Consider the following 142,980-nt stretch of genomic DNA (forward strand, 5'->3'; position numbering starts at 1 on the left):
TGGACCTCTATGACTTGTATCTGTGGTGAACAGTGATAATATTATTAATTTAACGCCATACTTTCTCTCCTCTTCCTCCAGCTCTTCGTTGCACCACTGTGATGCTTTAGTGAAATTTCATTACAGATTTTCATCATGACATTAAAGGGAAATGTTGTGCACTGTAACTGGATCTAGGATTTTTGGAAACTCTGGGTTATCTGCACATTAATGTAAAGTATGTTTAAACAAAGCTTGGTGTTGTTAAAGATGTAAAGCTCTGCTAACGGATGTACTTCCTCTGGACAACTCCCTTTTGAGGAAATTAATTTATCCACCCACAAAAAAAATCGCATGAATGATGTCATGTTGCATCTGTTCACCCATCCCAGACATTAATGGGTAGAAGAGAACAGACTCCTTCGACTTATTCATTTTTGTTTTAGGGTTTTATATTTCAGCAGAGATCAGAGTCAGGGCAGCATAGGTTGCCTCTCCTTCCAGGGCGCAGGGCTGCGTTTCGTTGACGTTACTCTGGCGCCATCCTCCGTCAGAAACAAAGAGCAGCCGCTCTCCAACTGATGGGGTGGGCTCGCTGAGGTTAAATATTTAATTGGTAAACTTTGAATATTTCATGCGGGTGATGTAAGCCACAGTGGCCACATGCGCTTCTCTCCTCGACATCTGAGACGGTTTCTGTTTTTGCTGCACTTAAAGGTCGTGTTTAGGAAAACCCCCGTAGTCTTTAGTGCTACAGTCGTCCAAGTCACACCAATTTACAGACGATATGATTGGTTTCACTGAAAAGGTGGTCAAACTGGTGCAAAATATATTTTCGATTGTTGGCTGTAGGTGGGTTACATCGAGACACTGAACGGTTTAAGCTATAATTAAGAAATATAGAATTCAATTCACAATTATATTTCATATAGACTATATTCAGATGAACATTTCCACAACAGTTCATTTAAATCTGCTCTTGATTACTAATGTGATTGTCCCGTTTCTGTTAAGCCTCATTTTAGCCATTAACTCTAACAGTATTTTTAACAAAATCCAAGTTAAGACACTTTTATTTGCTGCTAAATGTTGAATAAAGTGAAGTTTGAAATTAAGATCAGGATTAGAGGACGTGCTGCTCAAGGTCCAGAATAAAGGACAGGAGCCGTCAAACGCGCATCATCTGTCTGACTCGTCACTGTTTCTCACTTATTTCAGATGCAGCGCCAGCACTCGAGCATGATATCATCCTTTTTGGAGATAACACGTGTTTCAACAATGCCCTTTAGGGCACTCTTACCTTTGTTTTTCTCTTCAGCAGGTGACTTGTAAACCCAAATATGATGTCTGAGTCAACGAAGATTGTCCCCAGCTCTATAAGGCTGGGGTTGGGCTCCCCGGCTCCGGGAGACCCGGGTGAGTTTGGCAAAGCCATGCGGGCTGCAAGTGTAGCCTAGAAAATATTCCGCCCTCCGGAAAACCTATTTGTTTCGTATATCCATCTAATTCACGTGTCTCGTACCCCCTAAAAAGATCCACAGGGCTTGTTAATCCGGACATTCAGTGATTCACGGTGAGCGCTCGCACGTGTGCGTAAAATACCCTCTCAGATTCCCAGTAGTCCGAGAAGAAAGCAGTACAATCCATCCGCTCTGAAAAGAAGGATTTATATCCACTGAAATACTTTTTTTAAGCCATCCTGAGGCTGCTCATGCCTGATAGTTGAATGCTGCCTCAGGTCTGAGAGCGAAGGAGCACCTTGTGCATCTGCTGCGCTCTGATCCTCAGCATCTCTCTCCTTCTCCCCCCTCTCACCCTCTCTCTCTCTCTCTCTGTCTCTCTCTCTCTCTCTGTCAGACGATGATGACCTGCTCTCCCACCCGATTTGCTGGTGCGTCGTTGTCATCCCCCGCACAGGGGTGTAAAACACAATGACAATTCTGGCCATAACCCTTAACGACATGATCCCTGTAATATTCCTATTATTCATGTTGGGACTTACAGTGCGTCTGTGGCACACAGTAATGACCTCATCATAGCTTATATGTTATTTCTTTGCCTTATATAATGTTCCTATAATGTTCCTCCGGGATGCACTGTAGATGTGGTTATAGCGCAGTTGCAGAATATCAAATATGAGACCCTTGATCTCTTATTTCCTTCAACGATGATGGCGATCATTTGAGGGTATGGACGATTTCTTTTTATAACTGAAACTGATCAGATTTTGATTGATTTTAATATACTTCACTGCGGTCTGTATCAGATTTAAACCAGTCAAATCTGGGTTTGAAATGACCAACAGTGAAACAATCTCTGTATGACCTCTGTATGGGTAACTTGGTGATTTAAGCTGTTTGCAGCTTTTGCAGCTAAATAATGCATCTGATGTCGAAAATTCAGCAAGACCCAGTGATTGCCAATCGATATTCAATGAATAGTCTTCACCTCTTCCAGCAGGCTGAGGCTTGTTATCCCACAGATTAAGAATGAGGCCAGTGGGAGGTTTCCATGGGATTCGGATGGGCACATCATAGGCTGAGCGAGCAGAATTTAAGAAAACCTTTTGTCAGCTCAGTTTTAATTCATGAATTTGAACCAGTTTCCACTGAAGCAAAATAGGACAGGAACAAATAGTAGAGATGATGCTATCCACTTGGGGCCGCTCCAAAAACAAAAGAAAAAGAGAAAATAAAAGCAAAATTAAAACTGTAGGCAAAATCCAGAAACAGAACGCTAGATCATACATTTCCCATAATGCACCAGGGCAGTATGTTTTGTTAAGCACACACACCTGTCCCTACTTGCAAGGTAAGCTATCGCATATTTGAAACTTCACGGTACACAGCCTTTCTTGACACCAGCCCGAGCAAAGACAATCCTCTTATAGTTCCAATGCTTTTAATTTCTTCAGACTATTGAACTAAATGCATTCGAACCTGGAGGAAACTTTGAACAGTTGTTTTGGACTGATGAAGGCTGAGCTGCTCTCCGTGTAGTAGTAGTGTATTTACAAGCAACAAACTGTCGAAAATCTGCGGGAAATTGTATTTTAGCTTGGACTATTTCCTCTAATCGTTTCCTGTTCCTCGTCAGAAGAGGTTTTCTAATCTTAAATTCGCGGTAGAGAGTGTGTGCTTGATGTGACTAAAGTCGCAAGGTCACTGGGACAGGAAAACTTTTACAACTGTTTATTTTTCACCAGGACAAATGTGGGTAAGATTTTTTTTTTCTAACGATGCCCTGACGGCTAAGCAGAGGGGGGTAAACAATAAATATTCTAGGGATGAATAAATTATTTTTTGATCCACGCGCAACTAATCACTCCCGCTCGTGCACACGCCCTAAACGCACACGTGCAACACGCTTTTTGTGACAAGAGGGAGGCGGGCGTTTTCAGTGGAGCGATAATTGCAATCCATAATAAAGATGATTTACCACGTCCGTCACCGGGCCAGCTCTTCCCGGTGGAGGAGGTCTGGTTTGGGTCTCTCTGGTCCGCTGATGAAATTCCAAGGACGGGGATCCCCTGGGACTGCGTGCGCTGCTACATCTGCTGCCCTTGCGCACGTACAGGGAAATCGCTCTGGGCATCTCATTAAAGCCTCTCCTATGTCTTATCCCCTGCCCGTGAGACCTCTGCAGCTTCTGCCTGTGCACGGACAGGCTTTGTGAGAAACGTTTAGCAAATATTGATAGTTCTTGGCTCATGGTGGGGATCAAAGGAAGAAGGGGGCTGTCTAAAAAAAAAAAAAAAGGAGAGGGGGGGATAAGTGGTGCGCAGTGCGTTCATGAATCATTTATGCAATATAAAGTAGCCTGTTCCTTGGGAAAAAAAGCTTTTGGGTTGTCAGGTTGTGAGTCCTTGGTTCAAACTTGTCAAGAAAGTAAAAGATCTGAGTGCAAACCTATAAGTTTAGGATTTCATCAGGGCATTTGCTGACTGTAAATTAAGTTTAACGGAGTTTAGATTTGGGCTAATGAGTGTTTAAATCAATGTTGCAGGGAATAATATTTGTCTTAAACAGAGGTAAAAGCAGAAACAGATCACCCGTGTTTGAGTATTTATCTACATTTAAATAAATCTTACCTTCCCAGTAATATATTTTTGCTTGTTTGGTGGATTAGAGAGAAAATGGCAGATGTGAGTGAGTTTTCCACATTTACCACAGCAGCAGTTTTCAGTACTTTGGACAGCTACCATCCGTGCAGACTCTTAAGGTCCGTCCGTCGTCCCACACAGACTCATCAGAGACAAATGGTTCTTTATTGACTTGTTTTAATCAGTACCTCTGAATACTAGCAACAGTAAAGCCGTTAAAAAAAAAAAAAAAAAAAAGCAGTGTTACCGCAGCAGCAGAGCTGTTAAAAAATTTGTATGTGTGCCAGCAGAATGAAATTACTGAACGCTGATGATTTTTACAGCTCCCCCCACAGCTCCTGGACTGCAGTTATGATTGTAACACAAGGGGGCACAATTAGAAAAGGAGACACAGAGAGGCATTAAGGAAGCAGGGAAGCAGAGAAAATCACGGTTGTTCCAAAGGAGCCAAAAGTTAGGTCTTCTCAGACGTTTCTTCTTGTTAAAGAGCCGGCAGATACAGGATTTTCCAAAGGTAGCAGCATTGGTCTGACTGGTCAAGTGGTCCTAAACATTTCACAATTTTGTTAAAGAACTGTTGAACTGTTGAGAACCACTTAATCAGAGAGACTAGGCGCTTCTTTGGAGCGAGGCCCGTGCTCGAAACGGTTTATTCCGCTAGTGGAAGAGAAACAATGGCTAGAATTAGAATCTGAGACAATCTGTCAGGTTAGGCACAAGATAACCAATCACTGCAGCGAGTTTTCAGACCTGGAGCTTGATCCACAAAAACAAAACGGCCAGAGTCCTCTGTGTCCGAGGGCTTACCTGGGGAAGGTGGCTTGCCTCCTTGCTGTGGTGTTTCTTGGTGTCATCCTGGCTCAGACTGAGTGACTGCAGAGTCTGGAGCTCTTTATATAGTTCTGGGGCTTGGTTGATACAAGCCTCTCATTCAGACAGGAATGAGGCCCATGCTGGTCTAACCGGATGAGCTGGGTTCCACTGGCAACCTGGATCACGACAGGGCAGCCACCCTCAAGACAAAGATAGCAAATACCAGAAACTGCAGGCTGAGAAGTCACATGAACACAAGGAATTTTTCTGTCACCTTTCGTCTCAATTTCTGATTAAACTCTGATTTATCTCAGACAGTAAGAGCTCACCCAGAATGCGGTTACGGAAGATTAATGTTTGGGTTTCATGTAGTATTTCTCCTAAAGGCCTACTGCAGTCGCCATGAATCCAATTATTATTCAGAGCACATTTGAGCAGAGAATACAAAGGAACACTGCACGCTAATAGAAATGACCTCAGACAATTGGGTAGATGTGCACTAATTCACACAGCAAAGCGGGTAAAATTGGAAATTGTTTGAGAATCTTTGGCCAGGAGCAGTGGATGAGCAGTTTCACGTGGGTTTCAGGGGTTCATGCAACATCATAGCAATCACAGGAGACATTTCTTTGTGACAAAAGATTTATTTCTGCTGCTATTTTTAACAATAGAAACACACCTTCGTACATTTTCTTTTGTTTTTTTTGTTTTTATAATACATCAAGGCAGCAACAGAGTGAAATTGCAAGAAAAATCATTAAAATGTAATCATAAACAAATTCTTCCTTAAAGATTTCAACATATTATGACTGATTGATTAAAGAAATATACACCAAACAAGAGTAACATTATTTACTCGTTGCCCGACAATAAAATTCATTTTTATTATTGTGACAGATATAAGGAGACATTCAAAATGCTCGAAAGGACACAGTTGGCAGTTTGAGGTCTTTATCGGGCTCACACAATAGCCCGGACTTCCCCTTTCCATTTCAAAGTGAGAGATATGCGACGCTTCCAGCTCGACCGCCGGCACAGGGGAACAGGCTGGATGGGTCTCGGAGGTAACTACAGGTTTTTGTTAGACCTGTTGGAGCAGAGGGGAACAAAAACCCGTGCTTCGGGGCGGAAGACGCAAATTCTGACTAAAGTGGACATCCCTGATTATAAAAACACAACCCAATTTCCCTTTTCTTTTTAAGTTTACATCCATACTTTCCAACTCTCGCAATAAAAATATGCATAAAAGTAACATTTGTGATTGTACGCTATACTTCCAAACATCATGAATATATTGCTAAAGAAAGAAGAAGAAAATACTACTTTATAAAGTAGTGACATAAAAAAAACAAAGTTTATCATTAATTCCCTTATTAGACATCAGCATGTTAACACACAGCAATAAAGGCATCTGATTAAAACATTCAGCACAGTCTCCTGCATAGACTGGTGTATAATAATCAAACATATACATACGTCTAGTGGTGCCTTTTTTTGAGCAACATACAATCAAAGCAGTGTTTATAGAATTTGTTATGCTATTAATAGGCTTGGATGGATTAAACTGAATATGTGCGGACACTTAAAAAGAGAGCACAGTGCTTCGGAGGGTGGCTCGGCAGGAAACAAGAGGACGGATCCCGTCGGTCGAGCTCTCACGGCCAGGGTTCAGGAGAACTCGATCACCCCCTCGTTCTGCCACGGCGACAAACAAGAGACAGGGTTAATGCGGCTGTGCTGGATCACCGTTCACACACGAGCACTGTCACAAACACGCAGGGCCGGCCTAGTGGAGCTCAGGCACTCGCGGGCAGAAGGTGACCAGATTTTATCGATGCAGGTTTTGCAGAAAAACGGGTCCTGAGATGCAACTGTCACCGCTCAAAGCAAGCAGGTTCCACTATCAATCTGTTGTTCTGCTGATGGAATGATTATTCTTTGGTGCCTTTTATTCTTTAAAACCTGCCTGTAAGAATTTCCCAAAGTTAAAATAAGCTTCAATCTAATGGAACAATACAAAAGAAAGATGTCAGAAGCTGCCCGAGTAATTATATAAGAGATTCACCTTTTAGTTGTTTTTTTTTACCATCATGTTTTCTGTTTTAACCTCACTCTATGTCAATTCTTAAAAACCACTTATTCTCTTTTCTTCTTTCAGAAACTCTTTTAATAAATTCTAATGCATGCCATGTTAAACTTTCCTCATTATCTGTGAGTTTCCTCTCAGTGCTGGGCAAATTGGTTCAGCGTGAGTGTGTTTGTTTGCCTGCATGTTTAAGACCTGGTGACCAGCACGAATGTAACCGTGCCTCTTCCACGGTTCATGCCGGGACACACGGGCCACGAGCCTGAGCAGGGTACGCTTGTGACGTGGATGGAGGGATGGATGTGAAGCTAATTGAAATGTACATGAGGAGATGAGGGGTTAAAGCAGCCATGCTAAAGGGGATCTCGCCCTGAGTCTGGGAAACACAACGTGCACCACATCGGATTTACCTCATCATCATCATCATCGTCACAATCAAAAACTCGCAGAAACTGAACAAGACAAACAGTTGAGAGGGACACTTTTAGACAGAGAGTTTGCATGTGAACTTAAAGCTTCTGGTGGAAACAAAAACTGTATTTACCCTGGGTTCGTTCATGAGCTGAACTAAACGTTCCTTCACGTCCAGTCTGCCGGCAGCCTGGGCCTGTGACAGGTGAAGAATGAGTTTATTTTGAGAACTGAGCAGCGTTGTTAAAGCCTGGCACATCTCTTGAGGACCTACCACTTGAATTGCTGTCTGTCCATCGTAGCCTGGTTTATTCAGATCCGCTCCGCCGAGGATCCAGACCTCCAGGCCCTCCCGGTCACCGACGGCTGCCAGGCTGAGGCACACAAAATAACATTGTTACTGTATGACAGCAAAACACTTCCAGAAGAAAATGGTATTGATCAAACAGACACTAGGTGAAGTACATCTACAGTTTGATATGCAAAGAGATTTAGCAGAGATTGGGACAGCACATAAATGGAACAAATCAATAATACTGGGCCTCACGATCCACAACTGTTTGTGTTTTATCTCAGCACAAGCCATGTTCATCGTAGCTTACACAGGGTGTGTTCTTGAAACTGTAAATTGGAACTGTCTTGTCAAAACCTGTGTCTCAGGTAGGTGAATGACGGGGGCCATCCAGTGCGCCGTACACTTTCCGACACTAGAGAATGGATCCAGAGCTATGCTGCCTGGGAGCATTCCTGCAGTTTGTGTAACAGCGGGACGACTGGTTGTACCTGTGTCAGCTATGTAGGATGGGTCACTGTGCACGGCTGAGCGACCGAGAAACTTGTGACATTATGCGTTTGAACACTTTTATCTCTCTTTTTTTTTTTTTTTTGTCTCACCCGCACAGTTCGGTTCCTGCTTCCTCCAGCTCGTCTCTGGAAAAGTGGGCTCCGGTCTTTCTCAGCAGCTTCACGACTTCCTTCTTTCTAAGATGCCATGCAAAGAAAGTGTTTAATTTTTTTATTTATTTATTTATTTTAAATTGTTTAATAGATAAATATTATTAGTGTATCAGTTAAAGTCAAACTGAAATCATCACCTTAAAATAAAAAATGAATAATAATTAAATGTACAGGCTGATAAATAACAGATTAATGGTTCATTTATTTAAACATTTTCATTCAAATATGTATATATATGTATGTATGTATGTATATATACATATATATATACATATATATATCTCAATGATTTTCAACTTCTAAATTTTGCCGATCGCTGAGTGAGTCACTCCGGCTGTAGCTGCCATTTGGCAAGTAAGAACACGTTCCTTATCCCCCGCAATAAACCGCCCATGCAGGAGTCACCTGTTGTGACGGTCACAGGATATAACAGTGAATCAAAAAGACAGAAATTGCTCCTACAAAGTAAAACTGTGTAACTATGTAATAGGGTAAACGTGTCGCTATGGATTAAATTTGAGGCTTAAATGTTTCCAGGCATGTGTAGCTACACCTAAAGAAACTATTAAAAGGACACGACAGACTTCCTTTAGAGTTTTTAGAAGCCAGTATCTCTCTGGGTGAAACTGGGAGTAAGCTGGTAGGACTGGTTCAGAGGACACTCCCCACATTTGTTCTATAACCTCTCTTCCTCTACGCTCTCTGCCTCTCCTTATATGGCCATCAGGCCGTGGCGCAGTGTGAAATGTCAGTGACGGGGTGCATCAGACATCCCGACAGCAACTCAAACCTCCACTTCAATATGTTGGTGTCATTTCCTTGACTATATTTAAAGAGAAGCCCGGCTAGCCGGACCGCATAGCGCCGCTATAGGAAGTGAAACGACGACAGGTGTTTGCGCTCCGGTGCATCCCTCCCGCTGCCACAAATGAAACAAGTCCACACTTGCACTGCCAACCGTTGAAATAGGACAACAGTCACTCGGCTCTGGCACGCGCTCAATGTTTTTCACCCTGAGGCTCAACCATCAGAAATATTAAGCACGGCCATCATTCCCCCCCGAAAGGCGTTCAGAGCTGTGTCAATAAATTATAAGAAATTAAAAAACAGCGGTGGTAAAAATAAACATTTTCTAAATTGTCAGATGACAATTAGCCTAATTAGTTTATAATTATTACCCCGGCCTCTAAACTCCATTATGAGTCTCTCCCCTGGTTTCCAATCCCCCCGTCTCTCTCTGACAGCCGCCGCTCCTTTCTTGTCATTTAACCAGATTCTCTACCTTGCAGCAGCTCATTTGATGAAGTTCCCTCTACAGCAGCTATTAAGAACATATTTTCCGGAAACAAGTCAGACGCCTGAGGGGAACAACAAAGGTTTCTGATTGCGCAAAGAGGGATTTTAAATGCGACTTCATGAAGGACAATATAACTCCCATAGCCAGATAAAAACAAACATGCCGGCACTTAGCTTTGAAGGCAACCTTACCTGAAGCGTACAGCATTGCTTAGCGGAGTGTCGCCGTAACGATCTTTGGCGTAGACTGAAGCTCCATCACTCAGAAGGTACTCCACCACTGCGAGGTGGCCCTCACTGGCAGCAATGTGTAGCGGTGTACGGCCATCGTAGTCACCCAGACACAAGTTACTGCCCTGTGAAAAGGGAAAAACATCACTGTATGTGCTGGGGGTAAAAGGCGCAAGTCTTGTGATGTGCTATTTTTTCTTAGTGCGGAATCTCATTATAGAGCAAAACCAACAATGCCTCAATCTTAAGTATGATCTGTGCAGCCAAAGCATTAAAAGCCGGCGCCACAGATCCATTAAACATCCAGTATGTTGTCCTGCTGCTATAAATGTGCACAGACGCTCATTTTTTAGTGTGGTTCTTTATTCCCCTGTTCATGACAGGGAACTGAACTGTTCTGAACTTTACAATTTTGCCTTTTGGGCACAAAATCAAACTTTTTAGGTTGCTCAAGCATTGCTTTACTGGTCTAGCTGAAGCACGCGCCGTGTTGAGTTTGGAAGATTGATGCAGGCTAATAAACCTTAATAATCTCAGTGTACATTTAAAATAAAGACTGCACCTTGACAAACAATCAAAAACGGGTAATTATTATCAGTTACTACAACTATTATTAGTTCACGTGAGTGGTAGAGGACTGTTTACCATTTCTTTGAGGGCCTTTAAGGCCTCCATGTCTCCGGTCCTGGCAGCAGCACACGCCAGTGGGGGAGTCAGGGCGTCACGAATGGCTTCCAGGTCCTTTAGATGCCGCAGATTTAAAAAGAAAATCAGAAAAATGCAATTCCTCCAAGTATGATTGATCGAATGTGAAATCAAATTGTTTTGTTAGTAAGCCAATGTTGTGATTGTTAGTAAGGACGGTGCAATCAGTAAAGGCACTGTCGCCCTCACCTCCTTACAGCCGATGCTCAAAGACTTGGCAATGACCTGAATGAAACGGCTGTCGCTTAGACACGGTTTGGGTCCTTCGCTCATTTCACCTCGGAGGTTCTGAGCCATCATCTGGACATTGTCACAAAACAGGTTAACACGTGTATGTTTTCGTTTACATTGTGGCTGTTATCTTCCTTGGAAACTTCAGTTCTGCAGAAACGTGAATAAAGACACAAACCTTTTTCTTAGCACCAAGACTGAGCTCTCTCTTGGACAATACGTAGGACAGTTTTGACAGAGATGCCTCTGGAGTCATGTCACCTCCAGCTATCAGGCCTGCCTCCATCAACGCCTGAAAAATCATAGGAAGTTATTTCATTGGTTCTCTTAACAAAATTAAACATATATTGGGCGAGGTCATGATTGACATGAACTACCGTCCCGGTGGCGTAGGAGGCAGACACTGTTCCCCTCAGACACTGGGTGCAGTTGATGATGATGACGCCACGCTGAGTGGCCTTCTTCAGCTCAGCCAGCAGGTCGGGACGGTTATTGGGGGCGTTGCCACTGCCGTAGGTCTCCAGCACCACCCCCTCCATTGGCGGCTGCAGGAAAGCCTTCACCTGGACACAGATGTGAACGCAGTTTCAGATCATAAATATCGCAAATTTGTGGCCATCTGAACTGGCTGCTCAACGGTGTAGAATCAAATTGAGAAATTAGTATTCCATGTTATTTTTCCTGCAGCCCCTTTCACTGCAATGCATGAGACCATCCACTCTCCTAAAAGCCCATCTGGTGCTGTCTCTGCAACCAGTATCTCAGTCACTGGTTGGCTGCCTGGCACCGGGAGGCCCTATACCACATCATTAGCCAAGGAATATGACTAGAACGGCAGATGACTGAAATGGCAGGAAGGAGAGCAATTAATCTGAAGGTGTTAGCAAGCATAAAGTCACTTGGCAACTCCACGGCAGTTACCATAAAATGTGAGAAGAAGGTGGCATTAAAAGTGCCAGGTTCAGTCAGTATTTTTTGATGTGATAAGCAGTTTGACAAGAAAGGTCTGACGCAGATTACCAATGAGGCTCTGATACAGCAGAGACCGCAGACGCACGAGAGCCTGGTGCCTAATCAAAGCGGCGCCTCATAAAGGCAGTTAAAGGCCGTAAGAAAGCCTTGATAGCAGAGTTGGGCAGTGGGAGCAGATTGAGACAGTAAAGTCACTCTCCCAGCAGCCTCTGAAGGGGGAGGTGCAGCTGAATGTTACAGTATCTGCCGCCACTCCTCCCTCTTTACAGGGTGATTGGACATGCCCCATAACTCCGTCTCATCTTTCTCCGGCCTGAGCTTTGATGGTAGTTTACATGAGTGGGGAAGTAACAGAAGATGGGTAATAGCGCAATTAAATTAAAGTTAACTATAGTTTATTGCAGTTCGACAAAACAACAGTCCGTTACCTTTGAAGAACATAAAGCTTTAAGTACATTTTAATGCGACCACAGGACTAGAAAGATTTGGACAATGCTGGCTGTATTTAACTTACTTCTTTCAGCATTTCCCTAATTGTAATTAAGTATTTCTAAGGATCTAAGAATGATGCAAGTACACTGCCTGGCCAAAAAAAAAGTCACCACCTGGATTTAACTAAGCAAATATGTACAAGCGTCCGATTGGATAATTACTGCATGGATGATTATCTTTCAGCTGGCAACAAGTTATTTAACCCCAACTGATGCAATGAGTAGCTTCTCATTCCTTAAACAACCATGTCGAAAGACAAATCCTGTGGCCATGGATAAGATGTTAGTCTGTTTGAGAAGGGTCAAATCATTGGCATCAAGCAGAGAAAACATCTAAGGAGATTGCAGAAACTACTAAAATTGGGTTAAGAACTCTCCAACGCATTATTAAAAACTGGAAGGATAGTGGGGAACCATTATCTTCCAAGAAGAAATGTGGTCGGAAAAAAATCCTGATTGATCGTGATCAATCAACAGTAGAACTCAGGGCTATGTTTAATAGTGAAAGTAAGAGCATTTCCACACCTACAATGTGAAGGGAACTCAAGGGATTGGGACTGAACAGCTTTGTAGCCTTAAGAAAACCACTAATCAGTGAGAGAAAAAAAAAGGCTTCAGTTTGCTAGGGAGCATAAAGATTGGACTCTGGAGCAATGGAAGAAGGTCATGTGGTCTGATGAGTCCAGATTTACCCTGTTCCAGAGTGATGGGGGCATCAGGGTAAGAAGAGAGGCAGATGAAGTGATGAACCCATCATGCCTAGTGTCTACTGTACAAGCCTGTGGGGGCAGTGCTATGATCTGGGGTTGCTGCAGTTGCTCAGGTCTAGGTTCAGCAACATTATGTGCCCAAAGAATGAGGTCAGCTGACTACCTGAATATACTGAATGACCAGGTTATTCCATCAATGGATTTTTTTCTTCCCTGATGGCACGGGCATATTCCAAGATGACAACGCCAGGATTCATGGGGAAAGAGTGGTTCGGGGAGCGGGGAGATTCCCTGCTTTACCAGTGAGATGTGTTTTTCATAGGCCTTGCTAGTCTATTGCCCAAGTCAAAAAACAGCACTTCAAAATGAGTGACCAAATTTGATTTGCAGGTATTGGGTGGGTTCCCGAAACTGAGCCATTTGGGATTTAGAAGTGTCTGCAAAACTGTATGTATTGCTATACTAATTATTCTGTTGTGTCAAAAACACCAAGGATAACAAGTAGCCTCTGAACATTCGGTGAATCTGACAGACAAACTTACAGTAGAAGCAGTGATTCCTGGGAACAGTCTGAGCAGGCCTACGTTGCTGTTCACCTTAGTGGTGACCTGAAACTTTGCTATGGTTTTCGCCCTCCACACTGTGTCCCAGTTGACTAGAGGAAAGACGGAAAAGAGAGATTGGAAAAAAAACCAAAAAAAAACACCTCACTTGAACACCAAAAGTGATTTATATTCAGTATACAAAGAGCAGCGTTTTATGTCTGACTTACCTGTAATATCAATTTCAGTGGTGGCCAGAGGAGGCAAGTTAGGAGAGGAGAATGCACTGTAACTCCCAGCATCGACCTTGGTGGTGCGATTCCCTCTGTAGAGTTTGTTGTAGAAATACAAGCAAACCTGAACAGAGAGAAAAACACACAAGGGCAAATTACAAAACGCCTGTCATCGAACACACATGAGTTTGTTCCTAGTTCCTTGCCTTCAGTGGAGCAAAATCAGATAAATACAACCTTTTTTTTTCATATTCCAGTTAATTGTTGCTCAGTATTGTGAAACACAGCTCAGAGTCATGAAAGTATATTCTCATCAGACAAGTCCCTTAAGTGAGCGTTTGTCACCTTTTGCATGCCGACAGTAGACACACTTCTCTTTGTAGAGCACAGCAATTAATTTAGAGGTCATTCACTAACATAGGGGATAACACATTTTAGTAGCGATACAGCCACTCTTGGTGCTCCCTACTTGAAGCAAATAAATGAAGCATAATTATCTAATAAGGCAATATCATATACGTAGGTAACATGTAGACAAGTAGAACTTAGGCCTTGTCCCCTTTTCCTCACCTCAGGGATGACATACTGGCCAGAAATTAGCAGCGCCCCCAGCAGGTTGTCTCTGCCGTCATTCCTGAGCTCATAGATGGGCACCTGAAGACAGAGCGTGCATCATCGTAAGACGACAGACAGATGAGCAGACGTGCAGACACTATTCTTGTACTTGTTGGTTGGTGTTCTGAGGACAGCAGCTCTTACCTGGGAGCCGGTGAGAATGACTGGCTTGCCCAAATGATCACACATGAAGGACAAGGCAGAGGCCGTGTAGGCCATAGTGTCTGTGCCATGAAGGACCACAAAGCCATCGTAGGTTTCATAGTGTTCCTAGTGTCAGACAAGAAGACAAAGAACAAACAGTGGAGTTCTTCATTTTAACGTCCATACAGAATCATTCTTCTAAAATATGATGTGCAGTACTTATTGAGGACTGTGAAGATTAACTGATGTTTACCTTTTAAAGGCAGAAATAATTTGGTGTTCATATGGATACTACAATCCAACAGTGAAGCAATACAGCAGCAATTACCTTAATGTCCTTCCCAATTTTGTCCCAGTCATCTGGGGTCATATTAGAGGAGTCCAGCAAAGGATTATACTCCAAGACAGTGTACACTATGTGTATTTTGTCTTTATTAGGCCTGGGAGGTAAGAAAAAAAGTGTATCTATGAGTTCAAGTCACATATTCAATCATATTTACCACAAAATATCAGTGCTTTCAGCCACGGCAAGTGCAGATGATCACTACAAAACACAGAGAATACACGCAGTCTGGCAAATGCTTCTAATCTTCACTGTGAAAAATGATTATTTGTGTTCATTGTGTTCATCTAAAAAAGTCGGATCCGGTTCTGATTCGAGCGGGGAGCTGAATCTATGGAAGAGGAGGGGAAAGCTAAAAGCGCTGACTTCATGAAGTGAGACACAGTCTATTTAGCTTGGCCTTCTGTCTCAGCAGCAGGGTGCCAAAACCTGTTTCATACACACAAAGAATTTTGTAAGTGTAAAAGGGAGGGGTGCAGTCATACGGTTAGAGGGACGCACGTTGAAAATGAGGCATTTTTGTTTAACAAAATAAAGCTCCTCTGTTCTGTGGAGCTACACTACAGTATTCAGTTAAGCCAAGCAATTCTGAACGACATAATGTGGGGATGTATGTCTTGAGGCTTGTTTAGTGACTCATTCTAGGTTAGGCCAAAAGCCGGTGTTGTTTTTTTTGATACCAAATAATAGGGAGGGAGTCTTCCGTGTATGCATATTTATGTCGCCTCTAAGTGGAGTTTAACTCGGGCGACCCACGGCCCCACCTCCGACACCCAGCGTAAGGCGGCGTGACTGACTCAACAGCCGTGGAAAGATTTTCTTTTTAATCTCCCCTTTAAAGAAACAGAGAGGGACTACCCCCCTACCTCCCCTCCAACATTACCATAGGGCAGCCTTATGACACAGAGATAGGAGCTGAATGGAACAGCGGGTGGAAGAGGAGGCGAGCCCCGGTCCATCCAACCAGGGGTCCTGTAGACACTCTTCTAATTAGCCTTAAGTCCACACACGACCCCGGAACATATGTTGTTGATAATCTTGAAGGCAGAGTGCCACAAGAAAACAATATTCAAATCACCAATTACTCATCTATCTGGCAGTGTACCCTAAGGTGTAGCAAAGCTCCACATTAGCATACCCGTGCTAAGATGCCTCATAGCTTAAGAATAATCAGTGCATGAATGCGGGTGTGAGAGAGAAGTAGATTGGAGGTGGGGAGCAACCAGCCTTGTGGCGTTGCCGCTCAACATCACGTGAATAAAGCTTTTCAATAAATCAATAAACTAATTCCCTCCACAGAAGTAAGTATTTGACATACACTAGGTAACTGCACAAGATCAACAGTATAGCTGTTAAATTTGCATATGGGCTAAAATCAAATATTGAGACTAAAAAACAGACACAGATAATAGTACATCAGGAAGCTCTCGTGCCTCGGAAAGAGATCAAGAAACACTCTCAACTTGAGCTTTTCGCAAAACGCTTAACACCGTGAGGCGCGTGACTGCCTTATCTTCACTATACGAGCCACTCAAGCCCAATTTCACAGCAGCAGTCAACATGAAAAGAGTGAGGAGAATTAGTGAGCACGGACAAAGAGACTGTTAATGAGCCCGGTCCATTCTCATTACTCCACAACGCATGCGCCAGACAAAGAGAAAACTTCGAATCAAACACACACACACACACAATAGTATCTAAAATCCAAAACTCAAAGAAATGTTACGTTAGTCGGTTAGTTATTTAATCAGATGGCTTGTTGTTCACATTAAACAAGTGGAGAGAGAGGGAGGTACAAGAATATTTCCTCCAACTGGCCCGAAGGACACGTCGGCATGCATTTCTTGTCAGGCAAGCACACCCTAACATCAGGTCTTAAGGACGGCAGTGACATCAAACCACTCACAAGCACAGCAAAGGTGCACACGATGCTACCAGTGCTACAGCACCCGTGATCTAGCAGGTCAGAATGGGAAGCTGGCTTCCTGTTAGTACAACAAAAGGAGGAAAGTGATTTGTTTTCATTCGGCGTTTGCTTTTTCTGATATTATACCGTATCTTGCTCTGGATGAAGATTTATGATTTGAAGTGGTCTGCACACACTGTAGACAGCATTTGATTTTTTTCACTACTGCATTGTAAATATAATACATCAAGTGTAAAGGAAATGAAAAATCTAATGGCTAAATGACAGCCCTTAAATAAATAACAAAAGATATTACACATATGGTCAAAACACAAATACTTTATTCTATAAGGCGGGGTAGGTGAAGTGCAGAAATATGTAAAATAAAGTCATATATATGAGCAGACCGAGTCCAGAAGACTTCTTGGTGCACTTACGGCAGGACCAGGGTGTTAGGCGGATAGCGCTCGGCGATGCGAGCCTTCTTGGCATACTCCTCATCGTGGAACATGGGCAGTTTACGCAGGTTCTTCACAAAGGCATGGGGCTCTGGGGTAAGACCTGTGAGTCACGAAAAAAACAGACACAGACGAGGTTTGTCATATTTCACAGCTTGCTCGTGCAGAATTACTGTCATTGAGCAGCAGAGCCTATGTGGTTCACCATCCTCACAATATCAGGCTCATGCTGAACTCTAGTGGCAAATGTAAGAAACTACATCATTACAGTTGCTGAAAATGCATTTAGGTATATTCATATATACACTGAGTTAATCATTGCAGGCCATTTCTAAAATCTGTGATCATCACAAGCATAAAATGTGTAGACGCACTTGGAAAACGATTATTGCCACACAGTTAAGTCCAGTAATGCTACGTAAACACATATGAGCCCAAAGTATATCAAGTGTCAGTACGCGATTTCCAATTTAATAATAAGCTGGTGCCAAAATAGTTCAGTTTACGACCTCAGTCATATATAGAAGCATATGTACATGTACAGGATAGTAACCCTTTCTATTCACATTAAGGCATTGTCAGCTTCAACCATTTTATCACATTTAGACAGGGCTACTACAACAATAAAACGTGTTACTGTGCTGGCAATGTAAAGCTCTTCCTATAAAACAATAAAAAAAAATGCAGACAGAGACCGGCGGCCTTAGAGAAGTTTTGATTTCAGTCATGTCTGAACCTGGCAGGACCTTTGCATGTTATTCAGCATGGCTATAGACGCTCCAGATATTGCCCAACACCTAATGTCAACATCTGGTTATTCATTGAGAGAATCAGTGATGGTGATCCAGCTGTATCAAGGAGGGGGGTGCTTGTACAGTACACTAGCACATTTAGCATTTATTTTATTAAAGATTTACAAGCTTCATTTTAGTTTACCAGGCTGGCTCTTGTGCAGGTGGAGGAAATTACTTCTGATCACACTGACCCAACTTATTATTATTATTATTAAGGTCCTGGATTTGTCCATCGCTGAAACATTGGTTCATTTTACATTTGGATTCAGAAAGTTGGATCATGTTTACACCGGGGTAGCTTCATATTGCTTAACTCTCCACATCCCACAGCCTCAGCTGAGTGGGTAAGCTGTTTGCAGGACTATTTTAGGATACACGTGCCGATTGTTGTCACGCAGCATTTGCTCCATGCCTCATGCGCACACGGGCATGAGGCAAACAACCTGCTAACGGAAAAGCAAAACCCAGTCCTGGCTAAACACCACACTAGACAGAAACATCCATGACAGTGATTTCCGTTAGCCATAGCTACCCTCAGGCGATTCTGTCATCCCGATGGTTCCTCCGGTGTTGATGACCAGGACTCGAGTCTCTGCGGCGCAGCTCCCCAGCTGTCCCCTTCGGGACATATGCGTCCGGGCACCCCGGTAAGTGCAAGCGTCGGCCCCGTCCATCTTCGGCTGTGACAAAGCCCGGGTGAGGGATGTTGAATCCGCCATGATGACTTGACTTGAATTGAATTGAAAGTAGCGCTGCTGCTGCCCCTTTAAAAACACGCGCCTGTTGAAAGCGATCACAACACACTGGTCTACAAGTGCAGTCACCACCCCTGACTTTAAGGCAGATTTTGCAGCCTTATATACGCAAAAGCAGCTTCCATCATAACCATGTGATGCACAAGACGAGGGCGGAACCGGTTTTTTTTTTTTTTTTTTTTAAATTGCACATTTAGTCCCCTACTAACTCCTCATCCACATCTCGGACCCCTCTTTCGTTCTGTCCTTGAAACGCTGATGGACGGTATCCACTCTGACGTCAGTGCAGTGGGCGTGGTCTTGAGTGAAGTACACATGATCACAGTTTACTCTGCAAACTAACTCAGTGCAGAGTGGATAACTACACATTTAAATCACATTAACTTTAATAACAGCAAGAACAAATAAATAAATATTCTGACATTTTGTATGCAACAGCTTCTGGGATGAGTCCTTCATACATAGTTATCTTACTACTGATTATGTGTATTTTACTCAATTATATTGTGCAATAAGCTGTACCATACATTGTGAAATTTATATTTATTATATATTATTATATGTATATGTATGCGCTTTATGAGTAATAACTTCAAGTGGTACGATTTCATATTTTTTTTCATTTATTTGTCGATTTGTTTGTTTATTTAAAAGGGACGAATAAAGAAAGACAGTTTTTTCCAAGCAATGTCCGATGTGCAGTATGTGGTGTCATAGCCAAAGTTTATTCCTAACACCGCTCTGCCAAACAGTCATCAATACACAGATCGCTATTTATAATCATGTAAGCGTAAGTGGATTCATAACGGGGCCTGGTGCCTGCGAGGAGATCACTGATTCGCCGGGAATGTTTGAAGCCTGACACCTTCACTAGTTCATTTTCTATTCATGCACAGGTTATTATTGAACTGTAGCTACGGAAGCGTATTGCTGTCACACTGTAGAAAAAAAAAGGCTCAATATTATGTATTTTACATGAAAGTTTCTTGTTATAACATGATATTTTTCACGTTTTAACAAGATAAGTATCACGTTATCACATGAAATTATCATGTTATTTCATGAAATTATCACGTTATTTCATGATAATGATATTTCAAAATAAAATATTTTCACGTTTTTACATGAAATTATCATTATCATGAAATAACGTGATAATTTCATAAATAACATGATAATTTCATGTAATAACGTGATACTTATCTTGTTAAAACGTGAAAAATATCATGTTATAACAAGAAACTTTCATGTAATTACGTAATATTGAGCCTTTTTTTTTCTACAGTGTGGCAGCAATATGCTTCCGTAGTACGGTAATTCACAACATTGCATTTATTATTGTAAATGCATTTCAAATATTCTCATATACCTGTGAGTAATTGTCACTACTTGCTGTTGATTTACTGGAAAAGCTGGAATGGAGTCAGCCTCAGAGAAGTCAGTTTGAAGATTATTCCAAAATGAACTGTGGCCTGCTTATTGCACATATCGTAAAGTGACGCATCATGACTCCAGGCTGCATGGATACCATAATATAAAATACTCAAGTAAAGATGACATACATCCATCCAGAAAATTGTAACGGATCTAATAAACCATGCAATCAAAATTAAAAGTACATTCATAACAATGTATCTTATTGTTAACAAGGGAACATATGTAATTTCTATGTAAAAGCTATAATAACTATGAAAAAAATGGTTTCAGACAATATAGTTTTACAATATAGTAAAACTGTCTTTTGCAGTACTATAAAGCATAAAGCAGCCCATTAAATTGTACTTAGGTATCCTACAGTACTTTATAAGGATCATAGGCGTATATAAATGTAGATAGATAGATAGATAGATAGATAGATACTTTATTAATCCCAAGGGAAATTCAAGCATCCAGTAGCAGTTACAAACATTGAACATAAAATAGCAGTTACAAACATTGAACATAAAATACAAAAGCTATATAAAAAATAGAAAGTGACTAGAAATAAAATGTTTATACAACTATAAACTATGTTAAAAATATAAAGTGACCTGTTAGAAATATAAATATAAAGTGACCTGTTAGAAATATAAATATAAAGTGACCAGTAGAAGTAGAAGGGTTTTTTTTTTTTTTTTTTTATAAATATGAGAGCTACAAATGGGAGAAAATGAATGAAAATCACAGTCACCAGATGTAGCAGGGGTAGACAGACATGGTAAATGAGAGTGTCCGGTAAGTAGGTGCAAAAGGTTTGTCCATTGTCTATTGTGTCTCCTGCCATCACTGAGAGCTGTTGTACAGCCTGATGGCCAGGGGGACGAAAGAGTTTTTCAGTCTGTTGGTGGAGCAGGACTGAGACAGCAGCCTGCCACTGAACACACTCCTCTGCCTGATGAAGGTGTTGTGCAGAGGGTGGTGGGCGTTGTCCAGTATGGACAGCAGTTTGTCCAGGGTCCTTCTCTCTGCCACTGTCACCAGAGAGTCCAGCTCTGTGCCCACCACTGAGCCAGCCCTCCTCACCAGTCTGTCCAGTCGAGCAGCGTCCCTCTTCTTGCTGCTTCCTCCCCAGCAAACCACAGCATAGAAGAGGACGCTGGCCACCACAGACTGGTAAAACATCTGCAGCAGTTTTTTGCAGTATATAAACGTGGTGCAGATGGTCATTATAGTTGCAGCTATTTCATATTGTGCATCTCTACATGAGTATGCAGCTCAAAAGCCTTTATGTGGGATAGAAGCTTTAAGTTTGTATCATTTTATAAAGTGCCTCCAAGTGAATAGCTGGTTTGGGATAATAAAATGCTACAGCTGCATATTAAAAATGTACAGCTATCTTGATTTAAAAACAAAAATCTGGCTTAAAGGTGCAATGCCGAGGAGTAATTACAGAAGCACTGTTGATGCGTGTTATATGTATGCCTGTGATATGTAGGCCGATATTTGTGGATGCACTACACCTTTTATTTCATTTTCCATTTTCCAATGAGGAAAAGCACCACCAATAGTCATCTGTGTTTGTCCTTGCGGTCAGTCTTTTCTTATTTAGGGTGCAAACACACCAAACCGTCATCAAAGAACAGCCAGCAACAACGTTTGTCTGCGACGTTATCTTGTGTTGCCTGTGTCTGGGCCAGCGTTCTGCACCAGCATGAGAGGATATAACTCATCTGGGACCAGAAAAACTAGCTGGGAGGCTAGGAAGCTAGGAAGAGGTACACACATTTACACAGAGCTGGCCTCTCCTGAACTGATCAGTTTGCCCACATTTTATTGATTCCAAATTATCTCTGTGAAGGTTCTTGGTTATCCAGGTCATGGTATATCCAATGACTTTGTCTTTGTTTTTGGATTCTAGATCATCACGTTGTTGGAAGAAATAAACTGCAGTGTATTTGATTGTTCAGATGAGATGAAGCTTTTATGTGTGCCCTTTGAACTTTATCCTTTTCTTTACTTCTGTCACTTCCATTTTTCCTCTTGTGCACTGTTATTCTCTGTTATTCTCCAACTCATTCTATCCCATTCATTCTATATGTCCAACGGTGTAGGACACTCCAGAAAAACAAGGGCTAGCGCCAGACGCTTCGTGGACACGTTCTTGTCTTTTCCACCAAACGTGTAGTTGCTTTAGGCTCCTCCATCATCCACAGACACTTTACTGCAACACAGAAAAACTCTTTAGGCCTGCACACTATGATCTCCTCTTGCAGTGTCATATTTTGTCATTAATATTACATTACTTTCCGTAGAAATCAATTAGAACACATTTTCTGTTTCACATTTAAATTGCAGTATGTTGTTTGTTGAGGTTCAAGTAATAACCACACATTTCAAATCACCTTCGAGGTCAATAAGGTTGTGGACAGTAAATGGGCATGAGAATGAAAGGGGAAGGGAAAGACTCTTATTTTGGGGTGGGAATGGCAAATGGCATGATACTGAAAGAAGAAGTGAAAGTTCAATCCAGATTCTGGAGAGGAAAGGGGAAGAAGCTATCATTTGGCAAGGATGAGTAAGAAGTAATGTACAAAAAAAAAAAAAGAATCTGCAACCTGGCAAAATTCGCTTTCTACTGAAATGAATCATTAAGCAATAGCTGAGAGACAGTCAGATTTACCAGCAAGATACAAGGAAACAAGATGGTACAAAATGGGCAATTCCGGTCAGGGTTCAGTCATGGGCCGGACATTGTCTTCAACTTCCCAAAAGATGTGGGCATAAGCAGCAATTAAAAAAAGAAATAAAAGAAAAAGTGGAAGTCTGCGGTAAGATAAGACAAAGTGCAGAAAACAATTCAGGAGATAAATGAAGTGTAAACACTAAGAAAGCTGAGAACACTTAAAATTTCAACTCGACAAATTACAATAAAACGTGTTGAAGGTGTTAGCTTGATTACATAACCCTCTCTAACTGATTTCTCTGTGATTATTTGGGACAGATAAGACTTACAAAAAAAAAGGCCTTTTTACGTCAGTCTGGCAAACGTGCTATCAAATAGTTGCTTCCATTTACAGTCCTTTTTCTCGCCAATTCGCAAATCTAAGTCAGAGTTTATAGCCAAAATATGATCAGTGTTGCCAGATATACGATAGTTATCATATTCATACGATAGTTTCAGGGCCTATGCGATATAAAAGGGCAAATATACAACAGTTTGACATTACACACCCAGCTGGACTCTTAAATCATCATCATCCATCAGCCTCACCATCCCACCATGGGCTCCAGAGCCTTCAGCCGTTCCGGCCCCCGCCTCTGGAATTCCCTTCTTCCCAACATCAGCAACATTTATAGCGGAGATCTGAGCAACCAGTCCCTTTCCCCCTAAACAGGAAGTGAAGTGAGAAGGAAGGAGATAAATGGGACACACCCGAGAAAACAATTTCCAGGAGTCTTTCGTATAACAATGGAGGAGGATCTCATGGCCTGACTTGTTTTCCCACGGTGGACGTTACCCTCCCTTCAGCTAAGTTTTTTTTCCAACTCTCCTGGCTTCTTATACCCCTGCCTCCTTGCACACCACTTCAAATCATCTACATATCTCCATTTTCACCCACAAACACCGAACTGAACTGAACTGGACTGTCTCAATTTCAAAAGAACATTCAAACATCTGAGTCACACATTCATACATGGACATTTTGGATTTTCTTTTGAAAGTTGAGGAGTGAACGTTTGGTTTGACATATTTTCTTTTTATTATAATTGGTAATTTGGAATTGGAAATTTCTGTTTGACTTTTTACCTTTTTAGGGAAATGTGTTTGGGTTTAATGACCTAGTATATTGATAAGGTCTTTATGTATGTGAGTTGTATAATTTAAATACATCAGTAATTTAATTTATTGAACTACAAGGAAACTGGTTGTGTTTATTTTTATCCCTTTTGGGTTTTGAGTTAACCAGGCTTTATTAATTAAGAAAAATTTGGCAGGTTGAAAAATATTAATTTACTCTCCTGCCTATGCTACACATTGACACATTGGCTATTATAAAAATCCCATCGCAAAACCCACCTTTTTCTGCAAGCATACCCTCCCTGACTGTCACTCTCACCAGATTTTTTAATTTTTTCAACCAAATCTTTTATCTTTTTATCGTATCTTTTAGTGTCTTATTCTTGTAGTTTGTTAATTGCTTTTGATGTCTGTTATGTATTTTAAACCCTGTTTTACTTGTACGGTGACCTTGGGTGCTTTGAAAGGCGCCTATAAACAAAATGTATTAATATTATTATTATTTGACTGACAATGAATAAAGCAGTTGTTTCATTCAAATGGCCAAGCCTCCATGTTTATCCCTTAGGTTATTGCAGTTCAATGCACATAGAATAGCTTAGATTTTAAATGCACTGTCCTAGTGTCTGATTTTTTTCAAGGTTTAGTACGTACGATAGTTTGGGTCACACTACGATAATTTTAAAACAACAGTACGATATTTCTACTGTTCCCATCTGGCAACACTGGATGTAATGGACACTATAGGCTGTGTAATTATTAGACAGTAGAGAATCATGGGCAAGTGAATGTGGACGTAAAAATAATATTAGATGTTTACAATTAAGAATAAGAATAAGAAAAACCTTTATTTGTCCCGCAATGGGGACATTATTCCACTATTTGCTTTAAATGTCTTGATATCATGAAAACTGTCCTCATCAACATGGTCTAAGTGTGCACTTTATATTAAATACTCACCTGGTATAGCATAAAGAGCCTCAAGAAAAAAGTTTTTAATCACATTTCCACATGGAGAATTTTAATTTCAAATGTGGTAGCAATTTCTCTTTACAACTCTTGATTAGGCGTGGTTAGCAACAGTGAAATATCCATTGCAGAATTTCACAGTAGTGGTGTGGTAAAATCCAAATCAAGATATTGCTAAATAAACCGTACCCCAGAAGTCCTCATTAACAAACATGTCACTGGTCCATTGCCTTGAAATGAATCCAAAGCGCTGCCAGATTCACCTTGGTCAATCGTGAGCTGATTACGGAATAACCGCTATTAAGTAATGTAAGGGGAAGTGATGAGTGTGTAGAATTTCACATCAAAAAATTGTTGTCTGTGTAATGATTCTTGATTCAGACCTCCTGCAAACTTTGTCAGTCAACCTTCACTGCTGAGGCCTTATTTAAACCTTTGCCCTGTGTATGATATTTAGTTTCACTAGTTTTTATGCAGTTGTGGATGTTCTCAAGATGAATACATACTGCATGCCAGACAGAAGCTTTTTGTTGCTATAACTCCCTGATCTTCATACAGTTTAATCTATGTGGTGTAAGTAATTTATGTGAAAGTTGCAATCTTTGGGTAAAATATCTGTTCAATGATGCATCTGTGTCTTTTCTGGAGGATCCTGTTACATGCCCGTGCCACATATTTGGCCTTGTTCTCAGATTTGAAGCACCCAGATTCAAATAGTGGTTATGTGAGTACTGACATTACGATTCACCGACGAGGCATAACATTATGACCAGCTGCCTAATATTGCCTAGGTCTCCCTTGTGTCTCCACAACAGTTGTGACTCATCAATGAATGGGTCTTCTGAGGGTGTCCTGTGTTATCTGGCAAGAGAATTCCAACTCTGTGGATCATCGCACAGATACTTGATCAGTTTGGGATCTAGGGAATGTGGAGATAGTTTTGGTGGTCAGTGGTCCTAAACCGCTTTTGTGGTAAGCCTCCAGAAAGAGACTTATTGTTGATGTTGCCGTCACTTTGATGTTTTTCTCTTGGGTGTTGATGAGTTGCACATGTGGGTGACACCGAGTCAGCAACGTGAGTTCATGTGCTGGAGATGCTCCACCCTGCGAGGAACCTATGAAGTCTCGGATGAGGCTTCAGCTCCTTTTTTAGTAACATAAAGAACCACTTGTGGTTTGGTTCCAGTTATCTACTTCCACTTAATGTCGCAGTCAGCATTATTTCCAGAAACCTTGTTAAAAAAAAACTAACACCACAGGGACAAGTACTCACTGTCTGCTATCACTCATACTTACATGCATACATTTTATTGTGCTTACTCTTTCTGAGTGTTTATTTTGATAAAGTGCAATTTAGAGCAGGAGATAGTCTTATGAAACTCTCTTTGGTGCTCTCTTTGCACAACACATCCCCTGCCCTTAACATAACATATACTGTACCTGTACAGTATAACTGCTATTGTTTTATGATCACTGGCAATTATACCTCCTCTCCTTCGTTTTTCCCTCTTTAGAAAGATGGTGACATCAGTGAGATCAACATTACCCATGAGGTCAAAGAGCTCTCAGAGAAGGCTGATGCCTCTCAATTTGAACTGTTCAAAGTCTTGGGGCAGGGATCTTTTGGCAAGGTAACACACAGATAAATTAGTGCGCTTTGTGTCTCTTCTTTGTCTGATGTTGTGTATCTCTTGTTTAAAAGAGTTTCCCTGCAGCAGATCTAACACAGATAAAATGACGACTCTTCCCTCGTACATGCATTATACACTGATCAGGCATAAAACTATGACCACCTGCAAACGGTTCTTTGGGGCACATTGGGGCCTCTGTGGATCAGGCTTGTTCCAGTGCATCCCACAGATACTTGATCAGTTTGGGATCTAGTGAATTTGGAGGTCAGGTCAACACCTTGTGCTGTTCTTCATGTTTTTTGAGTTGTTTTTGCTTTGCTGCCATCAAGGAGTGTCTGGTATCTGGTCTGGTCTAGGTGGGTGCTACAAGTCTAAGTAACATCCACACCAATGGCAGGTCCAAACATTTCCCAGCAGAACATTGCATTGTCACAATGTTATTTACTTCACCTGTCAGTGGTCCTAATGTTGTGGCTGATCACTGTACATCCCTCCTGTCATTACTTTCTGAAAACATTGTTTGTCCAAAGAGCTGCCAGATGTCCAACTTGGTCGATCATGAAGTGATTACGGAATAAGTGCTGTTAAGTAATGTAACAAAAATATATTGGGGAAGTGATGAGTATGATGTAATATTTCATAATAAAACATTTTTGTCTCTCAGCTGTTCTCAAGATGAATACATACTGCATGCAAGACAGAAGCTTTTTGTTGCTATAACTCCCTGATGTACGTAATTTATGTGAAAGTTGCAATCTTTGGGTAAATCCAAAAAAGATTTAAAAAAGGCAACTGGACTTCTTCAGTTCTAGGGGACTGGTGGGAAGTTTGAGGTGCAGGAGGTTTCAGGAGGATCCTGTCAGTAAATGTCTGTGCCACATATTTGGCCTTGTTCTCAGATTTAAAGGACCCAGATTCCAAAATTGGTTTTGTAAGTACTCACATTACGATTCACTAATGAGGCATAACATTATGACCACCTACCTAATATTGTGTAGGTCTCCCTTGTGCCTCCACAACAGTTGTGACTCATCAATGAATGGACATGGACCTTCTGAGGGTGTCCTGTGGTGTCTGGCAACAGAATGTTGTTAGTAGGGGTATTTGAGTCCTATGGGTTTATGGGAGGGGGCTCAGTGGATCAGGCTTGTTCAAACTGGGGACCATTGCAGGTCTTATACTGGTAAGAGTAAATTGGAAACAGCAGATTTCAGATAAAGGCATTCACTAGCTTGGAAGACAGTCCAAACTTCCTGCAGAATTTGTGTCAGGAAAGGTTGGTCTATGGTTGGTCAAAATTGTGACCTTCTAAAGATCTGCCGGGACAAACAAATCTACTGGGCAGGCTTTATGTGGTAATGGATAGAAGAGTAACAGCCGTTTAAGTGAAATATGAGTTTAATTGAGTTTAATATTTGTTTACAACAAAACGTCTCCGTTCTATCCAATTACATGCACATGAATCCAAAAGGTGTGTTACCGCATTCATATTCTGATAAAAACTGAGTCTGGCTACACCAGGCTAGGCATTCACAGTGTATTGTACGGTGTATCACTGGTACAGTACCAGTATTGTTTTCATAGTTTAGCCTCTTTAACACAAAACACATATTTAACTTGTTGAATATTAGCACTGACCATTCTCCAAATCACACTGGGTTTTTAGATTGGTTGATCGATGGTAGATTGATCATGTTCCCTGCACGACAGGCAGCTTTTTGTCACTAATCTCACTATGTTATAAAAATCAGCTTACTTTAACTAATTCAATTGCTGTGCTGTAAAGTTTCTATTCTCTAGTATGGGACTGTAAGGTAGCTACCATTCATTTGCTTCTGCAAGGGCATAAAGATACACCACACAAGTCGTTTACTGTTTAGACATTTAAGTTTCATCATGGTTTGTGTTCAAAAGGTCTTGCCTGGATGTTGATTTGCACTACTCTGGTTATAAGCGGTTCTTATCTTGAGCAACTGGACACTGTGTTCATTCAGATGTCGCCAGCGATTTCAAGTCAGAGCCTGTAGCTCATGTTGGAGACAGAAAATGATGAACCTTCTGGGGCTGTTGCCACACACATTCCAGTGAGGGGGGAAAATGTAAATACTGAACATGTTCAGCTCTGTTTTTGCTCAGGTGCAAGCCTCTGAAGTTTCTCCAAGTACAGTGTAATGTTTAGTTGGTTCAGTGGAGGAGCCATGCACGTGAAAAACAGGCAGTTGTGGAATGTTTATCTGATGAATCTAGAAGAAATCTTGAGGAAAAAGTTGAGGACTGCTTTGATCAGCTTGAAAATTGATTATCACGTCTTAGCAAAGAATCTAAAAGGATGAGGCTTTCTGGGGAACAGTGGAAAATTGTTGAACCTGCTTAACGGGTTTCATTTGAACTGAGATAAAATGACAGGCAAATACAGGCGAGTTTCTGTCAGTTATCATGCACAGTATGTTCTATTTCTTCCACTGAGAAAAAACGAACACCAGGAGGGTTTTTACAGAGAGCTAAATGATGCCTCCTATCTCGGGAATCACAGTTTATTCTCACAACAAGAACGTGGTGTCTAGATACGACTAAGACAGCTTTGAAACTGCTAAACCTAAAAATGAGTTTTAGGAAATTTGCAACGAAAGCTCAGTTCAGTGTCGACGAACATTTACCTTGTGGCCCTGCTTCATTCTGAGGACTTAGAGAAATGTGGGTTTGGTCATTTTCTAAATCCACTCCTGGATGATCTAAAGACTTAAGAGACTGAAAGAATGCTACACCTGAAAGTTTCAGTCTTTCAGGTTAGCGGTGACAACTTAGAATTAACTCAGTCGGACAATGCAACAATAAGTTGAAGATGAACTGAGTCCCTTGATCAGTTGTTTCTGAGAACTGTCAGATGTTTCATTTTTGCCCTATGGAATTGTGGGATGGGATTATCGCTTCTCCTTTCCTCAAACATGGTCATCCTGTGCCAAAGGAGATAAGAACGGAAGCTCTGGAGCAGTGTTAGCATTTAGATAATTTGACCAGTTTATCCCAAGTATGTAAAAACATATTTTTTTAATGGCATCCTGGAGCAAAATTGATAAAGTGTGTATAAAGTGTGTCCACGGAGGGGAAGTCAGAGCCGATGATCCTCTCTGCAGTCTTGATGAGTCATTGGAGAGCTTTTCTCTCGGCCTTGGTGGTGTTTCCACACTGTGATGCCGCTGGTGAGAATGGTCTCCATGAGTCCTATGTAGGCCTGGGTGAGTAATAATAATGAATAATGGCTTGTCTCATCTTATTGTTGCCCTTATGGCAAGAGTTTCGTAATCTGAAAGTAATCTAAAATAATGTGATGCAGGCTGGCTGTACATATGTAGACTGAGAATAGGTAAAGCCACAACTTCCCTTTGAGTCAGCTGAATGAAGTAATCTTTATTTTTTAAAGAATTTTTCATAACCCACGTTACTTAAAGGACAATTCCGGCGCAAAATGAACCCGAGGTTAATAACACATGTGTACCAAGTTCGACCGTTCTCTGGTATTTGTTTTCATGCTAGTCAAATGTGACCAGTTTTCTTGCAAACCGCCAATTAGCGTATAACGCTAGCCTTCGGGGCACACTTACACATAAAAAGAAATCGCTATTTCTATACCACTAACAAGGCTCACAATATCACCACACTTACACGGTAGCATAACTAGGGTCTCTACATGTAAACCGAAGCATTGAGAACTTTGCAAGTATACAGGCAGTTTATTAAAAAAGGAACACAGTACCATTCATGTCTGGCTCACATATCCAGGTGGGCGCCATCTTGGGGAAACTGAACTCTCTGGGACGTGAACCTGAATCTCGCGTGAAACTTTGTTGCCGGAAGAGGCGTTGTACACGTGAAATTCATGCTCATAGACCTGAAGTTGAAGTTCATTTTAACCAATCATATTCGAGGTCTATGAGCTTGAACAACCCAGCATGCATCACGTCAAGTCAGATCTGCACAGATCTGCATGAAGTCGAACACGCCTAATCACATTTCACGTGTACAACGCCTCTTCCGGCAATCTCAAGTTGCTCAAGATAAGGCACCAGTGTTAAAACAATGATTACATTTTATTAATCATTTAACAGTGAAAGTAGCTAACCACTTGTGTATGTGTGTTTGTATATTTGTTAATTATCTTCATGAGTAAGCACTTTGAGTTTTAGTGCAACAGAAGGAAGACATTTTGTCCAATCCTCACTTTCTCTGACCCCACCTGAGGGCTGTTTGAAGGTATGGGAAAGAAATTTTTTACACTTCTATAATATTTTAAATCAGCAAATAACGTGTACTCACATGTCGTCTAAGGAAGTGTTTGGACCTCTTCATTTTTTGCACACATTTTTGTGTTGTAGATTTCAGTTTGAGTAGATACATTTGCCAATCTTGTCCATCAGTTCACTCAGTAATCCACAATGACCCATAATGATAAGTGGGAACATATTTACAGAGATAACTGCAAAAATTAATTAATAGAAAATTGGAAAACTGAAACCTTCCATTTGCATGAGTATTTAAAATCAATTCAGTACACTGTAGAAGCCCCTTAGGCAGCTTTGGGGGATTCATCACATAATAGATCTTGTCAGGCAACATAAAACTCAATAGGTGACATCCATTTGCTTCCCGAGAAGCACCCTGAAAACATGATGCTGCCATCACCATGTTTCACCATGTGCCAGGTCATGCAGAGTTCCCGCTGTTTGCCTGACATAGCACTTTAATTTCTCTCCAGACAGTAAAATAAAAGAGTGTCTCATCCACGAAACTTTTTCTTAGTTGTCAGCAGATGATTTCTTCAGAAATAGGAGCCACCTTTAGGTTCTTGGTCAACCCCCTGATTTCGTCTATTTCTACAGAGGACTTCTGCAAAAATGTTCAGGTCAGCTCCTTGATTTACAGTCTCTGTTTCCACAGGGTAACACAGAACTTTGTACAGATCAGCTGACTTTTCCGGACTCCAGTTCTGGACACACCTCGAGGACACTCAAAGCAAGATAAGAATATTTTTGTAAAGCAAAAAATAAAAGTTGAACAGTGCATGAGTGTCTTACTCATGCACTGAAAATACAAGCCTACAGAAATGTTTCACACTGCAGAATTTGAGAAAGCATTTTTCGTTTTTCAATTTGCACTTCTGAATTTGCGCCAGACAGCTGCATTGTCAACCAAGAAAGAACAAAACCAAATGCCATATGAAAACATTTTGCTTTTGGGAACAGTCAGACATTTCAAGGAATTGTGTGATGGGATTATCTCATCTCCTTTCCAAAAACATGATCAAGTGCATTCTGTGCCAAAGGAAATAAGAAAGGAAGCTCTGGAGCAGTGTTAGCATTTAGATAATTTGACTTATAACGGCTTCCACTCTTCTGGGAAGCCTTTCCACAAGGTTTAGGAGTGTGTTTATGGGAAGTTTCTTCCAGAAGCGCATTTGTGAGGTCAGACACTGATGTTGGACGAGAAGGCCTGGCTCACAGTCTTCACTCTAATTCATCCTAAAGGTGATCTATTGGGTTGAGGTCAGGACTCTGTGCAGGCCAGTCAAGTCCACACCAAACCATTCATGTCTTCATGGACCTTGCTTTGTGCACTGGTGCTCAGTCATGTTGGAACAGGAAGAGGCCATCCCCAAACTGTTTCAACAAAGTTGAGAGTATGTCCAACATCTCTTGGTATGCTGAAGCATTCAGAGTTCCTTTCACTGGAACTAAGGGGCCAAGCCCAGCTCCTGAAAAACAACCCCACACCATAATCACCCCTCCACCAAACTTCACACTTGGCACAGTGCAGTCAGATAAGTACCGTTCTCCTGGCAACCGCCAATTCCAGATTCGTCCATCAGATTGCCAGACGAAGAAGCGTGATTTGTCACTCCAGAGAACACGTCTCCACTGCTAGAGTCCAGTGGCACTGTGCCTTACACCACTGCATCTGACGCTTTGCATTGCACTGATGTATGGCTTGGATGCAGCTGTTGGCCATGGAAACCCATTCCATGAAGCTCTCTATGCGCTGTTCTTGAGCTAATCTGAAGGCCACTTGAAGTCTATAGCGATTGACTCTGCAGAAAATTGGCGACCTCTGCACACCATGGCTGCGTTCAGACTGCAGACGGATCTGATTCAAATCTGATTCCTTCTCATATCCGATTTTTAGGGCTGACTGTTCACACTGCCTTTAGCAAGTGTCCAAATCGGATATGGTTCTGTTCAGACTGGGCCACATTCTTCACCGGTCTGATAGGTTGCTGTAGCAACGAGCGGAAGCGTCATTCAGCACGTGTATTTGTCAGACGTCATATAATTGCGACAGCGACAAGCAAAACAACAACAAACAACACGATGGATGTACGTCACGTCAGTGTAAAGATTTATAAGGCATGCAGTTTCTTCCTCTGTCCAAGGCGAATTGTTTTCAAAGTCCTTCTCCATTGTGATAGCTGTAATATCACTGTCCGTGGCCGTAACGTGGCTCCTCCACAACGGAAATAGGCACGCGGTCTGGCGCATTGGTTCTGGCCTGGCGTCGCGTAAGTGACGTCACGGACAGTCAAAACCCATCTGAGTGTTGGGAGCTGTTCAGACTGAGACGCATCTGTCCATATCCGATACAAATGCGATATGAAACTACCTCTGGATGTGGTTTGCAACCGTTTGGCAAAAATCGGATTTCATGTGATCTGTCACTGTTCAGACTTCAAAATCGAGATCCGATTCAAATCTGAATGGGCTAAAAATCGGATTTTGGCTGGCAGTCTGAACTAAGTGCCTCAGCATCCGCTCACCCCACTCTCTATCTTTACGTGGCCTGACACTTTGTGGCTGAGTTGCTGTCATTTCCAGTCGCTTCCACTTTGTTATAATACCACTGACAGTTGACTATGGAATATTTAGTAGTGAGGAAATTTCGTGACTGGACCTGTTGCACAGGTGGCACCCTATCACAGTACCACGCTGGAAGTCACTGAGCTCCTGAAACCGACCCATTCTTTCACAAATGTTTGTAGAAGCAGTCTGCATGATTAGGTGCTTGACTTTATACACCTGTGGTCATGGAATTGATTGGAACACATGAATTCAATTATTTAGATGGGTGAGTGAATACTTTTAGCAATGAAGTGTACTTCCAGGTCGATTCACTCAAATAGCCCACAACGACAAAGTCTTTTCACTGATTTTAGCTCTGTTTTAGATCTCTACCAACTCCTTGGTGAGATATGTTCACCAGTTTTCCTGTTTCATTTAGTACAGAGAAGGTGATGTGTTATGCTTTTTTTGTGTGCAACAACAGAGTCTAACTTACTCACTCTGAAATGACTCGCAATATTTAAGCCAAAGCAACATGCAACCCAGATTTGTTGGTGTAACTTCAAATTTTCTTTAAATACTAGTAATGTTTTATCAGCTCCTTTTTTATGCCAAATATGTTAATATATATATTTTTAAATGGCATCCTGGAGCAAAAGTAGTATGAATTATAATCAATCATATCCTGTACTTTAACGCCTGGATGTGAAGACAGACATGCCATTTTGAGTCAAGCTTTAAATACACATACAATATATCACATACTGGTAGTCTATTAACAGAGATGTCATTAGCCACAATTTATCACAAATTATTAAATGTTAAAACTAAAAACAAAATACAGAGACATCCAGCAACAAGAGACATAACACACACAAAAAACATGTCTCAATAGGTCAAAGAAAAGGGGTAAATGTAAAAATCGCCATGCTTCCGCTATTAAAAGAAGTTCGTATTATGCCTTAGGTTGCCACATTTAAAGGCCCTGAAAACACGTGATTTACTTGTACAGCAGCTATTGTCTAGAAACAATTGCGTGAGCAGTTTGTTTGTTTCACTTGTGTTTTTCTTTCCACGGCAAGTTGAACGTCTGCTGTGAAAAAGCTCATTCCCTTTGAACAAGTTAACTTTAGATCGCCACCAGATCATGATTACAGATGGCTAGACAGTCTCACTTGACTGCTTATAGTGAAAAAGAAGAAGAAGAAGTAAAGTTTGTCTTACCACATAGATATTTCATTTTTCAGAAAGAAAGAAATCCATGAATCAGAATCAGATTCAGCTTTAATGGCCAAGTATGTGCACATACAGGGAATTTGACTCCGGTAGCTTTGCTCTCTTGTACATAAACACACGAACTTAAATAAGTGAAAGAAATTAAAAATAAAAATAAGATAAAATAAACTAAATCTCAATCTATGCACATAAAATATAGAATAAGAGCAGATATTTACACCAAACCATTTGTACAGTGACTTTATACAATAGTGCAGGGTTATTTGTTCATGTGAATGGTCTCGCACTCTGTGACTGCTCAGAGTTCAACGGAGCGACAGCCCGGGGGAAGAAACTGTCCTTATGGCGGGTGGTTTTGGAGTACAGCGCTCTGTAACGTCAAACTGTAAGAATTAGAATAAAAGAGGGCATTCTGTTAAAAGAAAGGTATGGGACACAGATTTTACACTTTTATAATATTTTAAATCAGCAAATAACGTGTACTCACATGTCGCCTAAGGAAGTGTTCAGACCTCTTCACTTTTTGCACACATTTTTGTGTTGTAGATTTCAGTTTAAATGGATAAATTTGCCAATCTTGTCCATCAGTTTGCTCAGTAATCCACAATGACCCATAATGATAATTGGGAACATGTTTACAGAGATATCTGCTAAAATTAATTAATAGAAAATTGGAAAACTGAAATCTTCCATTTACTGAAGTATTTAGATTCAATTCAGTACATTGTAGAAGCCCCTTAGGCAGCTTTGGGGGGATTCATCACATAATAGATCTTGTCAGGCAACATAAAACTCAATGGGTGACATCCATTTGCTTCCCGAGAAGCGCCCTGATAGCATGATGCTGCCGTCACCATGTTTCACCATGTGCCAGGTCATGCAGAGTTCCCGCTGTTTGTCTGACATAGCGGTTGGATTTCTCTCCAAACAGTAAAATAAGTGTCTCATCAACAAAATTTTTTCTTAGTTCTCAGCAGATGATTTCTGCAGAAACAGAAGCCACCTTTTGACTGCTATTTCATCTTTTGGTCAACTTCCTGACTTGCATGCTCGATTTCGTGCGTCACAAAGCCGTTGTGTAAAGCACTTTGTAACGTGGATGAAAATTGCTTTAGAGAAAAAGATTACTTAATTCAATTGACTCAAAGGGCAGTTGTAGCTTTGCCTATATAACATTATTTTAGATCAGAGATTTCAGATTGAGAATTTTAATTTGGAAAAACAAAATCTTGGATGTCATGCTCTTAGAGTCCTTCAAATGCTGTTTGACTATCTTCAATCAAGTTGTCATTTGCCTTTTTGGTCTATTTCTTCTTTCTAGTTCCACAAAGTCCAGATTGATAGTTGTCCTTCTGTTAGGAGAAGTTGAACAGTGAGTAAGACACTCATGCACTGAAAATATAAGCCTACAGAAATGTTTCACACTGCAGAATTTGAGACGATTTAAACTTGTAAATTATCTTTTTTTTGTTCGTTTTTCAATTTGCAACTCTGATTTTGTGCTAGACAGCTGCACGGCCAACCAAGAAAGAACAAAACCTAATGCCACATAAAAACATTCCCTGATGAATCAGCTTAACATGTTTAAAGAGTCTGGGATGAGTGAGATTGTGTCAAGATGGAGGATGGAGGATGTAATGTTGTAGTGGTTTATTCGCTGCATTTGTTTATGTTTTTTACAAAAAATGAGCAATTAGGCTACGATCATTTGTTGAACGATCAAATAAGTACTTTAGATGCTAAGTATAAGGAGTTAATAAAGTTTCTGTGTGGTTTAGTTCTGTCATGATTGCACAAAATCCAGAGAATACTGACAGAGGCTGGTCCATGTATGCAGACATCATTATGGATACTTGGGTTTGGTGTTGACTGGACATGACTTAATCAATATAACCAGTGGTGTAGTGGTCCCTGGAGAAGTGGGTATACTCTCAATTTTGCCCTTTGTCATGACCTGGCTCGTAAGCCACGGCAAAAAAAGGAGAGACACAGATTAAGCGTAAAATTTAACCACTTTATTTAAATAAAGTCAACAACCAACCCATAAGAAAGAAATGTGGTTTGAGTGGGAGTATCAGTATGTCTGTAAAACACAGTAACTAGGCCGAAGCCAACAGAACAGAAACGTGATGCTGGGGGGATTGAGGTCGAGAGGCAGAGAGGAAGAGCAAGTGAGGGCTGTGACTGCCAGATCTTAAAGGATCAGGTAGACTGGCCAGGTGATCCTCATTACCCAAACTGAGACTCGCCCACTAAGGTACCTGTGGAAAACAGACAAGCAACAACACAAGAAGGAAAAACACAGAACAGGCCCTACAGCAACAGTCGGCCGTCACACCCTTTTTAAAGAAGTGCAGAAAAATGCACTGTTTTAGAAACATGTAAGACTACTCTATTTAGTTTACCCAAAATCTGTCAGTAATATTTACTCACTATTACAAAATTATCATGACTTGATCAGGAGCAGTTTGTAGGAACACAAGGAGCCTGCATGACCGTAAAATGTGTTCAACATTAGGGTAAACATGATGTTTCAGGGATTTTTCAACATTTATGTAAATAAAATACTTAAAATCTGAAGTTGACAATGAATCCTTGTTCATATTTCACCTTTAATAATGTACAAAAATCATTCCCTTCCACACATCAAAACCAATCAGATAAACTCAAAAGTGTACTGTCATAAAATTGAAGCAAACTATTTGGTTTCCAATAGCTGAACATTATTCTAGCATACTTTGTTGGATATATATAAATATCACTACAAATACTGAATATCATATTTTGGATGAATGCTTTGTTTTGAACATGTTATTTTAAATCATTCAACAAAACAATATGTTAACAATTAACAAAAATATATGCATTTACAACACATCAACAGTGACATACTGTCTCCACCCAGTAGGCTACTGGGTTTCTCCTGGTTGGGAGCTGCCAGGGCTGCTGGTTTCATGGCTGGGATCTGTCTGGGCCTGATCTGGGTCTGATCTGGGTCAGTCTGGACCTGATCTGGGCCTGATCTGGGTCTGATCTGGGTCTGACTTGTGCTTCTTTATAAACAAGTCTGGAATATTTCCCTTTCCTTTTCATTGTTATCTGTCCCTACACAAAATAAGACAGCCTGGTTAGACCTCAGTATTATGTTAGGTCAAATCTTAAACTATCTCCATTCTTGTGCTTTAACTTACTTTAAAATCAACTACCAGCCCAGCCACTATAAAATTAAACTAGATTATGTAGGTTAGTCAGTCAGGTGAAGTAACTTGGCTAACGTTATACTTTTAGACCTTTACAATAACAAACAAGCTTCATGGACATTGATATAATCTCTGGGCATGTATTACAGTTTCATCTAACGTTACAGTCTAAATCCTTATGACCTGGGTTGATTATACACTTACTAACCCACAATGGCATGGTTTCCCCCCACATTATGTCCATATAGTGCTACATAGCTTTAACATAACGTAGCCTTTCATAACTTTTGCCTACTAGCACAGTGCAACAATTGGCAACAAAATCTCTTCTCTAAATGTTTAGTCATATTGTGAGTAGTTTAAAACAATGACTCGTTTGGAAATCACCTTACCTCAAAATACTTGGAAGACGCTGCGTTTCTCATTCACATTCCATTCATTCGAATCGCGCGCATGTTTCAACAGGACGTGCAGTGACCTGTCAATCAACTGGAGTGGTACTGGCACCTGAGGTGTCCAATCAGGTTCCAGAGGTGGTCAGCGCATCCCCCGTCCTACTCTGCCTCTGATTGTCTCATTAGTCCTCGTGCCTAAAGTTAACCAGTGTAATCAGAGAAGGCCCTGGCAGCCAGTAGTACCAGCCGCATCAGGGGGGATTTAGAAGTGGGTATACGCAATGCTGACTGAAAAATAAGTAGGAATACGCCGTATACCTGCGTATACCCTGGACTACACCAGTGAATATAACACACAATGGATCTGCGTGTGTCACGGCGCAGAGGTGTCCATGGGCGCAGCACATTTCAAACCTGGAAAACAGGCAATTCATAGCCTTGCTAAGTTCAGTTTTGAGAAAGTATACCTTGAACTCTTTCACTTTTCATAGGGAAATACTGTATGAATCATGCCATAAGGCACCAGTGTTAAAACAATGATTACATTTTTTTTAATCATTTAACAGTGAAAGTAGCTAGCCACTTGTGTATGTGTGTTTGCATATTTGTTAATTATCTTCATGAGTAACCACTTTGAGTTTTAGTGCAACAGAAGAAAGACATTTTGTCCAATCCTCACTTTCTCTGACCCCATCCGAGGGCTGTTTAAAGGTGTCTCATCAACAAATCTTTTTCTTAGTTGTCAGCAGATGATTTCTGCAGAAATAGGAGTCACCTTTAGGTTCTTGGTCAACCTCCTGACTTCGTCGATTTCTACAGAGGACTTCTGCAAAAATGTTCAGGTCAGCTCCTTGATTAACAGTCTCTGTTTCCACATGGTGACTTTTTTTCAGCTGACTTTACTGGACTCCAGTTCTGGACACACCTCGAGGACACTCAAAGCAAGATAAGAATATTTTTGTAAAGTAAAAAATAAAAGTTGGACAGTGCATGAGTGTCTTACTCATGCACTGAAAATACAAGCCTACAGAAATGTTTCACACTGCAGAATTTGAGACGATTTAAACTTTTTTTTTCAATTTGCAATTCTGATTTTGTGCCAGACAGCTGCATGGTCAACCAAGAAAGAACAAAACTAAATGCCATATGAAAACATTTTCTGATGAATCAGCTTAACATGTTTAATGTTTCATTAACTAATTAATTATTACCTAATTCCTTCTTCATCTGTGGGATAAGCAAGGTTACACATTTACATAATGGCAATGCAAAGGAGGAATGAAATCAAGTTTGAAGTTTCCTCTGAATATTTCATGCTATCGTCTTATTGTTTTGAAAACTGGGTTGATGAGGGTTTTACAGTTTTTCTGAATCGCTGGGACAAAAATCTCCATTCTCTGTACCAAATGCTCAGAGCAGACCGTGTTCTTGTGCATAGAATGACAATGGGTCAGTCTCAGCAGGTTCTTTGAGGCCACTATAGTTAGGGTTTACACTTACAGCTGTTTTACTGCATATTTATATAAATGAACATTATTTATTTTGTAGAATTGCAAGACTGCCTCCTGATGAGAAGAAGAAGATCCTAGTGGGTATACTTTTGTGGGCCTATGGTGTATGTAGACCTCCTGGCTGTGGGATGAAATCTGCAAATAAAATCAGTTTTATTTTGACTGTCTGTGTGTATGGTTTGAAAATATTGTTTGATTTTGAGAATCGATTAAACTGTTTTAGGTTGGTTTGCTTGGTTGAACAATATAAACTAGACTATCCTGGAAAGCTGAAAGCAAAAGTCCAAAGTGTCCTACATGTTATCTGTGCAAAAGTATTTCAAGTGAAACATTATTTTCAGTTATTACCCTGTGCCAAAAAAGATTACCTAATACGGCTGATACAGCTCTTTTGTATCGACACTTTTGGATAAAAAACTGTTGTCTAATATCAGAACCTTCGTAAGACACATTTGTCCTGTACTCATCTTCTTTTCTGCACAGCTTAATCACACCGATCAGCCACAACATTAAAACCACTGACGGGAGAAGTAAATAACATTGACCTTCTTGAGACAACTCAGTGTTCTGCAGGGAAACTTTTGGACCTGGCATTGGTGTGGATGTTACTCAGACATGTAGCACCCACCTAAACCAGACCAGACACCCTCACCCCATAACAATGACATTCCTTGATGGCAGCAGCCATCCCCAGCAGGACGCAGACTGACACAGGCACACACACAAAAGCACCTCAGGAACAACTCAAAACAGCACAAGAACAGCACAAGGTGTTGACCTGGCCTCCAGATTCACTAGATCACAAACTGATCAAGTATCTGTGGGATGCACTGGAATAGGCCTGGTCCACAGAGGCCCCTCCCCTCAACCCATAGGACCCAAATGCCCCCACGAACAACATTCTGTTGCCAGACACCACAGGACACCCTCAGAAGGCCCATGTCCATTCTCTGATGAGTCACAACTGTTGTGGAGGCACAAGGGAGACCTACACAGTATTAGGCAGGTGGTCGTAATGTTATGCCTGATCGGTGTGGGTAGAAATAAATTACAAAGTTCACCATGAAACTTCTGAGGATGTGGTTTTCATCCTCTGGTATCTGTTTTTATTTTACTCTTTCATGCTCTAAATGCATGCGCTCAATAATTTGATTGTTCCTAACTAGTCTTTTTCTTGCAAGTGTGAGCCATGAATATGAAGCGTAGGGGTTAAATTCTCTACGTATCTCTGTTTTAGTAAAATATGCATTTAAATGTTCGCTGTGGCCTAAGCCTGTCAAAGTCTGACACCAATGGGGCATTGTGGGGGAATGCTACTTCATTAGGGTTTGCAGAAATACACTCCGTTATTCTAATGTAACGGGCCTGCTCCTAAATCTTGGCTTCATGGAGGTTATGATATTAAGCATTTGTTTTAAGTGTTGATTCAACTGTGTTTTCCTTTTGGAGGCTGCGGTTTGTGGTTACTGTTTCCGTCAGTGGGTTGGGCTACATGACAGAAACATTTTTGTGTGTACCGGTAATTCAATCCAGTTTAACCACCACACCAAACATGACATCCTCCAAAATGATCATGCAGTTGAATTACCACCTTTCTTGCACTATTTTAACACAAACTGAACATTAGAGCAGTGATGAAGCTAAGGCTTAGGACATTTGTTGTAAAAATCCATTCCTTTTCAGTGGTGTACCTAATGTTTTGGCAAGTGAGAGCAGATCACTGACATGCCAGATTTGGATTTCTGCTGGGGAAAAGCAAGAGTGTCAGTAATATTAGTTAGCCACAAGAGGGTGATGTTACCCTTTACATAACTACAAAGTCACTATACTTATCACATCGACACGTTTAAAACTAAAAAATATCAACATGCAGCTCATTTCCAACCATGAATTTGAATATAAACGTTTTTATATGTAATGCCATGCTAATGTTGTTAACGGACACGGTACTAATTAAAGTATAACGTTGCATTATAATGGCCGTTTCTGATATGTATAAAGTAAACTCATAACTTTGGGGGGTGAAAATAAGCAGCGAGACACTACATTTGATTTCGTGTCAGTTTTAGTATTGTTTTGGTTATCCTGCGGTCCCAGACAGTCAGAGCTGAATAGGCGGCAGCAGCTGAATGAAGTCGACGGGAGGAAGTGGCTGTTAATGCAGCTCCACACCTTTCCGGTGTAGCAGCACTGCGACCAGCTCCACTTAGAGGAGAAAGACGAGAGCTGGGTGTATTTATCGAGGCAGGAGGGGGAGATAGGAGGTAAATAAATTACATTTCAGCTAACCGTTCAACTCGTAAAAACAGGCGCCAAATGTTTTTCGTCGTCGCCTGCATTTTATAGCCAGATATGAGTAGTTTTCTGCTGCTAACTACCGTTAGCTAGTTAGCTTACGGCTAGCTGGCTAGGCAGAAGCTAGCTAATATTAGCTTGTCTTTAACAGCCACGAGCGGTAGCTTGCTAATTTTTCATGTCTGACCATACTATTAAATCTCTCTTCAAAGGGGGCGAGAGTTTCATGAGTGGACACGTGTGTTGCTGAGTCACCGAGGTTTAACTGAAGTCGTCCCGTTACAGCTCGGTGAAGTTTCCCGGCGCGTCGTTTGATGGAGTAGCCGCTGAAAACTGCTTTTCTCCCCCCTGGTAGCGGCGAAGAGAACAAGGGCGCACCCGGCGAGGAGGACCACCAGACACAGGCGGAATTCACAAGTACTCGCGGCTTTTTTGGGGCCTCATATCCTCACATTGTCTGCTCTCTGCGGTTCTTAATATCCACGGCCTGTATCTGTAACACGGCTTTTATGTAGATTTGGACAATACAATGTGCGTCCTGCTAACGCTGCTGCCAAGTTCCTAGTGTGACCGTGCCATGCTGTGTATAGGCCCGGAAAACATTGTGTTACTCTGAACATAAATGTCCCAGCACTTATCAGGATCCTGACAGACTTCCCCGTGAAAAATCCCTGTGATGTTCAGCACACAATAGAACTGAAACTGCATTGTAAGTGAATAATCACCAGCACGGTATCGGAAAACTTTTCTCGTTAGGAACAAAGTATTTATGCACAAGAGATCAAAATGGGGAAAATGCTCTCGAAAATATTTGGCAACAAGGAGATGAGAATATTGATGCTCGGACTCGATGCAGCTGGAAAGACAACAATCCTTTACAAACTGAAACTCGGACAGTCTGTGACCACAATCCCCACAGTCGGCTTCAATGTGGAAACTGTCACCTACAAAAATGTCAAGTTCAACGTGTGGGATGTTGGAGGCCAGGATAAGATCCGCCCTCTGTGGCGGCACTACTACACGGGCACCCAGGGGTTAATTTTCGTGGTTGATTGCGCGGACAGGGATCGCATCGACGAGGCGAGGCAGGAACTTCACCGCATCATTAATGACCGTGAGATGAGGGATGCCATCATCTTGATATTCGCCAATAAGCAAGACCTTCCGGATGCCATGAAGCCACATGAAATCCAGGAGAAGCTCGGATTGACCCGCATCAGAGATAGGAATTGGTATGTTCAGCCCTCCTGTGCGACCACAGGTGATGGACTGTATGAGGGCTTGACATGGCTAACCTCAAATTACAAATCTTAATGATTGAGTGCTGACTGTTTTAGGTCAAAACTATAATAAAGTTGCAAGTAACAAGTAACTTCGCAAAATGAATACGGTTAAGAAAAGTTGATTATCTCCCATTTATTTTTTAATACTACGTTTACCCCATGACTAATTTATCTTTAACTGGGTTTGCCGGCTTAAAGTTTGCTTGTACTCTGTAGCAGGCCTATATCACATTCATTATTTCGGGGGCTTTTTTGATGAACATTGACTTAATCGGTCCTAAGGTTAAAGCCGCAGAGATCACCGCCTTTGCCTGTTCTTTTATTTCCTGTTTTATATAATTTTTCTAATGAAGCTTTTTAATCTTCATTGTTGGACTAAAGCTTGTTTCAAGGTTCTTCGGTCTCGCTTGCATCGAACTTGGATCTCTTTTCCTTCTGAAGCGAGCTCTTTAATGTCATGTAGCCTACATGAAGGACTTTAAAAAAAAAAAAAAAATGTTTGAACACAGTACTGTGATGAAAAGTATTCTTTCTCGGTGGTATTGAGAAAGGGGGGATGAAAGCAAGAAAAAAAAAATCACCATTGATTACATTTCACTGTCATTAGTCTGGGCATCAGAAACAAAATACTTCAAACATGTTTTGTTACCCCTCCAGTACCCTTATGTGGGCTATATAGTTACCTAATCCACCTTTTGTGTCACGTCTTGATACCTACTTGTGCTAAATATTCAACAAATAGGCCTCCAGTAACTCTTGCTTGTTGGGATGCATTTTTAATTTTGGGTAATACGTAGTCCGTTGACTCAATCTCTCCAAAGGAATGTCATTCAGCTCTGAGATCTCAATCTGATACCACAGTTGATTAGTCTCAGTATTCGGGACATTATATGATAGCCTATATCTGTAGCATGAGTACGAAAGTACATTAAACCCTACATCAGAGACCATCTGTCGTGCAGTCAGAGGGAGCTGTTTACAGGTGACATGTTGAATGACACCCTGTGGTGCAGCTCTTACTCCTATTTTGACTGGGGGAACCATGTACAGAACAATGTCATTGTAATGTCTTATTAAAAAAGTGATTTTAAATCTTTTATGTCTCTGTTTTTTTCAAGTAGTAAACATAGTCTGCGTGGATTAAGGCCTGTGAGCGATCGAACCAAGTTTGGCCAAAGAGAAATGTATGCGTTTGTGGTAGAGCCTTATATATTTACAGCAATTTAAAAAAAAAAAAAAAAACATAGGAAAAACTACAGCTTGAAGTTCAAAGCGGTGGTAAAATTCTCCAGGGTTTGAGTGCAGTAGGGCAGATTCTTCATGAAGGCTTATATGTCCACTCTCAGAAGTTGCTGGCCTCAGTTCCCTTGCCAGTGAATGGGAATATGTAGAAAACAGGAAGTCCAACTGCTAGTCTTTCTGGAATAACAACAGAGCCGCACGATGGTTTGCATGAGAGTCGGAGGGGCAGCGGAGATATACAGCTGAATCGTGAATTCCTTTTTTTTTTTCAGTGTTGCATGTTGGTCGTGAGCCATAGTCGGGTTGATGCTGAGCTGTTAGCTGCCACTTCCTGAGTTTGTCTTTGCTTGTCATTAAAGGCAGTGAAGTCACGTTGACTGCAGAAAAAAATCAGTTCAGGTTGTTACACTCTTGTGAGTAATGTCAAATCATAGCGTGCCAATATGATATAAGGATTACTTGTTAAGGTAACTGCTGATGGAAGCACACCTTACACTTTTCTGAACTAGGATCCTCTTGTTTAAAGATAATTGTACCCTTTCACAGTAGTGTCTAACACTAAGATGTCAGTATCTAGTTGGTTTCTATTAAAATTTTACATTTTGAGCAGCATGACGGTGTTAAATTATAAAAAGCTAAAGTGTAACTATTAGCTAAAATGAGATTTTAGGAAAAGATGCCTTTTTAAAAGCTCAATTGTGTGACAGTGAAGGAATGTTCCCATTAAAGCTGGTTAACTAGAGGGTTTTTACTCCTGACAAAGAAGGGAGTGACGGTCACAAATGATTTAACTACTATGTTTAGGGCTTGAAAAGATTAGTACGGATTATCCTACTAATTTTCTAGATTTTCTTTTTACATGAAAGCAGGCATTATCTAAGCTGTTCAAAAACAATTGCATACCGATCAGTGTGATGTGCTGTTTCTTAAGGACTTAATGCATCCGTTGGCACAGTATCCTCGTGTTTATATTTGCCTCCGATGATTTGACACAGATGTTTGTGCGTTTCATCGCGGTGGCATTCGTTTCTCGCTTCAAACTCTTGACGCTACGCAAGTTGCTGTTGAGGCCTCAGGATGTTTGCTTAAGGCACCACAGAGGTTTCCGTCAGACAGGTCAGGTGACAGAGAGAGATATGACTCGGCTGCTACAGAAGATGTTTCACACGGGCCGCGCACACAATGCGGCAGTGATTTAAATGTTGCACAAGACAGGCATTGGTTAAAATTATGAGCTACGAGCTCTAGAAAAAAAGAAAAAAAAGTCAAAGTGTTCAGGCTTGGGCTAGTATTTGTAAATACTTGGTTTCAGCAGTAGCCTGGTCAAAGGCCCTTCATTAGACGCCGATGGCAGTTTAATTGGGTTGTAATGGCCACTTTGGTTCCCACCACTTCATTACAACCATATGAGCCTTACAGCTTTATTGGCAACGCTGGGGACCCTGGGGCAAGGACAGAGACCCTAACCAAGTTTTAATGACCTCTCCTCTGTAAAGATGAGACCTCCTGGCCCATCGGTCAACTCCCTCTGTGCTCAGCTGGAATTCTGTACACTTCCTGAGAGGAAAGGTTAGGAATGGGTCTCAGGTCGCGGAAAGAAGCACGGTAAAGGGCGCTTTGTGTAATGAACCCCATTCTTCTTGTTTATGAGGTGCGTGGCGAGTTTGAAAATGTTTCTCCTGCAGCAAACAAACCGGTTCTATGAGCATAATGAGTCTCATAATTCACAAAAAAGTAAACTCTTCCACTGGTTTGCACAAGACTCTGTATGACAGATTTGCGTTTGCCTGTTTGTTGGGGCAGTTGCTATGACTACAGCCTGATGGGAGTCTCTGCCAGTATGACCTGGTGTTTTTTTGGTAACGCATAGGTGGCCGACTATTCTGCAAGTTTCCAGTCAGTTCCTCTATTCTGCATGGAAAGAGGAAGAGTGGGAAGAAATCGAAAGAGACCCCGCTCTGCTCTAGCTGAGATCTGCAATAGCGTAACGGGCACATATTTCACTTTGTCGCAAGACGGCTTGCCCTCAAAAAAAAACTTGAAACAGCTCAGGAATAGCAGTTGTGGGTAATATTGTAGCTGCACTCCTCCCATGCCTTCGAGCCCAGCCTGAATTGTGGTTTTCAGGGGTGTGGTTTGTCTTTCTCACTGTCTTCACTTCCTCTCGACTCCAGCTGCAGAGATACATTTGTGCAGGTAGCGCTCGCGTAACATCTGACTGTGGGCCTTGAATTACCAGCTTAATGTCAGCCTACAATCCAACAGCCACTCCCTGCTAGATAATCACTGCTGGATTTGTGATACGAGCAGACGCAGATATCCCCGTCCACACGGCCAAACACCATTATTAAAGCAGTTTATTTATCTGCCAAATAGTAGGAGGGAAACACCTACTCTCGACCTCAGTTCACACAGATGGGTTCAGAGACTGCTTATCCTCAAGGACGGCGAAACAGCCCCCCTGGTTTCGAAACCTTTTTGTGTGTTTACTGGTTAATCCCTGTGCACGTTCTCATGTCTCTTTCAGTGTGTTGTTAATAATGAACTCACACAGACCTCAGACAAAAACAGGTCCGGAAGTGGCAGAAAGTTGTTTTAGGTTTCCTGCCGAAGTAAAGTGTTGAGTGCCACTGTAAAAACCTGCCATTACACAGACGCACTCTTTTCTTTCTATACTCTAGGTGTGGCCATGGTTCGTTCTGATTGCAGGTGTTGCAGAGCAGGTTTGACTCATAAACTATTCAAACAGTGTTGAGGGTTTAGCAGGGAGCTGCGCCGTTGTTCCAGACCAGCTAAATGGGTTCGAAAATGTGAGGCTCAGACGTCCAAGGTGCACTCTGGGCACGGGTCCAAAGCGCATTCCATTCATGTCTGCAGCTGAAGCTTACTTGCTGTGGTGAAAGTCCAAATTCAGAGAACCAGAAAATCATTATGGAGTGTTTGAAGTCCACCTGACATAACTAATTTATTTGTTAACAGAAAGACAAAGCGCTCACACTAGCGTTAACTACACGATTTGAAAAGTTTGGCTGGCCTGCAGTCATGTTTGTTTTTCCTCCATCCGATCTAGAGCCCGTTACATTTTTTTTAAGCCTCTGGTCTTCTATTTATATTCCATTAAAAATGAAGTTCATCCGCACAGTCCTCTTGAGAATTGACGGACGTTTACCACAGCTGTGTGAGAGTGTGAAGCAGTTTGTCCCTGGACTCATACATGCACAAGACAGACAGACAGTAAAGAGGATCCTAGTCGAGTATTAACCACCTTGCATTCAGGTGTGAGCAATGCTCTGAAAAGGAGAAACAGACATTATAAATGGTGCTGTGCCGGCATGAGGTCTCCAGAGTCTCTAGGCTGAAGGGAACATAGATCTAACTGCCTTTGGAAAGAAATTGTACATTATTTACATCATTTGTTTGTTTGATGTGTTTTCCCAAGGCCTGTTCCTACGACACACAACGCTTTAATATCACAGTGTCCAGTAGTGTAGACAGGAGTCAGTCACCCGGCAGCAGCATCCGCCGGCCGCATGGTCTCACCCACAGCCTCCACACAATGACTGACAGGGTGATGGAGATCCATGCGAAGAAACCTCAAAGGCCTCTTTCAGCTGCTTGCCGCCACGCCGCCACGCTGCGCCACCGGCTACATCTGCGCATCCGACGGGATCGCAGTAATTACAGCAGAGTCGGTGCTTCGAGTGACAGTGCATCTGGATTAAACAACGGTTTGGGCTCGGAAAGGAGCTCTCAGATCTGTGGCAAGTCAGGCAGTGCTGCTCACACACACACACACACACACACACTCAAGCACGTATACAGTCCAGATTCAGAGTACTGAGATGTAATGACTCAGGGAAACGTTACATCCACACTGCTCCCCTCCCCTCTGCAGTTCTCCCCCGTGTGCTGGGCCGCCACACATCCTAATAATGACAAATACACCAGTGCACTAGAATGCTACAGGGACAGCAGTTGCGGGAAGAGAAGTCGACACAGAACCTGTGGTATTTCAGGCAAGGAGCAGTGCACCGTGTTATTTTAAAATGATGCCATTTTGGAGGCAATCTCTTATTTAACAGCAAAATGACCAGACATCCCGAATGTCATGCATGGAGTTTATAATGGGTCCCAAGCTTATACTATCCCAAAGAGGAGCATATTTGTGTTGCTTGACTGTCAAATTCTCCCAACAGTTCCAGGCACAGTGCTGATGATATTGCACTAAGGGAAACAGAAGAAGGGGAACGTGTGCTCACAATGCTGGATTTGTGTCCCCTCTCAACTGCAGCACAGCTGTCTTAACAGCACCCCCGCCCTCCTCCTGTTCCCCTGCAGGGGTAGGGTGAGGGGGGGAGTCAGCATTGTGTTTCTATAAGCTAGTTGTCCTGTCAGGCCTTTCCTCTACTGGTGCTGTATACAACACGTCTTGTTCAATGGATCTGAGAGCAAGAGCGCCACAGATTATAGCATTGTTGTGTCTCATCATTCCAGATGAGGACAGGGAGAGAGAGAGAGAGAAGAGAGAGCTGAGCGATAACACAAATCACATGCTCTGTTTTGGAAGGGGGGTCTGGCCTGTTGTCTCTTTGCGGGGCATAAAGTTCAGTGGGGAAAGAGAGGAGGGGCAACTGTGAGAAAGGAGGAGGGTCGGAGGGGCCTGTTCGCAGGAGTCACACGTTCATGCAGCAATTCTTCTATTTTTAAGCAGCCCAGTTTTTGATGTCTATTCTCGAGCCACTCCCTAATAGTTAGTGAGAAAATGAGTTTCTGGAACAGTGTCTCTTGGCTCCAGGCAGCGTGATGATGGTGACACAAAGGATCCTCTGTGTCACTTGGCTGTGATGCAGCAGAGTGAAGCACACCACACGGTCTGCTGGAGTCAGACTCTCCTCCCCGCCCGTCTGGTTTGGAGGGGGCATCGCACCGCTACCTCACGTTATCTAGTTTTAAAAAACAGCGTTGAGCTACATGTGGATTTTTAGAATCCATGTATGAGTTGTGCATGAATTTTATACACAGCTATAAAACTAATCAAAGACCGTCTGTCATATATTAGTTAATGAACACAAGTTGTTTTAATACCTAAGGCATTCAGTTAATCCTGAGGGTTTGCACTGTTGTTATTGCATGCTTTTCACACAGGTGAGAGTTATTCCAACTAACAGCACCATCTGTTGGCAGGAAAACGCCCTCATTCTGTCTCGGCACATGCAGCATGTGCACCAGCATGTTGACGGTTTACCAGAATCAACGTCTATACGATAACAGATCACACAGACACCTCTGCTTCATTGTGGGCCGACCTCATTCACTGTGATCCTCGCTGTATTCCCCAGTAGTGCTAGCCTAATTAGCCAAGAAGAATACGCTATTTTAATTATTGTTGGTTGGATTTTAAGGAGAACACCAGACAGACGGCTGTACATAGTGCCTTGCTTTTGGGAATGGAATCGTGGTCAATGTAATTTGGACAAGAATTATTTTGCTTTCTATAAAGTAAGGTCACTTAATTCAAAATATATAATGTGACTGCATAACTATTCGCCCATTTAAAGTGGCTGATCCAGTTCAACAGGGATACAGCACAATAGCGCCAGTAGTAGTAGTGAAATGGAGATCACCCGAGGGCACTCTCTCTAGGAGCTGTGGTATAAAGACACTTTCGCCTAGAAGGTGTAGTCACTGTTTAATCAGTGTTCCTGGCTACGATTACACCATGAACACTATAGAAAAGTATTAGTTGGGATGGACTTATGAATGGATGCATACCATAGAGCTCAGTTAAATCCATCATTAAGAAATAGAAGGAACGTGGCACGTGGGACCGAGCGAGGAGGAGACTGTCGAAGGAGGCCATCAAGACACGTGTGACTTTTCTGAAGGAGCTTGAGCAGTTTTGCAAAGAAGAATAAAGTGAAAGTGCGGTGTCCAGATGTGCAAGTCTGACTGAAATCTGTTCACACAGACTCCGGTCGATTTACTAAAACACTGGCTCGAAGGGTCAGCATGAATTTACTGTGTGGATTTATTTTCTTTTTTTGTAAATTCTTCTAAAAACACACAAATTATATTAAGCAAAGTTCCAGTTGTAAAAGCAATAAAGAGGAAAACATCCAAGGGGTAATTACCTTTTATAAGCACTACAGTTGTGGGAGGCAGTGATGACTTAGAATAGTGGAGCTCCCCTCTGTCCCTCTAATCCAGTGAACCCCTCCTGGGTCCTGCCCCCCTCACGTCACCGGGAGACATGGATTTAATACCAGCTATGAGTCGAATTAATTAGACGAGACCTCAGCATAGGTTCATTCTGACTGTAACAGACCGCCTGCTCGAGGCACAAGTGAGAGGGCAGACAAGGGCTGCAGGGAGTGATTAACTTAAATGATCCGCTCTAGTTATTTATAGTAACTGTGAAGAAAAGGCAATTAATCTCACTCTGTCCCTGTTGTTACAGGAATTGTCACTGACCAGGCCCTACAGTCATATATGTGAGATTGCTAAACTCTGGTGTGACCTAACCACATCGAGATCTTTCTCCACCATATGACATTTGAGCTGGGATGCTGGTTAACACTCAGTCTATTAGTTGGGTAGGAAAGATTGTATTTGTACATATACGTTTGTTGTCAGATTATTATTTATTATCACCAGAATATAACAGATTAACAAGCAGGTTATTTTAAAACTAGCAGAGAAATAATAGTATGATCATGTCATTAATACATAATACATACATGTTGTCTTCTATAAAGTGATTTGACCTTTAATGTAAACCCCACCCTGTCAACTTCAGCATTAACAGTTTTATTTGGCCTGAGTGTCAGAGGCCAGCTTGCTCATTACACTGTGTAAACAATGAGCAGCATGAAAGGCTGCGAGGGGCCCCTGCATGCCTGTGGGAGTATGGGCCGTACTTGGTGGTTTTATGCTTGAAAAAGAGCCATAATCTTCCACCTAATCTAGGGCTTCCAGTGGAATTCCCCTCATATAGAGAGCAAAAGCTGACACACACACACCGTGTTGTCTCTGGCTTTAGAAACTGGGTAAGATACATAAACATATAGATTGATCATTTTAGCCATAGTTTATTAATCAGCCACCCTTGGTGTAACAACGTTGTGCTTGCAACTTAATCTTTAGTTGCTGAATTAGAGGCTGAGCCTTAATATTAATCATGTAATTGTTTCGTTTTTGGATTTTAAGCACCCAGTGCCTCCTAGTGGTCCAAACGGGTACTGTCAGAATTTAAATACTTGGCGTTAGAAGAAAAAGCCACAAGGAAACAGCTATTTAAAGGTGTAAAAAGGGACTATGTCAATTAAAATGTAATTGTACATATTATCCTTATGTCATAATACCCCACTAAGCACTGGATGGTAAATCAATCAACAAAAAAACTACTTAAGAGTCTTAAGTGAGACTTTAGTGTCATACCTGGTAGGATCGCAGCTTTTTGCAGATGTACTAACAGTGAGCTTTCACATCTGTTAACTTGTGTTTAACATGAAAAATGTTAAAACGAATCCCCACATGCAAATCAACACCAAGAGACAATGCTTAAGTCGCTTCCTGTTTCTGACTTCTTTCACTTCTTTGACTTTTTATTTAAGACAAATGTGTCATACCTGTGCATGTCACCGCTCTACAACTGCACTGACCAGTGTTGCTGCTCCCACAAGCTATGCATGGTTTATAGAGAGTCAAAAAGTAATTTTCAAAATGGTTTTACTTTTTTTTATTTGTTTACTTTGATCAAGTATCAAGACAGTATTCAAGTCTACATCATAAGATGTTCCCTTTAAAAAAAATACAAAATATTTAAATTTTAAAATCAGACTTTTCAAATCTGAACATTAACAGAGGAACACATTTTCCCACAAAAAAGCAAAATCAAACTTTTCTTCTGATGTGCAAAATGTGGATGTCTGGGCTGTTGAACTCTGGGTCTTGTTTTTCTAAAGGGATTTTCTCACAGCTGAAGTTGTGTTGCAGCAGCTACAGGATAAGACACAGGTTAGGAGTTAGAAGGTCGAAGTGACAAATATCTCAACTTGAGCAAGTAAAAATAAAACACAACGGTTAGATTCTGACCTCAAAAAAGCGACTCTCCACTTCTGGGTTGACACCTTCAGTGCGTTGCTCATAGCAGCAAATGATGCAGGTCTCTGGTCCAGAAAGCAGCTTCAAGCTCTCCACCAGTGGAACAATTGACTGTATGGAAATAAGAGATGACTCACAATGAGTTTCAAAGCAGAACACTCTTGGTTTTGTCCTGTTTCAGAAAGGTGGTGATATTACAATCGCCTACAGGGTCATGTTGGACAGAAAAAGTAGAGAACTGTAGAAGAATACCTGCTCATAATAGATGCAATCTGCCATAAGGACATAATGTGGAGGAGGCAAGAACGCAGACACATCTTCACCCCTTTAAGAGTGGAGATCAAAAAGTTAGCATATAGTGAGTATACAGCTTGTGCGTGTTTTTGAAATGCAATTCAGAGGTGTATGTAAAATAGGAAACATAAGTACAAACCATTTCAGTACCTTGGCAGTTATGGATCCACTACTTATAAGTGCCTGGTTTTCTTGGATGTTCACTCCCAGGAGGGTCTGCAAGTCTTCCAGGTCTGTCACTATAACTCGTGCTCTGCAAGAATTGATACAATCACAACTATGGATCAATATGCATATTTAAAATTATGAAATATTAATACGGATCATTTAAATGAACCAGTCATCTCACCCAAGTGTTGCTGCCATCAGACCAACTACTCCTGTCCCAGCACCCAACTCCAAGACCGTCCTGCCAGACCAGACGTTCACTCCAGAAGACGGATCATAAAATTGTTTCGTCTCCAAATATTTTGCCAGAGCGATAGCCGCATCCCAGACCACACAGCCAACGTCTCCCAAGTAGCACTGTTTCATTTTCAAGACACGACCGTCGTTTTTCTCAATTTCTCTCACAAAATATTTACTTTCATCCGTATCAGCCGCCATGTTGGCCAAGAAAGCCGGAAGTAGATGCAACATCCGGCCTGATTTTCCAGAATAAAAGCGCCACATAGAACTTGGATTGGATGGATATTTTTGCACATGAATAGTCTTTACATCTATGTGATGAAGCTACTGGACATCGAATTTAACTCTAGAAAAATAAAGTATCTATCTTTTCCTGAAGAACAGTTTTCACAATAAAGTCATGACTATGCTATAAAAGGCTGCAACGCTGGAATAAAAACTGCAATAACAGTAATTTCATCATAGCGGCTTCCTCTTTGCTTCAGGTTTGTCGTTCCTTTTATCCTGGTTAGTTCCTCTTCTTGACAAAACAACGTCTGTTACCCTCACAGATGAAACTGTGTCGCAAGTCTTGTTATCTGTATCTGACAGTTTTCGGGAAACGGATGGAATTAAATGTAGATATAATAATTGAAATAAAGAAGAAGATGATTTAAACATAATTACCTGGAATATAAATTTATATCGCATTGTATGTGTTCATGCCTATATTTATTTCATTTGATTAATTAACATTGATGTATTAAAACTGCAATGAGAAGAAGAAGAAGAAGACGAAGAAAAAGAAGAAGAAGAAGAAGAAGAATTTGGTAACTGACATGCGCAGATGCTAGGGCTGCTAAAGACTTGATCGCGTGCGCTTGTCCAGTAGTTCAGAGTAGCCTTTAATGCTAGCTAGCTAGCTAACACTTGATTGCCTTTCACTAAGGTCACTTTTACCTTTTTTTTTTGCTGTTTATAAAAGTATAGTAGCTGAATTTCACAGATGTACAAATGATTTTGTTAATGTGTATGCATTATTTAGCCTTTTCGAGGTTTTAAAATGTTTCGCAGCAGCACAGAGGAGGTAACCGGCGGTGAGACCTCAGAAGGCGGACCAGCGCGCGGTTTGTTCGCCGCTGACAGAAGCAGACTGAACGAGACCAGCTCATATGATCCCCCATCAGTTTCCTCTACATCATCCCAACAAAGTTTAAATGAGGCCTGTACGAGCTCCAGCCGTGGTCTATCACTGCCGCGAATGGCCTCAGGTGATGTTTTTGATAGTTAAAGTAGTTTAAGCTAACAGTAGCATCTTTTTCAAGCAGCAATGGTGCAATGGAGACCTAATACGTGCTAACATTGTCATTTTAATCATTAAATTCTCAGATCTCTGGATTTGTTTTGAAGCTCACTTGGGGCAGGGGACCACAGTAGAAATGCTGTTTATGTTGATCATATTTTGCTTTGACACACAGAAGGTCACCTCCACAACAGCTTGAGGATAGGGAGGCCCACTTCATTGCTCTTTGAACCTACTTCAGACAGCTCCTCTTTCCGCAGCCGTGCAGGAACACCAAGACTCAGAAGGACTCCGGGGTCTGCTGGGGCCACAGGTACCCCACTAACTAACCACACATCATTTTGATACGATCGGTGTTTATCATGCAGTTTGATTTGTTTTTACAGGAACAAGTTGCTCCTCTTCATCCACGACCTCAGTTGCCTCGGTGATTGTGGCAGTGGTTGAAGGCCGCGGTTTGGCCAGGGGAGAGATTGGCATGGCCAGTCTCAACTTGAAATGTCCAGAGCTTGTACTATCTCAGTTTGCAGATACAGGGACGTATGCCAAGGTAACCACTGGGTTACTGGGTAATCTCTGAGCACAGAAGAGACTGTGATTACTTCAGTGTCTTAGTCATATTTATTTCCCTTCTTAGGTCATAACAAAGATTCACATCTTGGTGCCAGTGGAAATACTAATGCCAGACACAGCCAGTGAGAAGGGGAAAGGGACGAAGCTGTTCAAGCTTATCAATGAGAATTTCCCGGTACAAATGCACAATATCAGTTATGAGTAGCAAAGCAATGCTTTTAAACAAATACCTGCTTTAAATGTTGAAAATAGTTTACTTATGCCCATTTGTTCACTCGCTCACTCTTGGTTTGCAGCGTTGTGAACCGTGCTGGTATGTCCCACTTATGAACATGCTCTAGTTTGAGCTAATATTTGCATTTTGTGATGTTTTATATCAGGCTGTAGCATTCACAGCAATCCAGCGCAAGTATTTTAATGAGAGGAAAGGACTGGAGTACATTCAGCAGCTGTGTGCCCCAGAATTTGGCACTGTCCTCATGGAAGTACAAGCTAAGTATGCCACTGACTATACTGATGTATAGAAAAACATACACTGTATACTTTTTACATCACCCGGTGTTATGATCTGTTTAGGTATTATTGCCTGGCTGCAGCAGCTGCTTTGCTTAAGTATTTAGAGTTCCTCCAGAACTCTGTCTACGCTGCCAAGTCTCTTAAAGTGAGCTTTAAAGGGAGCGAACAGACAGCCATGATTGACTCAGCATCTGCCACTAACTTGGAGTTGGTGGTTAATAATAGAGACCACAGGTAAGAGGAAAAGGCAACGGCAAGAGCTTCATCCTTTCACTTAGTGTTTGTGTTATTGTAAATCATGGACTGTAGATAAAAGACATCAGTGAAACCGTTCTGAAACCTTGAGTTTGGCATTTGGCTATGGCCAGAAGGGACCATTTTTGGAAAGGGGGAGAAGCTGAGGAGGAGCACGGGGTAGATAGATGGCCTGTCAATCACTTTAGACCAGAAACGGCAATCGAGCTAGTAATGTCCCCTCACATTCGGGCACCTAATATCTAAGTATTTTCAAAGGAACCACCAGCAGACTGATCTGCAGATATGCATTTAGCTAATGACATTTGGCCTGTAGAAAAAAATGCATTGACTTTTATGAGAAACTCAGACGTTATTATAATTTATTGGACTGGATTTTGGATCCAGCATCTAGCTACCATCTATGTTATTACCCTTTATTCCATGTCCGCAATATCTTCACTTTTCTGACCCCGTGACTGCGTCCGTCTATGCATTCAATCTACTCGACTCTCTTTTTTCATATAGGAGTGAACATACTCTATTAGGAGTACTCAACCACACAAAAACACCTGGTGGGGCTAGAAGGTTGCGTTCCAATATTTTGGAGCCTCTGGTTGACGTAGACACCATCAGCATACGCTTGGACACCATACAAGAGCTCCTGCAGGACGAGGAGCTCTTCTTTGGCCTGAAGAACGGTCTGCAACGAGAATAAATCGCATATGGACGATAAGAGCATGACACAGCAATTGACTGTTTTTTGCCCTTTTTAGGCATAGGTCATTTCCTCGACATTGACCAGCTTCTCTCCGTTCTGGTCCAAATCCCAAAGCAGGAAACAGTGCGTACAGTACCTTCATTACAGACATTTAATGACATGAAGCATCTTTGTGTTTATTTTATTACGCTTGTCTTTTCCTAATTCTGCTACAGGTTCAAGTTGCTGAAGCGAAGATTACACATGTCATTCAGCTGAAACACACACTCGACCTGGTTCCAAGGTTAAGGGTATGTGTATGTGTAGTTCACAATCATCCAGCTGCCACATATAGGACAAGTAATAACATTACTACATTAAAAGCACTGTACTAATTGTTATTATTTATAATGTTAATACTGTAGTAAATCCTTAATAAAGCGTTGTTCTTTTTAACAGATGGTGTTGCAGAACTGCAACACAGCTCTGCTTAAGGCATACAGCACCACACTGGACGACAGCAGGTGCTAAATATTGTGCCTATGTCAGACGGTATAAACCTCATAACCACTGTGATGTATTTCAAAACCTATTCCACTGTATACACTTGCGTCCACCTCAGGTTTGACATGATCCTGAAGCAGATCAAGACAGTAATAAATGACGACACTACCTACCTGAAAGGGAGCCTGAACATGCGCACTCAGAAGTGTTATGCCGTGCGCCCTAACATCAATGAGTTCCTAGACATTGCCCGGAGAGCTTACACCGAAATAGTGGACGACATTGCAGGTGTTCATGGCGGATGTCTGGTAAATATCGTCACCTTTCAGTCTTTGTATTCATACCTGAGGGCCTGTTGTATATCATTGTCCTGCACAGGGCTTGTGAACCAGATGGGGGAAAAATATGGCTTGCCAATGCGCACTAGCTTCAGCACAGCTCGAGGTTTCTTTATTCAGATGAAGCTTGAAGGAGTGGTCTTACCTGAAGGGAAACTCCCCCCAGAGTTCCTCAAGGTACATGAAACACTGAAGACTAGCAGGTTAATTAGGAAGGAAAAAAAAGATCAGCTGTTAATGAAAGAAGCTAAATTGTTCCCACTGGGACAATTTGACACTGAATGAACAGTAAAGCACTATCTCCTTATCTGCCATCTCAGGTAACCAAGCAGAAAAACAACTATAGCTTCACCACTGCTGACCTGATGAAGATGAATGGCCGCTGTGACGAGGCCCTGAGGGAGATCTTTCACATGTCTTATGTGTGAGCAGACCATGTGATCTTACAAAACCGCACAGTAATGTGTTATATGCACTTAATTATCCTGCACTTTATGGACTAAAAAATGAAAGATTGCTTTGTATATGGAGTGACTTAAGTATTTCTTGATGGACTCCTTTGATGAACTGGTTGATTGACGACTTTAATGTGGTTTTATGTGATGGGTTATTTGTGTAGTATATACCGTAGAAAAATGAGATCATGCATACATTTTTAAAATGGAGCCTATTAATTATCAAATTTATATATTTGGGTTTGCTGTTTTTTTTCACAGATTCATTTAACTTAACGGTTTTTATTTTCTGATTTTTAAGCACATTTTGTCTTCCTGACAGCTGATTTAGATCCATTGATTGTGTCCTACTTTGTTTCCACTAGAGGGCGCTGCTCGCTAGATGTGTTTTCTGTTCAGTACTTTGCCCTTGTATCACTGACCTGTCTCCATACAGGGTGATATGTCAACTGCTAAGCACTGTCCACGAGCACATTCACTGCCTTTATAAGCTCTCTGATGCCGTATCCATGCTGGACATGTTGCTGTCACTGGCCAATGCATGCACCATCTCAGACTATGGTAAGCGTGAAACACTGTTTCAGATCCCACTCTAGAATTTACATGGCAGGACGCTTGACTGTCTTAGAGAGTGCTGTATGCAAATAAGGCAGCACCCAGCTGCAGTCAGACATGACAGCCGTGCTACTCTACTGAGCTGGCAGCTCTGCAGGCCTCAGTTCTTTTTTGTACTGGTCTTGGGCAGCACTGGCCCCCATCAGCCACGTGGGTGGTGAGCGCTGGCCCTCAGCTGTCTGAAAGTGTCTCTCCATAGACACGTGCTGACTGCCTGCCCCCTTCTATCCCTGCCAGCTTGTACTTAGATTACCCTTCTTACGTAAGCATTCACTGGTGCGCTGTATTTACTGAGATAAATCTCTCCAGCTAACTGCCGTTAACCACTGCACACACCCTTCTCTCAAAATCTTTATGTGACTGTGACATTCAACCAATCTGTAATTAATTATGTATAGATTTAATTACACAGGAGACATTATAGGATATACATAGCTGTGGTAGTCACAGTCAGATAGCTTAATAGGTTGGTAACAAAAATGCCTAATACTAACTGATTATTACCTTTTTCACTAAATCATGGATGTGCTGGAAAGGTTTTATGTAGTGTAAATATTAACCCAAAGGTGTTCTTGATTGTCTTTGTGTTTTTTTGCTACGTCTGACAGTGCGTCCGGAGTTTACAGACACACTGGCCATCAAGCAGGGTCGTCACCCAATCCTGGAGCGAATAGCCGGACAGCAGCCTGTATCAAACAATAGCTACATCTCTGAGGGCAGCAACTTTGTCATCATAACAGGACCTAACATGAGCGGCAAGTCCACTTACCTCAAGCAGGTGGCGCTGTGTCAGATCATGGCTCAGATAGGTCAGCGGCACATCTTCTCGGGTCGTATTTGTCATGGATTTGAATTGCTTTTTGAGTAAAACCCTGGCGTTATTATTCCAGGCTCATTTGTCCCTGCTGAGTACGCCTCTTTCCGTATCGCCGATCAGATTTTCACCAGAATTGGTGTGGATGATGATTTTGAAACCAACTCTTCCACTTTCATGTTGGAAATGAAAGAGGTGCGTCTTCTTTCACGTTCAGGCCGCTTAATCTTTGATATAAAGATAATATCACATTTGTGAAGGAATATATCACTAACTTGACAGTATATTTCTTTCCCAAAGATTTCTTACATAATCCACAACGTAAGTAACAGGTCCCTGATCATCATAGACGAGTTGGGGCGCGGCACAAGTGCAGAGGAAGGCATTGGTATCTGTCACTCAGTTTGTGAGTTCCTCCTTAGCCTGAAGGTAAAGTATCTACCAATATAACTCTGCACAGCCAGAGAACCAGGTCATTCAGTTTCTTACGCTGTATGTTAATCATTCCTGTAATTACCTCCTGTAATTAGATCAGAACAGTGAAGCAATGAAACTAAGTGATCATACCTGACCAGTCTTTTATTCCTGAAGGTGTGCCCTGTTTCTCTGCCCTATTCAGGCGTTCACTCTGTTTGCTACACACTTCCTTGAGCTGTGCCAGCTGGAGTCTCTCTATGCGAACGTGGAAAATCAGCACATGGAGGTTCAGCACACACGCAGCGGCGACACCGGCTCTGAGAGTGTGGTGTACACATATTTACTGAATCGAGGATGCTCCGAAGAAAGACACTATGGTACAGAGTCTGTGAAATTCGATAACAGTCCAGCTGAAAGCTGTCATGAAGGTGGTTACAGAGCTTGTTTATTGCTCTCTTAGGTCTTAGAGCAGCCGAAATGGCCGCCCTTCCTCCAAGTGTAATCCAAGAGGCAAAGACAATTGCCTCCAAAGTTAGCCAGCAGCTTCAGGTATTGTTCAAAGATAAGATATCGACTTTAACGTAATGTGTTTGGTGCCTCAAACTCTTGTCTATTCCTTTTATTTACAGTACATTTTAGTTGCTGCTTATGTAGCTTGTCTCACCTTGTACGCAACAGTAAAACACACTTTAATTTACGAGAATCTAATATAAGACCTTGTGATAGGCTCATGTTGTTCCCAGCCTCCCGAGGGCGGATTGTACAAATATTTTTGTGTCGAATAAATAACCCTGGTTTATGTCAAAGATCCTAAAGTGATTTATTCTTCCAGGCCAAACATCACAGTGATCCCGAAACTCTGAGGCAGAGAGCTGTGTACCACCTGGCCACGCGTCTTATGCAGACAGCCAGAAACTCCAGGCTGGACCCCGACAGTCTCCGCATGTATCTGAGGTGCCTGAAGAAGCAGTATGAGGCCGAGCTGCAGGCTGCAGAGCCTCCAGTGTCCTTTGACGTAGAGGAGGAGTGACTGACTCAGCCTTTCAGTGTGGAGGGGCTGTTATACGCTGAGGGGGAAAAAAAAGAAAGAATTGTGTCTAATGTTTGTAAATGGCGTTGTATGATATTAAATAGATTTCTTTGAATTTCATTTGCAACCTTATTTGGGGGTGGCACAGTGGCATGGTGGTTAGCACTGATGCCTCACAGCAAGCCGACTGGGGCCTTTTCTGTGTGGAGTTTGCATCCTACTGTCCAAAGACATGATTGTTAGGTTCATTGGTGATTCTAAATTGGCCGTAGGTGTGAGTGTGAATGGGTTGTCTGTCTCTCTGTGTTAGCCCTGCGATAAACTGGAGACCTGTCCAGGGTGTACCCCGCCTCTCGCCTGATGACAGCTGGGATAGGCTCCCCCCCTCATGACCCTTCACAGGACAAGCGGCTACAGATGAATGAATGAACATTATTTGGGCATTTTTTAATATTCAGAATGATACTACTTAATTTCTGTAATGTTTTGTGGTGTTTTTATGAAGTACATTGTGTTAAAGTACAATATGTAAAAGTACATGTTCTGGAAATATAATAAGTCATAATATGTGTATATATATATATATATATAAGCATCACAGTGATTATCTAATTTATACTTCCTGTAGAAATATTTAAAGAGTTTTTTTTTGTACTCGTGTCTGTAGACTTAAGGGAAGTGCAATGACCACTCCTCTCATTCCCTTTGACTATCGTCAGATATACGAACCAAAAATGCGTCGAAAGGGCGGAGCTTGTGTCTGCTAGGGCGTTGCGCGTGGACTGGTTCGCCCGGTGTGCCGTGTGTCACAAAACGAGCGTTCCTCAACAGGCTGGCTATGACCCGCCCCCGCGAACAGCAACAGCAGATAGCCTGTGACGGATAGCGCAGCAGAAAGCCAGGCTGGAGCTGCCCTGGGAAGTCAGGAGTCTGCCGGAGTCCACGCAGAACAACGCAATTTCTCCACAAGCCTGAGACCAACAGCTAACTGAAGCTACAGGTATGCTGTGTACAGCCGCTTCTACTCATTTAAAGGTTCATTTATTTGCCCCTAAAGCCGCTCGCCCCGGTCTTAGCACGGCTTAGCTCCACGCAGGCCTGGGAACGGCCCTCATGACTTTAACGGGAGAGTGGAGCGACGGACCGGGTCAGAGATTTCACGAGAGAGGGAGGCTAGGACGCCGGCAAGACGAGGCCCGTGTGACAAGAAGTCCACGCCTCCATGTAGCCTGAGAGTCTGAAAGAGAGACAAACTGTTCCCGTGAACATTTTTTCTTTTTTTTTCTTTTGCCGGTCAGTTTTATTACTGAATACTTCTCATGTACTAATTGGATTGACCGGCTAACGTTAGTGGCTCGTTGACGTTAGTTGGCTAGTTAGCGTTTATGTTAGCTAGCTCATTCATAGTGCTGGGCTTTAGCTTCTTAAAGAGACCAAGTTGTGGTGACGAGCCTTTTCCTGTATGTGTTTAAGTGTTGTAGTAGCTACTTGTGGCCACGTCCAGACCCCCTGTTGAAGCTCTCCACTTGAACATATTATAATAGTCGTTTTTAGGGAAATATTTTTGTCGACACATGTGTCTATTCTTTCGGTTTCATAGTTTCATTTCACTATAAGACGTGACATAAGACCTGCTGTGTCGCTGGCCTGGGCTAACTTAACACCACTTCTGCTTTTTTTTTTAATTATTTTTTTTTTTTTCCTGCGATTACAGTCTGTATCCATAGACAGCACTGGCATGTGTAGTAAGAACAGCTGCTATCTCGGGCTAGATCTTGGTTCAGCAGTGTGCAGAAGGCCGATCATTTGCATTAGGCATGACCTAGCATACTGGGACATTTGGTGCTCAACCTGTGAACTGTCCTCGCCTCAAAGACATATTGACATGATGACTCATTTCTTTACTTCCCATGAGCCACACTACGTTTTCACTTAAGATACACGACTTAAGTACTTAACACTAGGTCCTGATAACTGACTGTAATGATCACTGAAACCACTTTTCTAGAAGTCCTTGGAAACCCATTCAGTACTCCACTCTCATGGCATGCTGTCAGTTTTTCTGAGGTGTGACCGTAGATAAGATCTTATCTTTGACTTGATTTGATATGTCCTGTGCTTTCAAGTTGCCTTGTTACAGCCTGACCAGGAAGAGCGAAGGACAAATATTTATTTGTTAATGTTTTCCTCCATGTACCATTGGTGTGTACTTTGATACGTTAGATTTAGTTTATTGCCATTGATTGTGAATTATGATTTTGTTGTGATTACAGATTTACTGACTATCATTTGCTCTAACGATTAATCTAAACTAGGCTGTGTGCAATCACCAAAATCTCGTTACTTTCTCTGGGGAATAAAAATTGATTCATAATCTGAAAATGGTTACAACATTAATACATGGGGGTTAAGTCTGCTAGTTCAAGCTATAATTTTGTTGCTTTATTTCTTTACAGTAAAAAAAAATGAAGTTATGGTTTCGTTATAAATGAATATTTATGACAATTTCATATGATCATTTTTTTGAGCCTAAAACAGTGTTTACTTTAGTTTTACATGTTGTTTATTACTCTTGTAGCTTCAGAATAATATGTACTGGAGAAATTGTACATTTAGATCTACCCTTCTGTAGCGTCCTTGACTATTGGTGTGCTTTTAAATGACGTGTTTCCATCTTGAAGGTATTCGGTAAGTACACAGTGTTGCATGACCTGGTTTTCAAGTATTGTCTGTGCTGCTTTTTGGGCCTGATAGTTATCAGGAGTTGCCTCTGTCTCCACGTCTGCCAAATGTGGAGGCCTGGCCAGCCAAGTGGGTAGATTCCGGGGAGCCAACAGCGCGAGAGGGCTTTGTCCTCCGGGCTCATTTTGATGCTGGAACAAGGTTGAGGCTGTGCAAGGAAGCTTGTTCACCTTCCACTCTTAAGGCCTGGGGCTGAAAGAAAACAAGCAAGGCTCGAACTTTCACGCTTCTTACTCCACCCATACTTCACAGGCCAAGAAGTAATGTTGCTTTAAGAGTTATTTTACAGTTTAATCTGTTCTGACATGGGAGTTTCCTGGAATATACAATGAATGTTGTTTTAAAACATTTCCTGATTGGGATTCCACTGAAAGGTGGTGATTGTATTGTATCAAAGCCTTGTGTATATGCAGTACATAGTGGACTATAATATAATTTTGTGTCAACCACATTTTGTAAGACTTTAATACAACATTTCTGTACTGACACTATGAATAACACAGTGGATAATGAATTGTCTGAGTAGGTCTCAAAAAAAACAAAACCATACAGACATGCAAGAAAATAACAATGCTTTTATGTCATGGCATACAATTTTGCGCTCTTCTCTCTAAACATACATCTATTTATTTATCTTCTCATATATAACTCCTTTGTATTAGTTTTCCCAAAACTGTAGTATACTGAATCTGGAGGATTTGACACTCTGGTGCCAAATAAAACTGTTGGCTAGGTTGACCATGTAGATTCAACTATTAAGATCTGATTTATTTGAGTATAAGCTCTTCAAAATTGTTATATAATAAAAACTGGAACTTTGAAAATGTTACATAATAAGGAGCTTTTATTATTTTTTTTTATCAGACTGAAGGCTCTGTGTTTAAAGGCAAATAAAACTAAACATTATATGTGTTGTAGCAGATATAATGTGAGCTGGTTTCACTGGGGAGTGAAACAATCAACATTATACTACAGGACTAAGCCTGTCAGTCCTCAGGAAGCCCTGCAGTGGAAAGTTATTCTTAAATGATTATCATGGGTAATCTGCTTAATCCAAATTACTAAAGAGGTCTGCTCTACGACACTGACTCCTACGCTGTGTTGCTGCCACAGATCTTGGGTATAGGATTGGATTGTGCTGCACTTTAGGTCACTCACACGCCGTGCCACTCTGCATTGTTGACAACACAATGCTGCTGTCGTCACCCAGGGCTCGACTTGTCCCCATTTTCAGAACACATCAGTTTTATTTTTGTCATAAACGCACAAGTTTGCACCCGTTATTGTGTGTTTGTTTGCCAGACTCCAGATGCCATAGTGTTTGAAAAAGCTCTGTTTGTTTTCTCAGAACTGCCGGCACTCTTATTGACTCTGCCTCTTACAAAGTTGCCACCCCACCTCAGTTGCTCCTTTTCTGCTGAGATTGCCTCAAAAGTGTCATCTAGTTAATTAAAAAGGGGGAAAAAAAGGTGTGTGCTGGGTAAAAGCCTAAAGGAGAGAAATCAGGAGAAACTGCAGACTCCTTTTATCTGCACCAGTTCACACGATTGCACATATTTTCTCAGAATATTTTTGGCAGAACCTCTTGACTCTGCAAACTTTGCCTGCCTCTTCTCCCATGGCTTTAAGGCGGCAGTGACCAAACTGCAGCTGCAGCAGACCTCAGCCTGTGACACTCACATGTGGGTGTATTTTTGCCTCTCGCAAATCCGTCCTAATATGAGTTGAGAATACCACCATGTCGTCCTTGTGGGGGCTGAAGGAGGGAAGTGGCTAAATGAGAAATTGAGCTATCTTCGTTCTAGCCTAGTTGCCTTTCTGACGTTCTTGACCTATTTTGTCCCCCTTTAAGCCAGTGTGAGTGAAGTTGGCTGCTTTTGTCCTCATCTAATAATGTTTCAGACGGCTCCGTCTGTAAACCTATGTAAACATAATGAGGATGCTAAGCTGTGTAGCTGGGGTGGTATTGTCTAATTGGATCATAACAGTGAGAGGACAGGGTGTCGGCAAGAGTCCTCACTTGCACCATCAGTGTACTAACACCTCCTCACCCCTCATGCACACATCTCACACTCACACCACTTCACACATAGCAGACTGGCACTGACGGTCTGACCTCCAAATTAATATTCTCTCAGAGGGACCCAGGCAAGTGCAGCAAAACGTCTATTGGATGGAAATGAGCAGCATGCTGAAAGCACATACTATATAAAATTTAATATTTGAGCTGTTATGGGCTTGGGATCTCATTAATTTAACAGCTTTTATGTACATTATCTGAGTTGAACAGGCTAAGCTCAATGGTTTCTTTTTTTTGTGTGTTTTCTCATTTTAGAATGGCGGTGGATATCTACGACTCTCAGTACCTGCTCATCCTAGCCCCTTCCCTGGTCATCGCCCTCATGTTCCTCTTCTTCTGGCTCTTCATGAAAGAAACCTCCTACGATGAGGTGCTGGCCAGGCAGAAACGTGACCTCAAGCTGCCACCAACCAAGCCAGACCCCCGTAAGAAGAGCGAAAAGAAGAAGAGCAAGAAGAAGGAGAGTGCCAGCGGAGGAAGCGGTGGAGGTGGCGGAGGTGGAGGAGAGTCGGAAGAGGATCTGCGGGATTTCGATGTGGCTGAAGGTGCTAATAGTTCCACCCCGGAGGTAGAAGAGGAACCTGCACCAGTGGCTACGCCTGATCCTTCTCCACCTACACCTACTCCTGCTCCCTATGTGCCTGTTTCAGTGTCACCAGAAGCTCCTGCTGGTCTGAGGGAGAGAAAGAAGAAGGAGAAAAAGGCTGCCAAGGCAGCTGCTGCTGCTGCCGCCGCCGCCGCCGCTGCTGCCTCTGCAGCTTCTCCCTCTGAGGAACCAGAAGTGAACGGCTCTAAGCCTGTCAGCCGCAAGACAGAGACACGTCTGGCTGCGAGCAAACAATCCAGCCCACCCTCGAGGGAACTTGAGGTTCAGGTCCCGGTCCAAGCTGTTCAGGCTCCTGTACAGGCTCAGACACCTCCCCAGACCTCTGGGAAGAAGAAGGAGAAGAAGAAACAAAAAGTGGAACCTGGTAAGTATCCAAGAGCAAAGTTAAAGTGGTTGTTTTGCTGTTTCTGTTGAAAAACATTAGAATTGCTAACTAGCTGTTTAAATAAATACTTTTATGGTAGTTCAAGATTTGCTAGAACGATGTGTTGGAAGTGCTGCAGTAGCTGCTTCTATATTTATCCTTGTGACATTAATAATAATTTAGTTTTTTCAGTCTAAAGGCAGATTGGCTGTGACTGACAATATTTTCCTCTGCATGTCCTTTTCCAGTAGTGGATGACCAGCAGACGGAGATAAAAGCAGAGCAGGCCCCAGCACCAGTTAAGAAGGAAGCTCCCATTGTGGCTGAAACCAAAGTTCTGGATGGTGCAACTCCAAGTGCCACCGGTGGCAAAAAGAAGAACTCTGCCAAGAGGCAGAAGACTGAGCATGGTAATGATCAAGCAGTCTCAGTTGTTAAATTATATCTCAGTTTCTTGAAACTCTCTGGACAGAGATGTAAAAACTGAAGTCAATTTTTTATTTCTTAAATCCAGTTGATGAAACTCACATTTTGGCAGATTCAGCAGCTTCTGCCAACCACCAGGCAGCCCATAATGATGATGTACCATCCAAAGGGTCTGGCAAGAAACTGAAGAATGAGACTGATAAAGGTAGGAATTAAAAGCAAGGTTTAAGAACCGTTCTCTTTCCCCCCTTTACATACTGTGTCGTAATATCATAGTTTTCTAAAATGTATCTCCTGTGTTGTGTGATGTAACAGAGAACACGGAGATGAAGCTGAGGGAGCTGCTCTCTGGTCTGTCTAGCCTGGCTCTGTCAGAAGCAGAGGCTGTCAGTGTGATCGCTCTCCTCCGAGAGAAGAGCCCTAATGCCTTGGATGCCTGGCACAAAGTGAGACATTAATAAATAATACATTTGAATTAGGTGTTGTGTCAATGACATTTCACACTATTTGAATTTGGCTGGATGCCTAGTATTTTTGGTTCCTATGCCTGCCTTTAAAATGTCCCGTCTGTCACCACCAGTCTGCAGCTCGGCCCGACCCAGCCGCCCAAGAACGAGAGAAACTTCTTACAACTCTGCAGGAGGAGGCCTCCATTGCCAAAGACAAAGTCAAACAGCTCAGTCAGGTCCAGATTCAAATCTTCTACCTAACGAAGCACAGCATGATGGTTGCTTGTATTCAAAGCATAATTGTTTATTTGCTGGAGTAATTCCAGCTGTTTCAGCGAAGAGTTTAATGTAGTGTCTAACTTCTGTGCTGTAGGAGCTACAGGTTGAGAAGCAAAAGACGGGCCGTGCGGAGGCTATGATGAGAGAGCAACGTGTAACCTTGGAGAAAGAACTGGGGAGCATGCAGTCTAAGGCACAGGGCAGCTACCAGGAGCTCCAGACCATACAGATAAAGGTGAAGACTTGTATTTGATTTATTATCAGTACAATTAGTACTATATTAGATTTATTACAAACTCCAGTTAGTCCTGTGGGGAAAAAAATCAAGAATGTGAAAAATGTGAAGAAACTGAACGTGTGGTGTTCTTCTTAAGGCTCCATGGAGAGACTGAATCCTATTGTTTATGTGTAGTTTCAGCAGGTGAGGGAGCAGCTGGAAAGCCAGATCACTCGACTGCAGCAGGAGAACGGTATCCTGAGGGACGCAGTCAGCTCTGCCACTAACCAGATGGAGAACAAGTCAGTGTTACACTGCACCTTATGCATTCAGAACCTCCATACATGTCTTATGCTCAGTTTGGTTAAAAAAATTTTTTTTTTTAAAAACTTGCAAATTGAAGCTGTTTTTAGCTTTACATTATCCTCCTCCAAATAATTCGAAGTACCCTATACAGAATATTTGTACCGACCATTTTTACATCATGTGCTTTATAGGAATTCAGCAGAACTGAACAAGCTGCGTTCTGAGTACGCCGGTCTGATGAAAGAGCTAGCAGACAACAACAGCAAGCTGCAGCATGAGGAGCACCAGAGGAAGTCACTGGAGGTCAGCTACAAGCAGAACGTGTCCCAGCTGGAGGTATGCTAATCCAGATGCACAATGTGTTTGTTTAGCCTGTGCTTCAGTTTCCCCAGCTGAGTAAAAATGAACTGAGTTAAACAAAACCTGGGCATGCCGCGCAACTTCAAATTGAGTCAGCGGGTGTGGCAATGGGAGGATGTTGTAGTGGAAGTCCTGGGGAGGTTTGTGGGAAACAGAGCTGGGAGGATTTTTTTGGCTTTGGAAGATGGAATGTTGGAGGCTTTGTGCCGTGTATAAACAACACTTTTCCTGCCAGACGCTTAGCCCAGCCTTTCCTGGCTTTTCATGGACCACAATCATAAGATGGAAATTTAAGTTACTGACTTTGACGCAGACTTGTCAAAGAACTTCGGAGCCAAGAGTTGAGAGGTGGACAGTCTACAAGATGCTTTGTAATTTAGGTTTACCATTAATTTAGTTAGACACGCACTGAGCTGTATTTTAATTTTTGACAACAGTAACTAGGGATTTAGAGGTTCATGATTTTAATTCCGATGTGAATATTTATAAGCACTTTTTTGCGAGTCTAAAATGTGGGAGAAAGGTGTTGACCAAGATAGGTGCATCTCTCCTTTACCAGGCCCAACTGCAGGATGCTAAGCGACGCTGGGAAGAACTGCAGAACTATCTCCACAATGTCAACACTGAAAGAGAGAAGCTCCAAGCCTCTAAGCAAGGTGATAAAATGTAGTATCACACGAAAAGTTTGAAATTCCTGTAAATCCTACCAAATCAAAGTGACTCATCAGGTTATACCAGCAGCTGAATATATATATATTTGTGTGGTTTCAGAGCTCCACAGCCAGCTGGTGGCAGTAGAGACGGAGATGAACAACAAGAACAAGGAGATCCAGACCCTGCACGGCAGCCTGACTGACGCTATGGTCTCCAAGGAGCGGCTGGAGCAGAGAGTGAGGGAGCTCATGGAGATGTCCCAGCACAGTATTCCTGATGACTCACTGCAGACCCAGGTTCAGGTAATGAATTGCAGCACACATGCTTGACAGAGTCTTGCAAGCGTGGTGACACTTATTGAAACAAAAATGACACTGCTTGCTGTAACTAAATATATGAAATGGTACCAGCTCGATATGGATTGAACTGGGACGTTACTGACTCAGACTGTTGTATTGATTGCTTCTTAAAATGCGCCCCAGTCTGCTGGAGTCTATGTTGAGATGCAGAAGGAATTTCTCACAACACACTCTTAATGCTCAATAATCTTTTCTTATAGGAACTTGTGAATGAAAACAAAGGGCTTCAGGTCCAGAATGAGAGCTTGCAGGCCCAGATCTCTTCACAGGTAAATGGGTCAACTTCACTTACCTGCAATTGGACGTCTCTATTAGATGTATACCTACATAGCTGTGTGTGTGTATGTAGGCTAATGAGATTTCTGTGTTTCTAATTTAGGCCAACCATGTCTCCCACATTGAGGAACTACAAAAGCTGTAAGAAAGACGTTATATATTTTCATACATTGTGATTGTATTAACGGTGATATCAGTTTTTAATGTGCTCTTCCTTTACCATACCCTGTTCTGCCTAGACTGTCTGAAAAGGAGCTGCAGCGGAAGAGTCTGGAAGATTCTCTAAATGCAGAGAGGAGCAGTGGGGCCACGAGAGAAACTAACATGCAGGTATAGTCAGAGGAGGGCTTCATCTACACCTTCTTATACTAACATCCCATCGGTTCAGTAATCTGCAGGAATGCGTTGTTATGTTAAGAGGGAATATGGATTGAAGGATTGAAGCACACCACCATGACAGAGAGAGAGGATGTTTGTATTTGCAGATATTTAGGATTTGGATGCCAAATGGATATCATTTATTTCCTGGCTTTATAAACTTAAGACAGAATTATGAATGCCGTGTCATTTTCAAATGATTGCGCAGTCACTTATCTCCTATATTGTCTTGTAAGCATTGCCGCCTCTTGTCGTTTCTTCCGCAGGCCTTGCACAATGACAACATGTCACTAAAGGCAGAGATTCAGAAACTGCAGGCACAGATTTCTGATCAGGTTAGCTGTGTACCTTGACTGTTTTGCAAAATGAAAAAGGCTCCTATGTATTTGTGTTTTCTGTTTGACACCGTCTTCTGATTGTCCCCATGCAGACTGCATCGCAGCTGGCTTTGGATCAGTTCCAGAAGAGGTGGGTACATGCTCTGAATGCATTAACAGGTTCCTCTGTAAGATATAAAGATCTATAACTAATGACTGACATATAAATTATGAAACATTTCTTTCTACCCAGTGTCCAGGAGAAGGACGAGAACATGAAAACTGTACAGGGTCTGTTGGAGGAGGGTCTGATCCAGGTGGCCAACAAGGAGGAAGAACTCAAGGTGCCTGTTTTCTCTCGTTCAGAAAGGGACAACCAAAAATCCGCTGCCTCACACACATTCCCACATTTGACCGACATCAGCATGTTTTCAAGTGACTCTGCAGTCTGCAGCCTGCTTTGTAATCACAAACTCTAATTGGGAAAGTCTTTAAGTAAATTGTTTTTCTACTACAGGCTGTAAGGGAGGAGAACAAGGCAATAAAACAAGAAATCGAGGCCCTAAAGAGAATGGCAGCAGAGCAGGTGAGGCCAAGAATCAGCATTCCTGAGTTTTTATTCCTGTTCTGTTATACGTTTGTTTTACTCTTTCTTTTTCCCATTCAAAGGCATCATCAGAGTCAAGAGTGGAAGAACTCCAGATCAAGTAAGATCAATCAAGTTGATCTTGGTATTCATAGATCATAAGAATGCATTAGACCAGACACTTGTTTCTATCCACTGTTCGTGACAACACAGACAAATAAAATGTATAACTTGAATTTCGGTAATGCCACACGTGGAAAGTACAGTTATTGAATAAATCCACTTAGTTAAGTGAGGGTCTGGAGTATTTCCATTCTATGCAACTTTATACTTTCACTTCCACTGCATTGCAGAGGGAGCTGATGTACTTTCTGCTCCACTACATTTACTTGACAGTTTTAGTTGCTAGTTTCTTTAAGATGGAGATTTTTATGCAGTTTATAATACAGCAAGCCTTTAAAATACTACAGGATAAAGATTAACACAGTGTTTTACTACTATTTGGCTTTTTGAGTCTTGCATAAAGCTGCGTGTAGCTGGGATCACTTCAGATGTCCGACAGCTCCATCTAATAGTGATTTTCTTACTATTAGACAAAAGTGAGAAAGGGCCAAACAATTTTATATGTCAGAATGTTTTTTTTCTTTCTTTACCCATACATCCTCTCATGGCCTCTTTGTATACCCCGTTACACACTGATGGTCCAGTATTTTAATGATCTAATGAAGTCGATATAATATCAGTCAGAGGGTCCAATTGTGTTAACCACTCATATAGTATGGTGTCTATTGTTTACATGTCCTTGTGTGGCCTCAAAGGATATTGTGTAATGAACCCTTGTTCCACTTTATAGGATTCAGGAGAAAGAAGAAAAGTTAAAGTCAATGGAGGAGAGTCTACAGGCAGCACAAGACAGCAGCTCTGCCAAAGAGAAGGCATTTGAGGTGTGGACTTTTCCCTATCAAACAAATACTTGCATTGCAGATTTCAGGAGATGACAAATGTTGTCCCACATATTGGTTGCGTGTTCTTCGTATGGGCGCTTGTCTGAATCAGTTTTTGTCTTGCAGGCTCTAAAGCAGCAGTTGGCTGCCCTGCAGGCAGAGATTGAGCAGCTGAGACAGAAGGAGACACCAGAAGAGATGCCCATCTCTGGTGCCCAGCTCCAAGAACTCCAGGCTCAGTAAGTTAACTCTTTATTTCACCATGTAGTTATTTAGCACAAGCCTTTAAAATCAGATTATTGATGAGCACATCTGACCCTCAGACTGGCAACAAAGGACCAGGAGATCCAGCGGCTGCAGGCTGAGCTGGAGGCAAGAACAAAGGAGCTGAGTGAGAAGATGGAGCAGGTACTACAACAGGTGAGGAAGGATTTCAAAAAGAAATTTCACGTGATAAAGTGCAAGTGTTACTCATTTTCCAGTTCAAGATTTATCCAGCTATTAAATATATTTCTGTAAAAGACATTCAGATATTCAGTGCTCAATTAATCATTTTTTTTCTCTCCTGCACATATAGCAGTCCCACACAGAAGTGCAAAGCCCAGAGCTTCTTACAGCGTGAGTAATCTTTCATACAATATCCCAAAATATAGTATTCTTCCCACCCATGCTTTAATTTTGAAGGTGTTTTTTTTTTTTTTTTACCAGACTGTGCGTGGTGATTTTTATAATGAGTCGTTATGCCGTTGTCTGTCAGGTTGTCAGAGAAGGAGAGACTGGTCTCCGATCTGCAGGCTGAGCTGGCTGAGCTGAGGGACTCAGTGGAGCTTCACAGGAAGAAGAACAACGTAGGTTTCCTACGGCGATGATCTGAAGTATTGATCTAGCCCTGTCAGAAATCACCCCCACCCCCTTGTGTGTTACCGCAAAACACTCCCCTTAAGTATCACACTGCATATATCCATACTCTGTATTGTCTACTGACACTTAGATTCACATTTTAAAATGCACAGAGGGATTTTGTTAGGTATGGTTGTGTATACAACATTTTTATGCACATCAGTACCGATGTCTGTTTTGATTTCTGTTGCTTAAGCTGAACATTGCATAAGAGGGCTTCCAGCCTACTCTTGTTTTGCTCGCCCCTGGCCATGACTGTTTCAGCAAGCTTGTTGATGCTTGTGGGTGATTCAGAGCATTAGAAACTCGCCTATCTGCTACTTTGTGAGAGAGGTGTGTTTGATTTTTGTAGCACATAATCATGTCTATGTGTTTTATTATTGTATTTACTATACACTGATTAGCTGTAACGTTATGACCACTTGCCTAAGATTGTCCCTCTTTTGCCACCTAAAACAGTCCTGACCCATCGAGGTGTGGACTACATTAGAGCTACAAAGGTGTGCTGTGGTACCTGGCAGCAAGATGCCTGCCAATCCTTTAAGTTGTTTGTTTGCCCAGCACATCCCACAGATGCTTGATTGGATTGAGATCGGAGGAATTTGGAAAACGTGAATCATCAAACCAGGCCACCTTCTTCCATTGCTCCGTTTTACCATTTCTGTTGCTCATGTGCCGACTGTAGGCACTTTTGATAGTGGAAAGGTCAGCAGTCTGATCTTCTACACAGCCCCATACGCGACAAACAGCAGTGCACTGTGTGTTGTGACACATTTCAGCAATTTGAACCACAGTAGCTCTCTTCTGTTGGATCAGAGCACACAGGCCAGCCTTCACTCCCCACATTCATCAAAGAGCTTTGGCTGTGTATAACCCTGTTGCCTAATAACCGCTTTTCCTTCTTTGGACCAGTTTTGATGGGTACTGACGCTGTAGACCCAGAAAAAAAAAAAAACAAGAGCTGAAACTTTTGGCGATGCTCTGACCCAGTTGCCTAGCCATCAGTACATCGCCTTTGAAGCCACAATGTTCAGTCTGAGGCCTAACGTCTCTGACAGGTGCCATGATAACCAAATAATCTTGTCAGTGGTCACAATGTTATAGCTGATTGGTGTATATTTTAAAAAGTAATTTGGATAGAAGGTCCTCCTTACTAAGCATGCATGCATGTTGCCTTTGCTCACATGTGATGTGAGACTGTGACTCTTGAGGTGAATTGTTTTCATACTTATTTTTAGCACTTGGAGCATGGGTGAAAAGCAGAGTGTAGTACGTTTAAAATCCTCTCGGTTTCTACTGTATTAAGACCAGTCTGTATTTGCGGGACACTGAATTGCATTTTCCCTGAGGCTAAACTGAAAGTAGTATCTCTCTGGAACTGACCAAAACAGGAGCTCCGGGAGAAAAACTGGAGTGCAATGGAAGCTCTGTCAGCCACCGAGTCCATGCTTCAAGGGAAACTCAGCAAAGCTGTCAAGGTTCGACCCCTCACCTCAGTCTGCTTCACTCTAGTTCCAATCTGATGCATCCCCCCCTCAAAAAAACAAATCTGTGTTTTGCCATAATTGACCCAGTGAAATGTCTTTTCCGCCGTCATCCATAACAACGCTGCATACTCATTTACCTTACCTCCACTCCTCCTCAATGCTGTTTGGCATCAAGTTTTTAATTGGCTGTGTATTGAACTGCTGAATTATGCTACTCCCCTTGGCCATCTCAGACGTAATCAATTTAACAAATATTGATTTCTTTAGTGTCTTTTTTATTTTTTTTTAAATCAGCTTTGCCCAAAGCTCAAGTTAGAGCTTGGAAATGAGTGTGCAGTGATTTAGAAATTCATTAGCTGTCATTTAGATTGAGATTCATGGTTATCGTTCTGCAGCTTCCTGTCTTTCTGTCATGTGGCATGGCATGTTTTTTCCCACATTCTGCTTAGTGACCTCATATTGTAAATGTCACCAGTTAATCAAAGAAAATCTGTTTAATTATCTTTTAATATAGTCATTCAACTGAATGAGTTATACAGCAGTGATGTTACGTTTCTTAATGCTCTGTACTCACGACTGAAACGTCTTTGTGCTACGTCAGGACGAACTAAATGTAAACCTACTGTACATTGCATGTAGTTGCCGACCTCTTCTTGTAGACGTAGAGTTGGCTCACAGATAGCTGTTCTATTAACAGTCGGTTACTTGTGTGTGTATTTTTGCCGTCCCCCCCTCCCTACGTTAGGTAAGGGTACATGCTGAACCATCAGCCCCGCAGCTGCTCTTCTGCCATTTGAGTACAGTAGAAAGCACCTTCTCAGAACTGAGCCAGGGAGTTCCTTGGCAGCTGTTGTGTGCCGTCAATGCATGCTGGTTGGTTGTATTAGACTCTGCACTTGTCTCAAAGCTCCCCTTGCGACAGTGTGTTAATATGAACAGCGGCTAGAGTGCCAGCTGGCTTGTGTTTGGCATACGTTATCCCTTGGGCCTCAGAGTGACAATTCAGGATGTTGGCCTATTGTGGGAAGACTGATCGCTACCATTTTATTTAGTGAAGTGTTTCAAGGTGCTTTGTACAGTTTCATGAAAGCAGACTGATGTGTTTGTGGTTTCAAGGAAAACTCTTGATCTAAGGTTGCTGACAATCAGTGTAGGTGTGATCTCTTGAAATACGCTGATGTTTTCTCAGCGTAAATAGCAGTGAGACAGCTTTTATCCCCTTGCCCTAAAGTCTTACAAGCTAAATGAATTACGTCTGCAACTTTGATTGGAGCAGCCTGGCGAATGAACTGATTACTGGTTTAAAACAGGATGAGAGAATAAGAGAATGGTTGTGCTCTACCTGGATGACCGCTGGAACCTCTCATCGAAGTGTCTCAATTACCAGAACAGTCTGTTCTCATCTCTTCTTCTCTCTCTTTGTCCTTTTACACTTTGTCCCCTCCCTTTACCTTGCAGGAGAACGCAACGGCGCTGGCGGCGTCTCAGGCTGAGTGCCGAGATGCTCTGCACAGACTTCTGCCCCATGTGCCTCTGCCATCTGAACAGGTATCGGTAGAACAGAGTTTTTACCTGTAAGCTTCTCCATCATGTCAAACAGAATTTCATGTGGCTTCACTGACTTTTTTTACCTTAACCATCCACCAGAACCATCAGGAGTGGCTACAAAGATTTGAGAGGGCAGTGGCTGAGAGCTCAGCTGCACAATCCAGCTCTGCATCAGGAGACTCTGAGGTAAATAGAAAATTATAAATATGACGTTAAACATTCCTGTTTAATCTGAGGGCATCACTAAATAATGTTATCCTTCTAGGCACTGGCCGAGAAACTGAAAGAAGCTGAGGAGACCCAAAAGATTCTACAGAAAGATTGTGAGACGTACAAGAAGGTTTTGGCAGAGACGGTGAGATCCGTTTTTTTGAGTTACCATCTTGGTTGCATGTTCGTCTCTCTTCCTTACTGAACTGTCATTCTCGCTGCCTCCACAGGAGGGCATCCTGCAACGACTCCAGAACAGTGTAGAGCAGGAGGAGTCCCGCTGGAGGGTGAAGGTGGAGCTGACGCAGGGTGAGCTCAGAGAGGTATGTACAGGTTTAGCAGTAAACGACTCCCAGACTGAATACCAAATAGAGAGGTTATAAATTATTACGCTACGTGCCCTTTTCATTGAGTCGTTCTTTGTTTTACCTCAGATGAGTCAGAAAGTCACAGCTCTGGAGCAAGAGATCGAGAGACTGACTGATGGGGCAGAGCTGGAAAACGTCAGTCCACTTCACAAACACACTTCCTAAAGCCACACACCTAAATCCTGTAGGATGTGTTGTCATTCACGTCTCCACTTCTGTTGTGCTCTGTAGTTGAGAAGAGAAAAGCAGCACTTGGAGTCGGAGTTGGAGAGGGCGGAGCGTGAGAGTGCCACCTATGTGACAGAAGTCAGAGAGGTGAGCAGAAGCTGGACGTCTTCACCCAGTGTTATGCTGTAGCGTTCAGCTTCCTGTGATGAAAGCATGAGCTCTGTTTCGTGTTCATATGAGTGTTTGTGTTTCTGTGGTTTCGTTGCATCCTGCAGGATGTTCATTTGGGTCATATTTAATTCACACACAAATTGTTACACAATCTTCACTTACGCACCTCTTGCAAAAATGTGGTAGCAACACATACTAGTCTACTAATTTATAGGTATGCGCAACAATATCCTGTGCTTTATCACCACACAGCTCTGCGAAATGTAAAGAGCATACAGTTTTATAGATGCCTAATAGCCTGATCAGCTTTCATGGACTGTGTGCTAGTAGTGCTGTCCTGGATCAACTCCCAAAGACCCCCATTAAACACATCATCTCAAACTTAATTTCAGCTCAAAGATCTGTTGACTGAATTGCAGACCAGACTTGATGGCTCATATACAGAGGCTGTCAGACAGAATGAGGAGCTGACTTTGGTAAGCGGTGCTCGCCCTCTAGCTAGAGCTCCTTCAAAGCCTATCCCTTGTTGCGCTACACAGGACGGGGTTCCCCAGCTTCTGCAGAACTGCAGATCATCATCCACAATCTCTGTAAACTCTGAGTCACTTGAATGTGACTCAGTGAAGCACAAAAAATGGCAGATTGTGAATGATGACTGTCCTTCACACTCGGTGATACTTGCCAAACTAACCCTTCCTTTTCTGCACCTCCACTTGTTTCACATTTTCACATGTCTAACTAATGGCTTACTAGGCTCCCTTTGTCTCTAGGGGCTAAAAACATGTCTATTTTTGTCCGTCATCAACTAAACTCACTCCCTCTTCAGCTCTTGCCTTTAAACAAGCCTTGTCAGTCTGTTTTGTCTCATAGTCTTTGTCTAGCCCTTAGATTATCTTAAGACGTCAGTTTAAAAAAAATATTTTGACTGTGTTCAGACTGAAAATAACACTACCAAAAAATTTGCTTCCTTTATTAATAACAATGACTGCTTCATCTAACAAAAAAAAAAACAAAAAAAAAACTGTTGAAATTTTAAGCATTTTGCTACCTTATCTGACTACAGTGCACTGGCGTGTCAGGTACAAATGTATATTCCTTCTGTTTCTTTGTAAGCTAAATTATGCAATCGGTGACTTTACTGGTATTGGGCAATCACGGAGAAATGACCGCATCAATGATAAATTTCCAGACTTTTAAAATCGTGTTTCATGAGTATCATGAACCACTATCATTTCTGATCAGTCTTAAAGAATGACTGTCTTACTGAAACAGGACTTCCTGTGTTGTGATTCATCTCCTCTCCAGTACCTCTAGCAACAAGCTGACAGCAGCACCACAGTGCTATTTTTGGTTTGAACATAACCTAAGCAGGGCAAGGGAAAAACTGAATGTGTTTGAATGTTGAACTCCTCGGACGGTTTGAATAAGTACGCATGAGTTAAAGAAAATTAGAAACGAGATGCACAGCGGTCATCAAGAAGCCATCGTGTGCTGTAGAACATGCTGAGTGTCTGTTTTGATTCCAGCTGAAAACGCAGCTCAATCAGACGCTGTCCAAGCTGGAAGCAGAGGAGAATGAGAGGCAAAAGGTGGCTGGTGACTTGTACAAGGTAAGAATGGTCGTATGTTTCATTACACTGATGAAAGTTAATCTGATGAAGACGACGCTGTTAACAGTAGGAACTTTCTGGTCCTTCACACAGGCACAGCAGTCTCTTGATCTGATCCAGGGGGAGCTCTCACAAGTGGCGGACAACGCTGATGACCTCATAGAGAATAGCAGTCTGTCATCACAGAGAGTAAGCGTCTGGGTGCATAAATGGTATTTAGGTAGTAACGTTTGGTGCTTTTAATGTCAGGTTTAAACCAACCAATGTGTCTCTGGCAGGAGGAGATCGACAGAAAAGAGAAAATGACTGCAGGGCTGAATCAAACAGTCGGTGAACTGCAGCAGCTGCTACAAGCCGTCAGCCGGCAACTTTCTAAGGGACAGGAGGTGGTAAGTCCGGTAGTTGTGTTTCTATTACATGCAATAAGTATTATCACAGTTCTGTCTGTCCTCTTGGAACAGTGTGTTTGAATGTGCACTGAACATCTGTGGTTTTCCTCTAGGAGGCTGACAAAGATCTGCCTAAGGTATAGTGAGAGGAGGACAGACCCCCATGCAGCCACCCTGACTGCACTACAGACACCACCTTTGACCCTCGGTCTCGTCACTACCACATCACACCATATTGTCACACCCAACCACCTCCTCCCTCTCAACCTCTGTCACCTCACCTGTTCTCTAGGCAGCCTCCAACTGACTCTGGCCAAGACTAAGTGTAAGCCACGAGGGAGCAGGCAGAGGTCACTGTTAATTCTTGACACTCCAGGCACTGTACCAAAACACGCACTACTCCACTCCCGCCACATTCCTCTTCTTTAGCAGCATCGCCAGTTAATTTTTATTCTATACACTTAAAAAATGACATCCAACATAATTTAAACTGTGTGGCAACCATTCCTCTGTTTTAAAACACCTGTATTTTTCAATGAAATCCTTTTGAATACTGCCGTAGTTTTTGTTATTTGTCTCAAGGGAGCAGTGATATAAATTTCCAACTTGACTAAACAAACTTTGGGTTTTCAGTCCTTTTCTTCTTAACTTAAAAATATGTATTGTTTAAATGTACCAGTTAGGACCTGCTGAAATACACTATGTTGTTTTGTTTGCCTCCTGACCAGATATCTATCACAAACTGTGCAGCATTGTGCATTCATAGCTCCATGCATACCTTGACTCAGTACTCTGTGGGAGAAGGGAGATCAGAAGAGGTCTCAGCATATCAGAAGGGTCACTACGTGACTGTAACTATGGAGATGCATGGACAAATTGTAGTCAAGTCTGTACTGCAGCTCCAAAGAGAAGGGAGTCTGTGAGCCTGGCTGTGCAAGAAGGCCAGGTCAACAGTGTAGAGGTTTTTAATCCTACTGCAACTACTCTAGGAATAAGCGTCCCATATCATCTGTAATCAGCACTCGCTATATTGTTGCAAAGTTCATTAACACTGAAGATTTTGTTCTTTTTGTAACGGGTGATGTTAATAAAAGGGATGCTTGATAAATCTGGCCGGCGTCCTGTGTTGCTTCTTTTTCTTCCACTTCTCCTTTTTCTTTTTACCACTATGGGGCAGCACACAACCTTAGTTTAAATCACAAAGTGATTTAATTTATAGCCTTGAAAAACCTGAGTGTGCACTGGGGAAATTACAAAGCCTCTGCTCATGTAGTTTTGCTGGAAGGTAAATTCAGCTTGGCAATACACACACACACAAAAAAAACATGTTTGTCATGCAGTGGCGTTATTTTAGGTACATGTTTTTTTATGACTGTAAAGAAGCATGACACCCTGCTGCCTCAATTTGGGGTGTGACCCCGTTCTCATTGATGGCAGCTTGCTCTGTAAATCCCTCAGCACAGGACACTTTCAGCTCCTGCATGAGGTTTTACAAAATATTTCAAGGATGTGAAAGAAAGACAGAATTCAACTAAAATAATCCAAAGCTTAACATGGACACCTCCTGCGTTGGTTGTGATGCTGAAAACATATTTTGTATTCGCTTGATACTATGAGTGAACTCACATTAAAGTATAATGTAAGCCCTTAAAGCGCTCGTACACAGGGGTGAACATGCACAGACGTGCTATTAGCGAGTTTTATTTTTAACATTTTACTGATTCCAGTTTCTGTTTTATTGAAAGGATACATGCGCGTTCTCCATGACTTGACCTGGCTTGCCTGTCTTTACAGAAAGCACTTGCTCTCATCTGTTGCATGATAAAAGGCTTTTAAAACAACAGGACTGTTGTGCTGGCTGGGGGGTCAGGTCAGGAGCGCGAGCAACATGGGATCAGCACATTCCTCTCATTCTCCCACACTGTCATGCTGCAGTCAGCTGATTGGAGATCTGGCTTTTGCCTTCATGGAAGCCTCGCGATGAAACATGTGCCGCCGCTTCTTTAATGTTCTCATCAAATGGACCATCACACACCTAGAGCGCCTTTCACAGCTCACTGTTGTACCATATGTACACAGCCCTGCTTCCTAGTATACAGTTTAGCATGTCCTGGTTTCTCTTAATAAAATGTTAGCACACATTTCCCTGTATGATGAGAACTATTTTTTGTTTTCTACACAGGATGCCACTGCATCCTGTTTAATGTGTCTTACACTTATTGGAAAAGCACAACATGTCATCCTTTGTGGTTAACTGACAAACATTTTAAATTGGGGAGAATCCAGCCACAAATCTGCTTGAGGTTGCACCCTGTCAGACACTTACGCATCGTCTCATCACTTGCACAGAGAGTCTGACGTGTAAAGCCTGCCAAAGAGCAGCGGGGAAGTTAAGAGGGGCTTTGTCTTTCCTTTGTCATCATTGCTCACACTCTCGACCTCAGTTGTGCAATTCAGCTCGTTGCAGTAGGCCTCCGCTCCGAACGCTTCTTGCCTGGCAACATTTGACTCCTCCTCCTAAACATAGATTTGCACTCACACTACGTAGGCTACAACTTCAGCAAAGCAGCCCACTCCCTGCATCTGCTCTCCATCAGTGTGGTATGTGCTAGAGAGAGAGCCTTTGATCCCCAACCCCCCCCAAATCTACTGTGTGTGCATGCGGGAGGGTGAGTCAGACAGACGTAGAAAAGACTGTAGTGCTCTTTTACACAGACAATGCTCCGTGGATGAAAGCAAAGCGGAAAGAGACGGTGACACAAAAGAGCAGTAAATATTCATTACACACGCAGCACTAAGGCCGACCCCTATCCCTGTAGTTATAGGCCTAGTGCAGCCTGATCCTTATGCACAACTGCTGAAGAAGCTGAAGTTCAGTCATCTGTGCTATTAATGGACAAGTATGTGCAGCTATGAACAGAACCAACACACGCCAACAATTTGAGTTATATTGCTTTACAAATGGAAAATACATCAGTGTTGTTTCTTGCAGAGTTTTATGTTGTAGCACACAAGAGTGGGGAGGCATATATCTTCGTGGACCCCCAGTGACCCCCCTACTACCTTTTGTTTTTCTGTCAAGTGTTATTGCACTTTGAAACTGAACACCAGTTCAAACAGAAGAGCCATAATTGCAGAGGCAACAGGGCCACCGGAGGGGCCCAAAGCAGTGAGAGCACCTCCAGTCACGCAGATTCCTGTGAAAACAAGACAGAGGCAGTAAAGTGTTGATGAGACTGCCAGACAAAAGTGGAGCAGTGGCACATTCATCGGGAAGGCGTGAGAGCAACTGGACATGCGGGGTATGGAAGAGGTGATACTGCAGGCTGAGAGGTTTTTGACACCCTCACATAAAGTGTAGACATTTTGGTCCCATTAGGACGTCTGTGACTCAGTCTAAGTAGAAAGCAATTAAGCAAATTACTAGGCCTCTGTGTTATCAGACTGATTTGCATTTTGTCACATGGCCACACAGCCAGGTGACTGATAAGATTTTACAGGATGAAATAAGCATGTGCCCGTAGGAGGCAACCAGTAAAAGGGAGAAGATGAAAATAAGAGGCTAGACAACAAAATGAAATGATCAAAATGAGCAATGGCAATGTGGAAATAAAACTTCCAGGCATGCAGATAAATAGTGATGCCATTAGGTTGCATAATCAATCACGTGAATTAGCTAACTGCAATAAAGTCATAATGAAATAAAGCCTTTTAAGGGGCCCAGGGGGTCACCAACAAAATAGGCAAATCTGATTTCACCATCTTTCCACTCTCTGCCTATTATCTCAGCCAGGAAATGAACCAGGAGGATTATTTTTTGCTCTAACGCTGCACCATTTCGGCAGGCTCACTTAGGGCCTCTGTAACTTCATAATTTATGTGTAGTTATATTATTAAAAGTCCTGTGATCCTTAAGGCCCTTATTTTCAGAAACAGAAGTCGATCCTGTGAGGTGCGTGAGAGAAGGGCGGCATGTAGGCAAACTGTGTAAACCCTCATTCTCGTTAGATGTAGAAATCTGGAAACTTTGCAAACATATCAGAAAAAGTATGATCCCTTTAAGAATCCCCAGATTGTACTCTTTGTTTACATAACAGAAGGTGCGATCCAAGGACCTTGCGAAGTGATATCATAAATTACTTCCGCACTCTCGGTTTGATTACTATGTTTTTCCAAGAATAAAGTAAAAGAAAAAAAATATAAAAATAATTTTGAATGCCTTAAATAATTATACGCAACAAAGTGTGACCGGAAACACTTGTTTAAACACAGAGTCTGAGAGGAGTTACCCCTACACAAAGTAAAGAACAAGCGAATGGTACATTCCGGCCCAGCTCCTCGCTGTTTTTGTATCTGCTTTAGAGCGGATTCAACCGCCAAGTAAGTTACGTTTTGCTATGTCACGCAGAGGAAGTTTGAGCCCAGTTTATTTATAGAAAACTGGATTCGTGTGAGCAGAGATACAGATGCCGCCGGGTTTGTGAACTGAAATGAGAGCGCGTCGTGGTCTTTGAAGGGAATTCTTGTGTATTTGTGCGCCGTTTGTTATTACTGTATAGCTAACGTGAAGCCAGAAGCCTCATGTTTTCGTCAAGCCAGGAGGAGCACTGCGCCCCGTCCAAAGACCCAGTGAAATACGGGGAGCTGGTGGTGCTGGGGTAAGTTGAGTCGTTGTTATGTGTACATTGTTAAACTATTGTATTGGTAAGTAAACGTTAAGGTATGAATGTTATCTTCCAAGTTTCTCAAAGAGTGCAGTCACGCAGCTAACTTAGCAACGGCACTTCAAGTTTTTTTTTGAAAAAACAAACGGTGAGCTAGCGGCAGTTTGTTTATATTTAAACCAACGGTCCGCTTTTAAATCAGTGACATTCTGTGTATATTAAGCGTGACCGTTGAGAAACGCACGAGCTCACGTTACTCCACAAATTTAGACACGTGCGCAGAAAGAAATGTGTACGTTTTCGTTTGTTTTTTAAAGAGTCGTCGGCGACGTTTCTATACGTGCTAACCGGGACTTAAATAAAAACAGGTTTGATGCGTATATGCGCACACTGGTGTCCGATAAAAGGGATCGACCGGGACAACTTGGGTAACCCGAGTGAAATAAATCCCACACTCAGCAGCTCCTCTGATCGGGGCGCTGCTTCCTACCTTAAAGTTGGATTCATGGGGTTTTAGGAATTCGGAAGTAGTGATGGTCCCCTCCCCCAGCCCCCGGAGCTCTTCCTTTTTTTTTTTTTCCGAGCTATCTGTAGCTTTAACTATTGTAGTCACACGCACTGCCATACATGTGTGTTTGTGAAGAGGCAAACATTGTCCTACAGTTGATTGTTGCATTAAATCACACACATAAATGAAGGTCTTTACTGTCACTAATGATCAGGTAGGGGGCCATAACTGTTGAGTATCAGCTTGGGAGTAGGTGATATATGAATAAAGTCATCTATAATATTTTCCTGATAACAGATATCAAAACAGGACGTCTCTTCTTGGCTGTAGCATTACCCATAATGCCCCAGTACTAGTGAGAGGAGAGGAACAATGGTATACACTCACTTTCCAGTTCATTTGGTACACAAGTGAACACAAATGCATTGTAATATAGCAGTACTCCACTAAATCTTAGCTTCATGAAGGTTATAGTATTCAGCATTAGTCTAAAATAAGAGAGGGAGCTATTGATTCAACTGTGCCACCTTTCATACACTGCTTCAACATAAACATATCATTATAACAGTCATGAAGGGGGATTTAATTCAGGACTGTTATAATATTAGTATTTTTTCACTAGTGTATCTCATGAACTAGCAAATGAGTGTCAGGTTTGTTTTAGATCTGTTGTCATTCACTGAGACTTGAGCTTGTCGACATTTCGTTCATCCGATAGATCCTTTTTTAAATGTTAGATTACTTAGACGAACTTTCTGTATAATATGCATGCAGCGCTTAACATGATTTTAATTCAAGCCCTTTTGTTAAATATTAAAAAGGACATAAAGTAGAGGGACACTTATTCCTCTGCAAAGGCATCAGTATTTTTGATGTTGATGTTGTAAAGACAAATAACCGTACCCAGGCTTCATCTGCAAAATGGAAGAACTAAAACAAAACAAAAAAAAAAAGCAGTTAAAGTGGAATTACTGCATATGTTTCATCTTGTCACTCACTAAGGCTGCAATGGCCCTTTCTCTGTTTATATCAAAGCCAGTTATCATTATTAACAATCCTGTTAATATTGGACAACAGCTGCCACAGATGACGGAAAACACCTGAAGTGTCAACAGTGATTGGACTTTGTCCAATGCTGCAATTCACTCGAAAGTTATTAAAACCTATATTTAATATTTATAGGCGTTGGTGAAGGTGTGAATTTTATTTATACCGCATTTGTTTAAAGGCCGTGAGATGAGATGCTTGTGAAGTGTACACAGAGAGAGCCGGGTGTGGTTTTGTCCCTAGTCCTCCACCCATACACTCACGGTCATAATGCTTGTTGTAAGGGACAAAAAGTGCTGACTGCTTATTACCCCAGGCTGAGCATGTGGCATGTTTGAAGCTGATACTTTTGTTCTCTCCCCTGTCATGAAGACGCATATGTGAATCAGATGTGACGGGTGTATAATCACTGCCATGACATCACGTCCCATTGATAAAACTGATGGTAGACAAGATAGCTGACAGCATGGAACAAAGCTTGTTTGAGCAGCAGCTCCCTCAGTGGTTTGTTGCCATGACCGTGGTGGCTCTTATTACTTGCATGGCTGCCCCCCCGTCTCTGCCGGGGTGGCTTGGCTTGGTGCTGGTCAGTGAAAGAAGGGAGGGTGAGGCGGGCTGCATGGGTATCCTGGAAATGAAAGGATGGATTGATCAGGACTTGGTCTTTGCCTCTCTTCAGCTCCCTCTGTCCATTGTGGCTGGGAGACTAGGCCTATTGATTAAACTGTCTACATTTTGCCTTAAAAGACCCATCGGTGAAGGAAGTGTACAAATCAACCCAGAGACATCCTTGGTACAGACGGCCAGTGTTGAGATGTGATGCCTTTTTTTAGAAACTCAATTCATCCAAGAAGAAGAGCTACATTTTTGTCTTTGTCAACATCACAAGAAAAGTAAAGATTTTTTGTGTATCTATTTGAATCAGAGCCGTTTTACTGTTGCTCCCCGCTCCCATCGTGTCATCTGTTTGTCTAGTGAAGATGATCTGTTTGTACAGTTTAGATTGACTTATCTGAGGTAGTAATAGGCTGTAGTCTTACTTAGCAGCGTCACCTGTGACCCTTTAAGACCATTCTTACTTCTCTGTCATGCTAATGAGTGTTACAGCTACTCAGCATGTCTCCTTCTCATTCTGTGAACACTAGCCTTTCATGTTAGCATAAGAGGTAGGAGGTGCAGTTGGCTCCTCACCCCAACCCTGGAGGGTAGGTGATACGCCAGTCTTCTAATCCCCGCTCCCAAGTATTGGAAGGTAAATCCGCTGTCTGTCTGGCACAGGTCAAAAGGGAAAGCTATCACAATTAGTTTGGTGCTCAGCTTTAAAGCGCCCTGTCCTAGCTAATGTGACGGTGGCAGTTCCTGGATGACAGAATATTGTTCCACAGTGTAATGATGAATAATTGAAGGCATATGGTGGTGTTTCTTACAGAGCTGGGGTTATATTCTGCAGTCAGAATCCATCGTGGTGAAAATAAGCTGCATATCATCTGATTGTGTCCTCTGTGTGAGATATTCAGACACAAGTAGCACCCTTAACTGAATAGACATGTGGATAATATGTAGGCCTAGCTGGTCTTTATTTAGTTAGGACGTAGTATCTAGGACATTTGTCCACAGTATCATCTCGTGCTTCCCTAGTTCTCTGTGGGTGGCTTGTCCTACAGGCCAGCTTTGTGCACTGTGCTGACTGGGACCATGTGTTTCCCTCCCTGGCCAGCCGTGTGGAGACATGGGACAGGTGGACCAGCTTGGTAGGGAGGTGAAGAACGAGGTTCGGCTGCTTTGTTGAAACAAAAAATGTACGTATCAGATCATGTAGTGGTTGGTGGTAGAATAATTTCCATCTGCGGGCGGCACTGGTATGCAAACTTGGGGGGTTTATTATAAATGTCTCTGTAGTGTCTGTTCAGTGGTTAAATGTGACAGAAGGTCTGTGTGTTGGATGGGAGTAGAGCATGGGGTGTCCCAGCTGTAGGAACCAGCTGGTGGATAGAGAGGACCAGTCCTACCGGAAGGGGCTTCTTCATTCACAAGGAGCAGCCTCGGCTAGCAGGTCCCTGACAGCAGACTGAAGGACAAAACTGGAATCTGGTATAAAGTAGTTTGGAGACGGAGAATGAAAGCTCTCAGATGATTTCCGGGTCAGACTAAGTCTTTGAAATTGAGATCCTACAGCTTCCTCTATTTGTGTATAAAATAATGCCGTGAGACGGTGTTTTCCGCCGTGTGAGTCCTCCACCCAGACTGTGCATTCCCAAACTGATAGCAAACCTGACGTGCATCTTAAAATCTGCTCCTGCCCGGGACACCGAGCAAAAGAACAGCTGCAGTTTACACAGTGAGCTGGCTCACTGAAATCACCGGCACCAAAGTGCATTATGTAATAAGAGACATTATCCAAGGTAACGCTTGGATTACTAATAGGGTGTATTAGATTTTCAGTGATGTAATTCGTGGCAAAGCTCCTTTTCAAAACACACAAATGTTTCTAATTCTCTCTGTGTTTGCTTTTTATATGATTACAAGACTTTTGACAGTAAATCTCATTGTGTATGTCTTTTAGAAGCTGCAAAAACTATTTACATTTTCATTCAAAAACAAATTAACTGTGAATTTGCCGTCCTCCCTCCACCCCACCACCCCTCCCTTCTGTGATAGGTACAATGGCTCTCTGCCCAACGGAGATCGGGGTAGACGGAAAAGCAGATTTGCGCTATACAGGAGGACCAAAGCCAACGGTGTCAGGCCGAGCACTGTGCACATCCTCAACACACCCCAGGCCAGTAAGGTATAGAACAAAAGATGAATCAGCGAACTCTTAGTGGGAATAAACAACTGTCTGTTTGTCTGTAGATGTCTATTTAAGACAAAAATCTTTAGGCATGCAATTGTGTGTGTGTGTATATACTGTAAAGCTAAGACAGGATATCACCATACATAGATTTGGATGTGTGATATCTGATCTGAATTATTTCACATCATTATAAAACTAAGCAGAATAATGGTAGTGAATTTACAGCAGAAGGAAAATCTTGAAAAACCGAACTTCTTTCAGAGCATCAGAATGGCCTTTAGATAATCTCAGCAGCTTATGGAACGTGCAGTAAAGCGTTTTACATTATTGTTGGCGGACCTTAATGTTGACATTTCCAGTACAATAACTCTTGTTCCTAGCCGGGCCTCATTGTCTCTCCCTGCCCCAGAGTGGCTCCTGGAAAATGCCATGTATCCAGTATTACATGTTTGCCTTCCCGCATTCCTGCCTTTGGTTCCCAAGGAAAACTGCTAAACAAGACAGGGGCCTGCTTACCTCTGCACTTCTTGGGTGTCAGTATTTCAGACATTTGTTGGAAGTTTCACTCCCCGGCCCTCTGGTTCAGGTTACTATCACCTTGTGGAATGTGATTCCTTATACTTTCTCGGAGGGATTTGTGTAACATGGGCCTTTTCATAGCAGAGATGCATTATTCCATTTAAATCTGAGCTGAATATTGGGTTGCAGTGAAATATGGTTGAGTTCTTCTGCTGCTCCACACTACAGATGATCTCACTCTGCTCAGGAAAATCATGCTGTATTGGATGTGGTTGTTCATGCTGCACAGAACAACGGAGCAGTTTAGACGGTTAGTCACAGGCTGTTTCAGCAATGTGAACTGCTGTGACCTTTTTCCCCTTCCACCACTTTTCTTTCTCTGCAGCCCTGTTGCCAGGCCTCGGCTCAGGAGCGTGAACTAAGCAGGAAGTTGTTACCGTAGACCAACTCTCTGCTCCCAGCTGTACACAGGGTCAAAAAATATCATTCCTTAAGGGACAAGCACGGCGGTGAGCTCTAATTGAGAAGAGTGAGAGATGGATCATACAACTCCACTAAAGGAACAAAATAAAACAAGCCGTCTCCCTCTCTTCTACAGCAGTACTGCAACCCACTCTTGCTTCCTCACTATTCACACGAATGAACTGAGAATGCTCTGTGGCTGAGAGGAAAAGCTCACGTGTCTGTGCACACTCTGGTGTTCATGCCAGATAACAAGGAACTCCCATGATGCCACTGCCAGCCTCCTATTCTACACATACCCCACATACCCACATTAATTTTGAGTCCTTCAACACGTGGAGGTAGGAGATGTTTTGGGTGTGGTGTTCATAAACAATATTCTGTTTGGAGTTTGTGTGAACTTCTTTTTATCAATTGAACCGGCAGCACAGGCGAGACAAGACTGCATGTGATGATGACATTTGTCCCTGCCTGTGTCTGATGTTACAGCAGAGTGTGGCAGCTCTGATGACCCACTTTCTCTCTCTCCCTCGTTCCCTCTCGCACGTGACAGAGAGGGGTGGGTGTTTGGGAAATGGAATTTGCAGATTAGAGCAGGATGATGGTGGCATGTGGTAAAGTGTTGACAAGGGCTGGGTCTGGGCTTCAACTCACCCTTCCTCACTCCACTAACAGAGGCAGTTCAGCTGGTAGACGAGCCTGTGTTAACTGAGGCCAGTGGGCAGTTTACGGTCACTGTCACGGGAGTGTGATTTTACTCGCTCTTCTCTGTTCCTCTTCCAGAATTTCCTGCCGCAGATCTTTTGTTTTAGGTAACATAATGAAGTTATTATGCAGTAACAGCTGGGCGAGCTGTTACGAAAGCACCATAATGATACATGCAATGAAAAGCCTGTTTTTAGTGATAAAAGAGAGAAACTGTGAATAAGACGTACACATTTTCCTCTAGCAAGCACTATAGTTGTTGTTGAATCTTTGGACATGAGTCATCAATTGAGTGCCATGTGTCTTAATAGTGGGGTTGGTTTTGCCCTAGTCTTTAATTTAACCTCACCAACAATCCGTTGATTGCATAGAGCACTTTTTAGTGTAGTTCCTGTTTGTGAACCTTTGGCATTCACAGATCCGGTTTTAAAGCCACAGGCTCAGACATCAAACATTTTCTCCTGACTTCACAAGAACAATAACGCTGCTCGACTGTAGCACAGTTACACTTCCCTAATAAAAACATGAATTTCTTCTGTTATAACGTGGTCATTAATGAGCTGCTTTTCATCTCTCAGGCCGTGAACTGCAAAGGCCAGCACAGCATCTCCTACACACTCTCCAGGAACCAGACGGTAGTGGTGGAGTACAGCCATGACAAAGACACAGACATGTTTCAGGTAAAACCCAATTCAGTTACAGTTTTGACTGTCAGTATCTATTATTTAAGACTATCAGTGACCGGTTAGAGCCTTCATAATTCAATAAGGCCAAAACTAATCATTTCCTTCATTACTAATTCATTGTAATTTTCCAGAGCTGAAGGGTCTCTGTGCATTTTGATTTATACGACTAAAATCCAAACATTTGTATTTTAAAACTCGATAGGATGAAAATGATCACCTCTCTTACATCGAGAAGCTGTATCCACTGTATATTTCAAACTTTTGCTTGTCAAATGACTAACAACTGATTTATTACGCTCTAGATTTTACTAAGAAAACAAGCAGCTGCTCCTTTAAAATCTTTAAAATCACATTGTTTTAACTTTTTAAGCTCCACCAGGGAGTACATGTGTCCTGTGTTGTACCGTCAGCTACTTTGTCTGTAGCTGTAATCTGAATGTACAGCAAGGAGATGATGACCAGAGGGACATTAGCACTCCAGACACGTGCTTCACAATCAGCCCTGTGTTGTGTCAATGTGTCTTTGAACTAGGGTTAAAAATTTTCCACCAGCCATTTTCAGCCCAGCAACTGGCAACGGCAGATACATTTGCAGCATGCTTAGTGGCGTTACTGTTAAGCACGACTGAAACAGCATTATAATTTTTTTGTTCAGAGTTGTTTATTTAAGCTATAGCTAGCATTACAGTTGGTTTTGTGCAGCTTTTGTGGACCAAATATTCATTGTGTTTGAATACATTTGCCTTTACCTTATGCTCTGACATCTGCATTCTTAATTTTGAAATCTACGTACCGATAAACATTATAAATCACCATAATATGTTTGAATAGCAATAAGCTGAAAAGACAGATGTCCACTACCATTTGAAATACAGAGTCAGGTGGCATCAGATGAAGGTCAGCTTCATCCCCTTGCAACCTGTTCAGTGAACAATCAGGTGGGAGAAAATGTGCTATTAAATAATCACAACCGCACTCAAAGATTTTAGTGTATCTAATCTTAAATGTTGATGAATTGCTGTGGCTTTTTATCACGAAGCAATCAGAAAGCAACCACGAAAGAAGCGTTAACTGTCATTTAGTCAGTGCTCCGTTTGCAACAGACGGAAATCAGTGAAACAAGAACATGCATAATATGGCCCAGCCCCAACTGCCAGTTCCTACTGGCGTGTGCTTTGAATTGTTGCTTTACCCCTATATTATTTACCCAGTCGAATTCTCGAGGAATTAGCAAAATAGAATGACATAAATTGCCCAAAACAAAAAAGGACCGGAGATGGACTTCACCGACAGAACTGTCGCGTCGCTCAGCTCTGCTTGACAACACTGGAAACACAAACACAACAGAGATGGGGAAACTGTTAAAAAAGCAGGAATTCAGGACAATTTGAGATGAGCGAAAAAAAAAAAATGAGGAAATGAAAGGGGAAATGCTTATTTTTACCTCTGTTTGTTCAGCTTTAGGACTGTTTTCAATGCTGGAGTCTGTGGTCCGCTTAAAACTAAGCTTATAAATGTAGACGTATATAAAAGGTGCACAAACAAACACCAGTAAGAAGCACAGTAAAATGGTTAATGCCTGAGCATTGTTTGACGACACACAGTTTTGATTTTGATTTTGTGTACTTGAATGTCAAACTTCAGCAAACTGGCAGAAAGCTCAACTGGTTGCTAAACAGTTCATAGTTCAGTTGTTTGCAAGGAAATTAAATGAATGTCTTTTCATCCATGCCAGTGTCTTAACAAGAGATGCCAAGAGACCATGTAACTATATAACATGATATTGATTAATTACTGTGTTTTTTTTGTTTTTGTAGATTGGGCGTTCCACTGAGAGTCCCATAGACTTTGTGGTCACGGACACAATAGCGGGAGGCCATGAGGGAGAGGAGACGCCTATCACACAGAGCACCATCTCCCGTTTTGCCTGCCGAGTGGTGTGTGAGCGTAACCCGCCCTTCACCGCGCGCATCTATGCAGCCGGGTTTGACTCTTCCAAAAACATCTTCCTTGGGGTAATTGCTAGTTAGTTTATCGTTGTGGTTGTACAGTATCTCTATTTAAACCGTTCTTAGAAGTGTAAGATTGCACCGCTTGTTTTGGTGCCTTTAATTCTATGAATTATTTCAAGATAAAGAAATGTTTTCTTCATAAGCTGTGTTATGTAAAAGGAGCAATGACACACAGCACATGAGTTTACGTCATTATCATCTATGCGCCGTCTCGCCTACAGGAAAAAGCTGCTAAATGGAAAAACCCTGATGGTCACATGGACGGCCTGACAACCAATGGTGTACTTGTCATGCACCCCAAGGGGGGGTTCACAGAGGAGTCTAAGCCGGGCGTTTGGAGAGAGATCTCTGTTTGTGGGGATGTTTACACGCTGAGAGAAACCCGTTCAGCACAGACCCCAGGCAAACTGGTCAGTAACTTGAAACAGAATATATGTACAGCAAAAATATGACTGGGATGTGATCAGAGCAGATGTTCTAATTACAGATTAATGACCCTCCCCAGGTGGAGAACGAGAGCAATATACTGCAGGACGGCTCCCTGGTGGATCTATGCGGTGCCACTTTGCTGTGGCGTACTGCAGAAGGCCTCTTTCACACTCCCACCCAAAAGCACCTGGAGGCTCTCAGACAGGAGATCAACGCGGCCCGACCCCAGTGCCCCGTAGGTCTCAATACCCTCGCCTTCCCCAGCATGCAACGCAGCCGGGCCCTCTCATCTCTGGAGGACAAGCAGCCTTGGGTCTACTTGGCGTGCGGCCATGTGCATGGTTATCACAACTGGGGCCACCGGTCGGAGCAGGAGCCCAACACTCAACGAGAGTGTCCCATGTGCCGCGTTGTGGGGCCCTACGTTCCGCTGTGGCTGGGCTGTGAGCCGGCCTTCTATGTGGACACAGGTGCGCCCACACATGCCTTTGTGCCATGCGGACACGTGTGCTCTGAGAAGTCTGTGAAGTACTGGGCGGAGATCCCTCTGCCCCACGGCACCCACGCCTTCCACGCTGCCTGCCCCTTCTGTGCCACCCAGCTCAGCCTCACACAGGGCTGCTCCAAACTAATCTTCCAGGGCCCAGTGGACTGAACTGAAGGGCCCTGCGCTGGCAGAGCAAGATTAGACAGGAATGCCAACATGCTGTGAAACTGTTAAGATAATTTTGTGCTTTCTTTTGTTCATGTAAGCCAGCTGTGGAAAGAAGTAAATCTTTTCAAGTTCTGGTCATATACTGTGGATTCTGCACAACAGAGAGCCATTACAGATGGTTCAGGGCCTTTTGTGGCCGTTTGGACGGCCACTGTGGGATACAGAGATGTGGAGCACACTGGACCACAAATGCCTGGCTCCCTCAGAATGAAATACTGTTTTAGCTGTCCTGCCAACCGACCGCTTTAAACAAGATTCCAACTCTGGGCCATTAACAATGCCTGCTGGTTTTCCATCAGATGGCTTCAAAATTGAGGTTGCAGAAGAAATTAACTGATTTTACTCACGAATCAGACTGAAACAAATAACAGTGAACAGGTGTAGCTGGGTCTGTTGGGAAGGAAAGAGGGGGGTGGTTGTATAGTTCACTTCCTGGTGGGCCTGAGATGAAGTTTTTACAGAGCCAGACAGCTGGACTGTTGGCTGGGAGAGAAGCCAGGAGAAACTCCTGGTTTAATGGCTAACCAGTTTAAATGCTCCCCATTGGCCTCTTGGCCCTTAACCCCTAATGGCATCCAAATCATGTAACTCTCCGGAGGTGGCTTCCATTTGCTGAACAAACTTATGAGGGAGGGGGATAAGACTTTTTGTGTACAGAGATATAATCTAGTGCCTCAATTCCCATTGAACTATGGGAATATTTTTCATAGCTGAGAAAAGATATTTTGTTGACGGTAAAGAGAGAGATAGTTTTGCATACAGAAGACAAAAGGACAACCCACATGGATTCTGACACAAGAGGTATTTTACTACACTGAGGCCCTTGTACTGTTTTGTAATGCAAATGTTAATATATTTTTCTCCTGCATATATAATGTGTGTGTGTGTGAGAGAACGTTCGAGTGTATGCGTGCATGTGTGATTGTGTGTGTGTGTGTGTGTGTGGGTTGGACTGTGTGGGTGCCCTCGGGCTGTTTAAATCGCCCTGCATCATTTCACCCCAATCCCCTTTCTATGATCTCGCCCACCACCCAGAACGCTACCAGAGAGAACACAGGAATCAAAACAAGGTCGCAGGGTTTGACAATGAATGTACTGAAATGCATCGACTCCTCACTGGCGGTGCTCCAGTTATACTACGTGCTTTCTCAAGGGCTGTTAAAGGTATAGCTAAGGCCAGTTTGCAGTCAAACTGAAACTTTACGACTATATGCATCAAACACACCTGCTTACTAGCCAGCTATCTGCGTCTCTACCCTGCACACATGTACTGAATTCAGTCTGCACTGTTGTTAGCTTTATCCCCATGCTGGGTGTGATCCAATGATTTATACGCTGTCAAACCTGGGCACAGTCTCAGCGGCATCCAGAGATTATACCAAATATAAGGAGGGGCTGTTTCCTCTCCACATGCAAGATGTGACGGCCACTCTTCCTCAATCCAAAGTGTTTCCGCAAACAATCCTAAACCCAAACTGCTGCTATGGTGGAATGTTGACAGCGCTGGATTACAGTCGAGGCTGTTCAGTAGCTCCATGGGAACAATGATATTATCGCACTCCATGCCAAATTTGGTAAGTTCTATTGTGTGTGGATGAGTCAAGTTGTCCAAAACAAAAGTAGCAGATGAATTTAGACTAAAGAATCTGGGACGAATCTGTGCATTCTTCTGTGATGTTTGCTTTCCAGACTGTGCCCATATGTAGAGTGTAGTTAAAGGCGTCGGCTCTTCCACTAGCTTATCAAATACAATAGTGAGCATTAAAATTATGAGATGTCGACGGTAACGTTCCTTTTTTAGCGTTTGATTTTTTTTTTTTTCAAACTATGTTTCGATGAATAAATGTCAGAGGTATCGCTGAGGGGCAAGATCTGCCTTCGTTAAGGGCTCCGAGACTTGATTTCAGCAGCAGCGGTGGACTGCTGGAGCATTTTAGTTTTCGGTTCCTTCCTAAGAGAAACATACTTGGCATTCTTAAAAACGTCAGCAGCATTAAACTTCTCTCACACCACTGAGCTTGAGTTCTGCAGACTTTATGTAACCGCCACGCTGGGTCAAAGCCACATACTGTACAGTAGCATTCCCTTCTAACACTTTCAGCTCAAACACTGTGCCCATTGCTCAAGACCGTGTTCTGTAACAGCTGCCGAGTAGCTGCCTCAAACATTCCTCCTTGGTAAACATGGGTGGGGCCCGCAGTTCATCCAAGGGCTTGTTCTATGATTTTTGTCTCCAACAGGAACTCTGTACACAAGCCATAGAACGCACTGATGCTCCCAATGCCTCCTTTGCGAAGAATAAAATATTTTTTAAAAACACGCCGCGCTGAGTTCTCCCTCGCTCTCTGACTTACAGTTTGTGTTTCACACTTGTGGGTAATGATCAAGGACTCTATGCCCTTTTTAAACGGTCCACCGATTTAAAAAGCTACAGTATGTGCACTTGATGAGGGTTTGCTGGTTTTTATTCAGCTGCTGCCTTTGAACTCCAGATGTCTCGGCTGTGTTCACACAACCAACACAGCAGTAATGTTTAATCACAGTTACATGTGTGTTTCATCATTCCTCCCTGTACAAGCATTCCCCTGCTATCTCGGTTGCCAATGTAGCTCTGAATGTTGATAGCTCTATCAGTTTTTTTTAGATAAGAGGAGAATTTTCTTGAAGTCTGGCTTATTCACATTTCATGTTCTATCTTATCAGCATCATCTTAATATTTCCCATGGAGAATGACTAACGCAGATTTTTTTCCCTGTTGGCAATGTGTAGTTTCCCTCTGCAGCCACAGGAGGGCACTATTTCCTCAACAATAGAGCTGCTGGCAAAGTGCCATTCAAGCCACAGAGCCTGCGGCATCCGATAGCCAAAAACACAGAGCAGGGACATGAAAGTTTGATGATTATTATGGAAAAAATACTTAATATAAATACATCACAAATGCTTGTAAGACAAGAAAAAATAAATTGGCATGCCCACAGATGACTCAGAATCCTCTGTGTGTGCAATTAGGCACAACCAGAGGAGCTGCATGTAGGCTATATATATTTAAAGTTTTTACTGATTCATCTCTTACATTCCATATGCATTTTCTCATGAAGTCCAATTAATTACAACAGCCTTTTATTTCCTATCTAAATCCTGGCATGAAGCATACGAATTCCCTGAAAGATGTGAGATTTGTAGCTTTTACTTTTATGTGCATGCAAAATAAAAAAAAAAAAAAAATACTGCACGATGCTGTTGATGACACTTCCCATCTTTCGCGTGTGACTTCAGCATCTCTATAATAAGGGCACATGAAAGGGATTTAAATACATAACATGTCAGTTAGGCATTGGGAGAGGACTGGAGCTGTGGGACGCCATGCTTTCTAATTAACATTTCTGCAGCGGACGTGAAATGGGTTCATGTGTCTGCACACTTGCCTGTTTTTCTGAATGACAGAAGAGACACTGAAGGTGACAGCATGCTAATTTCGAGATCACTCGGTGGCTCCCCTGCCTTAAGCGGGGCATGGGTATGCAAATAAAGTAGAATCACACATATTTTCTTCTTGAACCAGTTTCCTGGATGAGAAAGAGGTTCAGGGTGCTGCAGTATAATGCATTTACACAAACCGTGGTTCTCCTATCATCACCTGTTTGATCCTAATTAACTTTCAGCAGATTTCACATCCGCAGAACGGAATTTCACATGGATCATATTTTGGCAGTGTTAATTACATTAAGAAAAAAAAAAAGGCTCCTGTTTGAATAAATAACAAACATAGTGGCTATCAACCCAACACATTCTGCAGGATGAAGCTCTGTCCTGTTCATTTAACCAGGATTAGTAAAATTATACACAGCTGGCCTGACTATTTCCTGAATTATGAGATACTGTAGGTCAGTTCATTTTGTTCTGGAAGTTGAATAAGTAAAATAATAAAGATAAAAACTGAAGCAGTGACTAAAGTCTCACTCCTGTGCAACAGAAATCATTTTATAATAGTTTTCATGGGACAAAAAGTAAAACTGACCATTAATGCAATGCCTAGAGCAAAAGAACAGTGTGGTAATAATGTTGAGGCAATAATAGTTTGCTATGCAGTGCCCTTACAGTGTTTACCATTATTCCATTGTGTTTTCCACAATGGAGGAAACCATAAACAACATAACCATGAACTGTTACCTGAGCAGCAGCCGTCTGTCGCACAGCAGAAAATACCCTCACGTCGTTGCATTCAAAGAGTTCAGCCTTCGTTTTTGTGCGTTCCCTGGCGGCCCGACTGCCCTGACACCTAACATGTGAAATGCCACAGGTGGCTGCAGGCTGCTCGCCAAGCTATCAGCGGGACACCTTAGCTGGCAAGTTGAAGGGTGTGATATTTACCTCAATTACCCAGCGTGCAGCTGAGGCAAATTATATGCAGATCGTCATCTGTAAACAAGAGATAGTGCTCTTCCTCTAGTGTAAATTAAGTAACAGCAACATGCAGCAAACACAAGACACCTTTGTCAGTCTGTTTTTTAATACTATACTTGGCAGTTTTTTTTTTTAAATCTTCCTGCAAATTAGGTTGCCACAACATCTTCACAATATATTTCTATTTCTATTGGTTAAAGTCAGGTCCATCTTTTTTTCCCCTCCTGACAGGACTTTCATTTTTGATAGATTTTTCCCATTTTTTTTTTTTTTTGCATTTTCCCTCTTTAGCTTGCAGCCAGCTCTGCAACACTACACAATTCAAAGCTGTATGCAGTGCAGTTTGAAGAGGATTATGATTATATCAGGCCTATTTACTATTTCATGTGGCTCTTGATGATACTTTGTACTCAGCCTACTCAGCTTATTACTTTCTCAATGAATAGTAAATGAGTTGTCAAATAAAAGGCAAATAAACACAAGCTAAAGAGAAGCTGATACAAATATTTTATTAGAACGTATGTTGCGGGGGAAATCGAGCATTAAAGTCAGACATTAAAGTAGGGCAGAGTTTGGCTCTTTGAGCACCTCATGGCCTTTTCCTGTCATCAGCTCTCACAGAGGCACATGTGGCGTCTTGCCTACTCATCCAAACATGAGGACAAATTACTTTAATTATGGAGTAATTGCAGGGTCTTGTGTTAATTAAATCTTTATCAGTTCAAGTAAGTGGATTGCTCCCACATGGAAACCATGCAGCGACGCGCCGGCTTGCTCTCCCCCCCTTCCTGCTCTGTCTAAATTTTGCGTCTCAGACCATATTTTATTCGCAGTCTCACCCGACTCTCCCGCCTCTCTCACCCCTGGGTCTCACACTGAAACGACTGGGATTAGCGTGATTCGGTGTGGACGGGGGTTGTTTCACCAAGCCCGTCAGTAGCCAGCTGTTTCTTAAAAATACCATAACAAACATGATAGCGCCGACGTGAGGGAGTGTCCTCCGCTGGAAAATGAGATACAAGATTTATCTCAGGTTCCTGGTGTTTGACAAAATTGAATCCTCTCATTTTAATTGCTCTCGACTAGGTGTGCTGCTCCAGGCGATGGAAACAGGAGCCCTGTATGTTGTCCCTTGTTCTCCGCAGACTATTATGTTCCATTGTGCAAAAATGCCGATTATGATTTGCTTTATCCTTGTCATCTATCTTATTTAGGATCATTTAGGTAGCCACATGTTACAAAGGAACAGCAGTCAGCCCTGTTATTATGTGTGTTTGAGTCCCCTGCTTCTTGTAATGAGAACAGGATCACAGAGGAGAATTAATCTCTCTGAAGACTTATTCACTGGTTCAGGGCCTCGCTACATGCACGCTTTATGGAAAATGGTCTTGTTTTGTTCACTTATGTCGGCCCAAGGTTTAAGGGTTTTGAATATTAACACAGACACTTGTCTCACAGCTTTCATTTTGGGGTGGCACATTGCTCCGTCTCCGTCATTTTTTGAGTGAAAGGGGAGTTTTGCATGTCAGAAAGGTGCAATTCCTGTGTGACTTGCTCCGCAAAGAACTCCTCAAAGTTCATTAGTTACGGTGTATTTGTTATATATAACAAACAATTGTGAATCCAAATTACTTTCACTGCCAGTTACTGACTGATTTGACTAGGATTTCTTTCTGCATACGTACACACAGATACAACTGGAAAAGTTAATATTGGCTGATATATTAGCCTGTCCCCATATCTGTCTAGCCCCATCGTCCACTATATTATACAGTGTCTAAAATATGTGGTGTGTTCTTATGTTAATTACTTAATTTACTTGTTTATAATCCAGGAAAAGTCAGCGGTGCAGATAAAGTGGAGTTTTAACGTTTTACAGAATGCACATTTTGGCTTGTGGACACTGTCAGCTGTTTAGTAGAGAGAATGTTTATGGGGCAATGAATGGGTGTAATATGACTGTGAAGCAGACTCAAAAGGGCTTAACTGGATTACACCTCATTTCAAGGATGCTTAAGGTAAGATTAAAACAGATATGCGTGGCGAGCGAGGAAAATACAAAATCAAATAGATGCAATTTCACTCAGCGGTCTCGTAAGCCACTTGTTCATGCATGGCTGTCCCGTATCTGTGTGCAGGTTAAAAATCTGCGAGACAATACGTAGATGCTTGGTGTGGAAAGGACCCAGGAAGGGAAACGTATGCATGTTTCAAACAACAGTTTTGCTCCATTGGACCGTCACAATTCGCCATTAATGCCCTTTCTTATCTTACGCTACAAATCCCCAGAGCTGGAACATTAGAACTCTCTAATCACACACACTGGCACACGCTGAGTGTGTGTACATGCACACTGGCTCTGTTCACACACACACACACGTACAAAATCACACACCTCACATACAATCTGAAAAGATAATGAATTTAATACCACTGCTATTACAGTCAACTAATGTTTGTTAATAGCCTGGCGCCATATGGAACGAGGGCCTCAGCCATGTGGGTAATTCCTCTCTTTGGACAAGCTGTCAATAAAAAAGGCATTTTGTGAATGCATGGGATTGGGGGGTTTTAATCCAGCAGACTCTCTAATGATTCCTCTGTGCCTCGAATAGGAGCCGCGGGCCTCTGTGAATATGCCCACAGCTGTGTTTTATCTTTCCTATCAGAGCAATATGTGTCCTCACTCCACCGAGCCTTTGTGCGCTGTACGCTGTACAGTTTGGCTGGGTGCAAGACTGGTTTTCAGCGAGGCAAGTCGTAATGGAAGCGGTGGTTTTTAGAGAGAAGACTTTATGACGTGCCTGATTAGCCCCCCCACCCACCCACATTCCATCCACCTCCCCAAATTCACTCCATCTCTTCCTCATATCCCTCTGCCAGCCAGCACTGCAGCCCAGCGGATAACCAAGCTTGGATTAGCAGTGACATCACACTGAAGCGATGGCTGAGCCCCAGTGTGAGGAAGGGTGAGTACTTTGGTTTGTGTGTGTCAGATGGGTGTGAGCGTTATGTGTGTGTTCAAGGCTGATTAGACGGCGAGGGTGGTGGTGAGAGGGAAGGGAGGATTAGAGAGCCATCTCAGAGTTGGTTAGGTGCTGACACCACTCCACCTCGCCAAGGGCTCAATTTACTGAGGGATCAGACTCATTTATGGTGGGCTGGGATTATTATCAGTTCAATAGGGCAATTTCTTTATTACAGTCACCCCTTAACCTGTGAAATATGGACACTTGTGAGACATTTATGGGTTCACGTATCTTGTTTCAACTGTAATAGTGCTTTTCCGTATAGTTAATTGTGTATTAGCGGCAGGTATAGTAACAGCACTAGTATGGTAATGTAGCCCTTTTTAAGAAGATTTAAGAGGGCTTCAGTGACTGTTGCACGAATGATCCAAGATTAGATGTTCTATGTTTTGATTCACCTGCAAAGTTAACATTTAGCCAGATCTCTGTATTGAACCTACTTCTACTCACCTGATTTTTTTTGACAACTGTGATTTTAAAGAGCTATGTTGCTGGTGCCTGATCTTGCTCAGCAGATGAAGTTGCCCACTTGTTACTGACCACAAAAGTTCAGATTTAGAGTATATTTCACATATTTGAACTCTTGCAGACATTGAAATTACACTGAAAAACAAACATTAAAACACAGCTATGTGTTTACTAGATTAAGGATTAAAAAACATAAATATGGAACAACAACGTTCCGAATGTATCATTTTAAAATTAATGTGGACAGCAAGATATTAGAGTGTAAAAAAAATCTCAGCTTCACACTCTCAAATCACAGCGAGTGAACCAGGAAGTAGTCATTAGCAACTAATACAGTTCAGGAATGGCGCGCCCGGTAATATCGCGAGATTGCCTCGACTTGGATCGCGCTGCTACTTCCTGAAAACAGAAACGCCTCAACTCGGCGAACTTTCTAGCCTGCGCAAATAAAACGGCAATGTTTTCAATTTGCGACACACTAACTTCACTTCAGCGCAGTCTAGCATCGTTTTTCAGGTAACTGGTAGCATACAGTTGTATTTACAGTCCCCAGCGTCGCAGATGTATGGACGCTAACGTTAGCTCGCTAGCAAAGTGACATACCGGTGGCTACTATCGGTGTTTTCTCCGGAAACCAAAATGTCTGCGGAGCACAGGACGAGCTGGATACTCACAGGCACTACAGTCGCTTTCGTCGCCGCTCTGTATTTGCCCTGTGTGCAAAGGACTGTCCCCGGAGGAGACTCAGGTTGGTAGTAGCACGTTAGCTAATGCTCGTCTGGTCATGTGGCTTTGTTGTGCTACCGGGAGCCAATCGTATGGCGCCTAGACAGCCGGTGCTGTCCGTGGTGCTGCAGGTGCAGCTTCATCAGTATGGAAAAAACAACAACCCATAACTTACTTGAAAATAACACACACAAAATGTTGACATTAAATTAGACATATAGATGAAATTCATCTTCTTTCTGATCATTATGTTGATGTAAGTGATGTCATGTTAAAGACACAATTGACCCTAAAGTAAATGTGTTTCTAGAAATGATACAAAACATAGCTACTAAAGATTTTGTATAATTTGTAATCAGTACAATAACCATACAAAGCTAGCAATAATAGTCCCATGATCTGAGATTTCATTTTCACTAATCACAAATTGAATTAATATTATATCTATAATGAATATTTTTCTACTGCTTTTGTAATTCCTAAACTATGTGTTTTCTGTCTGCAGATACACAGATTTGATTTGATTTAACCTGAAACCTCCATTTATTATTTTGACATGTAAATGTAGAGATGGTGCGATTATAGTAAGGATCACGGTATTACCTCTTCCCTCGACCCAAGTCTAATGTCACCTGCACTGAAACTAAACATTTGGCATTCATGAATTTCTATTTTCACCCCTTTTACATATCTACAAAATTTTATTACTTAGCTGTACGGTTTGTAATGACAGTGGGTTGCTGTCAAACATTGACTCACTAGATAAGTGTGCTTGTTTGTTTGAATTCAATATTATATGTGTATGCTTGAATTTAACTTACAGTCTTCTATAACTTGGCTTAACAGTGGACCCAAATGTATTTACCTCAGTACCATGCCATGTTGTAGGCTAGTGTGTTTCCAACATTCTTGTAATGCAGTTTATGAAGGACAATTACAAACAGTGTGTAGAAGTGATAGCTAGGTTACAAACTTGTAAATGTGGACTTGAGGGCATGAAGGCACTGGTTGTTAGGGTTGCACTGCTCTGGCATGCAAGCTGCAAAAGGGAAATGCATTTTACAGAATGAAAGTGCAAGAAAAGCTCGGCCGGATCCAAGCGAGCAGAGATGAGGAGAGAGCAGGCAATTGGAGCGCTGAGTAGCCCTGCTGGTTGTGCTGCTGTCTCGCGAGCAGGGCCTTTGAAAAAATGGCCAGCCCCTTCTCCACAGTGTTTAGGGACGGTGCAGGATGCCCGCTCTGATAGTGCCAGCTGAACACCCTTCTGAATTCTCCAGGTCTCCGTCTCTCTGTCCTAATCTCTTTAGGTGTGATGTGCCCTGGAGAGGCTTGAGCGCAGCCCCGCGGGTACGCTGTTGTCTAGGAATGTGGAGTGTGGAAATGATGGGGATTATGGGAAGACTGGTGTGGGTGCCCATGCTCCACAATCACAAAGACTCTTGGCACCCGTGCTGCTACCCCGTTGAGTCAATATTTTCCCTTTTTAGTACTGGGGCTGCAGAACGGCATCTCTGTGGCACTGAGATGGATGTTTTTTGGCTTAGTATTAGTTTGAGTTTCTGTGTTGAATGGTGTAAAAGTGTGCTGCCACTGAGGGAAAATGAGTGAAATTGAGAGACCGATGAAGGATGAGAAAGTGTGATGTAAAAAGATGGCAGGTAGCTGGCGGCTCATGCCAGGTGAAATGGAGCTGTGAAAACATTTAAGCTGTGCAGGTGGAGGAGTTCTGACTTCATGGTCCATTAGACTGATAAGAGTTAGGGCTCCTCATGTGGCAGAAATTTAGGCATCGTAATTCACTGTATCGGCAAGGTTGCAAAATATGAGGGGGAGCCAGTGCCGTCTGGAATTCAGCCGTTCTGTTCTATAATGGTTGGTGCTGCATAGTGGCCCATGTTCTCGTCGATAAATGTTTATTTTTAATGTGGAAAACACTTACGTTTGCTTGGATTTAAAATAACCTGCTATACCCAGTTGTTTTTAATGTTGCTTTATTTCCCAGGAACCCGTGTGATGTGTAACAGTAGAAAGCGATTCATTTTAACCTGTGTGTTTATGAGAAGAAAAATTAATTTACCTTTGTAATGTGATTTACTCCTCTTTCATCATATGTTGTCGCTTCATTTACTGGGGGATCCTAAAGTAATGGACTAATTATCCTGTCAGCATGGATGCAGAAAACAAGGCCACCGTTTCACTGCATGTGTTTGAGGAAGTGATTACCCACCCTGTGCCAGTAGAGGGAGCTCTCCTGAACCCAAAACATTTATCAATGTCATTTAATCTGAACCAAATTTCAATTTTCATGAGTGGGAGATGCAAACATTGGGTGAGAAATCAGTATAATTTGAAACGCTCTGGGTGTATTCTGGCACAAATGGGTTTGTGCCCAGATACATTAAAGCTTCCTCAAATAGCTTTTAGGGGTTTTCTTTTCACTTTGTGCTGCGCCTCACACAGAGCTTGTCAAAAAATTGTGCAGCCGGCTCTTATTTTTACAGCTTACCTCATTCTGTGACTGTCACCAACGTAGCCTTTCTGTTTGTGCCCAACGGACTAAGCGAGACATTGAGACACTGGGAGTGTGGGAGCAGGAGAGAGCAGCAGAAGAGAGGCGAAGGGAAAGGACCCCGATGCACGGGGAGGATGGGACTGGAAGCATTATTCTCAGATCAGCATATGTGTCTTTGTGTGACAGAGCACTGAAGAGGGGAGTCTAATGGTTTGTGTGTGTGTGTGTTTATATCTGGGTGTATGTGCCGGAGAAGGGAGGGAGGCATCAGGGGAGAAGCGAAAGATGAAGAGAATGAGCGTGCCGCTTAGGAAATGTCACACTGGGAAGATTTGCAGGTTTTGATCCTGGCAAATTAATGCAAAACCCCAGTGCAAGTATTTGATTTGGGAAAACTTTGGGAGCAGACTTGTCTCTTAATAATAATTATTGGGTTTACATTAATTTCCTCCCCTATTCTCTTCCACAGGAGAGCTGATCACCACTGCTTGTGAGCTGGGGGTAAGTATTAGCTGTATTGTTTAATCAATTCACTCATTAACTCTTATAAGCATTAAGGAAGTTTAATTAAGCATGGGCAGAAAGAAGATTAATTTACTTTCAGTCCACAGGTTTTTTCCCCTTCTTTTCTATACACTTATTTTACTAAGTTGCAAGTAGAGAATGCCATAATTTGCAACCCGTTTTTCAAATCCAATTAAAGTCAATGGTAAGGCGATGGCTTTTGTAGGCTTTGCCTTATGTACGGTATAAGGCTTATTATATCCACCCCTCTTTTTTGTGTGTGTGTGTAAGCCGCGAAGAATGAACTAAATCGGGTTAACAGTTATAATAAGTTTTATTATTTAATAAAGTTTATTACGCCGCTGTGATCCTTTTAGGGAGGCTGTGTCGGTGTCACTATGCCAGTAATCCTGCCGTTAGTGCTGCAGTCCGTGTGGCCTGCCTGTCTGCCTTTCAGGCCTCCCAAGGGCCTCGCAGGCCATCCCCGGGCCCCAGGCTGCTGGCCCCCCCATCTGATCCCCAGAGCTCCTGAGTTCTGGTTCCCTTTTATCCCTGTGGCCTCTTTCCCTCTGCTGTCCTTTAGTTATATGTCTGCCCACTTTTGTCAGCTGCTTAGTCCTTCAGCATGCCCTATACAGATGCTCATTTAGTGCTGCCCACCTGTCTGATGGGTGCACTAAGCAGTCTGTGATCATTACTTCTAGTTCCTCTCCTTTGCTCCTTGACATATTCTGACATACCATCCCCAACTCCTCGCTCAGAATTTAGTGTACGCTTGAACGTAACCATAGACTCATTCCTGTGTTCGAGGTGACTGCATGAGGCACACAGAGTGAGTCACACTCTCACCTTTCAGCTCTATGCTCACTTGAAGAGCTGCCCCTTCTCCCTGCCTGCATGGTTTGTGTTATCAGTGCCAGGGAATGAGTCTGTGTTTAATGACTGAGCCCTTATCTGGGTGGAGGAGACTTAGTGGCTAATTGCTGTGATTGCCGAGATCCCCCAGGCGGGAATGACTGCGGCTCAGAGGTGGTTTGGGGGCTGAGGCTGGCGAGCACCACGTGCTTTCCCATGGACTCCAGGGAGACGCACTGTCCTTGGGAAGAGGCCAGAGGAAAAGAAGTGAGAAGATGGAGGAGGAAATGAAATAGAGGTGTCTGGTATCATAGCAGAGTCAGCTCGCGGTCAGAGGAGTAAAGTGTATGATTGTTTATTTCACTGCTGGTACCTACTGATTGCGAAAGGGCAGCTAGATTTGCCAGTGTCGTTAAAGGCTACTGAAAATGTTATTGCTCTTTTGCAACCTCTCTGTCAATCTTGGACTCTGAAAAATGAATATGTAAACTATTATCAAATATACAAATTCTCTTTTTTCCACTGTGTTCTTAGGTGGCCCATCCTCCCGGATACCCTCTCTTCACCCTACTGTCTCGGCTAGGTATTTGTCTGCTACCCTCGCTCTCTCCAGCCCACAGTGTCAACCTGATGTGTAGCATCCTGGGTGCTGCAGCTTGCGGTGCTCTCTGCATTACTGTGTGCAGGTAAGCATATGAAGAACATACACAGACTGTTCACATGACGCATTCCTGCTTAGATTTTAGTGATTGTATGACTAAAATAATCAATCAGAGCATTTAGGCAGCGTAATTCAATACATGTAACCTCAGTCCCAGAAGTGCCTGTCTCAAACTGAGGCTTCAGGCTACTACAGAGAACCCCTTTCAGCAGAGGAGCCTTCTAGTGACTAACATCAAGGGAAGGAATAATATGGTGACGATATTTTTGAGTGGAGGGGGTCTTTAAACATTCCCCTACTGGCTTTTTTGCATCTTGATGCTGTCTGAAACAGAGAGTGGTATTTTTGGGTCCTGACTGACAGGCAGTGGTGTCCCTGATCCTCTGTTCAGTATTCAGGAGCAGAGCCTAGCCGCCCTCCTCCCTCCCACCGCACCTACCCTTGCCTGTTTACCCATCAGCCACCCGTTGTGAGCGTGCGTGTATGTGTATGTATATGACAATTATCGTGCCCTCCAACCCCCACCCTGACGTCCCTGTTCTCCCGCTCCCCCACTGCCCAGCGTGCTCCCAATCCTGACATGGCACGATTTCTAATCTCCCCCTTCTTGCCTCCTGGGTCTGAGAGGAACAGGATCACTAACTCCGCTCCTCCCTCTCCCCTCTCTTCAACCACCTCTCCCTCCGCTCAGTCATGGACACAGTTTATAGTCTCTGCATTGCCATCTACCACCCTGCAGTTTCGCCTGCTGCTGACCCCATCATGTAAGGAGTATTTTACCCCTTCCTGCTTTGTCTGTTTATCTCGGATAGTTGGCTGGACTACCTTACATCACAGTTTTGCTGATCTTAGTAGTTTCCACACTGCATTGTTGGTGGCAGCTTAGTGTCAACAGTTTACCTTTTTGTCCCAGCTTATGCATACTGTGCCATTTCAGAGCATGTCATATATTTCTAATTTACTTCTTCCAGAATAGGAATTGTTGGATATGATGTAATTTCTTCCTGCTGTACACCTTGGCAGGGTGTGAAGACCGAGTGATGCGTGTGTGTGTGTATTCCCAGGTGCACAGTGCTAGGCCTACTTCCTGTGAGCCTGGCCAGCGTGTGCTTGGTGGCCGGCAGTCTGAAGAAGGTCAGGGTACAGGGTCAGCCCTGATGGAGGAGGGCAGGGAGGGCTCCCCAGGGCACTGGCCCTAAGCCCAGACTGCATCAGCTTTAGACTTTGCCCTGCCCAGTGAATCAGAACCTGCCATCTTCAACCCACTCTACCCAGGACAGGACAAGGGACGGGAAATAATAAAGAGCAGGCAAAACAGGGAAAGAAGACTGCACATTTTGTGACATTTTGACTGTCTAGACAGCATCGAGTCTGTCCTAGTCTTGATTCATGTGATGAGCTTCCAGTCATTTGCAGGATTGGGCTCAGCTCTTGGCCAGACATTTAGTTATTTTAGGGACAGAATATATCCACGCAGGCTAGGCGATTTTTGGCTCCTAGTGTGCATGTCAACTGTCGGCCCGTTTGTAATCTCTGGGGATTTAGATCCAGTTGTGGATTATAGTCAAATAAAAAAGTCATTATGAAGAGCTACAACTACTCCCCCCTTTCCCCCCAAACAAGGATTGATGGGTAGTGAGGTCTTCAGCCAGAGCACACAGTCACACCATATAAGCTTTTAAGTGTGAATGTATAATCTATGCTTTCAATTTGGGAAAAATAGGCATAAAAGGTTTTAGTGATTATCTGCGCAGGCCCTAGTTTGGGATGAGCTGTGAGGCTGTGGATTCGCTGGCACACGCAGCATAGTGAGGGGTTACTGGAGAGGGCAAAAGATGAGGAGGGAGAGGGTTTCTGGCCGGTCAAGACCTCCCTCTTGGTTCTGGCATGGAAGGAAGTGGGTGCTTTGACCATATCAAGAGTACTGGCATAGATGTCTTGCCACAGCCCTGCAGGGACACTCTGGCCAGTGTGGTCATCTTCCCTCAGATGAAATGCCAAAACTGACCAATTGATACCTGCTCTACCCTTGCAGTGACACTAGATTGCTGTGTTGTTTCTCAAATTACCATAATTAGGTTCAGAAATTTATGAAATGTCTCAGTGGCTGTAATACAGTTTGCCTTCAAGTAGACCCCAGCCAAAATAAACAAATCATACGCGTTATGTGTGATTATGTTCAGATGGAAAAATATATTCAAGTTAATATGGGTACTTGAAGGCAGTTTCTCTCAAATAGTAAATTGTAAGACCTTGAAATTCATCTGGAATATACCCAACATGGCAAGCCTTTGATGTATCAATTTAAATTAGTCGGCCAGATTGCCGTGTTTAATGTGGGGGAATGTAAGTTGATAGGCTTGGAAGCCACTTCTCTCTCTTGCATAAGTTTAAATGTAGCGCTTTAGCCTCCCTTTGATTTGTCAATTACAGTTCTCTTGGCTTGATCATATGGTTTGATGGCCAAATTGCTTGTCTTGTTGTGTTTTCACACCGTGGCCTGACAAGCCTTTGAGGATGGTGGACGTAATGATAATTGCTATCGATTGCACTGGGAGGTGCGCGGAACGACACATTTGGCTCGTGGAGCGCTAAAGGCCTCAGCCGCGAGTCTCTGGAGGAATGCACCCTTCATAGCGGGGTAATCCAGACAGCTCGGTATTCTGGGCTCTCTCGTTTCACAGTTTATCTCCTAAAGCTGCTCTGAATCTCTGCTACCTGAGAGGAATCTCTCTCCATTCCCGAGCTTATCCCGAGAAACCAGGAGCAGACACGTTAGCGCACTGACAGCCATCACAGCAGAAAAACAACCTCGCTAAACATTCAGTCATCAGCACTTTTGGTCTGATCACATGATTACATAACAGGCCCGTTGAAGCTCACCAAACATGTCTCATGGCCTCCCCTTTCCCTGGCGGTCCTCTAAAGAAAATGCACACCTGCGAGAGGCTCCCCTGCTGTGAGCTGGCCCATGTGGCACAGCTGATACCTCAGTCGATGGGAGGGTGGGCGTGGTGCCATCCCTCGCCTTGTACTGCATCCCCAGCTCCTTATAAGGACCTCCACCATATGGTCCTGATGGCGCCTTCCCTTCTTGCTCAAGTGGGTTGTTTTTCCACAGGGGTGGGGTTGCGTTTCTTGTTGAGGCAATGTCAGAAGCAATATGAGGGGTATTGTTTAGTGCAACCGCTTGTGTAGACAAGAGTTGTTTATTTTGGATAATGTTCTCACCTCTCCCTGTAGGTGGTAAGGCCGCCCCTCCCTCTCACATCTGCTACTGGTTGGATAAAATCTTCAGCCCAAGTGGCCGTAGAGGATACACCCATTACGTGTTTTCTTCTGTAAAAGCAAAGACAATTTTAAGTTTGTCCTTTTAATAGGCCCCAATCTCTGGACCTTTTGTTCTTATTCTGCGGTATCTTATCCGTCATATTGTAGTCCAACAGACCTCCTTTACTCCCCCCTTCCTCAGCATGACCAATGGTTCCCCCAGGACTCATCCTCTAATACAGTTAAACAGATGTCTAATGAAGATGTTATTTCCTCATTACTGGCTACGGGATGGGGATAGAGAGGAGGAGGGAGGAGGGCTAGATAGACAGCAGAATACAGTACCAGTTTAATATTCCTTTCGCCCGTGGGCCCGAGATTGTGTCTGCCTCGGACGTCAATATTACATTCCTCACCCACCACAGGCAGCCTTAATAAGGCACCAGGCACAGAGACGGATCAGACTCGGCAATTACAATTCACCCAGAATTAGTTAATGGAATCTATACAGCAACATTTATGTATCACTGGTGTGTGCCTAATGACTTTGTTGGAAAAAGCGGCAATAAAAATGGCATTCAGTGAATTGCATAAACACGGGGGTTTTGTAAATAGTTTTTTTTCCCCCTCTTCCTGTAATTTTTGTGTGTTGGGTGGAGATTAAGATGGCATTCTGGGGGAAATTGTCATGTCAGTGGCTGCATTGTTTGAGCAGAATTGTGGTGATTAATTTTACACGCACTTGTAGCAACGGAGCGCTTTCCTGGAGGAGGGGTGTCTGAGCGGCAGAGCCGGGACCCTTATTTACCCTCAGACAGCCTCGTCCTAGCACACCGGATGAGGCAGGATAGACAGGGAAGTCCCTGGTTCGGTGATTGGTTGAAAAATGCGTCTTTGGCTTCAAATATAGCATATTTAAATCGTCGGCTAGGGAAATGGGATTAGGGCTGGGGAATACTGTAAAAGACGTTTAATAATTTATTTGTGTTTATAGTTTTCTTTCCTCAATACTGTTTTTGTGGTGGTATGCATTTGATGGTTAAAATCCCCAAATTTATTCAATACATATATTATCTTTGAAGTAGAAAGAAATACTTATACTTGCATATTTCTCTACGGTAGGAGGACATTATGCCAGAAATCATTACTATAATGTTAGCAAGAAAGTTTTTGTCTGAAATCCGCATGTAAGACAATTGTTATTTTATTCCTCATTATGAATAAAATACAATAAATATACAGTTACAGTTGGTTGAAATAATACATTTAAAGGAGCCTCTAAAGTTAGGAGATTTACAAGTTTAAATTTTTTGAATGGTTTGTCAAAATCAAAGTAAAAGAGGGTGAGATATCCTGATTTTTTTTAATCTCAAGAATCGGCCAAAACCCCAAAACCATGGATTCTACATTTCCTACAATGCAACATGGTGCATCTTTCTTTAAGCCCTCCCTTCCTGATTAATGTATTTTCTCAAGTAGACTCTAAAAAGAAAATTATTTATCTTTTATATTTATATAGATATTTATTTGGAGACTTCACCCAACTGTTCTTACTCTTATGTGTCAACAGAACTAAACTTGGTTGAGCGCAGGTTCAAAACAACAGAATTTTGTAAATTGATATGTTCCTATTGTCACGATACAACTCCGCTAAATGACAATTAACAATCATTTTGTAAAGCTGCTCATCCCTAAGCTTTATATTGACGAGCTAATACTATGTAGTAGTTGATTTAGTATTTGACTTCTTGACATATTTTAACAATTGAATGTCAAGTTCTGCTTGGCTTTGCAACTTCAAAGCAATGCATCAGACACATACCCCTGTCATATAATAGCTGCTAAGTACCCTGCCGGGTCTCCCTGCCAGAGGGGGGGCCCTGGGGTGTGAGCGAGGGCCAGCTGGAAACCTCAGCCTCAGCCCGAGAAGGCCACCTCCTCTCCCGGCCGGCTTTCTACCATCTCCAGGAATGTGTGATTCTTTTCCAACGCTGCTTCCCCAAACCACCACTCGGTTAGAGAACAGTGCAGCGCTGATCCACGATGGCACAGCCGTGGTATTGTCTGTTCCCCGGGGTGGTGTGTGACAGCGGCTCCCTTGGACGGCTCCATTGTGAAGCCTCATTCAATGCAGAGTGCTGGTGTAAGCTTTTTGTGTGCTGTTATTTAGTGCAGGCGACTGATGCTGGCACGTCTCTGGCCCGTACTGTAGAACAGAGGGGGTAAACGAGGCAGGTCTCATTTTGACACTTCAAAGTGATTATACTGAGCTTTTGTTGTGTCCTTGAAGGGCACACTGCTTACCAGAGTCTGTTGTACCGTTGTATTTTATTCTTTTTATTTACCTTTGATCTTTTTCTTTTCGGACTGTGTTCAGAATAATTTTGTATTAAATGTTTTTACCGTTTCATTAATTTTAAAGAAGTTGAATTACGGTTAATGTTCTTTTCTGACCACATTCATTATTTCCAAGTTTGTGCTTCATTTCCGGCTTTGCGCACAATATTTCTCGTTCAGTTAATTACCCGAGTGATGACACAGGCGTTTCGGTGGGGTGGATCAGTTCAGGGTAGAATGGTCTCGTTGTCAGCCGTGTTATTCTCCTGCCACGTCTCAACCAGGCCATTGTCGGTGAGCCAAAACATTTCAGCACAGCAGCATCCTGCACAGCATTGAGTTGTGATAACGGGGAACACGGCCACACTGGTGTCAGAATGTGTCCTGCTTTATCCGCGCGCTCTGGGAGCAGCCAGCCTGGAGAATGAGCTGTGGAGAGGCTGAGAGGCTGACTGGGACCCAGGTGGTCCCGCACAGACAGACAGGTCATTTACAGCCCACACTGTACACACATCACTGGGCTCTTACGGAGTGACAAGCTTGAACAGGGAGATTTGTCAGGCACTCAGGGAGAATAAAGAAGTTGAAGAACAGGAGAGTGTGTGTGTGTGAGAGAGAGCGTCTTTGAATATGTGGCTATCAGAGGAGCTTCAGACTTGGTGTAATAACCTCGTCCGTGGACCCCCCTCCACCACTCTGCTACCCTGTGCTACCCCCAAAACCAGCCCCCCTGCTAGGTGTATCAGCTATGGGTTAATTGTCATGCAGGGAGGTAAAATCATGGGTGCGGGAGGTCTCTGCACCTCAACAAAAGTCCCCATCTGCCCTCCTCCAGTCCCCCCACCCCACCCACTCACCACCACCCTTCTTCATCCTTCCTTCAAGTTACAACTAATTCCTGGAGCGGTGCAGCAAGAAAGGCGCTGCTATCTCTTATTAAGACCCACTCCCAGACCCCCCTCCCCACCTCCCCCGTTAAGTGCACACACACACACACACACACACACACACCGCTCACACATATACATACTCATTCACCAAGCTCGCCTTACAGTGAACACAGAGGAAAAATAGTGGAGAGCAGGAGAGAGAAAACCCACGAAAAAAAGGGGAAGTAGTCAGCAAGCATGAGTTTTTTTTTTTCTACCCTCCTCTCGCTCTCCCTCTCCTTTTTTTCCTGATTTACTGCGCTTTCCTCAGAAAGCTCCATTGTTCCCCTAGCCTAAGTCTCATCAGGCCTTTTGTGGCTGACTATCACAGCGGCAGGCAGAGAGCTGGAAATGTATAAATGGTATCATGCCTTGTGATTAATGGCGGTGCTTATGAGTCAGGTCTGATAACGGGCCTGCTCTCTACTCAATTTCAGATACCGTTAATGGAATCCGTCTTCTGCGATTGTAATGTGAGAGCGCCTAATTTGCTATGGAGCTTGAAGCTGTCACCGGCAAGGGATTGTGGGGTCATAAGGGACCTGGCAGCCGTTTGGCCTGCAGCTTGTATCTGCGGTGCTGAATAGAGCAGCTCTCTGCCTGTCAGTTAGCTGATAGGCTGATGAGGACTCTAAGCCACTCCACACAATGGCGGAAAGGGCCATACTGCCTGACTTCCCTAATTGTCGAGCCTGCTCATATTTCAGAGCCAGCATGCTGGGGACTGGGCTGCTTTTTTTTTTTCTTTTCTCTTCTTTCCCCTCTCTCTTCTTGAACTTTTTTCTTCCCTTTTTCTATATTTCATCCTACATCCCGCACACTGTCTCACCCCTTTAACACACACTTCTCTGAACTATTTTTCTTTTCTTTCCCTTCTCCCCATCATTTGTCGCCTCTCTCTCTCTCCCCCTCTGTCTCTCATTTTAGTAAGTGGTGGGTCTTAGCGTATGACAGATTATCCCAAGTTTGCTTCAATTACTGGAAAGGAGATGGAGACAGTACAGGAGAGGAGGAAGGGGGAAAACTTTTGTGCACACATTATATTTAAGAAGCTGAGGATAAAGTGCTATCTCGACCACGGTGGTTTCTGTGCCAGACTCCTCGAGATCAACCGGCTGCTGGAGAGAGAGTTCTCATGATATGTGAATTACCCCAAATCACAGAGAGTGTTTTTCAAGGTCTTGTTCGAGAAGCAAACTTGGGTAGAAGGGAGATTATAATGGGTCTCCAAATTAGTCTGAGGAAAGTGGTGGCTTGTTTTTGACTGCTAAATTTGAATGTTGTGTGAAGCTGCTGACTTTATTCCTTTTTATGTGCTGGTGCGGTGAAACTCAAATAAAATGTACGGCTTTAATATTGACTATGAACAAAAACAAAACTTGGATTGATATATTTTAAGATATGTTTTAGGTTCATTTTAGTTTAAATAATTTTTGATGACTGCAACTTTTTTCAAAGATAGAAGAACATTTTCGTCCACTGGACAGGGCTTGGATCTTCCTTACACCTCCTTGATATCCCTCAGTTTGTGTGTAAAGTCCCAGCTCTTTCTAAAGTCGTGTATAATAATCAAACCCTCTTGTCCTGCGCTGTCAGGTTGGCAGGTCCTGGTCCCGGGGCAGTACTTTCTGGAGGGCTGTTTGCAGTGTCCAGGCTCAGCTGGCAGTGGTCCGTGGTGGCCGAGGTCTTCACCCTGAACAACCTTTTTGTTGGGATTCTCTTCTTCTTGACCGCCAGCTTCCACCGTGCCGAAAACGCCACACAGAGGAGGAAGGTAACAACCTATGTTGACACTTTCATCTGTTCTCATCCTTACAGAGATGTTTAAAAAATGCCTGAAACCACGATGCTGTTCTCTTTCGACTGTCCCTGTCAGATTGCACATTTGGGAGCGTTATGCTGTGGCTTGGGGCTCTGTAACCAACACACCCTGGTGCTGTATGTATTGGTCATCATACCCTGGGTCCTTTACCGACTCTACTCTCAAAAGGTAAGTTTGAATGCCTAACTCCATAATAAAAACTACTACTACTAGCACTACTATTACTATACAACAATACCACTCAGTGAGGTTAATGTTAGTTACGGCTGGGTGATGTATTAAATATTTCCAAGCAGCCACTGTAAGTCCATCAACCTTCAACTGCTTTTATATTCACTGAGGTGTGTGGGCAAGGCTCTTAATAGTGTTTTTAACCACGGCCAATACTGAATTATTTTTCTCTGTTCATAAACCTTGCGATTTTTATAAATATTTACTCAGTTTGAATAATTTTTAAAAAACATAAATCGTTTGAAAGCGTCGGATCAAGGTCACCTCTGAATGAACAAACAGGTGGGATAACTAACTGTATCCTATTAAATGCTCAGCGTGCACAGCCGTACACACAGTTTTTGGTTGAGCTCTCGGTGTGATTTCTAACCTGCTGCTACATTTCAGCACCAATCGATTGGACAGCGACCGCTAAGCACGGCTTTATTGTCATTTAGCGACTGCCCTGTTTTGTGAAAATCAGTACGACAAGAACATGCGTAATATGGGAAATCTGTCAGTTTCTACCCGCACGAGCTTTCACAAGCTTTTAATTATTTACCAGGTTGAAGCAGACTATTAAATTAGCCAAATAAAATTACCAAAATTACCTCCCCCCAAAAAACAACTGGTGGTGGCTAAATGAGAACTGATCTGAATGCTTTAAAAATGACATATAAAAAGGAAAAGATGAACATGCAGTTTTGTTTCTTTTAGTCTCTCCCATCTTGTTACCAAGGCATCTACAATGTAAGTACTTGCCATGCTACTTTGAATGTTGCACATCAACAGCAAGAGCATCTCTTCTATGCTACGTAAACAGGAGCTGTCCTTTCAAGGCCTTGTGTCTCTCGGACTGTGTTTCCTCGCTGGCTTTCTGCCGTACGTCTACCTTCCCATCTCATCCTACCGCAACGTAGCCCGCTGGAGCTGGGGGGACCAGACCACCCTGTCAGGTCTGCTGACCCACCTGCTGAGGGCCGAATATGGCACATTCAGTCTAGTACGTGCTGCTTGCCTCTCTGTATTTGCACTAACAAATGGTATTCACACACACATGCTCACTTCTCTTATCTTGTAATGTTACAAGCTGATGTTTTTAGTTGCACTTTTTGTTTTTCGCAGGCGAAGACGGAAAGCTCTGTGAACTTGACCACGATGCTGCAGTAAGTTTGTCAAGTTTGTCTTAAGTCCTGGTCCAAATATGCGACATTGCACTCACATTCAAAGATAGTAATTTAATTTAATTATAGATTTATTTTATTTAGATTTTTAACGAATGTACTTATGTTTTATTCAAGCAGTTGTTTCTTATTGGTTGTTTTGTCCAACCAACAATCTCCACCCAAAGATATTTCATTTACACTCTAAAACAAAGGAAAGCTGCATGTTGTTCTTTTTATGTAACTGAAACCATTGTGTGGTTGTTAATGGATTATTCGACATCTTTCCGGCACAGATTTTCTTCACGTCCACAGAACTAAAGGGTCACGTATTTTTCCACTTACATTACATTTCTGCTTAGAAGGATCTAAGCTGGAGCGGGAAAGAAACAGTAGAGTGAACCGAGGGATTTGATCTGAGGCACAGGGAGGGCACACACAGGCCTAGAGATGGACGACCAAACCAGCCTTCGCCATGGTTCTGGTATTTTACACAGGTTTAACCACAGACACACCAATCCGTTGTGAGAGCCCAGAGTCGTTTTTGCAGCCCATCTCTTTCCTCTCTCCAGCAGCTTTTGTTCTTCCCATTCCACTCTCTCCCATCAAAGCAGAACGGAACCTGCTTAGAGGGCCAAATCGCTGTGTTCTGTTTCTCCAGCAGTTTGAAATGATCACTCAGCTCTGGTGTTTAAGCGTGACAAGCTGTGATGACAGACACTGCAATAGAGCTGGAGAAATTGTATTTTTCCACTCGAGCACCCCCCACACTCTCTACACCCAATTCCCTCCCTTGCTACCACCACCACCACCACCACAGTCATGCCACTCCTGGTATCTCTCTCCAGCTGACGGGATGGGGGTGCAAGTGCGTCTTAAGACCCCCCACTACCAGCCCCCCCTCTGCCAGGCACCCACCCCTTCCCATCACCCCTGCTGCTTGATGGACAAGCACACCTTCAAGATGGGGAAGAGAGGCGAACATGACAGGCATGTCGCACTGGAGACGTAAACCCGCTGGAGAAGCTGACACACACACACACACACACACACACGCTCACAAACACACGCTCTTGAGCACATTCACACGTAGTGTACATTGGGAGATATAGAGACTCAATAAGCTGTCAAATAGAGATGGGTATTAAGGAAGAAGCAGGAAACTATCTCTCTGCTCTGAGCAAGTGCTCTGTGACTGACAGGCGCTGTATGGCGAGGATGGGGCTGCGAGGGGGGTGGATGACACAGTCATTCGTATCTGTCAGTCCGATTGAAAGGAGGAGCGCACAGTCCAAGGAGTTTGTTTTGATAGTGATGGAGGGCGTTTAATAATTGCTGTCCTTGAGTTCAGCAGCAGGGAGTGTAATTGAGCTTGTCTCCGGTGTCCATCATACAGTAAGTGTGTATATGTCTGCTTGTGTGTGTGTGTGCAGGGCCCAGCTGGACCACTGCCTTGCAGATCTTTCACCTCCTGTTTTGGTGCTTGCAGGAATAGGCTTTCTCCTCTCCTTGTGGGACAGGTAGGACGAGCAAGACGCCAGCACGCAACACACCAAACTCTGTCACGCACATCTCAGCAGCCACTTAAACCAGAAATCTAATCCCCCGGAGTAAAAGACAGGGAACAAAACCACTGACAAAATGCTGATCGCAGAAAAAAAGAACACAAAACAACACTGAGGCACCTAACTGTCAAGCTGTCACGACGCTCCACATTCAGATCAAGAGGGGCTGATGTGCATTTTGGATTTTCAAAAACATGTTTGTGTATGCAAGTAAATCACAGCTTGTACTGTATGAGGCAGTGTGATCCAGCAATTCATTACACTAGTGCCTTTGCCGGGGTCCATGAGGTGGAGCTGATAAAGTCAAGTGATGCCCTGGAGCTCTGCAGGGCACCAGCTATTCCCTGCCTCCCCTCTCCTGAGGTGCATTTGGCTGCATACAGTACACACACACAAGAGCAAGGTCATTTTATAGAATGTCAAAAACAAGTCATGCAAATGATAATTTGCCCAAAATTAAAATGTTGATATTAGTTGTTTTTATTACTCAGAAATCAGCATTAAGGTTCAAACTATTCTGGATAATGTGAGCACCTTGTAAATCAGCTGAAGCTTGAGTGAATATTAGTGGCCAGGTGATAAAAACCATCCCAACAATCTGTTGGCAGGAGAATGCAGCCTGCTTTCAAAGTGTCTCTTCAGGTTCAGATGATGATATGTTATTTGCCATAAGGGTAACGTGTTTTCTTTTTGGTGTATAAGTACATTTTACAGCTGTACTGTAATGAGTTTGTGATTCAGCTGCTGGCATCAGCTCATTATGACTCAGTCTGCATTAGAAAATCAATCATGCACCTCTTAGCTGGCTGGCACGTACATTTTCTCTCAGGCTTCTGATCTCCATCCCTGCATTAAAATTGTTACAGACTTTTTTTGAAAACAGGTATATTTTTATATACGACTAAATATTACATTAGTCTAAATATATGGAAATGTTAATGCAGAGTATAGGGTATATAGAGTATGATATTTGTATTTGTTTCCTGTTCTAGGAGTTGTCGTTCAGTGTCATGGCTGTTGATGGCCATGCTGGTGGTCTACTCGCTCTTCTTTGCTTGGAGAGCCAACCTGGACATTAGCAGACCCCTAATGCTTGGAGTGGTGAGCTACAACTCTTGAATATAATGAATCTATATAAACGTCTTCTCTCATGTCTAAAATGTTCACCTGGAAGGGGTCCAACAGTAAACCAAACAAAACAACTGCAGGAAACACTTGTACATGCCCGCTTCCTGCAGGTTGAGCGTTTCTGGCTCCAGAGTGATGCTGCAGTGTGTGTGCTGGCAGGCCTCGGCTTGAGCCGCACTCACACCGAGCTGGAGAGGAGGCTGGGCCGCGGGGGGTTGTGGAAGACCACAGGCTGGGTCCTCACTGCAGCACTGCTGGCACATATGGTACAAACCAATCACAGGTGAGCGTTGCACTCAGTTACAATATAAAGTTGGTGTTGTCTGATGTAATGAAAACATGTAATGCAGACTGGAAACTGTAGTGCAGCATACAGTAGTTGCATGCTTTTCATTGTCTAAAATGACGCATTCGGTTTTAAAATTAACTATGAGGTGAAAAGGGTGACTTGTTTCTAGTGTTGTTTTAACACCCATTGTCCTTTTTGTGCTTCTAGTGAGGTGAAGTCAGCACAGTAACAGCAAAAATCCTTATAGTTCCACTCTTGTCGTAATTAAATGCCCCTGTTTTGTTCAGGCTGAGAGAAAAATTCAGCTTTGTAACATCCAAATTTGCAGACAATTAGGAAACTAATTTTTCAACAGCAAAGATTTTGATCACAGTAGACTTAATTATTGCCGCTGCATTGTGTTGTTCTACTACAGGCTATTACTGATTCCAGGCTCTAATAGTGTTTTTGTGTCAGGCTGATCTTGTTTTACAGTTTATTTTCAGATTTACTTACTGTGCGCATTTGCCTAAATTCAGTATTTTACAATATCCCTGCACCAGTAACTACACTGGCCACAAAAGTGTATTATGAAGTTAATACTTCTGCTTTGTAAAGTTTAAGTGAAATAAGAACTCCCTTCTTCTGGTTCCTTTTAAAATCCCCATGCATAACTTTTTTCCTGAGTCAACCTGATTTGTTTCTCCTCTGCACTTCTTACTGCAGGTCTGAACTCCACATGTCAGGTTTCTCTCTGCTCACCCCATGGTAGGGGCTAAAGAGAGGCACGGTTAGCACATAGATTCCACTCACAGAGCTCAGTCTGAGATGTTAGCTGTCCGAGAAGGCAGATTACACCAGCGTAGCGCTGGGGAGTGCCAGACAGCCATCACTGAGCGGCTTTGATCAAGGGGAGAGCATGGCCTGTGCTGTCAGACCCATCACACCTGTCTACACATGATTAGATAGGCAGTCAGAGCGCTCTGCAGAGGGGAAGGGGCGGGGGCACTGACAACTTACCCTCAGAGCACCTTGAAAGCATACCTACTAACACTCACATATACACAGCTGTGCACATCACACATGCTTCTGAGCAGGGGGAAAGATGCACTCAATCAAATCCAAGTAAACACAACTTATGTTTTGCTGATATTTTACAGTGCGATTGCATATTTTCTGATGATCTTAGGGAGTGTGACCAGAGCAGCAACAGTGTGGTGGAGAAGTTCGGCAGGGAGATTCTGGCCTCCATCCCAGCAGACTCGATCATCCTGACCAGAGGAGACCTGCCTGGAAACTCTATGCGTTACTTACACTACTGCCTGGGCGTCCGGCCCGATGTCCGCCTGGTTGACCAGGAGGTCAGAGCCTTAATTAATTTCCTCTTTATTGTCTATGACTAGAACTGCTATTGGTGATATGTAATAAAAACCAAACAATCAAAAGCAAGAATTTTAAAGTATGCAATTGCAGTGCTTTGAGAACCAAAAACAAACCATATTACAATTTTATTTATGACAAAATGTCTTTGGCTGATATTGGTTGTTCATAAATTGTCCAATTCTTTAACTGCAAAAATTCACAGTATAGAAATATTTGAATGGTTGTACTCTTTCTTCGTACTAGATGATGACATACTCTTGGTATGTGGCCAAGCTGGCACAGCACCACCCTGGGGTCCATTTTCCCGGAAGCTGGTGGGACCCGGCCCACCCTGAGGGGAAAGACACCTTCACTCTCGAGGAGTTTCTGTCCCACAACACACAGTGAGTGTCAGAGACATGTGGAGCACGGAGAGAATAAAGGGAAGGTCTGAATGGCTAAATAAAGGATCTTCAGTGGAGACAGAGTGAATTGGGAGGGCAACAATGGTCCAAATGAACAAGTGGGTGATCTAATGAGGCAGAGATCAGTGGGATGGTCGACACAGCGGTGAGTGCAGGGAGAAGATAAGCCCACGGAACTGTTGGAGCCATAAAAGGAGTTTGATGAACTATAGAAGTCGGTTAATCTACTTGATTTGGTTAAAAAGTCTCTTGTGGACTCACTGCTGCTCCCTGCTCTCATGATACACTCCTCCAGGAGGAACTGGGACCCAGACACTGGATGGTGCCTTGTTAATACCAAGCCCACCAGGGGGCAGTGTTTGCCAGGCCAACATGTCTGTCTCTCAGTGGGGCAACACTGACCTGTGGGATTAACCCTCGGGGTCTTTGAGTGACTGAAGGGAAACTAGAAGGTGTTGAGATGTGAGGCCATATTTGTCTACATGGTGTTATCATAAACAACTAAGGACACAGGCAAGCCTCTACCTGATTGATTGTGTGTGTGTGTTTTTTCTTCAGGAGGGATGTGTTTGCCTGTATTGGCCTTTCTGATGGAGACCCAAGCTGGGAGCGTAGTTTCTCCCGCTTGCCCCTGGGTGTCTGTGACTACTTGATTCCTGTTCAGAAGCAGTTTCACCCTGAAAAGTGGGTTCGCCGCACCCGCAACATCTACAACTGGACTGAGCCACACGACAGGTGCAAACACTCTTTAACTCCATATGTTTTTTCTGCCTGAACCATTCTTCAAAATAATATTTTTTTTATTTTGTCCACATTCCAAATTCATCCTTGGATAACCATGAATACGTTGGATTTCTTTGTAATCTTTATTAATTTGAATTGTGGGTTGGTCAGTGTTGGGTGCAAAGCATGAGTTTGTATTGATTGGCTTGCTCCAGAGTCTGTGAGGCTTGAGGGGTTAGAAATTCGCAAGGTGTAATTTTTAGGAGCCTGCCGTTGGCCCATAAAATAAACAAATCATTTCGAAAAGCCTTTGCTTTTTCTGTCTGTGGTCTTGCTTCCACAGACTCCACAGAACTTCTCAGTGAGGTTGTCCGCCGCTCTCCATGCTGCCATACAGCTCTTTGGGAATTCAACCAGTGCAAGACATTAGGCCCTCAGCCATTTGAAATGAGACTGAAGATGAAAAATAATGAGTTTCTTATTGCGTTTTGTCAATAACTGTGTCAAAAGTGGAATTAGTCAAAGCTCCATATTCTGTTGCTGTTGCCAGCAGCCCTTCATTCACTCAGATATCCACGGCTGAATACTGTGACATTATTTCCCGCACCCTCACGACAAGCGTGTCCGCCGATGCCCACAAGCCAAATATTAGCTCGGAAGCCCTGCTAAAATATTCTTTTGAAGAAGAGGTCAAGTGTTTACCGTCAACAAAGTGAAAAAAAGGCAGATGTGGTTTTACTCCATGTCTAATGTGGCAGCTGGTATTGTTGCTCAGTCATTTAGGGTTTATGCAGCAAACATTGATGTTTAGTGAATCAAACCCTGCACAGTTGAGTGGAATAATATATTCACATAAATAATCATTTATAGTTACTGTGCATAAACCAATGCCTGAAGCTGCTTTAGATAAAGAAATGTCTTTTTTTTCCTTTTTTTTTATATGTATGAACAGTTTCCATCCTGCATCCTGGGAGAATGTCGCTAATGAGGAGATGTGGCAAGCCAGGTATGTTAAACGTTTTACAGGAGACACTGGTTTCCTCTTTTGGAGAGGTTGTATACTTTAGTGTGCAAATAAAAAGCTGCGTCACGATGCATACTGGCCCTCTAGAACATCTCCATAAACCAGTCTTGTGTGGTAGAGCATCTACATGTACATTCTATTTGGTGGTGGCATCTACATAAATCACTCCATTGGAGTGGTGCGTCTGAGAGTGTGGATCTGCATGGCTCATCCATCCAGCACTTAGCCCTGAGCCTGCGTGCTTTGTTTCAGGATGAAGACGGCTTTCTTTCTGTTTGACCTGGCAGAAAGGCTGCAGGGAGAGGGGACGGCTCGCCTCTTTGAGCTGTCTTACATTGTGAGTCTTAACAAACGTGCAACAATAATGTCATTTGCCATAATGGGGCAGATTTATGCGCCACAGACAAAGTAAGACATATACCGAGGCTTTTGGTAATTTTTGTGTGTCTCTGTGTTTGCTGAGCAGCTGTATAAGGAGATTGTTGGAGCCCACGCAGGCTACCCTCCAAACTGGGACAAGAACCTGGCACTGGCTTGCGAGAGGCTGCTCCGCTCAGGTCACCAAGGCTACAGTCCAGACAGCCTGCTGACCTGCAGCACCCAGCACTTTAGTCTCTACTTAAAGAAGGAACCAACTGATCCCCAGGCACCCGCCATACGATCGGCCATTACTCACTTGCTCCAAGAGAGAGACCGGCTTCGCCAGAGCCAGAGGCCAGCGCCATGAGAAGATCCAGAGAGAACTACATGGACCTGTCACACTGAGAATGTGCCCCAAGGCCAGCCGAGATGCAAGGCCCCGAGAATGAAGTCTGAGCCTATACATCTCTTCTCATGGTTCTCCGGACGCACATAGGCTGATGTGTCTAGTTTGGCTAAAAAACTAAAACTTAAAAAGTCAGGACTTGGAATTAAGGGGAATGCTGATGCATAAGTGCTGGTCTTTGTTATCAAACAGAACTCTTTGCAAACAACAGACCAGCACGCGGCCATGCATCAGCGAATGTTTACAGTTGACCAGGGGCAGAGCTCGACTTCAGGAAGCCTTGACTGACCTCAATCAGGCTCTGCGTGCTCCTCTTAAACTCACCCATTCAATTGCTTTATCGTTACATCTCCTTCTTTTCTCTCTCCTATTCTGCTCTCAGAGCTTTTAACGTGCTGATTATTTTGCCTCAGCCTCTGCTCCACTTCTCTTTTCTCACATTAGGATGGCAGGGCCGAGATTGAGGGAAACCCAATTTGGGGGCAGAAATGGAGGATTAGAACGGCTGTTTAATCTAGGACAGACTTACGCTGTGCCACGCAGTCCTCACTCCACACACCCACCCACCCACGCCTCTATCCTTCCATCAGTCTATCTTAGAGGGTCCTTTAAATGTTTAAAACTAATGGATTCGATGAGTGTTTTTTCTCTCTTCCTTCCTAACAGGAGAGCTATAATCCCTCGTGGATTTAAATGAAATGTGAAATGTCACAATGCCAGGGACCCTTTTAGAGGTGCGTGCATGCGTGTTGTGTTTGTACGTGTGTGTGAACATGCTTAAATCTCCACTCAAGCCCTTTTTTTGCCAGCACCACACATAAACATATTCGATAAACCAATCGGGACACTGAAAAGCAAAATGCTTTGATCACTAGGGAAGCACAAAGTCATACAAACTCCAGGGACGCATTGGACTGTCGGCACCCGAGAAAATGAGCATTTGGCTCCATGAGCGCTGGAGAGAAAAAGTTGTAAACAAACCAGAAGGGACCAAAGTTTCTTGAATATCACCCTTACGTCTTTGACCTGTTCTCAGGATCCCACACCTCGCACTGTTTTTGTAAATGTTATTGTCAATGTTAATGAGCCTTGTGCTGTGAAATTTGTTACGCAAAGGTCAAACCAGCTGATTGCCATAATCTGTATAAAACACTGCTGGAGGAGCCGACTGCTGGTGATACCACTTGAAAGCGAAGGACAGTAAGTGCATGTGTAGTTCTCTCAAAATGTAATCTGCCCTCTCGGTTCGCAGGCCTGGTTAGCGACTGTCATCCGGCTGGATGATGAGGTTCGACCTACTGTAGTACAGATGGTTTGGGTTTTCGTAAAAGAAAAAAAGGGAAAACTGTCACTCAGCTTTCTAAAGATTAAAATATTTCAATAAAGATTCTGTTTTTTTTTTTTTTTTTGGTCAAAATGTTTCTCATTTGTTCTTTTGACATTGTAAGCACATTATTAATGTTCTTAACTTAAAATATTTCTGTGTTCAGTTATCTGCTGCCACTCGTCTCATCCCCCTCTTGTTATTTTTACTTTACTTTCTTCCTGTCCTCCCTTTTGTCACCCCTTTCTTTTCTCCCACCCTCTCTGCCTCCCATCCCCTCTCGCTCTGTCTTTCCATAACCCCTCTGTTCCTCTCCTCTCCCCTGTTTCTGAGAGTCAGTTGCCCACCCTAAATCAGCAAGCTGCCGAGGATTGTGGGAACCCGTGGAATCGCCGTGACCAGGGATGCAGGCAGGGAGCCACGGCAACGCTGGAATGTGGGGCGTCTGAGGAGATAAGAGCTGTGAGCCCAGCCAGGGAGAAGGGGAGGGATGCTACGAGAGAGGAGCGAGGGGGGAACGAGGCAGAGTGAGAAGTGTGAGACGGGAACAGGGAGAGCAGCAAGTCTGTGAATGGGGAGACAGAAACACAACACCATAAACAGCCAGAGAGCAAGACAGAGTGAGACAGAGAGGGGCGGGGGACTTAGGGGGGCACACACTGGAGATGGGAAGCCAGCCTTATTCCTCTTTGCATTTCATTTACATCCCTGGCCGTATCGACCAATCGGATTGGGAGCAAAGCCCAGGGCTTAGGAGGGGAATAAAAAGACAAAATGCCTTTGCTGCTCTCATCCCTCCCTGATAATACCCCTTCTGTTTTTCTTTTCTCCTTTTCTCTCGTCTATAAGTAGATACTGTCCGAAATGCCAGCGGAAAAGCGACACCTCCGCTAGCTGTGTATCTCAGATAGACCGAGCGGGAGCAGGGGCTGAAAAGACAGCTTTAGCAACTGGGCCTATCTCCACTCCTCTCTCTGGCTGCATGGAAGCTTGGAGTGGAGAGAGGCGGAGGGCTGGAGTGTGTTGGTTAGTGTTTGGGAAGAGAATAGAGGGTGTGAGAGGCATGATATACTGAGCTGGCCACAGATTCTGCAGAATCTTACACTCTGAAAAACTTTGCCTGCAGATCCCTTTCCGAAGCATGAGAACCCTGTTTCAAGGGTGTTTACCAGGTACCACCCATCTTTGTGGAGGTTGCCAATGCCTTCTACCAACATCCACACATATTTTTAGCCTGGGATTGCTCATACTCTGCGACTGTAAACTAAATTGTAGCATATTTCCAAAACGGCATTTCAGCAGACACATTAGAACATTAGCTGTAATAATATGTAAAGCGATTGTTATTTTAGCAAAGTGTTTTCCTAAGCTTTTCAATGTATATTGGGTAGAATTAGGCCCATTAACGTCGGTCTACGTTGACATGACGTCATGATTGACTTGTCTCAGGTTTTTGTTTGCTACCACTCTTGGTGTGTGTGTGTGTTTCTCAGTGTGGGGTAGTCACTATTTGTACGTCAGGTATTTGTACAGGTGTTTGCAGTGCTCTCCATTGTGTTTCTGTTTGTGTTTGGGTTACTTTGCGTGTCTTGTTCCAAAATGTCTGTTTGCAGGCATCTTGTATTTAAAGGACCGTGCCATTGTCTTGACGCTCACCTCTTTGTGTATATTTAATTAGACTGCACCCGACACGACCATCACTGTGAAGCTTATTGAGCGTTACTGTTGTTGTTTGACCAAGATTTTAGACATGGAGAGGGTCCCTTGCCTGCTTGTGCCTCAGTGATAAGGTCACATCGTGCTTGTTTTCCACCTCCACCTGTACAGCATCATCATCCTCCTCATCCTTCAAAACCTCTCTCCTATAGTAAACCAAACTTAATCATACCGGCAGATATTGGAGGAGATTGGGGGATACCTCAGCCCCCACATACCTACAGTGTGCCTGGTAGATGGCATTAATGCAAGCTGGTACTTGTTCTGGGTGTGAGGTGCTGATAGCCTACCCTGGGTGGTGGAATTTAAACCTGATGGTGTGTATGGAAGGAAGAGGAGGGGGATGAGTAACAATAGGTTCACACTCTGGGTCTAAACCTCACTTTAAGCTTCTCTGACATGCAGACACGCAATTACATGTGTATGCAATCGCACATGTGTGACATTACATGACAATTCCTCCGCACGTGTCTGTGTACTCTCTGTGTGTGTGTGCACACACGTCTGTAAAGTTAGTTTTAATCTGTAAATTTGTAAAAAATAACTTTGAGTTCTTCAGAGCAAACTGAATATTATCCCCGAGTTCCCGTTGTTATCTTGTGTACACACATTTGTTTATTTGATACAGCCCCTCTCCACTACGGCACTTCTGTATATCAAAGACAGCAGTGCAGAGCGTAATTGAAAATGGCTACCGTGGAGAAAGGTCTCTCTCTGCTTTGACGGAGAAGAGGCAGAAAAAGCCCCATTCTCCGCTCTCTTCTTAGATCTATTTAAATAATTGAGGAGTAAACTGACAAATTAGGCACCTTTATGGACGCCCCTGGGCTCTCTCTGGGGTCCTTCACTTTCCCCAATACAAGAGAGCGCCACTAGGCACAGGATAATATCTTTGTGTGCTTTGAGAGGGAAGGGGGGGTGGCGGGCCAGGAGGGGTTTCGCCAATCAAACGGGCCACACTTCCTCCCCCAGGTTCTAATTTTGTGCCACATTAAAGAGCTCGGCCTCCATTTAGGACACAGAGAGGCATTTTCATAATTTGCCGGGTCTCTCGACTAGCTCGGGGTGCCTTTTTTCCCCTCTCTCTCTCTTGCTTCCTCACTCTCTCTCTCTCACTCTGTATCTGAATGGAAGGCCCGGGGAGGAAGAGGGGTAATTCATTCGTCTCCTTTCAACCAACCAGCTTCAGTTCTGCATAATGTTGCTGCTAGGTGTGTATAGCAGCTAATATTTATCTCTTTAATAATTCTCCATTAGACCTGAATATTATTTTCCATATAAAGCTAACATTGCTCATTGTCATCCCTGTATAGAATTAGTGTAATTCACATTAATACATCAGGGCTAATTCCTGCCTATGCTTAGCATCCTGAGATGTGAATGCGGTGGATATAATGTGTGACCATGCATCCATACTGTGCTGTGACGCTTGATAAAATCTGTGGTGAAGTACGCACACAATCCATAATCTGGGTTGAAGTAGTTTCATCTCTTCTTGCCGACACCATCCATTCATGCGCTATAGCATGCGTAAGCATTGATTCATATGTGATTGGTCACATAATTCACAGTCTCAGGGGGCATTTCATCGCTGACAGACAAGCTAATCTAAAATCCCCCAATTTACAAATGAAAATCCCACCATCCAATTGAGCTAATAGAGGGACTTGAATGGGATAATAAGATGTGGTGTAATACTGTGTAAAAAGCCTGTAATGTTGTGTTGGTGTAAGAGCCTGTGTGACTGGATGTTTGACTGTTTGCAGTGATTACTGGGGCCTGCGGGCCTGGCGGCGGCTCCGTGGCAGGGACAGGGAGCTTCTCCCTGGGCAAGGAGATACGCCTGTCTGCCCCTTCTGCTGGAGCTACAGGGACCAGGATGTCAGGAGGGAGAGTCCTCCCTGTGAGCTCTCGGTCTCTCTCTCCCTCTCTCTTTCACTCCGTCTCTCTCTGTATGTCTCTCCGTCTTTCTCTCTCTCGTTCGCGGTCTTGCTGGGTCTGTACTATTGCAGTGCTTGCAGATGTGCACAAACAAGGGAGGATTAAAGCAAAACGAATCTAAACAGACAAATGGAATTAGAGTGATGGGTGTCGGTGGGCTGGTTCACAGTGATAAACATAATGATGCTCTGTGTGCGCGAGTGTGTGTGTGAATGTGTGTGTTCCTGTGTCTAGGGGATTATCAGTGGTTAGGTGTGTGGTGTGTATGGCTGGGTGACTGCTTCTGGGTGTCTTTGTGTGTTTGCCTATCTGTCTATGTTTTTGTAATTATGTGTGTGTATATTTACTCTGTCTCTAGTTGTGTGTTTGATAAATGAGTTATTCCATATAGCCTCACAAAAACAAGTCTCCGTGCCCTCTGCATGCGTGTTTTTTTTTTTTTTTTTTTTTGTCCGGATCGTGATTCTTTCTTGTCTTTCTTAGTGTTTATATTTTTGCTGAGCAGCTGCTACTTTCACCTGTATGTGTCTAGCGGCCCTCAACACACTTCATGTAGTGTTGACTATTTGTGAATGTGAAATATGAAAGTGTAAAACTAGAGTAGTGTTCTGGTGCTTATGCGTGAATGTGCTGTTTTGTTGTGCCAGGGTGCTGTGTTTGTGTGCTGAGGAGGGAGGTCAGGAGGAACCAGCATGGGGGCAGTGATCAACAGTCTGGGGCTCCCCTGCAGAGGGGCTCTGGGATTAGGGCTAAACCCTGGCCTGCCAGATGGGCACAACACATCCTCAACATCGCACACCAGCACCTTTAGGACTGCTCTCAGCCTTCCCCCTTCTTTTGTGGAAGAAACTCAATAAAGGTCAATAAAAGTACACTGACATAAGCACACTAAAGTCTGCTATATATATGTTTTTTATTTAAGGCAATATCCACTCCTCCATTGAGTGTATTTATTTTAGAGATTTAAAATAAGTAAATTAGGCACGTTTGCCCCGAAAGCAGCATTGTAATAGACGTCATCTCTTCTCAGGACCTCACAGAACGGCGGCAGGAAAGAGACGACTGAGATGAGGTACTCTTCAAAGTGTCAGGTAGTGGACAGTATGGCCAGTCAGCAGGTTCAAGGGTATCGGAAATGAAACTTCCAGGTTGTTTTGATGTGCTCTATTTCAGAGCCACAGGCAACACTGAAATGATAAAGTATATGGGGGGTGGGGGGGGGGGTGTACGCGTGCAGATTGGTGGCTCAGGCACCAGCACTGGGCTGATTGCTTCCTGCTTGACTCTTATCACACACAACTGGAACTAAATCGTATCAATAGTACTATAACTGTAATCACTACAGTAGAACATGTTTTTTTTTTTTTTTTTTTTGCTGATATATGCATCTGTTCATCGGAAGAAATTCATCTTGTTTAGTGACACTGAAGCACAAATGATGGTTTTATTGTTTAAAGGTCTGATAGTAGTTAAAGGCCCTGCTGCTGGTAGACTGAGGCTAGGTGTCAGTGGGTTAAACAATTGCTTAAAGCCTCATTATCTTGCTAGCGGGCCCAAAATACTTGTATTACTAATAAATACACTACTGTGCAGTATCAACCTGCTCTAAGTCTGTGATGCTGGCCCACCTGAATCTATTATCCACTGGTTCCCCAGCATGACTTAGGAAATCGTCGCTGTATTACTAGAAAGCAGATTACACGAGACAAGTGTACAAACAAATAAAAGATTACAGGCTGTGAACATGTTTCAGTCTAATGCCCTTTCAACAAGCACTGCTCAGCACAATGCTTTTCTCTCCCCAAGCTAAATTTGGATTTCCCCTCTGATGTGAAGGCCTGCTGGCCAGCTACGTCTTCCACCAAGAGCACAACCTCTGTAATGACAGTGTTCCACACGACTGGCTTGTCTCCTCTGCTGGTATTAGTTTGGCTTTGGAGTTCAAGTGACTACGGGGTTTAAACACAGATTTTTTTTTTTTAAAGGGAGGAAGAAAGACTCGCTGTTGTTCTTGAAAAGCTGTGTTTATCCAGGATTAGAGACACCAACATGTTAATAATTGTTTCTCACAGAACTGCAAAGAAGCACTTTCCTGTAATCCCCTAATCAGGCATTACACCTCTGAGCGAAGCCACAACGCAGGCGCGTGGTGTCTGTGACGCAGCACGTCTGCACTGTGTAATACACCCACATCTTCCCCGACACCACACCCACTCTGCACAAAAGCACCTGCTCCATTCCTTTCCTTTGAAATATACTTTTCCTGCACCGACCCCATCCTGTCTCCACTCAGGATCAGTTGTGACAGTAATATATGTTTTTCAAGATGCATCTGCTGGGTAATTTTAAAACTTATTAACTCATTTTGTACTTTTAGCTTTAGTAAAATCATGAACGCTTTTAATTCTTACAGTGCTATAAAGAATCTGTTTCTAGTTTTACTTAAAAGTACAGGATGAAAATGCATCTTGTGCCATTGTGTAACACATTACATCACATTTTGGGGCTTTTCTTATTTACAGAATAAAAGCATAACTTATGACCATTTTAAAAGTTCTGCAGCCTCAACCTGTGATACACGAGGAGCTGGAATGTATACAGCGCCTCTTGTGATGCTGCCAAGGTCACATAGTTTGATGGTTGTTGGTCAGCGTGTCGGCTGTCCTCTGTAATACAGTGGCATGGGGTCAGACATGAGGCCACGGTGCACGTTGAGATGATGACAGGTCTGAGGCTGGTGTTGGTGAACACTTGTTCACAATACAGTCCTGGTTAGGTGACTTGGGTTTGAGCCTGAAAAACCTTTAAAATGCAGCAACATTTTTACGATCTCATCTATGATACACTGTGAGGATTATGCTTGGGATGCATTACTGTGCGTGTTTGTTCTGCCCCACACAGATGCATGTTTGCTCACATATTTGCTTGTTTAAACCAACCTTGCACCGTGCAGTGTTTCAGTCTTTCCATTTTCTCATCCAGCCTTTGTTTTTTTTTTGTTTTTTTGTTTCCATTGTTAGTGCTGTTTGTTTGTTGTCCCCCCCCCCTGGTCTCTGCCCCCTGTCTCCTTGCAAGGTCTGGTTGGGGAGTGAGATGGAGGGATCGACGGGGATTAACCTGGGGAATTTAATTAGTGGAGCTGTCGCTCTTTCCCTTAACATTTCAATCTCCCCGGGCTGGCTGGCCGTGCTGGAGCTGGACCTGTGATGACCAGCAGCTGGGGGGGAGAGGGAGGCAGAGGGAGAGGTGTAGAGTTCAGAGTCAAGACACGTGTTCAACAAAAAGATTAGTCGATGGAGGGAGGTGATGGAGAAGGGTTCAAAAATATAATGTCTAATCATAGCTACATGTAGAAACATCATTGCTCTATTATAACTATACATTTAAACACAATAATAACCAGCTATGACCATGAGAGGGAGCACTTCTAGTTTTCTTTCCTGATTAATAGATTAATTGAGTTTTGCTTATTTATTTATTTAAAAAATAAATCCCTTCACTTCTTCTATTGTGCACATTATATTTGGTTAAAGTGATTATTGAATTGGCTCATTTTAAATGGCATCGATACACTTTATACGTCCAACATGTTTTGTAAAACACTTTTTTAAATACTGATTCGATCAAAATAATATTGTACTTTTTGATAATTCAGAATAGTATGATTTTAATATTTATTTGTGAATTTAACCACACCCTGTCTTGTCGGCCCAGCGGTGGCATAGGAGAGGCACATTACTGGGTAACCACCGTGAGCTTGGGGTAATCACTCTTCAATCCAAAGCCTCACTATTGCATTGTAATCCTGATGCTAAACTCCCTATTACCCCATCTGGGACCCAACAACAGCCCACCCTCCACCCTCCCCGCAAACACACGCACACACACGCCCAAAGCAACTGTGGCTGTGTGTTAGAAGTGTTGTCTGTCCCAGTAGCGCCTGCTAGGAGGGGGTCGTATCCAGCAAATTAAAAAAAAAATAAAAAAAAAAAGCAGCTGTAGGAATGTCGCCAAGTCTCACAGGAACTACCAGCACCCGTCCCCCTTCTTCCAACGCTGACCCACTGGTCACTGGTGAATCCCCTGTTTGTATTCCACACACACGCCCGGCTCCAGGGAGCGGTCCCACAAGCCTCCTCTGGGACTGCTGATAATTTAAGTCAAACATTATGTCCCCGCTTGTTTGACACCCATTTAACGCTTTTCAATCACATGTGTTTGCTACAGTCCATTGCCTAGCCGCGGAGGGCTATCCATGTCACACCCTCCCAAAGACCTAATCAATTTTGTTTGATCGAGTTCCTCATGTCAAAACAATTGCTTTCCTTTTGAATGGGGTTTTTGGAGTGAGAATTCAGACTAGGTTAGATGTCTTTTTGATCCTTTTTAAAACATAGACTTGCTTGTAGCCTCCCCCTCCCACCACTGTCCCTCCCCCTTCTTCCCAGCACGCCCCTCCTCGTTGGTGTGTCAGTGTGCCACTAATTAAGGGCTCTTAAAGAGCTATGGAGCATCCTCATTAATGAACTGTAGCATCCTCACTGTCCGCGGAGTGAGTCAAGAGGGGAGGGAGGGGTCGATTCAGTTTGAAGGTCTGCTGGCCTCATGGCTCACAGTTCAGTTGGTGTCCAGAAGGTCAGAGAAGACCCACTGAGTTGGAAAATAGCTTTTCAGCAGGCAGAGTTTTACCAGCAGTTATTGCCTCATTCTTAAATGTGTTGACATTTTTTTGACGCGTTTGTATTTTTGCAATTTCTCTGGATCTATTAGGAGTCTTCAGAATTTGCTGTACGCACTTATGTATTCCTCTGCCCAATACAACAACAACAACTGTCAATTGCCCCCCCCCATCCCATCCCATCCCCGCCTCCCTGACAGTTGTTTATTCCATTTTCATGGAAATGCAAAACAAAACAAATGGCTGTGTTTGTCTTTATGAAAGTAGGCCAAACAACCGCTGACAAACAAGAGGGGGAGTTGTAGGTCAGGGCGCCACAAGCCATGTGTAACCGCGCCTGTTGAGAGAGCATGACACGCTGTAGTAAGCCACAATAGACACAATAACACACAAACGCCCCTGCCAGAATGATGTAACACAACGTCTAGACTAAACAAAAACGCACACATTTAAAATGTAGCGTTTCTTTTAGACCAGGCGTACACACAAAGAGGACATAAGAACAGGAACCTCCATGCTAGAAAATACTTTAACATTACAGAAATTGCTTTGCAGTCTAATTTTTGAAGGATAACAGTTTTAAATGTCTAATATAAACAGTTTTAGACAGTTTTGCAAACAGACTTCTTTCACTGGCATGACATCTGCACCCAAGACCAGAATAAAGCACATTATTTAATCTTAAAGCAACAAATGGGAGCATTACATTCAGAGTATATCTGTTATTCTAGGATAATTCCCTTCTGGGAACGGTTTAATGAACATGGGTATAAACTTAAACCCTTACACGATGTACACATCATCAGTTTTATTGGACGTCATCGAGTGCAGAGTCATGATCATGGAGAAACTGACAGTTCAAGTCTTGATTTTTTTGGTCTTGTACCTCCTCACAAGCTGAAGCTGAAGATAATAAGGTTGTCCAGGACCACCGGCCGCCATCTTTGCCCCCTGTCACAGTCAGAATTGTGTGTTTGTGTTACTTAATTTTCCCCTGCTGACCCGGAGGTCAAGATCCTCTCAGCCCGTACAGGCTCGACTTGACCCGACCTTGGTGACCCTGCCGACCCGACCCCGATACCTCTGCCGTGCCAGTGCGCTGTTCTCCGCTGGAGTTCATAAATCACACAGCGGCACAGTCACTGGGGAACTGGTAGCAGCTAACCACTGTTTGTTTTAGCCTAATCGGTTTTAATGATCTGTGAGGCGATATCAGAGCGAGCGCTGACCCAAGATGAATTATGTCAGAATTAATAATAGTGTATGTAAATCAAGCAGGTGTCATTTTTTTTTTAACCTGCTTTCTTAAATAATAAACTACAGACTGAACTGTAGAACGGCGATTTTTTTCTATGGCGTTCTGAATGCGTTTTAATGACTTTTATTTCTGCTCTGGTGAAAAATGATAATTAGTCTCAAGTGCATGATTGTTCACTTGATGGGCAAGCCAAGACATTTTGAATGCTGGTAAAATAACATTTTATAATGCAGAAAATAGTATGAATGTTAATGAAATTAACAAGTGGTGTAATTTGAATTTCATTAGCAGTGGAGGCAGCAGAAGTTGACCTGTTATTACTTAGACCACAATGCATTCAAGTGTAGACCTCATTTAATTATAATAGATAGAATTGTTTACCCTCCCTCCACCTCTCCCATAAACACACATCTTTGTCTCCTGCCCTCTTCGTCTGGCATAATACCTCAGGTTAGACACACGCACACAACAGATGCCCCCTGACGCTCATTCACATGAAGCGGGCACGTGATCGGCGGCCCCGGGTCCACCGGCCTGCCAGCCTCATGGCATTGTGTTCCCCTTGGGCAGGCAGCCGGCCTCCCTAAATACCCTTTTGTCTTGGGGTTGGATAACAAAGCAGTGGCCAAGCCGCTGGTGTGGCACGCGCACAGCCACTCATCCCCCTGGTCTGTGACCCAAACAGGTGGATAGGAGGGAAGGGCTGGTCGTGGCGGGTGGAGGGAGAGGAAAGGGGGGGGAGGGGAGAGAAGAGGCTGCATCTGTCCCAACACTCAACGACTCCCTGGGTCAGCCACTGCTCCATATGCTCTCAGGAGAGAGGGAGGCACGCATGCAAAACCCAGACTAACAGGTGGAGGGGGGACAGGGAGAGGGGAGATTAAGAGAGGTAAAATTGATCAGCCAAGGGTTTTAAAACTGTCAAATTAGCGGTATATTGAAGAATTAACTGTATTTAAGAAGAAAAAGAGATTTGACCATCCCCGGATAATTTCACTTAGATTCTTAACCCTTAAGCCATGTTAAGTGTTAAGGCTGCATCATGAGTAGCGGGTTTTGTCAGTTGTCCGCCATATTGGCTCTCAGGCCCAAGGGCGTTGTGTCTGTTCAGTGGGCAACTGTTGCTGTTTTTGGTGTCTTTGTTCAGTAAAGTGCGCTCTCTCTCTCTCTCACTGTTGAGGCTACATGTTGTGTTGATTTAAACAAAGAGTGATTTTCTGGGATATTCTAAGGAGATACACACTCAATTTAATTTGTCGAGTAAACCCCGAGACTGAACGGTAGAGATGCTCTACACAGTATGGAGTTGCACACAGTCAATGCAATAGATGGCAGCGATGCTTCCTCACCTGATCGAAGGACACGTGGTGAATGTCAGGCAGAAAGACACAAAAGAAACTAATTTGGTGTTTGACACAGAGCAGAGCGGCACTGGGTCACGGGCTCGAACACAGGAGCCATCATTGCCCTCTGCGTCAAATAAATCAGCTTTAATCCAGATCCTTTGAGCTGTCATAGTGAGACCTGAAACGTGCGTGCTTAAGACTTTGTCACAGCGGGCTCTCCGGGTCGTCATAACAGGATGTGCACAGGTGTAATTAATAACATTAACAAAGGCTCAGCCCCGTGCACAAACACCTGCACCCTGCAGCCATAGTTAATGTTATTAATTACAACTGTGCTTTTCTTGCTATTACAGGTGTGAATGTTTGCCATGAAAACTACTTAGAGTCGTGCCTTTGAAGTTTCCTGGTTCCTGGTCCATACTGAATCCTGTGAGTGAATTTTCAGATTTGAATTGCAAGATACTTTTTAAGAGCTGCCATTTGACTGACATCCTTCTCGTTTTCTGCAATGATTTTCTTATATATTAACTTCTAAAACAGTGTTTGTGTGGATTGGCCCACTTTCTCAACAACTTACACATGTATACTGTCACCTTGTATGCTGTTTAACTGCATTAACTGGCCTTTACTGTGTTTTAAACCTAGACAGGGTTGAGACTTTTCAAACATCTTTGTAACCAAAGGGATAAAATCTCTTTCCAGTGTTTTTCTTTCTTTTCTTTCTCTCAGACATTTAGTTGCGGGAACTTAACTGCAGCGAAAAGTTTCGATTCTGTGGTGCTGGTAGAAAAGAGGCTCAGCCGCGTGGATGCGGTGTTTCTAAAAGCTGGCGAACGTTTTGAACTTGTGTGCGAACGGAGACGGCTGCTTTCATGCATTCCAGGCACGTTGGATGAAGGCGTACACTTGCGGGCCGTGAATTCAAAAGGCTTAGCTTTTGTGCGATGACACCCTGGAACAGTTCATTGATGTATAACACTCAATGAAATATTGAAATAGGCAAAGAAGAGATTCTGCCTCTGGGGCTGATTTGCCTCTCCTCCAGGTCGGCTCTCTAACTAACTGTTGTCCATCTGAGAGGAGGGGCCTCAGAGCTTTAATCTGTTGGATGCAGCTAATTAATTTTTGGTTCTTCCTATAGGTCTCCTGTCTCTCAGGAGAATGATGCTTGCAGGAGATTAAACAACAGATAGAAAGGCAGGTCTTGTCACATGCAACTGTGTTAACTGTTATAATGAGGAGTCTCATGGGCTCAGTGTTGTGGTGAGGAGGAGAGAAATAGGTAATACTGTGCTATTTGGCATAGGGAAAATTTACTAGCTTAAACACATGCTGAAGAGAAAAGAGACTGCTGCAGTATTCTCCCACTATCGACGCTGAATTCCCCCCAGAGAAAGTTAACCTTTTATTAATGAATTCTTTCACAAATTAATATGAAATTGATCAACTAAGTCGTAGCACTACTTTTTCTCGTTTCAGATTGTCTGTTTTTGATATTCGGTGCAGCCTGTGGTGAGAAGACTGGAAGAATGGAGAGAAATTGGCTCCGTTCACCATGAAGTCATTAAATTTGTAAGCTATTTGTGATCAAAAGGTGCGTTTGAGGCCGTTAACCATTGGGTTTGATCACGGCTTGCATGTAATGTCAAATGTCAGTTGTTCCTGCTAATTCCAGCCCCATTTCAGTCGCAGCGAAGTCTTAAAACAGAAGAGAATATTAAAAGCTTACTGTGTAAGTGCCGTTATATTGAAGCTATTGAAGTTAGTCGAATTCTGCATTGTTTTTGACTCACGCCCAAAAATCCTCACTTAACTGTGAATCAGTGGGATTTCAAGTGGGTTTTACAGTAGGTTGTGTCCGTTTGTGCTATTGTCTCACACCCCTGATATTGTAAGTTTTACGGACTAAAACATGAAGAAGTATTTTTAGCTTGAAGGTTAATTTGTTAACCTTGGCAACAGCAGGTTTCACTTGAAACAAAATCAGTGGGAATCACTGGATCAACTGACATGAAATCTTTATAATAGCACCAACCATCGAGGAAGGGCTGTGAAATAATATTAAATTTATGATAATATAAAATGTTTTTTAGCTACCGCAGGAATATTTATTCAATAGGCCCAGGGACTAAGTGGACTTTTGACCATGTTGTATGCCAGAAACCAGTAAAAAAAAAAATATTTAAAATTAAATGGAGCATCCTTTGCTTGAAGCGAAAATCGCCTCCGTTTAAAATATACAGTGCCCAAATTGTATGTGTGACCTCTTGGACCTGAGCAGCATTAATGACCATTAGTCGTCACTTAGGGGGTGATTACACTTTCAGCACTTTGCTCTCCACCACGCTGCAGCGTGTGGGGACATCACCATTAGGCTGAAGCGTAATCCACCGTGAAAATATTTCCATTTGTCTCGTTGGAAAACATTAATCCAAGGAGTTTGGAAAAACCTGCAGGCTTAAAGTACAGTTCAACATTTATTACTCCTGTGCTACCACCAAGAACAGTTTTAATAATCATAAAATATCATTTATACGGAATGCATGAGCCAAAAAATAAATATGCAAATAAAACCTAACTTTTTAAGCAAATAAAATCAGCTCGCAGTCTTAACTAGGTGAGCTTTAGCTAACTAGGTATTAACTCAACCCATAAGCATAGTAATAATGTGTTTTTTTAACATATGCTGAGGTCTGGTAATCTTCTTATGGGTTTGAGTTTTTTTTCCTCTATCTCTGAATAGCTTAACAAAATATGCTTCAGTAATGGATGGCTGTATCCTCATCCATCGCCCTCCTCCCACCTACTATAACTTGAAATAGGCCATCAAGTGGCTAATGAACTGATAAGCCCTCTGTGTCCTGTGGGGCTTATGAACATCATAAGCCAAATGTTTCGGCATATTTGGTGAGACAGTTTTTAGAGAGCACTTATGTGTGCAAAAGGACCCTGCTAGAGTAACGGACGTATGTCCCCTCACATTCATGTGTTTTTGCAGCAGGAAGTGATAAACCGCTGCAGGTCAGTGAAGGAAATCTGAAGCATTCAGAGTATTTTTTGTATATTTATTTATTTTTTTGAGGTTCTGCGAGGCTCCCCCGCTGCAGAAAGAATGTGTGGCCCTTTTGCTTTATCAGACCTCCAGCTAGTCAAGCTGCTGGTATCATTATCAGTCCTGGATCTCTGCAAATCCACGGATTTGTGTGAGCAGTCTGAGAAATTAAAATAACATGCTTTTTACTGCGCTTATACTTCAAATCTCTTTAGACTTCATTTTTTAAAACATCTAAATCTGTTATTATGCTAGCCTACACAAAACCCCTTTAATTTTAATCTTTGACAAGATTATCAAATTCATTGATGATGTCACAAACTTAAATAATTTCAGAAAATATTGACTAAGCCTGGATAAGCACTTTCAAGGGGATACTGCTGGATTATCTTAAAATATTATTTATTTATGTTATTTTTTTTATTAGTTGCTGCCACATTTTTACAAATAATTATATTATTGATTTTAATTTTTATTTCATTACATTGTATAGCCATAAGCACACATACATATAATATATCAATCAGGCTGCCATGCAGACTATCAGACAAGTTGGAAAGTGGGGGGTGAGTTTTTAAAATTGGGAGCTATAAATTATTAATTTACACACTTTAACAAACACCCTCTCTCATTTTTGAATAATAAACCAGACTTATTTGCCTTTTCATTGAAGGTTCAATAGGAAACTGTTCATAGTTTCCTTTTAGATTGAGGGAAAAATCACCTGCAGGGGAAACTTTGAGGGAATCGTGCGTGCGGTCACAACACACGCTGCTGAGGAGTTATATTCATCACATTTTTACAACTTGTGATCAGACCACAGACTCGGCGCACAATCCTCCGTTCCTCCTGCGGGCGTCGCGGCCTTACGCACCAACTTCTCGCAGGCCGATGCTCGCAGAGGAGGATGCCCGGTAGGAGTTGGAGGAGCGGACAGCAGCCAGTGCAGGGGGACAAGGGGCGCTGCGCAACCCGCTGCTAGACAAAAACCAAGAGGGATTAATGCAGCGTCTGTTGGTCCCATATGCTCCTTAGCGCTGCTTTGGTCTTGATTAAAACTCATTGTATGTATGAAGTATTGTGGAGGCCGGATGCCTAATCCTCCTCATGACTTGTGCACTTTGAAGACACGAGGCTCCAAGGTTACAATAACAAACGGGGTTGGCGCTTTTGTGTTCCACTTCATATATTTATTACGTATCTGTGCGCATTGATAAGTTTATTATAGATGAAAACTTAAACCTGGTATATTTTTTCTCGTCATGTGCGTTACCATGTAATATTCAGAGGGCCTCGTCTGGCGAAGAACCCCTCTCTTTGTCCCACTTGAGTTCATTTCTTCGATTCAGATGCATTTTCAAGAATGGCTGATGTTTTCTTATCAGGCGCATTTATTCAGATGAACATGATAGAAGTCTTGATCCCCGTCCTACTTCTCGTCCTCAGAGTTTTCTCGCGATTTTTCCCTCGCTGCAGCCACTTATTGCAACGATTCTCTGTAAAATAGGAGTTTTTCCTTCATCTGGTATTTTGAAAGTGACCCTGCTGTCTGTAACACTTTTCCCCCCTTTTCAGTTGTCTGTGCGGAGAAGTTGTTGACACTGAGAACAGACGCAGCTCATGAATATTCAGGCTCCCATTGTTTCCAAGTTCAATTGTTTCATTGTTTATGGCCATGACAATGTATTTGTGTGCTGCTAAACTTGGCGTTGCGCAATATCATAACTGACTGTTGAATATTGTAGCACTAGAGTCGGCCTGGGTTATAAATTAAAAGAATCTGAGTCAGAATCTGACAATAAGCTGCTATTTGTACTTCACCCTTCAATGACTTATACGGGCTGTTGTGTAATTAAGTCTTTCCAACCTCCTACAAGACAGAGACAGAGAGAGAGAGAGGGAGAGAGAGGGAGAGACACACGCACACACCTATTTTCTGACCACGCAGGAGTGGCATCAAAGTCGCTCTTCTCTTTAACGCTTCGATTATTTCAAGCAACGCTTTTAATTAGCGCGCTCCTTTTAGCGGGGACTCCAATGAAAGAGAGATTATTGGCAATGTCAAGGATGCTAATTGAATGTTGGACTTCTAACAATTAGCCCACTGCAGAGCCATGTCGACTCATTACAGATCCCATAGCCGCTCTGACTTTATTGTCCCTCAACTTGAGAGTCTAGCGTAGGACTTTAGTGGAGCAGCAAGGGTAAATAAGAACAAACCTTCTTCTTCTTCTTCTTCTTCTTCTTTTTTTTTTTTTTTTAAATCACCATCAACCTCTTGAAAATTATTTTTAAAACCCCTAACCTCTCCTGCGCCCTTCAGAGCAGCAAATATCACTTAATTACCATTACAATATATATATATATATTTAAAAGTTGCAAACAAAGACACTGATTTTACGCATGATGCAGCTCATAACGTTTTTCCCTTGGAAAAGTTCTGGCTTAGTGTTCATAATATTTCCATACTTCTGAGGTTATCTGCTGCGCAGTAGGTACCCAAAGTAATTTTACTGATTTTTTTCTTGCACACAGCGTTGATTTAATTTGTGTCTTTTAATGCCCTTGCATGCATTTTATTCTTAATTTTTTATTAAACTTACATCCTATAGTATTCCCAGAAATCCTGACACATATAGCCAACTAAAAGAGCAGCAAATGCTCAACAGAGATTTAGTTTTTTGTTCATTTGTGTCTTCAGATCTCCTCTCCGTGTGTTCCAAGCGCATTCATTTATAATTAAATCAAATCAGCGCAGTTTCTTTAAAGAAATATCAACGCGGGCGTGCATCTGTGTCGCTACATGAAATATCAGGCTTCATCTCAGATCGCCCATTTGGGGATCAGCCTTGTAAACCCATGCCGCGGGGCTTTGAAGGGGACCACTGCTGCTGCTGCGCCCCAGAGAAACCCCCGCCGGTAAAATATTGGGATTAACATCTCTAAGAGTTCGGGATTAAACACTGCTTTTCTCAAACTGCTCGTTGTCATTCACTATCTGGACAGAACGACCTGGAAACTAAAAAAGAAAACACTTATAAAGCATTCATTTTTTGTTCTTTTTCGTCTCAAGAGGAAATAGAATTTTTGTTCATGAACGCTGTGTGACTCCTTTCCATGTCACTATATTTGATAATTGTAGTTAGATGTGTTGGAATAATTATAGGTCGCCATTGACATGCGTAATTATTACTCAATTATTGGTCTAATTATTGCGAAACTTAATACCACCACGCCTCAACCGGTTAAAAATAAAATAAAATGTGACCTTATGATTTAATTCAAAATTATTTTTAAGACCTGAAGTCAAGTGGTAAGTTAGAGGAATTAGCTGTAGCTCAACTAATAAACCCGATTAGAAAAGCACTCAGTTTTACGCACGGGCCCACCTTGTTAATTTCCCTCCCTCACACACACACAGACACACACATCCACGCACACACACAGATCGTCTCTTGATGAAAGAGTGAGCTCACAGGACCTTTATTCATGTCTTTTCAGCGGTGAGGTCACACCATCTTTGGAGCCAGTGAAGGATCCACAATCGCCGTGTGTTGAGATCAATGGAGGGGAGCAAGTGTAGAGCTCTCAGCAGGCGAGAGTCTTTTCCAGTATGGCTAACCCTTGATTATTACTACCACCATGTGCTTGGAAAGTCTCGTCTCTGTTTGTGACGCGATAACTTAACCATTAGCATCTTTCGTTGTTCAACAAAAAAAAAAAAAAAAAGAAGAAGTTAGAAATCTATTAAAATCACAGCAGAGAGTCTGATGCGAGGGGGGCTCACAAATTGCATACAATACAACAGATCACAGTTTCGAAGGCTAGCACAGATAAAAAAAACACATATGTACCATTTATATAAGACGCACACTGATTGTCTCTTAGAAACTACATATTGATTCCTTATAAAC

At 42.8% G+C, this 142,980-nt stretch overlaps 7 protein-coding genes across 12 annotated transcripts; 5 read left to right on the forward strand and 2 right to left on the reverse strand.

The window, feature by feature from the left end:
• Positions 1-5,529: 5,529 nt before the first annotated feature.
• Positions 5,530-19,169, reverse strand: aspg (asparaginase homolog). Its single transcript, XM_084569243.1, has 16 exons — positions 18,552-19,169; positions 17,205-17,328; positions 14,847-14,958; positions 14,519-14,644; positions 14,330-14,413; positions 13,757-13,883; positions 13,527-13,639; positions 11,189-11,374; positions 10,990-11,103; positions 10,770-10,880; positions 10,521-10,616; positions 9,837-10,000; positions 8,286-8,372; positions 7,666-7,765; positions 7,525-7,587; positions 5,530-6,589 (listed from the first exon to the last, which is right to left on the reverse strand). The coding sequence occupies exons 1-16, from the start codon at positions 18,736-18,738 to the stop codon at positions 6,563-6,565; spliced, it is 1,821 nt and encodes a 606-aa protein (XP_084425369.1). The 5' UTR covers positions 18,739-19,169; the 3' UTR covers positions 5,530-6,562.
• Positions 19,170-41,685: 22,516 nt separating this feature from the next.
• Positions 41,686-44,435, forward strand: LOC311505976 (ADP-ribosylation factor 6). 2 transcript variants are annotated; one of them, XM_084569824.1, is made up of 2 exons: positions 41,686-42,025; positions 42,269-44,435. In XM_084569824.1, exon 2 carries the CDS (start codon positions 42,843-42,845, stop codon positions 43,368-43,370), a length of 528 nt encoding a protein of 175 aa, XP_084425950.1. In that variant the 5' UTR covers positions 41,686-42,025; positions 42,269-42,842; the 3' UTR covers positions 43,371-44,435. The 2 variants fall into 2 exon arrangements, with proteins under 2 accessions (XP_084425950.1, XP_084425951.1); XM_084569825.1 differs by having other exon boundaries at positions 42,342-44,435.
• A 6,485-nt stretch (positions 44,436-50,920) lies between these two features.
• vcpkmt (valosin containing protein lysine (K) methyltransferase) lies at positions 50,921-53,672 on the reverse strand. The gene is made up of 5 exons (XM_084568469.1): positions 53,328-53,672; positions 53,118-53,231; positions 52,937-53,009; positions 52,676-52,795; positions 50,921-52,579 (listed from the first exon to the last, which is right to left on the reverse strand). Exons 1-5 carry the CDS (start codon positions 53,648-53,650, stop codon positions 52,475-52,477), a joined length of 735 nt encoding a protein of 244 aa, XP_084424595.1. The 5' UTR covers positions 53,651-53,672; the 3' UTR covers positions 50,921-52,474.
• A 573-nt stretch (positions 53,673-54,245) lies between these two features.
• Positions 54,246-60,960, forward strand: msh4 (mutS homolog 4). Its single transcript, XM_084568557.1, is given in 21 exon segments — positions 54,246-54,636; positions 54,844-54,981; positions 55,055-55,218; positions 55,306-55,443; positions 55,445-55,477; positions 55,481-55,579; positions 55,583-55,737; positions 55,818-55,991; positions 56,520-56,692; positions 56,768-56,835; positions 56,928-57,002; positions 57,151-57,215; positions 57,314-57,710; positions 57,854-57,957; positions 58,425-58,549; positions 59,212-59,412; positions 59,494-59,612; positions 59,718-59,846; positions 60,037-60,211; positions 60,295-60,383; positions 60,667-60,960. Coding segments are annotated over 21 exon segments (3,027 nt in total). The 5' UTR covers positions 54,246-54,428; the 3' UTR covers positions 60,865-60,960.
• Positions 60,961-61,717: 757 nt separating this feature from the next.
• ktn1 (kinectin 1) lies at positions 61,718-80,171 on the forward strand. 4 transcript variants are annotated; one of them, XM_084568410.1, is made up of 36 exons: positions 61,719-61,864; positions 65,942-66,657; positions 66,906-67,067; positions 67,172-67,288; positions 67,399-67,529; positions 67,664-67,768; positions 67,906-68,046; positions 68,224-68,330; positions 68,526-68,670; positions 69,254-69,350; positions 69,466-69,650; positions 69,908-69,976; positions 70,087-70,124; positions 70,223-70,313; positions 70,628-70,696; positions 70,792-70,829; positions 70,932-71,022; positions 71,196-71,264; positions 71,348-71,385; positions 72,118-72,208; positions 72,335-72,447; positions 72,532-72,628; positions 72,786-72,826; positions 72,966-73,056; positions 74,500-74,586; positions 76,054-76,143; positions 76,243-76,329; positions 76,409-76,498; positions 76,584-76,676; positions 76,788-76,856; positions 76,953-77,036; positions 77,453-77,536; positions 78,587-78,670; positions 78,764-78,859; positions 78,949-79,059; positions 79,173-80,171. In XM_084568410.1, the coding sequence occupies exons 2-36, from the start codon at positions 65,943-65,945 to the stop codon at positions 79,200-79,202; spliced, it is 3,846 nt and encodes a 1,281-aa protein (XP_084424536.1). In that variant the 5' UTR covers positions 61,719-61,864; position 65,942; the 3' UTR covers positions 79,203-80,171. The 4 variants fall into 4 exon arrangements, with proteins under 4 accessions (XP_084424538.1, XP_084424536.1, XP_084424537.1 ...); XM_084568411.1 differs by having other exon boundaries at positions 67,196-67,288; XM_084568412.1 differs by lacking the exon at positions 77,453-77,536 and having other exon boundaries at positions 61,718-61,864.
• A 3,079-nt stretch (positions 80,172-83,250) lies between these two features.
• On the forward strand, positions 83,251-97,367 carry peli2 (pellino E3 ubiquitin protein ligase family member 2). 2 transcript variants are annotated; one of them, XM_084569099.1, is made up of 6 exons: positions 83,251-83,717; positions 87,937-88,066; positions 90,337-90,438; positions 92,262-92,459; positions 92,678-92,866; positions 92,944-97,367. In XM_084569099.1, the coding sequence occupies exons 1-6, from the start codon at positions 83,641-83,643 to the stop codon at positions 93,538-93,540; spliced, it is 1,293 nt and encodes a 430-aa protein (XP_084425225.1). In that variant the 5' UTR covers positions 83,251-83,640; the 3' UTR covers positions 93,541-97,367. The 2 variants fall into 2 exon arrangements, with proteins under 2 accessions (XP_084425225.1, XP_084425226.1); XM_084569100.1 differs by having other exon boundaries at positions 83,255-83,717; positions 92,962-97,367.
• Positions 97,368-101,741: 4,374 nt separating this feature from the next.
• Positions 101,742-125,119, forward strand: tmem260 (transmembrane protein 260). Its single transcript, XM_084569657.1, has 16 exons — positions 101,742-102,249; positions 105,209-105,240; positions 106,633-106,784; positions 114,892-115,069; positions 115,172-115,285; positions 116,151-116,330; positions 116,453-116,493; positions 117,924-118,010; positions 119,048-119,156; positions 119,294-119,466; positions 120,641-120,812; positions 121,078-121,217; positions 121,797-121,973; positions 122,914-122,967; positions 123,238-123,322; positions 123,452-125,119. Exons 1-16 carry the CDS (start codon positions 102,141-102,143, stop codon positions 123,710-123,712), a joined length of 2,064 nt encoding a protein of 687 aa, XP_084425783.1. The 5' UTR covers positions 101,742-102,140; the 3' UTR covers positions 123,713-125,119.
• Positions 125,120-142,980: the final 17,861 nt, after the last annotated feature.

This window comes from Chelon labrosus, assembly GCF_963514085.1.
Source record: "Chelon labrosus genome assembly, chromosome: 20".
NCBI classification, from domain to species: Eukaryota; Metazoa; Chordata; class Actinopteri; order Mugiliformes; family Mugilidae; genus Chelon; species Chelon labrosus.

Excerpts from the sequence above, each read along its gene's own strand:
- ktn1 (XM_084568410.1), top strand. The coding sequence starts at position 65,943 with ATGGCGGTGGATATCTACGACTCTCAGTACCTGCTCATCCTAGCCCCT. Across the intron at positions 66,658-66,905 it reads GAAACAAAAAGTGGAACCTG|TAGTGGATGACCAGCAGACG; the intron begins GTAAGTATCCAA and ends GTCCTTTTCCAG. Across the intron at positions 68,671-69,253 it reads AGAACGTGTCCCAGCTGGAG|GCCCAACTGCAGGATGCTAA; the intron begins GTATGCTAATCC and ends CTCCTTTACCAG.
- LOC311505976 (XM_084569824.1), top strand. The coding sequence starts at position 42,843 with ATGGGGAAAATGCTCTCGAAAATATTTGGCAACAAGGAGATGAGAATA.
- peli2 (XM_084569099.1), top strand. The coding sequence starts at position 83,641 with ATGTTTTCGTCAAGCCAGGAGGAGCACTGCGCCCCGTCCAAAGACCCA. Across the intron at positions 92,460-92,677 it reads CCAAAAACATCTTCCTTGGG|GAAAAAGCTGCTAAATGGAA; the intron begins GTAATTGCTAGT and ends TCTCGCCTACAG. Across the intron at positions 92,867-92,943 it reads CACAGACCCCAGGCAAACTG|ATTAATGACCCTCCCCAGGT; the intron begins GTCAGTAACTTG and ends TTCTAATTACAG.
- aspg (XM_084569243.1), bottom strand. The coding sequence starts at position 18,738 with ATGGCGGATTCAACATCCCTCACCCGGGCTTTGTCACAGCCGAAGATG. Across the intron at positions 13,884-14,329 it reads GCCAGTATGTCATCCCTGAG|GTTTGCTTGTATTTCTACAA; the intron begins GTGAGGAAAAGG and ends CTCTCTGTTCAG. Across the intron at positions 10,617-10,769 it reads TGAGCATCGGCTGTAAGGAG|GACCTGGAAGCCATTCGTGA; the intron begins GTGAGGGCGACA and ends CGGCATCTAAAG.
- tmem260 (XM_084569657.1), top strand. The coding sequence starts at position 102,141 with ATGTCTGCGGAGCACAGGACGAGCTGGATACTCACAGGCACTACAGTC. Across the intron at positions 115,286-116,150 it reads ACCGACTCTACTCTCAAAAG|GAGCTGTCCTTTCAAGGCCT; the intron begins GTAAGTTTGAAT and ends CTACGTAAACAG. Across the intron at positions 116,494-117,923 it reads AACTTGACCACGATGCTGCA|GGCCCAGCTGGACCACTGCC; the intron begins GTAAGTTTGTCA and ends GTGTGTGTGCAG.
- vcpkmt (XM_084568469.1), bottom strand. The coding sequence starts at position 53,650 with ATGTGGCGCTTTTATTCTGGAAAATCAGGCCGGATGTTGCATCTACTT. Across the intron at positions 53,010-53,117 it reads ACTGCCAAGGTACTGAAATG|GGGTGAAGATGTGTCTGCGT; the intron begins GTTTGTACTTAT and ends CCACTCTTAAAG. Across the intron at positions 52,580-52,675 it reads TGGAGAGTCGCTTTTTTGAG|CTGCTGCAACACAACTTCAG; the intron begins GTCAGAATCTAA and ends CTTATCCTGTAG.